This window comes from Homarus americanus, unplaced genomic scaffold (genome assembly GCF_018991925.1).
Source record: "Homarus americanus isolate GMGI-L3 unplaced genomic scaffold, GMGI_Hamer_2.0 scaffold18005, whole genome shotgun sequence".
In the NCBI taxonomy this organism is placed as follows: domain Eukaryota; kingdom Metazoa; phylum Arthropoda; class Malacostraca; order Decapoda; family Nephropidae; genus Homarus; species Homarus americanus.
This window is the reverse complement of record NW_024743682.1, coordinates 3475-147653: the sequence shown is the minus strand read 5'-3', so window position 1 is coordinate 147653 and position 144179 is coordinate 3475. Positions and strand designations below refer to the sequence as shown.

General features: G+C 45.4%; 3 protein-coding genes and 1 non-coding gene across 4 annotated transcripts; all 4 read left to right on the top strand.

Moving 5' to 3' along the window:
* Positions 1-60521: 60521 nt before the first annotated feature.
* LOC121877213 (A disintegrin and metalloproteinase with thrombospondin motifs 3-like) lies at positions 60522-116093 on the top strand. The gene is made up of 15 exons (XM_042382828.1): positions 60522-60611; positions 77002-77243; positions 85851-86003; positions 88967-89080; positions 90068-90200; positions 92601-92779; positions 94631-94812; positions 98605-98726; positions 99159-99291; positions 103768-103920; positions 104933-105021; positions 108233-108354; positions 109617-109736; positions 112173-112407; positions 114867-116093. The coding sequence occupies exons 1-15, from the start codon at positions 60570-60572 to the stop codon at positions 115116-115118; spliced, it is 2271 nt and encodes a 756-aa protein (XP_042238762.1). The 5' UTR covers positions 60522-60569; the 3' UTR covers positions 115119-116093.
* Positions 61970-62045, top strand: Trnaa-ggc. The gene has a single exon. It is a non-coding gene; the product is annotated as a tRNA-Ala (tRNA).
* Positions 116094-124693: 8600 nt separating the features above from the next.
* LOC121877214 lies at positions 124694-130555 on the top strand. The gene is made up of 3 exons (XM_042382829.1): positions 124694-124883; positions 128271-128390; positions 130428-130555. Exons 1-3 carry the CDS (start codon positions 124727-124729, stop codon positions 130484-130486), a joined length of 336 nt encoding a protein of 111 aa, XP_042238763.1. The 5' UTR covers positions 124694-124726; the 3' UTR covers positions 130487-130555.
* On the top strand, positions 130465-139259 carry LOC121877215 (membrane frizzled-related protein-like). The gene is made up of 6 exons (XM_042382830.1): positions 130465-130555; positions 134841-134948; positions 135176-135307; positions 137885-137944; positions 138328-138532; positions 138963-139259. The coding sequence occupies exons 2-6, from the start codon at positions 134852-134854 to the stop codon at positions 139087-139089; spliced, it is 621 nt and encodes a 206-aa protein (XP_042238764.1). The 5' UTR covers positions 130465-130555; positions 134841-134851; the 3' UTR covers positions 139090-139259.
* Positions 139260-144179: the final 4920 nt, after the last annotated feature.

Genomic DNA, 144179 nt, shown 5'->3' with positions numbered 1-144179 from the left:
CGGGAGGACGAGGTTGATATGTCTTCACACTCTTCAACATCGTGAGTACTGAGCAGTTGTTTTTAGGATTATGTCTACAGTGTTATGGTTACTGGCTATGTCTGCTGGTGCTGGTATCCTTCAGGTGTGCTGGTACCTTCAGGTGTACTGGTGTGGTATAGACTTCATTTGCATACTGTACCCAGTGTGTGCTGGTAGCTTCATTTGTATACGGTACCTTCAGGTGTGTACTGGTGCCTTCAGATGCTGTGTAATAATAATAATAATAATATATAATAATAATAATAATAATAATAATAATTAACGGTTTATTGAAAGAGCTTGGCAGAGAGGCTGAAAATATACAGTTACATATTTGGGGAATGGGTTACAAATTACAAATAATATACAAGTAACATAAGTGATACAAATAAGACATATAATAACTAGATGGGGAAAAGCTCAAACTACAGTTCATTTCAACATAGTGACAGTGCAAGGTATTTGCGGTGAATACTGATTTATTACGTTGATAATTTTAATGGACTGGGCTGTTCATTTATAGCGACCAGTTCGTGCATGGGCTGGATGCGGTTGTGGTGTCGAACAGCAATTCTCGGGCCTAAGGATCTCAGGTCGTAGTAGAGGCGTCGAGGATGGTGAAGAAGCTTCTTACCAATTTGCAGATGAGGTCGTGGTGATGGTCAGTGAGTCGAGGGTCAGTGTGTTGAGCGCTTCTTATATGAGTAGGAGAGAATAATCTTGCATACTCATTCAGGTGTTTACGTTGTGTGGCATTTGGAGGAAGACCAGGTGGGGGCATAGGTGAGCTTGGGAAGTATGAATGTTGTGTAAACACTGAGGGAGCTCGGTTAGGAACTCCGGGGACAGTCAGCGGAAGTGGGAGACGGAAACTGGAATTTGTCACTGACGTGTGGTTTCCAATTTAGTTTGTCTGTAGGTGACATGAGACTGTGGAATCTGGCCGTGTGTTCGGACCTAGATAATGGAGGTGGGACAATGTCGGAGGGATTGATGTACTAACCATGGTCTTGGTATGGTTGATGGTGACATGGTTGTTGGTGGCTGGCTGTTCAATAAATCCTGAAGGGCGGTATAGTCGGAACCAGATTGACCTGATCCCAATGGTGGAGTCGTCGACATATTTCCAGCGAGCAGGGGTTTCTCTTAGGGCATCATTATTGAGAGCATGAAAGCAGAGTGGTCCCATCTTGGTGCCGTGGGGACCCCACAGGTGATGACTGAAAGGTGGAGACAGCCTCGAAGCATGCAGCGGCGTCGGTCACTGAGGAAGTCTGTAAGCCATGGTATAAGACCTCGAAGCCCCGAAGTCAATAGCTTTGTTGATGATTATATTGTGGTCGACTAGGTCGAATGCTTTAGTGAAATCAATGGCGACAGCAACAGACGTTTTCGTTTCTCGAGATGGCGGTATATGTAATCAGAAAGCTGACAAGACAGTGAGTGGTGGAGGAAGTTTTCATGTTGCCAAATTGCTGAGGGTCTACGACTCCTGCAATATCAGCATAAGCCCAGTCGAACACAAAACTTTCACAGATTAGGCTGGGTATTGGGGTGATTGCAATAGGTCGTAGCTGATTTAGGATTGTGGGCTGGTTGACTTGGGCACTGGTGATACATAAGAGGTCTTCCAGTCAGCTGGGCATCTGGCTTGACTGAGAAAAGCATTGATGATGGAGCATAGGGGTTTAGCAAGCTCCAGGAGAACTCCTTGAAGAGTTTCATTGGTAAGTCAATGGGGGTGGTAGAGCGTTTTAATTTTAGTTTGTCAGGCGTTTTGCTAAAATTCCTCTACTAAGTCAGTGGGAAGGGGGCTGGTAGGTAAGCAGGGAGGTGGTTGTGTCAAGCCGGGGGAGCGTCTGGCATATAGTAGCGAAATGGTTATTTGATTGCTCAGGTGCGTCAACATTAGTGAGATGGCTAAGGAAGGGAGGGTGTGTCATATTGTTTAGTCCACAGAGTTCTTTAAGCTTGCCATACCATTGACTGATGTTGGTCTGCTTCAGGTGTTGTAATTTGGTTGGGTAGTGGGACTTCTTTGCAGTGCGTATTTCGCGGATGACTCGGTTGCGAAGGGACCTGTAGCGGATGTGGTGTGTGTGTGTGGTTGTGGTGTGTGTGTGTGTGTGTGTGTGTGTGTGTTGTGGTGTGGTTGTGGTGTGTGTGTGTGTGTGGTGTGTGTGGTTGTGGTGTGTGTGTGGTTGTGGTGTGTGTTGTTGTTGGTGTGTGTGTGGTTGTGGTGTGTGTGTGTGTGGTGTGTGTGTGTGTGGTGTGGTGTGTGTGTGTGTGTGTGTGTGTGTGTGTGTGTGTGTGTGTGTGTGTTATGGTGTGTGTGTGTGTGTGTGTGTGTGTGTGTGTGTGTGTGTGTGTGTGTGTGTGTTTGTGGTTATGGTGTGTGTGTGTGTGTGTGTGTGTGTGTGTGTGTGTGTGTTGCGCGTAGACGTTGGTGGCTGCCAAGATGGATGGTGCCGGCAGCTGAGGAAGGTTGGAACGAATAAGATTTACCCCGGATGAGATTTAAGTGACGTGTTGAAGGTGTTGCTGGTAGTGGTGATGATAGTGGTGGTGGTGATGGTGCTAATGGTGATGGTGGTGACGATGGTGGTGTTGCTGGTAGTGGTGATGATAGTGGTGGTGGTGATGATGGTGCTGGTTATGGTAGTGGTTATGATAGTGGTGGTGGTGATGGTGCTAATGGTGATGGTGGTGACGATGGTGGTGTTGCTGGTAGTGGTGATGATAGTGGTGGTGGTGATGATGGTGCTGGTTATGGTAGTGGTTATGATAGTGGTGGTGGTGATGGTGCTAATGGTGATGGTGGTGATGATGGTGCTAGTGGTGGTGGTGATGGTGGTGATGATGGTGGTGTTGCTGGTGGTGATGGTGGTAGTGGTTATGATGAGTGGTGGTGGTGATGGTGGTGATGATGGTGCTGGTTATGGTAGTGGTTATGATAGTGGTGGTGGTGATGGTGGTGATGATGGTGCTGGTTATGGTAGTGGTTATGATAGTGGTGGTGGTGATGGTGCTAATGGTGATGGTGGTGATGATGGTGCTAGTGGTGATGGTGGTGGTGATGATAGTGGTGGCGGTGGCGGTGATGGTGGTGATGATGGTGCTAGTGGTGATGGTGGTGGTGATGATAGTGGTGGTGGTGATGGTGCTAATGGTGATGGTGGTGATGATGGTGATGGGTGGTGATGATAGTGGTGGTGGTGATGATGGTGCTGGTGGTAGTGGTTAAAGATGTGGTGGTGATGGTGGTGATGATGGTGCTGGTTATGGTAGTGGTTATGATAGTGGTGGTGGTGATGGTGGTGATGATGGTGCTGGTTATGGTAGTGGTTATGATAGTGGTGGTGGTGATGGTGCTAATGGTGATGGTGGTGATGATGGTGCTGGTTATGGTAGTGGTTATGATAGTGGTGGTGGTGATGGTGGTGATGATGGTGCTGGTTATGGTAGTGGTTATGATAGTGGTGGTGGTGATGAAGTTAATGGTGATGGTGGTGATGATGGTGCTAGTGGTGATGGTAGTGGTGATAGTGGTGGTGATGGTGCTAATGGTGATGGTGGATGATGGTGCTAGTGGTGATGGTGGTGGTGATGAGAGTGGTGTGGTGATGGTGCTAATGGTGATGGTGGTGATGATGGTGCTAGTGGTGATGGTGGTGGTGATGATAGTGGTGGCGGTGGCGGTGATGGTGGTGATGATGGTGCTAGTGGTGATGGTGGTGTTGCTGGTAGTGGTGATGATAGTGGTGATGGTGCTAATGGTGATGGTGGTGATGATGGTGCTAGTGGTGATGGTGGTGGTGATGATAGTGGTGGTGGTGATGGTGCTAATGGTGATGGTGGTGATGATGGTGCTAGTGGTTATGGTAGTGGTGATGATAGTGGTGGTGGTGATGGTGCAATGGTGATGGTGGTGATGATGGTGCTAGTGGTGATGGTGGTGACGATGGTGTTGCTGGTAGTGGTGATGATAGGTGGTGGTGATGGTGCTAATGGTGATGGTGGTGATGATGGTGCTAGTGGTGATGGTGGTGATGATAGTGGTGGTGGTGATGGTGCTAATGGTGATGGTGGTGATGATGGTGCTAGTGGTGATGGTGGTGGTGATGATAGTGGTGGTGGTGATGGTGCTAATGGTGATGGTGGTGATGATGGTGCTAGTGGTGATGGTGGTGTTTGTATATGGACGACAAAACGTGAACCCCCACTAATTCTATTCTTCAGTAATCCCCCACACTTGTACATCGGGAGTCAAAGGTTCGATCCCTCCCAAACTGAAGCAGTCTCGAACCCACATGAGATAAAACAACACACACCTCACCAGACAGTCAGAGTCAGTCAGTCAGTCAGTTCGGAGATTCATTCCCGTGACTGTACAGTAACATATACTTATTGATGTTGTGAGACTTAACCCAGAGCCATCTGTTGCCTCCTCGATGTGATATGTTCTTAAAGGCGATGTTTATACTGTGACACACACACACTTACACACACACACACACACACACGCACACACACACACACGCACACACACACACACACACACACGCACACACACACACACGCACACACACACACACACACACACACACACACACACACACACACACACACACACACATTTCTATAACGTGACGAAAGCGGAGAGACAAATTTTGTATCAAAAAAAGGCGAAATTGTTGAAGCTGAATATATATATATTTTACGTCTGTTGACCTTAGTTATGAGTTTCTTTAGGTGATGCTTGAAGACCCTGTCGAGAAGAGGAATATGATTTTGAAGTGAACTATGTGGGTGGTGGAGGAAGAGGGTGGATCGTGTGTGTGTGTGTGTGTGTGTGTGCGTGTGCGTGTGTGTGCGTGTGCGTGTGCGTGTGTGTGTGTGTGTGTGTGTGTAAAACCATCATCCATTTATATTTAACCAACTATTGAGCATTCCCAGAAGGTCACTTGACACAGAGAAAACAAGACGACCTGACCTGACCTGGGTTGGTGTTTGGGACCAATCCTTCACTACAGGGACTCCACTTTTAATATTTTATTTGGTTAACGGCAAATGATTTTATTCAGCTGCTAGTTCACAGTGCTGGCATTAGATACAATGTGAGAAATACAATTGGTTTAATACGGTGGTGATGGTGGAGGTGTGTGTCTGTGGTGAATAAAATTATCTGGTTGTTACCCAAATCAAATATTAAAACTGGCCTCCTGTAAGTTATGAATGGTCCGGTAACTTTAGAAAACACCTAAGTGGTCACAGGTACAAGTTATGAATGGTCCGGTAACTTTAGAAAACACCTAAGTGGTCACAGGTACAAGTTATGAATGGTCCGGTAACTTAGAAACACCTAAGTGGTCACAGGTACAAGTTATGAATGGTCCGGTAACTTCAGAAAACACCTTAGTGGTCACAGGTACGAAAAATGGTCTCTAAAATAATACTAATTAGTGTAGAGGAATATTATATATTTGTGTTTTGTGGAATATTAAAGTAGACATTTTCCTCTCCTTGTTAGTGGAGACTTGAGAAGGCGTATCCCCGTAATTTGGATTTCTTTTAAAGCCTTTATTTGTGCTCGACTCTTGAGTGTTTCATCTTGTAAACAACAGGGAACACTGACTCACTCTCCTTACGTCACCACCAGACATTACAGCTTGAGGTCATTACATAATAACTTCAACATTATTATTTTTTGTCATGAAACACACTGAGTTAAAATACCTTTATACGTTTGGTTGTGTTGTATGGGCTATCAAGAGCCTGGATCACCTGAGTATCACACGCCCTAGCTTATTACAACCTGTAGATTAATCACCCTAATGCTAATCAATCTTAACTAAACCAGTTAACCCTAACCTAACCACCTTAACCTAACCTAATCACCTTAACCTAATCTAACCTACCCAGCCCAACTCCCCAGACAGAGTTAGGATGGTTAATCTTGAGGTGAAATAAGCTGGGGTACCTAATCATCAGGTTAACTAACACCATCACCTCCCCTATAACTTGTGTCATTTATTTAACGGTGGTATAGTGAGGCTAGCGTCCGCCGTTAGTGAGTCAGCTGGCCACATATCCGGGAGCTCAGTAACCGGGTACTACACTTGATCGAGTCTCTGTGCAATTCTGAAACCATTTTGACTGAAGATTTATTTTGCTTTCGTTAGTAAAGTTAAATGTATTCAGAAATGGCTGTGTTAAGGTGGTGGTGTGGCCGTGTATATATATAAAGGCTATATATACACAGTCTGCCAGTATTAAGGCTACAGGCTGCCAGTATTGTGCTGAAACCAGATATCAATACAAATGCGGTAAGCAGATAATACTTACAGCAGGTTAGGTGATTGTTAACTAGAGTGCAACAGAATTATTAATTTGGTCGTTGTTGTAGGAATTACTATCTAAAGCTCTCTACTTTACTCAATCCCAACTCCCCTCCATCCTCTTTAGTCCCTCGTCCCCACTTCATCCCTGCATCCAGCCAATCCCACCCTCTCATCCCTGCACCCAGCCAATCCCACCCTCTCATCCCTGCATCCAGCCAATCCCACCCTCTCATCCCTGCATCCAGCCAATCCCACCCTCTCATCCCTGCATCCAGCCAATCCCACCCTCTCATCCCTGCATCCAGCCAATCCCACCCTCTCATCCCTGCATCAGCCAATCCCTCTCATCCCTGCATCCAGCCAATCCCACCCTCTCATCCCTGCATCAGCCAATCCCACCCTCTCATCCCTGCATCAGCCAATCCCACCCCTCATCCCTGCATCCAGCCAATCCCACCCTTTCATCCCTGCATCAGCCAATCCCACCCTCTCATCCCTGCATCAGCCAATCCCCACCACTCTCATCCCTGCATCAATAATCCCACCCTCATCCCTGCATCAGCCACAATCCCACCCTCTCATCCCTGCATCTAATCACCCTCTCATCACCATCCAGCCAATCCCACCCTCTCATCCCTGCATCAGCCAATCCCACCCTCTCATCCCTGCATCAGCCAATCCCCACCCTCTCATCCCTGCATCAGCCAATCCCACCCTCTCATCCTGCATCAGCCAATCCCACCCTCTCTCATCCTGCATCCTTCAATCCCACCCTCTCATCCCACCATCCAGCCAATCCCCACCCTCTCATCCCTGCATCAGCCAATCCCACCCTCTCATCCCTGCACCCAGCCAATCCCACCCTCTCATCCCTACATCCAGCCAATCCCACCCTCTCATCCCTGCACCCCTTCCTCCCCCCACTCCCCGCCCCTGCCCTCAACAGCTCGGTACTGGTTCGTTTCTCTGGGATAAATTGTTGGGATTTTGTAATATTTATTCAGTCAACGTTTGAAGCACCTTAGTTGTGAGTCCCGTTGAGTTTCCCATATCACAAATATCATATAACACGGTACTAATGACGCAGCCAGAGGGGAGACAGGACACCAGCTCACGTCCTCAGGTGGAAATACAATCGTGAACTCCCCAGATTCAGACTTGTGAAGCAGAAGATACATTATTCTATCCATAAGTACTTCAGATTCATGAGTCTGAATCATGGGGGGAGGCTCGTGAAACAGCAGATGAGACGACAGAAATTTTGTGTAGGACTTAATATCAATCGCGATATGATTCATTTGGTAAATTAACAAAACACTTCACTAATACTGAGGAACTTTATAATTAACATGAACAATATAGGCGATTGAAATTCATCACACAGTACAAGTCGACCCTGATAACGCAGACACGATCATAACTACCAACGAAGCAGCAATTAAGTACAACTCGGGTCGATCAATGCCACAATGAACACTGTGACTCCTGTTGTCTCGGTAGTGTTGTCAAAATCCTTCGTCCGTTGTGTCATATTGTACCACACAAAATGGTCAAGATACTTTTTTGGGAGCGAATTACAACTACTGTATATCAGATAAAGAACTCTAGTGTGTGTGTGTGTGTGAATGTCTGTGTATGTGTGTTTGTGCATGTGTGTCTGTTAAGTCTTTGTTTTGTTATTTTCTGTCAGTTTGTTTGTCTTTCAGCACCTCAGGATCCCGGTAGACAGAATATAGGATAGATAAGATACCATAACGAAGTCCTAGATTAATATTCACGTATTACTAGACGTCTCAAGGATGCTCTTAACACCCCGAGAATATCTTACTATATATTTAGGATGCAGAGGATGACCAATCAAACGTCTTGAGACAAATTAACAGTAATTTATATTCCTAGAGTGAAGAGTAGTATTTGTAGATGAAGGTTGGTAGTTAATTAATAAGAAATGTGGGTTAAATGGCAGTGTGGGGTGTGGGGTGTGTGGAGTATTGTAGAAGGACAGCCAATTAAAATTTTTCCCACACAACCACAGACACTCTCACAACGCACCCTTTACCACACACACACACACACACACGTTGAAATAATTTGAAGGCATTATACTCTCTGGTAATGTGAGTTGTCGCCTGTGTTGTGGTGAGCCTCTGGTTGAGAGAGTTGTAGTGACAGTGTTGTAGTCAGGACCTTTACACAACCTACCTACTCCTACTTTATAATGTTAATCTCTCTCTCTCTCTCTCTCTCTCTCTCTCTCTCTCTCTCTCTCTCTCTCTCTCTCTCTCTCTCTCTCTCTCTCTCTCTCTCTCTCTCTCTCTCTCTCTCTCTCTCTCTCTCTCTCTCTCTCATCAAGAAACGTTTCACACACTAACAAATATTAAACCAAGTTCAGCAAAGATTCGTACGTTAATTATGTCTCGTAAAGTGTGAAGAGTGTACCTGTATTCAGCACTACACCTACACCTTCCATTAACACAGGTAAAGAGTGTACCTGTATCCAGCACTACACCTACACACCTTCCATTAACACAGGTAAAGAGTGTACCTGTATCCATCACTACACCTACACACCTTCCATTAACACAGGTAAAGAGTGTACCTGTATCCACCACTACACCTACACACCTTCCATTAACACAGGTAAAGAGTGTACCTGTCAGCACTACACCACCTTCCATTAACACAGGTAAAAGTGTACCTGTATCACCACTACACCTACCTTCCATTAACACAGGTAAAGTGTACCTGTATCACCACTACACCTACACCTTCCATTAACACAGCTAAAGAGTGTACCTGTATCCCACCACTACACCTACACCTTCCATTAACACAGGTAAAGAGTGTACCTGTATCCACCACTACACCTACACACCTTCCATACACAGGTGAGGTGTACCTGTATCCACCACTACACCTACACACTTTCATTAACACAGGTAAAGTGTACCTGTATCCAGCACTACACCTATACCTTCCATTAACACAGGTAAAGTGCCTGTATCCAGCACTACACCTATACACCTTCCATTAACACAGGTAACAGGGATAAGTTGAGGTAATGGATATATTTAATGCATGGTCTAATCTTTTCTCCTACCTATTGTTGTTTGGTGGAGATAGCCTGTTAGTGGAGATAGCCTGTTAGTGGAGATAGCCTGTTAGTGGAGATAGCCTGTTAGTGGAGATAGCCTGTTAGTGGAGATAGCCTGTTAGTGGCGTAGTCAAAAATTGTATCAACATAATTTTTTTTTATTTGTGGATGTAAATATTTGTTTTAGCTCCTTAAGTCACTTTCATGGTTGTGTGTTGATCGTGACCTTGAACCGTGGTGACCTGAGGGTGAAAGGTCAATAATGAGGTATTCTCTCACCTCTTTCTTCCTCAGGTTCTTAAAAGTCCCCAAGTTATTTTTATCCCCGTGTATGAGAAGTGTCAGAAGATATCTAATTGTTTCCCTTCAACCGCGACGCAAATATGACTCTCAAACAGAATTAAAATTAGTCTCGACCCCTTCACTACAGGGGCGTCACTTTTAATATTTTATTTAGTTAATGGCAGATGATTTTATTCAGCTTAGAAAGGACCCCGTACACAAGGGGTTAGGTTAGGTTAGGATTCTCATATCACTGACAATCAAGCTCTAAAACTCGCCCCAACAAGTATCTTCACGGAGGGTGATCGATCAACGTCACAATGAACACTGTGACTCCTGTTGTCTCGGTAGTGTTGTCATAATCCTTCGTCTGTTGTGTCATATTGTACCACACAAATTGGTCAAGATACTTGTTGGAGTGAGTACTGTTGAAGTGTTGCAGGTATTGTGGACAGTAATGCTCACATGAAACCGAGTCAGGCAATATGACTTCTTCACATCTGCTGCCTGACATGTTTATGGTAATGGAACACAAGTTAGGCTGGTGTGTAGTGTGTGTGTGTGTGTGTGTGTGTGTGTGTGTGTGTGTGGTGTGTAGTGTGTGTGTGTGTGTGTGTGTGTGTGTGTGTGTGTAGTGTGTGTAGTGTGTGTGTGTGTGTGTGTAGTGGTGTGTGTGACCTCGAGTTTACAGCTTGTTACTAAGTCATGATTACTGCCTCGCTTTCACCTAACCTAACCTAAGCTTAACCCAACTTAACCTAACTTGATCTTGTCTAAACCAACCCAACCCAACCCGTCCGCCTGTCTGTCTGTCTGATACAGTGCCAGAGACAAGCTTCTTAGTATTGAACCTCTGGTAATTATTGTTGAGTCACCTGCCATTACCACTTACCTATTGTGTGACGCACATGACAATTCCCCACCCCATTTTTACACACTCTCCCCATACCACTCCTCCCCCCACACACCTCCTCCCCCACACACCTCCTCCCCCCACAATACCTAAATTATTACTGTGTTGATACCTTAATATAGTGGAGGTGGTAGTTGTTGTCTTTACATTATCGACGGCTTTGCTCGCGCCACCTGTCGCCAACACCTGTCACTGAGTGGTGTCATAAGCACTCTCTCTCTCTCTCTCTCTCTCTCTCTCTCTCTCTCTCTCTCTCTATTAGATGTGTGCATTTTATACCCTCTGTTGTCTGGGGATAAGGACCAATAAAATAAGGAATTCTGGCTTATTTATTAAGAATGTCTGCATTTGATGGTCTCACAGTGAGGGCTGAATACCTCTGTTAATAATGGGGGCTTTTCTCTTCACCAAATGTGGACCAACTTACTTCAGTCTACCTGGGGATTCGTCTGGCCCGGGTAGGTGAGGGGGTAGTGAGGGTGTAGTGGGGGTGAGGGGGTAGTGAGGGGGGTGAGGGATCATTGTATGGATGCCAGGTAGTCTACAAGGGCCTGGAATCCTGAAGAAGATGACTGGGTGGGCGGTGGTAGGTGGGCGGTGGGACGTGGGCGGTGGGACGTGGGCGGTGGGAGGTGGGCGGTGGGCTGTCTCGCTAAGCCTTCTAGGAAAAAATGAGTTCTTGATGAAGGTATAAATTACTTTGGTTGGGTGGAGGAGGCGAGGGTGAGTGGGTGGAGGAGATGAGGGAGAGTGGGTGGAGGAGATGAGGGAGAGTGGGTGGAGGAGATGAGGGAGAGTGGGTGGAGGAGATGAGGGAGAGTGGGTGGAGGAGATGAGGGAGAGTGGGTGGAGGAGACGAGGGAGAGTGGGTGGAGGAGACGAGGGAGAGTGGGTGGAGGAGACGAGGGAGAGTGGGTGGAGGAGACGAGGAGAGTGGGTGGAGGAGAGATGAGGGAGAGGGTGGAGGAGACGAGGAGAGTGGGTGGAGGAGATGAGGGGAGATGGGAGAGTGGGTGGAGGAGATGAGGGAGAGTGGGTGGAGGAGATGAGGGAGAGTGGGTGGAGGAGACGAGGGAGAGTGGGTGGAGGAGATGAGGAAGAGTGGGTGGAGGAGATGAGGGAGAGTGGGTGGAGGAGATGAGGAAGAGTGGGTGGAGGAGACGAGGGAGAGTGGGTGGAGGAGACGAGGGAGTGAACATAAGAAAATAAGGAGTCTGCAATAGGCCGGTTGGCCTGTGCATGGCAGCTCCTGTCGAGAGTTACTACCACTCTCTATCATCCATGAATCTACCCAGTCTCCTTTTAAAACTTTCCAGCGTTCCAGCACTTACTACAAAATTGCTAAGCTTGTTCCACTCGTCCACCACCCTATTTGTGAACCACTTCCTTCCTATCTCCCTCCTAAACCTAAACTTATCCAACTTAAATCCATTGCTACGAGTCCTATCCTGCTCGGATATTATAAGAACTTTATCTATGTCTCCTTTATTGATTCCTTTCACCCACTTAAATACTTCTATTATATCTTCCCGCACTCTTCGTCTTTCTAGGGAATGCAAGTTTAGTTTCTTTAACCTATCTTGATATGGAAGGTTTTTAAGTCCCGGAATCATTTTCGTCATTCTTCGCTGCACCGACTCCAGTGAATTGATATCCATTCTATAATAAGGGCACCAGAACTGAACCGCATAATCGAGGTGTGGCCTGACTAGCGCAAGATATAGTTGCAATAAGACCTCTGCACTCTTATTACTTACACTTCTAGATATAAAACCTAATACTCTGTTTGCCTTATTTCGAACACTAACGCACTGTTTTCTAGGCCGTAGGTCCGGGCTTACAAGTACCCCTAAGTCTCTTTCACAAGTCGACTTCTCTAGGTTGATGTTGTTAAGGCTGTATACATTGACAGTATTTGTTCTTCCAATATTAAGTACGCTGCACTTGCTGGTGTTGAATTTCATTTGCCATTTTTCTGACCACTCCTTTTTGTTTATTTAAATCCTCCTGTAGTGTATTTGCATCCTGCCCTGAATTAATCTGCCGCCTTATTTTGGTGTCATCCGCAAACTTGCTTATGTCACTGCTGATCCCAGTATCTAGATCGTGTATGTAGATTATGAACAAGAGTGGGCCTAGTACTAACCCCTGGGGAATCCCACTGGTTACACAGCCCCACTCAGATTTAACACCATCTACGCTGACCCTCTGCGTTCTATCGGTAAGCCATGATTTTATCCAATTTAAAACTTTCCCCTCGATACCATGAGCCTTAACATTTCTCCAAAGCGTCTGATGCGGTACTCTGTCAAATGCTTTGCTAAAGTTTAAGTAATTAACATCGTAATTTGCGTCATTATCTACTACCTCGAAGACTTTCCTAAAAAACGTCAGCAGATTTGTTAGACAAGATTTTCCCTTTGTAAACCAATGTTGTGAGTCGTAGATTAATTTGCTTTTCTTTAAATGCGATCGGATGCTATCTGCTATGATTGATTTAAGAAATTTCCCCACTTCTGACGTCAAACTGATCGGCCGGTAATTTGTCGCTGATGCTCTGTCTCCCTTTTTGAATATGGGTACTACATTTGCCCGTTTCCACGAGTCTGGCACAACTCCCGTGTCTAATGATTTTGTAAATAAATTTACGAGGGGTCCGCTAATCTGTTCCCTACACTCTTTCAAGACTCGAGGGAAAATTTCATCCGGCCCTGGGGATTTTGTCATCTTTAATTTATTTATCCTCTTAAGAACATCCTCTTTTCTGATAGTGATAATCTTTAATTTCTCTTCTTCCTTTCCCCTAAATATCAGTTCCACCTCTGGAATTTCCTCGCGAATTTCTTCTGTGAAAACTGATAAAAAGTAGCTGTTAAATGCTTTGCTTATTTCTTCACTGCCATTTATCACTTCTCCCCTCCCTGACTTTAAAGGCCTAACTTTGTCCTTGACCTTTGTCCTATATACCTGGAAAAATCCCTTGGGATTCGCCTTGGATTCTCTTGCTATTCTGATTTCATAGTCTCTCTTTGCTTTCCTTACATTTTTCTTAACATTCTTAGATAGTTCATTATACCTGTTTCTGAGCTGCTCCTCCCCTCCCTTTAATTTCTTATAAATTCCTTTCTTTATTCCTATGTCATGTTTAAGTTTTTTGGTCATCCACCTTGGCTCATTCTTATTTGACCTAAATTTTCTGTATGGTATATTTTGTTCTTGTGCTGTACGTAGTATACTAGTGAATATATTATAGTCATGATCAATTGTTGTGTCACATGTGAACTCACCTGTACCAACCGCTGTACTGATGGGCTGCTTAATTGGTGTATAAAAACAATCTTATTTGCCAGGTCATCACACATTTCCCTCCTCCCTAACACACTCAACATCAAATAAATTCTGAAATTCCACGACACGACGCTCCACAGGTTAAAACCTCGCCACCTGTTGGATCAATCTCCTGGAACCTGCACATCGTCTGGGAGTGACCATGACACACACACACACACACACCCACACACACACACACACACACACACACACACCTTCGACTTCCTCTCCTCCTACATACATACATACATACATACACATACATACATACTGGTGGTAGGGAGGACACGGCTGGTAGGGAGGACACAGCTGGTAGGGAGGACACGGCTGGTGGGCAGGACACGGCTGGTAGGGAGGGACACGGCTGGTGGGGAGGACATGGCTGGTGAGCAGGACACGGCTGGTAAGGAGGACACGGCTGTGGTAGGGAGGACAGGCAGGAGGACAGCTGTGGGAGGACACATGGCTGGTGTGGACCTGACTGAGTGGGGAGGGACACATTTCCAGTGGGACACGGCTGGTGGGAGGACTGGTGGGGAGGACACGGCTGAGTGGGAGGACCCCACGGCTGGTGGGAGGACACGGCTGGTGGGGAGGACACGGCTGGTAGGGGAGGACACGGCTGGTAGGGAGGGACACACGGCTGGTAGGGAGGGACACGGCTGGTGGGGAGGACACGGCTGGTAGGGAGGACATGGCTGGTAGGCAGGACACGGCTGGTAAGGAGGACACGGCTGGTAGGGAGGACACGGCTGGTAGGGAGGACACGGCTGGTAAGGAGGACACGGCTGGTAGGGAGGACACGGGTCTTAAATGGCTACAGGGAGAGTGAGTAAGTACTTGGTGTGTAAAGTCCTCAACTGTCACCCCTCACCTGTCACCCCTCAACTGTCACCCCTCACCTGTCTAACGGGGTGTAAACAGGACTCTCTAGTATGGGCCAATAGTCTGGCTGCAGTTTCCCCCACCACTCACTATAGCAACACCACCACTCTCCAGGCCGATCGTCCCACCCACACCACCCTCCCTCCCACATTTAGTGACACCTTCACCAACCCCCTGGGGGCGTCACTTTGTGTTAGTTGAAGATTGTTACGACCTTACGAGAGAGAGAGAGAGAGAGTCCCTAAAAAGCATACTGAGGTGGCTGACAAGACTAATCCCGGGCATTAGGAACCTCGAGAGACGTAGAGTGAGGGGCGATATGATAGAGGTGTATAAATGGAAGTCAGGGCTAAACAAAGGTGATGTAACAAAGGTACTCTAACTATCCAACCAGGAGCGAACTCGTAACAATGGTTTTAAATTAGACAAATTTAGATTTAGGCGTGAAATAAGTAAACATTGGTTTGGAAATAGAGTAGTGGACGAGTGGAACAAGTTACCAAATATCATCATTAACTCGAATACGCTGGATAGCTTCAAACATAGGTTGGGTGGATATATGAGCAATAGAGGTTGGGTGTAAACGGGACTGTCCAGTATGGGCCAATAGGCCCGCTGCAGTTTCCTTTACTCATATGTTCCTATGTAAAGCCAGGGGTTCACCTAGAGCCAGGTGTTCACCTAGAGCCAGGGGTTCACGTAGAGCCAGGGGTTCGCCTAGAGCCAGGGGTTCACGTAGAGCCAGGGGTTCACCTAGAGCCAGGGGTTCACGTAGAGCCAGGGGTTCACCTAGAGCCAGGGGTTCACGTAGAGCCAGGGGTTCGCCTAGAGCCAGGTGTTCACCTAGAGCCAGGGGTTCACCTAGAGCCAGGGGTTCACCTAGAGCCAGGGGTTCACCTAGAGCCAGGGGATCTCCGGGAGAATGATGTATTGTGTGAGAGTAAGGCAGCAGGTAAACTGTGCTCCCAATATTGGCTGTTGTGTTGGCTGATTTATGTGACCAGCGAGACTCCGGCAGTGTATTATTTATGTACCGCCTAACTCATAACGCCAGCACCAATAACACTTATATTGGGTGCATCTACACACACACACACACACACAATATTCTAACAGACATAATTATACTGCGTGGTGTATGGGTGGTCACGTTACCCTCTTAGTGTAGTAGGCTGCTGGGTGTACTGACCCCTCTCACCCCTCCTCAGTAAGGTTCCTCCTCTACTTTAAGTCGGTCATTATGTTTGTCATTCAGCTTTAGTTACTCAGGACATTTAAAACGTTAATGTGTGTGGGTGTGGTGCAGTGGGCCCATGGTGGGTGTGGTACAGTGGGTTGTGGGCCCATGGTGGGTGTGGTACAGTGGGTTGTGGGTCCATGGTGGGTGTAGTACAGTGGGTTGTGGGCCCATGGCGGGTGTGGTACAGTGGGTTGTGGGTCCATGGTGGGTGTGGTACAATGGGTTGTGGGTCCATGGTGGGTGTAGTACAGTGGGTTGTGGGCCCATGGTGGGTGTAGTACAGTGGGTTGTGGGCCCATGGCGGGTGTGGTACAATGGGTTGTGGGGCCCATGGTGGGGTGTAGTACAGTGGGTTGTGGGCCCATGGTGGGTGTGTGGCACAATGGGCTAGGGCCCATGCAGGGTGTAGCACAGTGGGTTGTGGGGCCCATGGTGTGGGTGTGGTACAATGTGGGTTGTGGGCCCATGGTGGTGTAGTACAGTGGGGTTGTGGGGCCCATGGTGGTGTGGTACAACAGGTCAGGGGCCCAAGTGGTGGGTGTGTAGTACAGTGGGTTGTGGGGCCCATGGCGGGTGTGGCACAGTGGGTTGTGGGTCCATGGTGTGTAGTACAGTGGGTTGTGGGGCCCATGGCGGGTGTGGGTATAGTGGGTTGTGGGCTCATGGTGGGTGTGGTACAGTGGGTTGTTGCCCATGGTGGGTGTAGTACAGTGGGTTGTGGGGCCCATAGTGGGTGTAGTAGTACAGTGGGTTGTGGGCCCATGGCGGTGTGCGGGTTGTGGGCTCATGGTGGGTGTGGTACAGTGGGGTTGTGGGGCCCATGGTGGGTGTAGTACAGTGGGTTGGGGGCCCATAGTGGTGTAGACAGTGGGTTAGGGGCCCATGGCGGTGTGTGGTACAATGGGTTGTGGGGCTCCATGGCGGGGTGTGTGGCACAGTGGGGTTGTGGGCCCATGGCGGGTGTGGTACAGGGTTGTGAGTCCATGGTGGGTAGTACAGTGGGTTAGGGGCCCATAGTGGGTGTAGTACAGTGGGTTGTGGGGCCCATGGCGGTGTACAGTGGGCTAGGGTCCATGGTGGGTGTAGTACAGGGTTGTGGGCCCATGGCGGGTGGCACAGTGGGTTAGGGCTCATGGTGGGTGTAGTACAGTGGGTTGTGGGGCCCATAGTGGTGTGATAGAGTGCCCCCCACCCTCACCTGCCAGTAAACATGATGGTGGGTACAAAATGATCACTTCTACCCGGACATAAACTTAACACTGTGTCAAGACGCTGCCTCCATACATCACTGGTCCACCGCTGCTCAGGTTGGTCGTCTACTCAGCACATGTGTTGTACAGTATAGGGATAGTTTGTGGCTGCCAACATCATTCATCGACTCCTTCACAACACCTGACCTGATGTATCCAAACCTCTTCATAATCCTTTACATGATCCCCCTTCAGGTCTGAGTCGTACAGTCTTGGGTCTTAAAGGTTCTCATAAACTTACCATTAAAGTGTTGGTGGGGGGGTGTCATATACTGCTCTGGCTGGCTCTGTGTGTGTGGTTCACTAACTAACCCGTGTATTATTGTCAAGGCCTTAAGTACACGTCATGTTGTGTACCATCAGTGACGGAGGCTCACTGATGGACGAGGGTTTGGTGAGCTTGATTACTCTTAAGTGATAATGTTTGGTGCCTCTGTCTGTCTGTGTGATAAAGTGTAGCCAGGGTGAGGGTGTTGTGGGTGAGGGGTGTGTCTCCACAAATACTCTCCCGTCAGTCTTCTTTGCTTCTTGTTAAGAACAGAGGAAACTGCAGCGGGCCTATTGGCCCATACTGGGCAGTCCCATTTACACCCAACCCCTATCGCTCATATATCCATCCAACCTATGTTTGAAACTATCCAGCGTATTCGAGTTTATGATGATATTTGGTAACTTGTTCCACTCGTCCACTACTCTATTTCCAAACCAATGTTTACCTATTTCGCGCCTAAATCTAAATTTGTCTAATTTAAAACATTATTACGAGTTTGCTCCTGGTTGGTTAGTTTGAGTACCTTTGTAATGTCCCCTTTATTTAGCCCTGAGTTCCACTTATACACCTCTATCAGGTCGCCCTTCGCTCTACGTCTCTCGAGGGAGTGCAAATTAAGATGCTTTAACCTGTCTGTGTACTCAAGGTTCCTAATGCCCGGGATTAGTCTTGTCATTCTCCTCTGAATTCTTTCTAGGGATTCTATATCCATTTTGTAATACAGTGACCAGAATTGAACCGTGTAATCCAGGTGAGGTCTCACAAGCTTAAGATATAGTTTTAGATGACCTCGCTAGTCTTGTATCTAACACTACTTTGTATGAACCCAAGCACTTTATTAGCTTTGTTTCGAGCAAATACACATTGCTTACTTGGCTTAAGATTCCTATTTATCATTACTCCTAATCTTTCTCGCAGTCGGATTTCTCAATAACATTGTTGTTCATCCGGTATCTGGTTTCCCTGTTTACATCTCCTATACTGAGTACTTTACATTTGTCCACGTTGAATCTCATCTACCATTTTTCAGACCATTCGAAAAATTTGTTTAGATCTTCCTGTAGTTTTGCCGAGTCCTCGTCAGATTTAATTACACGCCCTATTTTAGTGTTATCAGCAAATTTACTTATGTTCCTGTCTATGCCGATATCTATGTCGTTTATGTATATAATAAATAATAATGGTCCGAGTACTGAGCCTCGGGGAACTCCACTAGTGACGTTGCTTCAATGGGATTTAGTGTCGTTAATGCTCACTCACTGTTTCCTGTCCTGTAACCACGCCCTAATCCATTTTAGAATATCTCCTGTAATGCCATGAGCCTCCACTTTTCTTATTAGTCTTTCGTGGGGAACTCTGTCGAAGGCTTTGCTAAAGTCGAGATATACCACATCATAATTGTGCCCCTCGTCCACTGATTCGAAAACTGGTGAAAAGAATGTTAATAGATTAGTTAGACATGAACGCCCGCTTGTGAAGCCATGTTGGGAGTCATTGATCAACTTGTGCTTCTCCAGGTGATTTCGAATAGAGTTTGAAATGATTGCTTCCAGTAATTTGCCTACAGTTGACGTTAAACTGATTGGTCGGTAGTTAGAGGATAGTGATCTATCTCCTTTCTTGAAAATTGGTATTACATTCGCTATCCTCCAGGATTCTGGTACTACACCCGTTTTTAAGGACATGTTAAACAACTTTGCTAAGGGCATACTAAGCTCTTCCTTACATTCCTTTAATACTCTGGCAAATATCTCATCGGGACCAGGTGACTTATTAGGCTTCAGTTTGTCTATTTGCTTACTAACATCGTTACTAGTCACTACTATCTCGCTTAATTTATTTTCTTCACTATCTCTGTATAGAGTCGGTGCTTCGGGTATCATGTTTAAATTTTCGGTGGTGAAAACTGTTGAAGAACATTTATTCAAATTATTGCTCATTTCTCCGTCGTCATCAGTTAGCTCGCCGGTATCTGACTGTATTGGTCCAATCTTTTCTCGTGTTTTAGTTTGATACATTTGATAGAATCCCTTGAGGTTTGTCTTTGCCTCCCTTGCTACCGGCCAATACCTTATAGTAATCTCGGAGGTAAACTTCACCACGATTTATCCTTCTACCTATAGTCTTCCTTTGGCCAATAATATTCTTTAAATAATTCTTTATCCATTTAGGGCCATTGTTGTTTGATCTGAGTTTTCTGTATGGTATGTTCTGCCTTTGTGCATTAAGTAACTCATTATTTAAATTGTTGTGGAACTCGGCAACCTCAGATCTCGTTATCAGGTCTCCCGGTACGGTGAGGTCGCCCTCTGTGGGTACATTGTGAGAGATCACCTCATGTGAGGTCATGTAGTTCATCCCCAAGCGTGATACCCTTTCTCTCAGCTGCCTCTTCAAACTATCAAAGTTTCCTCTTCTGAAATCTGGGACTTTAGTGGAATTTTCCTTGCGGCTGCCTGGAAGATTCTAACTGGAATTTAATTTCTTTGTGATCGCTGTTTGCATGTTCGTTCCCTTCCTCGACATTACTAATGAGGTTTTCTCTGTTTGACAGAACTAAATCGAGTATATTACTACCCCGGGTGGGTTCGGTTATATGTTGGCGTAGAAAACAGTCCTGGATTGTTTCAATAAAATCCTCTGAATCTGAGTTACCTGTAAGGTCAATACAATCTATTTGGCCAAGGTTAAAGTCCTACTATACAGACTTTACTGTCTGTCTGTCTGTCTGTCTGTCTGTTTTCACCTGTTGTGGTCATCTGTAAGTGTTGGTGATTTTATAGTGGTGATGGTGTGTGTGATGGTGTGTGATGGTGTGTGATGGTGTGGGTGATGGTGTGTGATGGTGTGTGATGGTGTGTGATGGTGGGTGATGGTGTGTGATGGTGTGGGTTCTGGTGTGTGATGGTGTGATGGTGTGTGATGGTGTGGGTTCTGTGTGTGATGTGTGTAATGGTGTGTGATGGTGTGTGTGATGGTGTGGGTGATGGTGTGATGGTGGGTGATGGTGTGTGATGGTGTGGGTTCTGGTGTGATGGTGTGCAATGGTGTGTGATGGTGGGGGTGGCAGTCAGTGGTGGTGGTATGGCAGAGAGTTATGGTGGTGGCAGACAGTGGCGGTGGCGGCATTTGTGGTGGTGTCGGCAGACAGTGGTGGTGGTGGCGGCAGACAGCGAGGATTTGATCCAACCTTCCACACAGCTCTGCCATTTTATATGTAAATAATGATAGTGTCTGATGCCTTAATTACACAGCCTAGTGACCTACGCCTCTCTCTCTCTCTCTCTCTCTCTGGTGTGTGAGGGATACTGCACGCATGACCGCAAATATTTCTGAAAGATATCGCCATCTTCACACACACAAACGCTCGCGCACACACACACACCTCACCTGTGGTGTTCCCCAGGGGACCAAGATGGGACCACTGTGCTTCCTCATCCTGATCAACGACGCTCTATCGGACACTCCTCACAGGTGGAAGTACGTGGATGGCTGCACTGTGGGGGTTTCAGTGGACAACACCGCACCAGACTACTCATCGCTACAAGGCACCCTGGACAGGCTACAGGCATGGACTACGGAGAACAAGGTCACCATCAACCACACCAAAACCGTAGTCATGCACATCAATACCGCCACCAATCCAGTGCAAGCCCCAGTAGTCACAGTGGGTGCCCATCCTCTCCAGCTGGTGCAGTCTGCCAAACTCCTGGGTGTAACTATAGACAACAAACTTGACTGGAAGGCCCATGTAAATAACAGTCAAGGCAGCCTCGTACCGTCTCTACATGCTACGACGACTTAGGTAACTTGGGACACCCACGCCAGAGCTGAGGACCATCTACAACGCCTTTATTCTCCCCAAACTAACGTATGCGTCACCAGCCTGGTCGTCTTCTCTCAACTCCACCCAACAACATCAGCTAGATTAGGTACAGAAAAGGGCCTGCAGAATCATGCTCGGGGCAGAATACTCCGGCTACACCAACGCTCTCTCCACCCTGGAAATGCCATCTCTCAGTGACCTCCACCACCAAGCACTGGAAAAGTTTGGCAACCAACTAATGCACCACCCTCGTCATCGCCACCTCCTGCCACCGCCACCTCCTGCCACCGCCAGCCCTCCACCCACCGCGCACAGTCCGCCACTACAACAAAATTCAGCTCATAAGAGCCCGCACCCATAGATATAAAAATAGCACCATCCCATCTATTGTTAAAATAATAAACAACTCCTGATTTATGTACTGCACAGCCCTGTAAATGTATTCAAGGCATATTATATCATTATGTCTAGATCAAATGTAAGTCTGTATATTTTCAGCCACCAGCTGCAACTCTATTAAGAAACCGTTTATTATTATTATTATTATTATTATTACACACCTACATACACACACACACACACACACACACACCTACATGCACACATAAACACCTACACCTGTAAACACCTACACACCTACACACACACACACCCCCCACCCCAACACACACACCCCACACCCCCACACACCCACACACCCCACACACCCACACACCCCACACACCCCACACACCCACACCCCCACACACCCCACACACCCACACACTCCACACACCCCACACACACACACCATACACACCTACACACACACCGAGTTTGCTGTTCAACACCTACATTAATCTGTATGTTCACTGTATGTTCCTTTACCTTTCTCAATGAAGGCGTTTGTTAACCACCAATGTATGTAATAAGTCATTTATGTCCAATGTATATTTTCAGCCTTCGGGCTGCAGAACTTTTTCAATAAACCGTTAATTATTATTATTATTATTATTATATATTATTATTATTATTACTAGCCCATACGTGCACGAACTGATCGCTATAAGAACAGCCCAGTCCCAACCATTGTAAAAATTATCAATAACTTGTAATAAACCAGTGTATTACTCCCAGTAAACACTACTTTGCACTGTCACTATGTTGAAATGAACTGTAGTTTGAGCTTTTCCCCATCTAGTTATTATATATCTTATTTGCATCACTTATGTTACTTGTATATTATTTGTAATTCGTAACCCATTCCCCAAATATGTAACTGTATATTTTCAGCCTTCTACAAGCTCTTTCAATAAAACCGTTAATTATTATTATTATTATTATTATTATTATTATTATTATTATTATTATTATTATTATTATTACTTCTTGACCTTCACCTGTGTACACACCCATATCATGTGGCACACGTGTGTACCTCGCCATATCGTGATGTATGTAAGAATACACAACCATATCCTGATATGTGTGTGTGTGTGTGTGTGTGTACATACATAGTCATACAGAAATAGGCGTGTGTGCGTAACTGCGTACACACAGGACACAAACCAATACACAAAGGCAGTCAGACAACACGGTAATGAGGCGCCTGACCACCTCTCTCTCTCTCTCTCTCTGACCACCTCTCTCTCTGGTCTATGAATGAATATCATCCACGGAACAGGTTTGTGGCCCTCACCCTGGGGGAGAGTGGTGGAGTACGACTCTTTATACAGAAGGGTGGAGGTGATGGATGTATTTGGCCGCCGATTTTGTACTCTCCTGTGAGGTGGTTTATTGTGCACCCCTGGTAGTTTATTGTGCACCCCTGGGGAGGGGGTAGTTTATTGTGCACCCCTGTGAGCGGTAGTAGAGGTGTTCATCAGTGATGAGGATATTGTGGCGTTGAGTGTTAGAGTATTTCCTGTACATTGTTTGTGTACCTACAAGGCGACTTATTGACCCACTGCCAGAGTACAGCAGTGTGTGGCCATATGTCTGGCTTTTACGCCCTTTATGCATGAGTCATAAAGGCAAGCATGAACTCCGCATGCTTCCCAGATGAGCGCTGTAAACGCTTCTGCGCTTCACCTTGCACAGGATGTAAGGGGGTGCCCAATAAACTAGCCCCCTCGGGGTCAATTTAAACAATCAATCTACACTCTCACACACTCACACACTCTCACACACTCTCACACTCTCACACTCACACACTCTCACACACACACACTCTCACACTCACACACTCTCACACACACACACTCACACACTCACACACACATTAACTACGACAACACCCACTTAATATTCGGCCTCTGAAAATAAAAGACTTAAGTGAATAAATAAGATAAATATCAGTAAAACAGACGATAAAACACCTTTTTTTAATCATGTTTGTTTTGATGAGATGGGTGTGACTGACAGCTAATTACTCGAGGCTAATATTGACTACTGTATAAGAACTCCTTGAGGTAGTCTAGAGCCACACACACACACACACACACACTCTCTCTCTCTCTCTCTCTCTCTCTCTCTCTCAGTCTTGAGGAACCAGAAGTCTACGTTTGGTTAGGTCCCCATGGTATCTTAGGCCCCACCCATGGTATCTTAGGCCCCACCCATGGTATCTAGGCGCCACCCATGGTATCTTAGGCGCCACCCATGGTATCTTAGGCGCCACCCATGGTATCAGGCCCCACCACACCATCTTGATACCACGGTATCTTAGGCCCCACCCATGGTATCTTAGGCCCCACCCATGGTATCTTAGGCCCCACCCATGGTATCGGCCCCCATGGTATCTTAGGCCCCACCATGGTATCTTAGGCGCCACCCATGGTATCTTAGGTCCCCATGGTATCTTAGGTCCCACCCATGGTATCTTAGGTCCCACCCATGGTATCTTAGGCCCCACCATGGTATCACCTTTACCCATGGTATCTTGGCCCCACCCGGTATCTTAGGCCCCACCCATGGTATCTTAGGTCCCACACATGGTATCTTGACCCACCCCATGGTATCTTAGGCGCCACCATGGTATCTTAGGCCCCACCCATGGTATCTTAGGCGCCACCACTGGTATCCGAGCGCCACCATGGTATCAGGCGCACACATCTTAGGCGCCACCATGGTATCTTAGGCGCCACCCATGGTATCTTAGGCGCCACCCATGGTATCTTAGGCGCCACCCATGGTATCCAGGGCTCATGGTATCTTAGGCGCCACCCATGGTATCTTAGGCCCCACCACATGGTATCTTAGGCCCCACCCATGGTATCTTAGGCGCCACCCATGGTATCTTAGGCGCACCATGGTATCTTGGTCCACCGGTATCTTAGCGCCACCATTTATCTTAGGCCCATGTATCTTAGGTCCCACCGGTATCTTAGCACCCTGGTATCTTACCATGGTATCTTAGGCCCCACCCATGGTATCTTAGGCCCTGGTATCTTAGGCCCCACCATGGTATCTTAGGTCCCACCACTGGTATCTTAGGCGCCACCATGGTATCTTAGGCGCCACCCATGGTATCTTAGGCGCCACCCATGGTATCTTAGGCGCCACCACTGGTATCGAGCGCCACCATGGTATCTTAGGCGCCACCCATGGTATCTTAGGCGCCACCCATGGTATCTTAGGCGCCACCATGGTATCGCCACTTACCGCTGGTATCTTAGGCGCCACCCATGGTATCGAGCGCCACCCATGGTATGTGCGCCACCAGTTCTTGCAGTATCTTTGGCATCAGGCGCCACCCGGTATCGAGCGCCACCTCCGGCGCCACCCGCCCGTATCACCACCCATGGTATCCCGAACACCGTGATCTCCGAGGCGCCACCCATGGTACCCTGATGTCTTCCAAGTCATGCCCCAACCCCATGTTTGGTATCCGAAGCGCCAATCATTTTATACTCTGCGCCACCCACGATACCCGAAGAGTCACCCACGATACCCACGGCGCCATCCACGATACCTGAACCGCCACCCACGATACCTGAACCGCCACCCACGGGGACAGAAGTGCCACCCACACAGTGGTGCCATTCATGTTTCACAGGAGGTAGATGGCGTACGTATCAATTATCGAACATAAGGATAATTATCGTACACCGCCAGCTCTACGTAAACACTACGGCCCTGATACTGTCGTCACCTCCACTGTTGTACCTGATATTGTCGTTCTCTCTCTCTCTCTCTCTCCACTTAAGTTTGTTCATATGTTTTGCTGTTTATTGTGAAACAGTGAAAGCCCCCCGCCCCACACACATCTATCTATCTATCTGTCTGTCTGTCTGTCTGTCTCTTGCATGAAATTCGTCTAAAAGTCATTGATCTGATTATGTAAATTATATCACTATGTATTTATGTGCTGGTTTTGTTGTTAGTAGTAGTTTAATTAGTACTTTTGTTATCATTAATATCCGCATCATTTTCATTATTATTGTTATTATTATTATAAGATATGAATGTATGTGTTGAGATAACTTGGAAGTTCAAGTCCCGCCATTGTTGATGTAGTGCGGTGGCTGGCTGGACTATTCTCGCCAAACTGACTATATTTGGCTGTGACGCCGAGGATACAGATGATTCTACTTTTTAACACTGGGAAAACATTCTCTTTATTGACTAATTTATATCTGGTAACAAGATAACAGGAGTGTAGTGCCAGTCACCAAGACTAACTGGTGATTACAGTTAACCAATGCTTCTAAGTCGTGACGTATTTTGATCATTTTGAAAATACTGGTGATGAGAAGTGTCACTACCTTGGTCACATCAATGTATGTTATATTATAATATTTACTCCAAGTTGTGTTATAACGTCTTATATAAGAACACATTTCAGAACTAAAAAAGTCGGTGTTGAGCAACTTGGTTTAATTAACATGTTATTATCCACCAACTGTTGATTATCCTGGTCACTACCACTGTGTTGACTATAACCAACTTTATTAAGTGCGTTATCCTTCACTTTACCCAACTGACTTTGTCCATGGAAACTCTCTCTCTCTCGTCATACAGTACCTGGTACAACTCTGGTAATGAAAGTGTTAAGTGTCAACAACCCAGGCGTCAGTCGTCGGCCGCGGGTGTTGGTAATCACGTTGGGGGCCGGGGGTTGGGGTCGTGGGTTGGGGGGTCGTGGGCAGGAGGTTCGGGGTCGTGGGCAGGGGGTGGGGGTCGGAGTTCTGGGTCGGGGCACCTCCAGTCCACCCAGCTGTATATGGGTAACTAACTTTACAATCTGGGATGTGAGAGTTGGTCGGGTGGCCACGTTACCTCCCTTTGTACTAGGAAATAAAATGGTGTACTGTACCGTGTTCTGTTGGCTTACTGGACCCCACCATCACTGTAACACACAACACAACTAATATAGGTACATCAAAATACAAACAGGACACAAGTTTAGGTGCAGCATAATACGTCAGTCGAGAGCACCTGTAGTGTGTGCTGAACCGGTTTTATAAGCATCCTTAGTCTGGCTGCTATTGTAAGGTTCTTTAGGGACCATTCCGGGAGTTTTAATACACTGTAAACAAACACAGAGGTGCCATATCTCTCCAAAACGCGCCAGGCACTGTACCAGGTATAAGTGCTGGCGACTGTACATCCCTTACAACCTCTTCCCCAGACATCACACTAACCTCATATTAACTTCAAATCGAAACGTAATTTAACTTTTCTAACCGACTGGAGGGTGACTGAGGTGAGACACATGACTCAGAAAGTGGGACGCATAACGCCACATATTGTGCAGTATATGTAAATATGTAAACTCTCTGTTGTGTGTGTGTGTGTGTGTGTGTGTGTGTGTGTGTGTGTGTGTGTTGACATAAGTGTAGTAAGTAGGACAATTTCTCGTTTTTTCTTCACTTACGTTTATTAAAATTGGCAGTAATCTCTCTCTCTGGGTGAGATGTTGGGAGGTGCTTACAGTTTGTTACCGACCCACCCACTGACCCCAGACCCCACCCATGACCCTGACCCGAGCCCGATAACCATGTCCACCCCACCCCACACACACACACACACACACCCCAACCATGATATTTATACAGAAGCACTATTGCCAACAGAACACAATGTATTCACAAACGTCATAGATATTTTAATAATCATCATCACTGAAAAATAACAATACAATACAGAAAATAATTAATGAACTAATATGAATGTAAATTACCATAGAGAATTCAATCTAGCTGACACTGTATATATAGATGAGGGAAAATACGTCAGGTATACTGTATCATCTCTCTCCATACACTTTATACTGATACGTGTGGTGTATGTGGTCAGTGTGGGGGCAGTACAGTGTGTGGGGACAGTGTAGTGTGTGGGGACGGTGTGAGTGTGTGGGGACAGTGTGTGTGGGGACAGTACAGTGTGTGGGGACAGTACAATGTGTGTGGGGACAGTACAGTGTGGGGACAGTACAGTGTGTGGGGACAGTACAGTGTGTGTGGGGACAGTACAGTGTGTGGGGACAGTACAGTGTGTGGGGACAGTACAGTGTGGGGGCATTTGACAGAGTACCATGACTTTAGCAAAGCATTTGACAGAGTACCGCATCAGAGCTTCTGAGAAAAATTAAGGCTCATGGTATCGAGGGAAAGTTTTAAATTGGATAAAATCATGGCTCACCGATAGAACGCAGAGGGTCAGCGTAGATGGTGTTAAATCTGAGTGGGGCCGTGTAACCAGTGGGGTTCGCCAGGGGTCAGTACTAGGTCCACTCTTGTTCATAATCTACAACGACTCTAGATACTGGGATCAGCAGTGACATAAGCAAGTTTGCGGATGACACCAAAATGAACGACAAATTAATTCAGGGCAGGATGCAAATGCATTACAGGAGGATCTAAATAAACTGGGGGTGGTCTGAAAAATGGCAAATGAAATTCAACACCAGCAAGTGCAGCGTATATTGGAAGAACAAATACTGATAATGTATACAGTCTTAACAACATCAACCCAGAAAGTCGACTTGTAAGAGACCTGGGGTACTTATAGCCCGGACCTACGGCCTGAAAACAGTGCGTTAATGTTCGAAATAAGGCAAACAGAGTATTGGGTTTTATATCTAGAATAAGTAACAAGAGTGCAGAGGTTTTATTGCAACTATATCTTGCGCTAGTCAGGCCGCACCTCGATTATGCGGTTCAGTTCTGGTCCCCTATTATAGAATGGATATAAATTCACTAGAGTCGGTGCAGCGAAGAATGACAAAAATGATTCGGGACTTGAAACCTTCCATATCAGGATAGGTTAAAGAAACTTAACTTGCATTCCTAGAAAGACAAAGAGTGCAGGGAGATATGATAGAAGTATTTAAGTGGGTGAAAGGAATCATAAAGGGGATATAGATAAAGTTCTTATAATATCCGAGCAGGATAGGACTCCGGAGCAACGGATTCAAGTTGGATAAGTTTAGGTTTAGGAGGAGATAGGAAGAAACTGGTTCACAAATAGGGTGGTGGACGAGTGGAATAAAATAACAACGTAGTAAGTGCTGGAACGCTGGAAAGTTTCAAAGGAGGCTGGATTGATTCATGGATGATGAGAGTGGTAGTAACTCTCGACATGAGCTGCCATGCACAGGCCAACCGGCCTATTGCAGACTCCTTATGTTCTTATGACAATACAGTGTGTGGGGGCAGTACAGTGTGTGGGGACAGTACAGTGTGTGGGGACAGTACATGTGGGGACACAGTGTGTGGGGGGCAGCAGTGTGTGGGGACAGTACAGTGTGTGGGACAGTACAGTGTGTGGGGACAGTACAGTGTGTGGGGACAGGTGGGGGCAGTACACAGACATACAGGTGTGGGGGCAGTACATGTGTGGGGGCAGTGGTGTGTGGGGACAGTGTGTGGGGACAGTACAGTGTGGGGACAGTACAGTGTGTGGGGACAGTGTAGTGTGTGGGGACAGTACAGTGTGGGGACAGTACAGTGTGTGACAGCACAGTGTGTGGGGACAGTACAGTGTGTGTGGGGACAGTACAGTGTGTGGGGACAGTGGTGTGGACAGACAGTGTGTGGGGACAGTGTAGGTGTGTGGGGACAGTACAGTGTGTGGGGCAGTACAGTGTGTGGGGACAGAGTACAGTGTGTGGGGCAGTACAGTGTGTGGGGACAGTACAGTGTGTGGGGGGGCAGAGTGTGGGGACAGTACAGTGTGTGGGGACAGTACAGTGTGTGGGGACAGTGTAGTGTGTGGGACAGTACAGTGTGTGGGGACAGCAGGTGGGGACAGTGTGTGTGGGAGCGTGTGTGTGGGGACAGTACAGTGTGTGGGGGGCAGTACAGTGTGTGGGGACAGTACAGTGTGTGGGGACAGTGTAGTGTGGGACAGTACAGTGTGTGGGGACAGTGCAGGGTGTGTGGGGACAGAGTGTGTGGGGACAGTGCACTGTGTGGGGCAGCACAGTGTGTGGGACAGACAGTGTGGGGACAGTGTGTGTGTGGGGGACAGTACAGTGTGTGGGGACAGTACAGTGTGTGGGGACAGACAGTGTGTGGGGGCGTGGGGGACAGAGTGTAAAGTGTGGGGGAGTGTGGGGACAGTACAGTGTGTGGGGGACAGCACAGTGTGTGGGGACAGTACAGTGTGGGCAGAGTGAGAGTGTGTGGGGACAGTGGTGACAGTGTGTGGGGACAGTACAGTGTGTGGGGACAGTGTAGTGTGTGGGGACAGTAGTGTGGGGACAGTACAGTGTGTGGGGGGCAGTGGGGTGTACAGTAGTGTGGGGACAGTACAGTGTGTGGGGACAGTGTAGTGTGTGGGGGACAGTACAGTGTGTGGGGCAGCACAGTGTGTGTGGGGGACAGTGTGTGGCAGACAGACAGACAGGGCACAAAGCAGAAGACAGACAGGCAACACACACACACACACACACACACACACACACACACACACACACACACAGGAAGAGATGTGCAGAGAGGCAGACAGTGACAGAAGCAGAGAAAGACAAGGAGAAATAGAGAGAAACAGACTGAGACAGACACAGAGAGAACTATAAGACAGACAGACAGACAGACAGACAGAAACAGACCGAGACAGACACAGAGAGAACCATAAGACAGACAGACAGACAGACAGACAGAAACAGACCGGGAGACAGACACAGAGAGAACCATAAGACAGAGACAGACAGAAACAGACCGGGGAGACAGACACAGAGAGAACCATAAGACAGACAGACAGACAGACAGACAGAGACAGACTGGAGACAGACACAGAGAGAACCATAAGACAGACAGACAGACAAGACAGACAGAAAACACTGGAGACAGACACAGAGAGAGAACCATAAGACACAGACAGACAGACAGACAGAAACAGACGGGGAGACAGACACAGAGAGAACATAAGACAGACAGACAGACAGACAGACAGAAACAGACTGGGAGACAGACACAGAGAGAACTAAGACAGACAGACAGACAGACAGAAACAGACCGGGGAGACAGACAGAGAGAACTATAAGACAGACAGACAGACAGACAGGCAGAAACAGACCGGGAGACAGACACAGAGAGAAACATAAGACAGACAGACAGACAGACAGACAGAAACAGACCGGGAGACAGACACAGAGAGAAACTATAAGACAGACAGACAGACAGACAGAAACAGACTGAGAGACAGACACAGAGAGAAACCATAAGACAGACAGACAGACAGACAGACAGAAACAGACCGGGGAGACAGACACAGAGAGAAACTATAAGACAGACAGACAGACAGACAGACAGAAACAGACTGGGAGAGACAGACACAGAGAGAAACTATAAGACAGACAGACAGACAGACAGAAACAGACCGGGGAGACAGACACAGAGAGAAACCATAAGACAGACAGACAGACAGACAGACAGAAACAGACTGGGAGACAGACAAAAAAAACAAACAACACAGAAACAGACCGGGGAGACAGACACAGAGAGAAACCATAAGACAGACAGACAGACAGACAGAAACAGACAGACAGACAGACAGAAACAGACCGGGAGACAGACACAGAGAGAACCATAAGACAGACAGACAGACAGAAACAGACTGGGAGACAGACACAGAGAGAACCATAAGACAGACAGACAGACAGACAGAAACAGACCGGGAGACAGACACAGAGAGAACTATAAGACAGACAGACAGACAGACAGAAAACAGACGGGAGACAGACACAGAGAGAACCATAAGACAGACAGACAGACAGACAGACAGAAACAGACCGGGAGACAGACAGAGAGAACTATAAGACAGACAGACAGACAGACAGACAGAAACAGACCGGGGAGACAGACACAGAGAGAACAATACAGAAGACAGACAGACAGACAGACAGAAACAGACTGGAGACAGACAGAGAGAACCATAAGACAGACAGACAGACAGACAGAAACAGACGGAGACAGACACAGAGAGAACCTATAAGACAGACAGACAGACAGACAGACAGAAACAGACCGGGAGACAGACAGAGAAACCATAAGACAGACAGACAGACAGAAACAGACGGGAGACAGACACAGAGAGAAACCAAGACAGACAGACAGACAGACAGAAACAGACTGAGACAGACACAGAGAGAACCATAAGACAGACAGACAGACAGACAGAAACAGACCGGGAGACAGACACAGAGAGAAACTATAAGACAGACAGACAAGACAGACAGAAACAGACGAGAGACACAGAGAGAAACTAGACAGACAGACAGACAGAAACAGACGGGAGACAGACACAGAGAGAGAACCATAAGACAGACAGACAGACAGACAGAAACAGACCGGGAGACAGACACAGAGAGAACCATAAGACAGACAGACAGACAGACAGAAACAGACCGGAGACAGACACAGAGAGAACCATAAGAGACAGAGACAGACAGACAGAACAACAGACTGGGAGACAGACACAGAGAGAACCATAAGACAGACAGACAGACAGACAGAACAGACCGGGAGACAGACACAAGAGAACCATAAGACAGACAACAGACAGACAGACAGAAACAAGAGACAGACACAGAGAAACTAACAGACAGACAGACAGACAGAAACAGACCGGGAGACAGACACAGAGAGAACTATAAGACACAGACAGAGACAGACAGAAAACAAAACAAAAACATAAGACAGACATACAGACAGAAACAGACCGGGAGACAGACACAGAGAGAAACTATAAACAGACAGACAGACAGACAGAAACAGACTGGGAGACAGACACAGAGAGAGAACCATAAGACAGACAGACAGACAGACAGAAACAGACCGGGAGACAGACAAGAGAGAACCATAAGACAGACAGACAGACAGACAGAAACAGACTGAGACAGACACAGAGAGAAAACTATAAGACAGACAGACAGACAGACAGACAGAAACAGACCGGGAGACAGACACAGAGAGAACCATAAGACAGACAGACAGACAGAAACAGACCGGAGACAGACACAGAGAGAACCATAAGACAGACAGACAGACAGAAACAGACTGGAGACAGACACAGAGAGAACCATAAGACAGACAGAGACAGACAGAAACAGACAGACAGACACAGAAACACAGACAGACAGACAGACAGACAGAAACAGACGAGACAGACACAGAGAGAACCATAAGACAGACAGACAGACAGACAGAAACAGACGGAGACAGACACAGAGAGAACCTATAAGACAGACAGACAGACAGACAGACAGAAACAGACGGAGACAGACAGAGAGAACCATAGACAGACAGACAGACAGACAGACAGAAACAGACCGGGAGACAGACACAGAGAGAACCATAAGACAGACAGACAGACAGACAGAAACAGACTGGGAGACAGACACAGAGAGAAACCATAAGACAGACAGACAGACAGAAGACAGAAACAGACTGGGAGACAGACACAGAGAGAACCTATAAGACAGACAGACAGACAGAAACAGACCTGGAGACAGACACAGAGAACCATAAGACAGACAGACAGACAGACAGAAACAGACCGGGGAGACAGACACAGAGAGAACCATAAGACAGACAGACAGACAGACAGAAACAGACCGGGAGAGACAGACACAGAGAGAGAACCATAAGACAGACAGACAGACAGACAGACAGAAACAGACCGAGACGACACAGAGAGAACCATGACAGAGACAGACAGAAACAGACCGAGACAGACACAGAGAGAACCATAAGACAGACAGACAGACAGACAGAAACAGACCGGGAGACAAGCAGAGAGAACCATAAGACAGACAGACAGACAGACAGACAAACAGACGGAGACAGACACAGAGAGAACCATAAGACAGGAACAGACAGACAGAAACAGACCGGGAGACAGACACAGAGAGAACCATAAGACAGACAGACAGACAGACAGAAACAGACCGGGAGACAGACACAGAGAGAACCATAAGACAGACAGACAGACAGACAGAAACAGACCGGAGACAGACACAGAGAGAACCATAAGACAGACAGACAGACAGACAGACAATAAGATACCACAACGACCACCCAAGAGGACTGCCATGGTATAGGGGGAAATTGGCAATTAGTTGACGTAATTGACTGGATGAAGATAACGTAAAGACTATGGTGGTGGTGACTGTTGTGGTGGTGACTGTTGTGGTGGTGACTGTTGTGGTGGTGACTGTTGTGGTGGTGACTGTTGTGGTGGTGACTGTTGTGGTGGTGGTGACTGTTGTGGTGGTGACTGTTGTGTTGGTGACTGTTGTGGTGGTGGTGACTGTTGTGGTGGTGACTGTTGTGGTGGTGACTGTTGTGGTGGTGACTGTTGTGGTGGTGGTGACTGTTGTGGTGGTGACTGTTGTGGTGGTGACTGTTGTGGTGGTGACTTGTGGTGGTGACTGTTGTGGTGGCTGTTGTGGTGGTGGTAACTGTTGTGGTGGTGGTAACTGTTGTGGTGGTGGTAACTGTTGTGGTGGTGGTGACTGTTGTGGTGGTGGTGACTGTTGTGGTGATGGTGACAGTTGTGGTGGTGGTGACTGTTGTGGTGGTGACTGTTATATCGCAGTAAATCACATGTCATCACAGGTCACCACCGGTCAATACAGGTCATCACACAAACTCAGTACAAGTATTACGCCCATATGCATGAGTCATAAAGGCAAGCATGAACTCCGCATGCTTCCCAGATGGGCGCTGTAAACGCTTCTGCGCTTCACCTTGCACAGGATGTAAGGGGGTGCCCAATAAACTAGCCTCCCTCGGGGTCAATCTAAAAAATATCTAAAATTCTGCCTGTATGTGTCATCACCTTTGTTTAAACCATTGATATCATCACTCACTACAGCAGGATATAGTGAGGGGAGGGGCTGGGTGAGGTTAGGTAATAGTGTGGGGCTGGGTGAGGTTGGGTAATAGTGAGAGGAGGCTGGGTGAGGTTAGGTAATAGTGTGGGGCTGGGTGAGGTTGGGTAATATAGTGAGAGGAGGGGCTGGGTGAGGTTGGGTAATGGGAGAGGCTGGGTGAGGTTGGGTAATAGTGAGGGGCTGGGTGAGGTTGGGTAATAGTGAGAGGAGGGGCTGGGTGAGGTTGGGTAACATTAATACGATATATACAATAACGACGCGTGAAGGAAACCTGGAAAAACTTGACCCAATATATATATATATATATATATATATATATATATATATATATATATATATATATATATATATATATATATATATATATATATATATATATATATATATATATATATATATATATATATATATATATATATATATATCTATGAATTCCCAGATTTTTATTTATTTTTTGGGCTCGTAGTTTGCTATATTTTGCCTGGCTCTGGGCTTGACAGCATTACCCAGAATAATCACCAACACCAATTAAGGTAAATTGTTTATCTAACTAGCTTGTTTATAAAAAAAAATGTGCCGGTGTATCGGATTTTTTTTTATGAGTTAGAACATAAAATTATTTCTCTGTGACTGCTGGCCTGTTATTGTTTGTACATGTGCCAATTTAGTTTTTTAGTTTGGTATAAATTTTAATGAATGTTTCTACAGTACGCAATTTATGTAGAGTTGCAATTACTGTATAAGGCCATAAGTTCAAGCCACGTTGTTAGATATAGAATTTGATAATCTACTTCGCATCTATGTGAAGTCAGGTAGGGACACGAATCCTTCAATCGTGTTGGCTTGTGTGACCTGACTTGGTGTGGACATAAGAGGCTTGTGTGTGTCAGTGTGGTAGTGTGACACCCGCCCAAGGCTAGACCACGTGTAGCAGGAAGGTGGCGTGTATAGTGATGAGAAACTGGAGGGATGGGAGTAATTATGGTTCTTGTATTAACCTTTCTGGTGAGGGGGAAGAATGGTATAGGAGGCGTGTTGTGATTGGTTATCTGTTTCCTGTCATTGCTGATTGGCCAGTCCAGCACCCGAGGCGTGTTATGATTGGCTCTCTCTCTCTCTCTCTCTCCTGCTGTTGTGACAAAGTCCGTGACGTTTTGAATTTATCTTCGCTTTTATTCTACTTTTTCTCTCGGTGAGACAATTAATGAATCCTGCCTGAAGTGCCAATAGAGTTTTCCGGGAACGAAAAAAAAAGAAGAATTAAGCTGAGATTAAAAGATAAGTTTGAAATGATTAATAAACTAAAAGTACAGTACCTCAGGGTATTACACTGGCTACACTACATGACGTGGTGCAGAGATGTGTAACTGAAATGTACAGTCGCCTGCACTTGTACCTGGTACAGTGAATGGTGCATTTTATGAGATGTGGCATAACTGTGTTTGCTTACATAGTATTAAAACTCTCAGAATGACTCTCACAATAGTAGCCAGACTAAGGATGCTATATAAATATTCCACAGTGTTGCCACATCTCACAAAACGCACTAGCCACTGTACCAGGTAGAAGTGCAGGTAACTGTACCACCACAATCTGTAATTTTAAATACAGTTCTTTGGTGCTGTGTCTTTCACGTTCATTACTCACACACACACACACACACACACACACACACACACACACACAGCCACTCTCCCTGCTTACCTACCAGCCCCCCCTCCCACTGACTTAGTAGAAGAATTTGAAGTAGCAAAACGCCTGGACAAACTAAAATTAAAACGCTCTACCACCCCCTATTGATCAACATTAATGAAATCCTTCATGACTTCTCCCGGAGCTTACAACCCTCTACCCATCATCAATGCTTCTCTCAGTCAAGCCAGATGCCCAGCTGACTGGAAGACCTCTTGTGTATCACCAGTGCCCAAGTCAACCAGCCCACAATCCTTAAATCAGCTACGACCTATTGCAATCACCCCAATACCCAGCCAAATCTGTGAAAGTTTTGTGTTCGACTTGGCTTATGCTGATATTGCAGGAGACGTAGACCCTCAGCAATTTGGCAATATGAAAACTTCCTCCACCACTCACTGTCTTGTCAGCTTTCTCGATTACATATACCGCCATCTCGAGAAACGAAAAACGTCTGTAGCTGTCGCCTTCATTGATTTCACTAAAGCATTCGACCTAGTCGACCACAATATAATCATCAACAAAGATATTGACCTCGGGCTTCGGAGAAGTCTTATACCATGGCTTACAGACTTCCTCAGTGACCGACGCCAAGCTGTACGCTTCCGAGGGGCTGTCTCCACCTTTCAATCACTCACCTGTGGCGTCCCCCAAGGCACCAAGATGGGACCACTCTGCTTCCTTATGCTCACCAATGATGCCCTAAGAGAAGCCCCTGCTCGCTGGAAATATGTCGACGACTCCACCATTGGGATCAGCGTCAACAATTCTGCTCCCGACTATACCGCCCTTCAGGATTTATTGAACAGTCTCTAAAACTGGGCCACCAACAACCATGCACATCAACCTCTCCTCCGACATTGTCCCACCTCCTTCCATTACTTTAGGTCCGAACACACTCCAGGTTGTAGATTCCACGAAGCTCCTCGGCGTCACCATAGACAACAAACTAAATTGGAAACCACACGTCAGTGAAGTTGTCAAATCCTCCAGTTTCCGTCTCCACCTCCTCCGCCGACTCAAGTCCCTCGGAGTTCCTGCACACGAGCTCCTCAGTGTTTACACAACATTCATACTTCCCAAGCTCACCTATGCCTTCCCTACCTGGTTTTCCTCCCTAAATGCCACACAACGTAAACACCTAGAAAAACTGCAAAAGAGGGCATGCAAGATTATTCTCTCCCCTTCCTACTCCACATATCAAGAAGCGCTCGACACACTGACCCTTTCGACTCTCACTGACCATCACCACGACCTCATCTGCAAATTTGTTAAGAAGCTTCTACACCATCCTCGACACCGGCTCCTACTGCCACCTGAGATCCCTAGCCCGAGAATTGCTGTTCGACACCACAACCGCATCCAGCCCATACGTGTACGAACTGATCGCTATAAGAACAGCCCAGTCCCAACCATTGTAAAAATTATCAATAACTTGTAATAAACCAGTGTATTCACTCCCAGTAAATACTACTTCTTGCACTGTTACTATATTGAAATGCACTGTAGTTTGAGCTTTTCCCCATCTAGTTATTATATATCTTATTTGTATCACTTATGTTACTTGTATATTATTTGTAATTCGAAACCCATTCCCCAAATATGTAACTGTATATTTTCAGCCTTCTGGCTGCCAAGCTCTTTCAATAAACCGTTAATTATTATTATTATTATTATTATTATTATTATTACATATGTCAGCTAATTGTCAAGATATTGTCATGATCTTAGGTGTGTCATGTCACTTATCTCGGGTGTGACATGTCACTAATCTCAGGTGTGTCATATCATTAATCTCAGGTGTGTTATGTCACTAATCTCAGGTGTGTCATGTCACTAATCTCAGGTGTGTCATGCCACTAATATCAGGTGTGTCATACCACTAATATCAGGTGTGTCATGTCACTTATTTCAGGTGTGTCATTTCACTTATTTCAGGTGTGTCATGTCACTTATTTCAGGTGTGTCATGTCACTTATTTCAGGTGTCATGTCACTTGTTTCAGGGGACATGTCACTTATTTCAGGTGTGTCATGTCACTGATCCGGGCTCTTCATTTTCTTGTCACCTGTTTGTAGCTGTTACCTTTTGATGTAACTTCCGTGTTAACAGTAGTGAACTTCCTGGCCACACGTCACAGTCTGTCAGTTATAACACAATCAACAGTCTGTCAGTTCTAACACAGTCAACAGTCTGTCAGTTATAACACAGTCAACAGTCTGTCAGTCATAACACACGTCACAGTCTGTCAGTCATAACACACGTCACAGTCTGTCAGTCATAACACAGTCAACAGTCTGTCAGTCATAACACACGTCAACAGTCTGTCAGTCATAACACAGTCACAGTGTGTCATAACACAGTCAACAGTCTGTCAGTCATAACACACAAAGTGGCATAACACAGTCAACAGTCTGTCATTATAACACAGTCAACAGTGTGTCAGTCATAACACAGTCAACAGTCTGTCAGTTATAACACAGTCAACAGTGTGTCAGTTATAACACAGTCAACAGTGTGTCAGTTATAACACAGTCAACAGTGTGTCAGTTATAACACAGTCAACAGTGTGTCAGTTATAACACAGTCAACAGTGTGTCAGTTATAACACAGTCAACAGTGTGTCAAGTAACACAGTCAACAGTGTGTCAGTTATAACACAGTCAACAGTGTGTCAGTTATAACACAGTCAACAGTGTGTCAGTTATAACACAGTCACAGTGTGTCAGTTATAACACAGTCAACAGTCTGTCAGTTATAACACAGTCAACAGTGTGTTGGTTATAACACAGTCAACAGTGTGTCAATAACACAGTCAACAGTGTGTCAGTTATAACACAGTCAACAGTGTGTCAGTTATAACACAGTCAACAGTGTGTCAGTTATAACACAGTCAACAGTGTGTCAGTTATAACACAGTCAACAGTGTGTCAGTTATAACACAGTCAACAGTGTGTCAGTTATAACACAGTCAACAGTGTGTCAGTTATAACACAGTCAACAGTGTGTCAGTTATAACACAGTCAACAGTGTGTCAGTTATAACACAGTCAACAGTGTGTCAGTTATAACACAGTCAACAGTGTGCCAGTTATAACACAGTCAGCAGTGTGTCAGGTTATAACACAGTCAACAGTCTGTCAGTCATAACACAGTCAACAGTGTGTCAGTTATAACACAGTCAACAGTGTGTCAGTTATAACACAGTCAACAGTGTGTCAGTTATAACACAGTCAACAGTGTGTCAGTTATAACACAGTCAACAGTGTGTCAGTTATAACACAGTCAACAGTGTGTCAGTTATTACACAGTCAACAGTGTGTCAGTTATAACACAGTCACAGTGTGTCAGTTCAACAGTCAACAGTAGGTTATAACACAGTCAACAGTGTGTCAGTTATAACACAGTCAACAGTGTGTCAGTTATAACACAGTCAACAGTGTGTCAGTTATAACACAGTCAACAGTCTGTCAGTTATAACACAGTCAACAGTGTGGTAACACAGTCTTATAACACAGTCAACAGTGTGTCAGTTATGTAACACAGTCAACAGTGTGTCAGTTATAACACACAACAGTGTGTCAGTTATAACAGTCACAGTGTGTCAGTTATAACACAGTCAACAGTGTGTCAGTTATAACACAGTCAACAGTGTGTCAGTTATAACACAGTCAACAGTGTGTCAGTTATAACACAGTCAACAGTGTGTCAGTCATAACACAGTCAACAGTGTGTCAGTTATAACACAGTCAACAGTCTGTCAGTTATAACACAGTCAACAGTGTGTCAGTTGTAACACAGTCAACAGTGTGTCAGTTATAACACAGTCAACAGTGTGTCAGTTATAACACAGTCAACAGTGTGTCAGTTATAACACACTCAACAGTGTGTCAGTTATAACACAGTCAACAGTGTGTCAGTTAACACACAACAGTGTGTCAGTTATAACACAGTCAACAGTGTGTCAGTTATAACACAGTCAACAGTGTGTCAGTTGTAACACAGTCAACAGTGTGTCAGTTATAACACAGTCAACAGTGTGTCAGTTATAACACAGTCAACAGTGTGTCAGTTGTAACACAGTCAACAGTGTGTCAGTTATAACACAGTCAACAGTCTGTCAGTTATAACACACTCAACAGTGTGTCAGTTATAACACAGTCAACAGTGTGTCAGTTATAACACAGTCAACAGTGTGTCAGTTATAACACAGTCAACAGTGTGTCAGTTATAACACAGTCAACAGTCTGTCAGTCATAACACAGTCAACAGTGTGTCAGTCATAACACAGTCAACAGTGTGTCAGTTATCACACAGTTAACAGTGTGTCAGTTATAACACAGTCAACAGTGTGTCAGTTATAACACAGTCAACAGTGTGTCAGTTATCACACAGTCAACAGTGTGTCAGTTATAACACAGTCAACAGTGTGTCAGTTATAACATAGTCAACAGTGTGTTAGTTATCACACAGTCAACAGTGTGTCAGTTATAACACAGTCAACAGTGTGTCAGTTATAACACAGTCAACAGTGTGTCAGTTATAACACAGTCAACAGTGTGTCAGTTATAACACAGTCAACAGTGTGTCAGTTAGTTATACACAGTGTCAGTTATAACATCAGCAGTGTGTCAGTTATAACACAGTCAACAGTGTGTCAGTTATAACACAGTCAACAGTGTGTCAGTTATAACACAGTCAACAGTGTGTCAGTTATAACACAGTCAACAGTGTGTCAGTTATAACACAGTCAACAGTGTTTCAGTTATAACACAGTCAACAGTCTGTCAGTTATAACACAGTCAACAGTGTGTCAGTTATAACACAGTCAACAGTGTGTCAGTTATAACACAGTCAACAGTGTGTCAATTATAACACAGTCAACAGTGTGTCAGTCATAACACAGTCAACAGTGTGTCAGTTATAACACAGTCAACAGTGTGTCAGTTATAACACAGTCAACAGTGTGTCAGTCATAACACAGTCAACAGTGTGTCAGTCATAACACAGTCAACAATGTGTCAGTTATAACACAGTCAACAGTCTCTCCGTGTATCTGTGCTCAACTGTAAGATGTGAGACAGTTTGAAATAACAGGAACTAAAGACAAAAATATTAATAACAAATAAATACTAATTTGTGTTATTATATTGTCTTTGTGGTTGTTCATGTTGTTGTTGTGGTTGTTCATGTTGTGGTTGTGGTTGTTGATGTTGTTGTGTGCCCCGGGAATATATAAGCTAGGTGGTGTTATCATTGGCAATAACTCGTTAGGTTGGAGGTAATAAATAGTAGAGAGGCGCTACGATAAAACACTGGTAATATATAGTAACTGTGTACACTCCATTACCTGACACTATCACATTAATAACATTTTTGTACGCATAGTAATGAAGGTGGAACAAACGTACATCTCTCCCTCCTTCCCTAGTAATACTGTACTTGTTCCTCTACTACGGTACTGTACTTGTTATTCTACCACGGTACTTTTTACTCTACCACGGTACTTGTAGCTCGCCACCACAACACACCCATACAGCCTGTAGTGTTGCTTCCTCGCGTCGCAACACAAACCATCATAAATTAATCCTCTTAACTTGGTTATGGTAAAGTGAACCTCTCATATCAATGGCTTGACAAGAGACCTAAGGAAAGAGTTAATTAACGTAACAATGGAAGATGGGATGAGTGGAGCAAGAACACCAGATACTATACCTGTGACCTGGTGCCCGGGAGACCGATTAGCCCACCTGATCTTAGTCTGTCATGTAAGGATTTCAGTACAGGAGGTCGTGTCGCAGGTAGCCCCCATCTCTTAACCATCTACCGCAGAATATTCTCGACTTCTGTCTTATTCCTATCGAGTCTCTCTCTTTCATCTTTATTCTTTTCTTTAGTATTTCCTTTCGCATTTGTAGTTTATTTGTCCTTGTGTCTCCTTACCTCCCTCCCAGTAGATGTGAGAAACAGGAACTTGACTTACCATACAAAAAGTAACTCGTAGGGAAATGTGTTCTGATGGTGTGAAGTGTTGCTGATGATAGGATGATGATAATACTACTGATGATAATGATGATGGTTTAGTAATTACGTGAATGATAAAGATACTAGCTACGTGATGAAGTCAATTATACTCTCTCTAGCCCAGGTGAGCAGTGAAGTCAGGTGACCTCTTCATTGGCTTATAGATTGGTGAATAATGAAGGAGGTTTTAATGCATTTGTAATTCTTCATAATGTAAGACTTACCGAGTTACCAGCCTTACGTATGACACATAACTTTGATTTTGTGTTTAATGCAATATTGCCCACCCTCACTCTTATCCCAGGTATCACACAGTCAAAAAAGTATCTTCACGGAGGGTCGACCAATGCCACAATGAACACTGTGACTTCTGTTGTCTCAGGAGGGTTGTCAGAATCCTTCGTCCGTTGTGTCATATTGGAGTGGGTGTCTACTGGCATCACCATGTTGATCTGGAGCACCAATACTGACTTCACCATCCTGTTCTACCTTTAGCACCACCTCGGCTCATTCCGGTACCCCCCCCCAGTACCACCACCTTTCCTCTGCCACTATAACACAATCAGGTTAAGCTACATTACAGAGGTACACAGTTATAAGAGCTACAGCGGTACAGCCACTATGCTACATCAATCACCAGTCAGGGGTCGTACCACCAACAGTCACCAGCCAGGGGTCGTACCACCAACAATCACCAGCCAGGGGTCGTACCACCAACAATCACCAGCCAGGGGTCGTACCACCAACAGTCACTAGCCAGGGGTCGTACCACCAACAGTCACCAGCCAGGGGTCGTACCACCAACAGTCACTAGCCAGGGATCGTACCACCAACAGTCACTAGCCAGGGATCGTACCACCCACTACACGGCCCACCCAGCTAGGGGCAGGCAGACCTTGCTATAGATAACGTGTGCGGGTACCATGGCTGATAACCTGCACAGCCATGACTCATTACCCCTCCACCGTCTGCCTCAGGTTACCTTTGTTCCAAGTGTCTGCCTGTCTGCCGGATATGAGTTATACATTGTCTGCTGGATGTTAACTATACTGTATTATGACTGTCTGCCGAATAAGTTATATTTCACCTATCTTTATGCCATACTCCACCACACCCTACTGCACCACACCCTACAGCACCACACCCTTCACCACCACCCTCACACCCTCCTGAGCCAGATAGTTCGTCTTCCAGGTTCCAAGTATCGCAGGTCACTCGGCACCTCAGCGGCCTACACGAAAATATTTCACTGGCAGCGAGTTTTACCAGACGTACGTGTGTGTGTGTGTGTGTGTGTGTGTGTGTGTGTGTGTGTGTGTGTGTGTGTCATTATTAAACACAGGTAGTTATTTTACTGTTACCTCAAGCACCTGTCACAGAAGCACCAAAACATGAGCCGCGTGAAGCACAGTAACATACACTATACAAAACCTATCTATATATCGGTTATATACGGGAGGTAATCATATAACGTCTCTTTAAAGTGTGTTAGTACTTAGACATGTGAAGTAATCATTACAAACTGTGTTACTTCACCAACCAGTTTGTTTAAACCATGCTGTCAACATGTACAGTCGCCTGCACTTATACCTGGTACAGTGGCTGGTATTTTTAGCGAGATGTGGCACTACTGTGTTTGTTTACATGGTATTAAAACTCCCGGAATATAAACAGACCTACAGGCAGACCATTGTTATTAACTTGTTCAGTATCTTGAGGGAACTGACTCTCGTAGGGGAACAAAGACTCGCAGGGTTAAGACACTTACAAATATGATATAAAATGTGATAATGCCTCTTAGAGTTTCGCAAGAAATTTATTATGAAAAGGAAGAAGGTTTATCAGTGATGGAGAGTGGGTGATTACGTGAGGTCTTCCCGTCTCTCCAACACTAGTTACCTGAGGTCTTCCCGTCTCTCCAACACTAGTTACCTGAGGTCTTCCCGTCTCTCCAACACTAGTTACCTGAGGTCTTCCCATCTCTCCAACACTAGTTACCTGAGGTCTTCCCGTCTCTCCAACACTAGTTACCTGAGGTCTTCCCGTCTCTCCGACACTGAGGTCTTCCCGTTGGTGGTGGCACACAGCGTCTACCACCACCGTCACCTAGATAATGATCATTGACTCAGACGTGAACCTTATTAATTTATGAACAATGATGACCTGAAAGATTGTCGTCTACGTGTGTGTGTGTGTGTGTGTGTGTGTGTCGTGACTGTACCATCCTCACGCACACCGGCCGCCACCCAGCAACAGTCACACCCACACACACACACACACACACACACACACACACACACCATATTCCTCTCCTTTAGCTGTCAATAAAAGTGAACTGAAAGAACATATTATTTTTGTTTAACTTGTATACTGAAACAGTTAAACTTAATTTTCTTAAGAAGATATATGTGTGTGTGTGTGTGTGTGTGTGTGTGTGTGTGGTGGCTTGTGGTGTAATGGTCAGCATGCTCGCCTCGCAAGTGAGTGGACCCGGGTTCGATCCCCGGGCAGGGTGAAACTATGGGCAAGTTTCTTTACGCCATTTGCCTCTGTCTACCCAACAGCAATTGGCGACCTAAATGTTAATCGATTTGCGGATCGTATTCCGGGGCAACCTAACCTAACCTAACCTAACCTAACTAAACTACAGTATACACTTTAGTAACAGTTTGGGTGTTAGTTAAATCCGGGTGGTGTTTAGGAGGGTGAGTGAAGTATGAGGCGATTTAACAAATATATATAAAAATAATGATTCAGATAATGAATAAATTACGATAAACACAAATAAATGAGGTTAAATGAGTAAACACAGACATACAGTGACTCACCAAAAATGTGAGTCACCAACAATGTGAGTCACCAACGATGAATGGAGAGGAAGATGGGAGAGTGAGGTATGATTCACCTTAGCTACTCACACCCTCAATGGGCTGGTGTCTCTCTCTCTCTCTCTCTCTCTCTCTCCACTCAGTACAATTTATGACGATGAACCATAACACAAGTCATGTGTGAGTGAGTCAGTGTAGTGAAACAGACGTATACAGGGTGTGTGTGTGTGTGTGTGTGTGTGTGTAAGCTGTATTTATCACATCCTTATACCAGGATGATTCAGCAAGGAGTACATTAAATTGTAGGATGAAACACTTGGATAATTCTAAACCACAATGTCTCTATGATAAATTGTCAAATTCTACATAGTTTCTATGTTACAATACATTTAAATTGTTGTATTAATGAGAGTGAATTTAAAGTGAAATCCCCCTGTAGGTTTTTGTAATCATTTATTCCAGATGTCTTTGGGCAATTTTGGACATTTCCTTTAGGTTGTAACAAAGAGGAGTCACGCTGTAGAGATCTGTCAATAAATGATTTCAAAAACCTACAGGGGGATTTCACTTTAAATTCACTCTCATTAATACAACAATTTAAATGTATTGTAAAATGGAAACTATGTAGAATTTGACATTTAACCATAGAGACGTTGTGGTTTAGAATTATCCTAGTGTTTCATCCTCCAATTTAATGTACTCTTTAATCATCCTGTGTGTATCCAGGAACAGCATATGAACGGCAGGTGGGCGGGCAAATGTAAATACATTAGGTCGCTTACAGTCCGCGTCGTGACCTGTGTTTGTGAGTTACAAGTCCCCAAGTGTTGCTGTATAATGCTTGTGGTAGTTTGTGAGTTACAGGTCCCCAAGTGTTGCTGTATAATGCTTGTGGTAGTTTGTGAGTTACAGGTCCCCAAGTGTTGCTGTATAATGCTTGTGGTAGTTTGTGAGTTACAGGTCCCCAAGTGTTGCTGTATAATGCTTGTGGTAGTTTGTGAGTTACAGGTCCCCAAGTGTTGCTGTATAATACTTGTGGTAGTGTGTGAGTTACAGGTCCCCAAGTGTTGCTGTATAATGCTTGTGGTAGTTTGTGAGTTACAGGTCCCCAAGTGTTGCTGTATAATGCTTGTGGTAGTTTGTGAGTTACAGGTCCCCAAGTGTTGCTGTATAATAATGCTTGTGTGGTAGTTTGTGGAGTTACAGGTCCCCAAGTGTTGCCTTATAATGCTTGTAGTAGTGTGTGTGAGTTACCGGGTCCCCAAGTGTTGCTGTATAATGCTTGTATTAGTTTGTGAGTTACAGGTCCCCAAGTGTTGCTGTATAATGCTTGTGGTAGTTTGTGAGTTACAGGTCCCCAAGTGTTGCTGTATAATGCTTGTGGTAGTTTGTGAGTTACAGGTCCCCAAGTGTTGCTGTATAATGCTTGTGGTAGTTTGTGAGTTACAGGTCCCCAAGTGTTGCTGTATAATGCTTGTGGTAGTTTGTGAGTTACAGGTCCCCAAGTGTTGCTGTATAATGCTTGTGGTAGCTGTATTTAGAGAGAAGAATCATTAAAGTGTTTCATAATAACGAGATGGGAAAACTGCTGCTATGGTCTATAATATAAGTTAACACTACAGAGACGCCACTTATGAATATTTGTTTGGGGGGTTAACGCCAGACGACTGTATCCAGCTGAGAGGTGGAGCCTGTACACAAGGTGTACACTACAGGTGGAGCCTGTACACAAGGTGTACACTACAGGTGGAGCCTGTACACAAGGTGTACACTACAGGTGGAGCCTGTACACAAGGTGTACACTACAGGTGTAGCCTGTACACAAGGTGTCAGTACACTACAGGTGTGGCCTGTACACAAGGTGTCAGTACACTACAGGTGTAGCCTGTACACAAGGTGTCAGTACACTACAGGTGGAGCCTGTACGCAAGGTGTCGGTACACTACAGGTGTAGCCTGTACACAAGGTGTCAGTACACTACAGGTGTGGCCTGTACACAAGGTGTCAGTACACTACAGGTGTAGCCTGTACACAAGGTGTCAGTACACTACAGGTGTAGCCTGTACACAAAGTGTCGGTACACTACAGGTGTAGCCTGTACACAAGGTGTCAGTACACTACAGGTGTAGCCTGTACACAAGGTGTCAGTACACTACAGGTGTGGCCTGTACACAAGGTGTCAGTACACTACAGGTGTAGCCTGTACACAAGGTGTCAGTACACTACAGGTGTAGCCTGTATACAAGGTGTCAGTACACTACAGGTGTAGCCTGTACACAAGGTGTCAGTACACTACAGGTGTAGCCAGTACACAAGGTGTCATTACACTACAGGTGTAGCCTGTACACAAGGTGTCAGTACACTACAGGTGGAGCCTGTACACAAGGTGTCAGTACACTACAGGTGTAGCCAGTACACAAGGTGTCATTACACTACAGGTGTAGCCTGGACACAAGGTGTCAGTACACTACAGGTGTGCCTGTACACAAGATGTCAGTACACTACAGTGTAGCCTGTACACAAGGTGTCAGTACACTACAGGTGTAGCCTGTACACAAGGTGTCAGTACACTACAGGTGTAGCCTGTACACAAGGTGTCAGTACACTACAGGTGTAGCCTGTACACAAGGTGTCAGTACACTACAGGTGTAGCCTGTACACAAGGTGTCAGTACACTACAGGTGTAGCCTGTACACAAGGTGTCAGTACACTACAGGTGTAGCCTGTACACAAGGTGTCAGTACACTACAGGTGTAGCCAGTACACAAGGTGTCAGTACACTACAGGTGTAGCCTGTACACAAGGTGTCAGTACACTACAGGTGTAGCCTGTACACAAGGTGTCGGTACACTACAGGTGTAGCCTGTACACAAGGTGTCAGTACACTACAGGTGTAGCCAGTACACAAGGTGTCAGTACACTACAGGTGTAGCCAGTACACAAGGTGTCAGTACACTACAGGTGTAGCCAGTACACAAGGTGTCAGTATACTACAGGTGTAGCCTGTACACAAGGTGTCAGTACACTACAGGTGGAGCCTGTACACAAGGTGTCAGTACACTACAGGTGTAGCCTGTACACAAGGTGTCAGTACACTACAGGTGTAGCCAGTACACAAGGTGTCACACTACAGGTGTAGCCTGTACACAAGGTGTCGGTAATTTCAGGTGTAGCCTGTACACAAGGTGTCAGTACACTACAGGTGTAGCCTGTACACAAGGTGTCAGTACACTACAGGTGTAGCCTGTACACAAGGTGTTAGTACACTACAGGTGTAGCCAGTACACAAGGTGTCAGTACACTACAGGTGTAGCCAGTACACAAGGTGTCAGTACACTACAGGTGTAGCCTGTACACAAGGTGTCAGTACACTACAGGTGTAGCCTGTACACAAGGTGTCAGTACACTACAGGTGTGGCCTGTACACAAGGTGTCAGTACACTACAGGTGTAGCCTGTACACAAGGTGTCAGTACACTACAGGTGTAGCCTGTATACAAGGTGTCAGTACACTACAGGTGTAGCCTGTACACAAGGTGTCAGTACACTACAGGTGTAGCCAGTACACAAGGTGTCATTACACTACAGGTGTAGCCTGTACACAAGGTGTCAGTACACTACAGGTGGAGCCTGTACACAAGGTGTCAGTACACTACAGGTGTAGCCAGTACACAAGGTGTCATTACACTACAGGTGTAGCCTGGACACAAGGTGTCAGTACACTACAGGTGTGGCCTGTACACAAGGTGTCAGTACACTACAGGTGTAGCCTGTACACAAGGTGTCAGTACACTACAGGTGTAGCCTGTACACAAGGTGTCAGTACACTACAGGTGTAGCCTGTACACAAGGTGTCAGTATACTACAGGTGTAGCCTGTACACAAGGTGTCAGTACACTACAGGTGGAGCCTGTACACAAGGTGTCAGTACACTACAGGTGTAGCCAGTACACAAGGTGTCAGTACACTAACTTTACTCCTACCAAGTCTGTCATCTTATTATTGTTGTTTTCATCTGCTAACATTACGTCAATATTTTGTTTATATTTTAGTTTCATGTCTCTTCAACATGTTATGGTTGTGGATTTTTCAAAAAAGGAAAAAAAAAATTCCCTTAAAATAAATCTGGGAATAACAATATCTGGATGACTGTAAAACAATGTTCTCATAATTTCATTTCTCTAACATGGCTACACTTTTTCCTGCAGCAGAACAACTGTTTAGTAACAATGAAAAAAAATCATAATATTTTAGTTATTAAGCTGGTTAAAACAACACTGACCGCGTATATATATATATTTATTTGAGTGAGACTTTTACTGGTGACGAACACTTTTAGCGCCGGGGGGGGTATAAGCAGGCGGGGACTGTGGTGCAGGCAGGGAGGACTGTGGTGCAGGCAGGGAGGGACTGTGGTGCAGGCAGGAGGGACTGTGGTGCAGGCAGGAGGGACTGTGGTGCAGGCAGGGAGGGACTGTGGTGCAGGCAGGGAGGTGTGGTGCAGGCAGGGGGGGACTGTGGTGCAGGCAGGGGGACTGGTGCAGGCAGGAGGACTGTGTTGCAGGCAGGGAGGGACTGTGGTGCAGGCAGGGAGGGACTGTGGTGCAGGCAGGGAGGGAATTTGGTGCAGGCAGGGAGGGACTGTGGTGCATGCAGGGAGGGACTACATTATTCTGAGGTTGTACTTCTTGTTGGTAAACATTCCGCGTCATAACAGAGAACCTAAATGCCTTTTAAGGGTATAACCATTCCCTAAAGTCATCCTAACTTATGTTTAATCGCTTCGGTGAAAATAACGAGCATAATGATCAGGAAAATGGTGAAAACTTAGCTCACTCGCCACCACAGATGAACCAACTTAATTTAGCTTAGAGTAACAACAACCCCAAAGTTACCTGGATCTAATGGGGTAACTAATCACACTGTGTCCTGTTCACCTGTACATGTAAATGATACGTTAAGTTGGAAAGTCGTTCAACACTGGGAGTATTGTGTTATGAATTACGTGGGTGTCGGCAGCACTGGTTAAAAAAGGTACTAGTAATCTTGACAGTGTAATGGGTGGAGAGACAGACCTGCAAACCTCCGCCACAGACCTCGGTGTTTGTGTGACTATGACACTATGACAGCCCAGGCAGCCCAAACGTAACAATGAGATCTAAATCAAACTGTATATTATCATCATTGTATTATATTATGATTCTATAGCAGCAGAAAGGTAGAGCTCCTTCATTATAAACATTTATTTTATCATTCTTTGCTCTACAGTCCCGACAGCCCCACTCTACACGGGAGGGTGGGGGAGGATACCATATAGTTGGCCCCTGTGCATGGCCAAATGTGGACTTAACTATGGCCAAGGAAAGGGTATAGGCTATGAGATGCCCCTCTGATTTTAGCGGCCTCTTTAATCGCCTGTTTGTGTGTGTGTGTGTGTGTGTGTGTGTGTGTGTGTGTGTGTGTTAATCTGTCTTCTTTGCTTTCTGAACGTATGGAGCTGAAATTTGATTTGACTGTGTGAATGAACGTGAAGGTTGAGACTGTTTATCGTTTACTTTGTTTCATACAAAAACAAACCCGTCCAACACCAGGTACCTCTAGTAGGGGTGTGAGGTGAGGACGCACTAGTAGTGCTTTACTGTCGTTGATGTGAGATTATTTACACCTGTGGCCAGCGTTACTGTGACGCCATCCATGACCTATACACCACCATCAGGCAGACTCACCCCCAAAGGCGCCTAGCACCGGCCTGCACTACTCACCACCATCAGGCAGACTCACCCCAGAGACTTCGGCTGCACTACCACCACCATCAGGCAGACTCACCCCCAAGGGCTCACCCCCCGGCCTGTACTACCACCACCAGCAGGCAGACTCACCCCAGAGACTCCCCGGCCTGCACCACCACCACCATCAGGCAGACTCACCCCAGAGACTCCCCCTTGGCCTGCACTACCACCCACCATCAGGCAGACTCCACCAAGGGCCTCCACCCCCCACCCCGGCCTGCACCACCACCACCATCAGGCAGACTCACCCCCAAGGGCCTCCACCCCCCGGCCTGCACTACCACCACCAGCAGGCAGACTCACCCCCAGAGACTCTGGCCTGCACTACCACCACCATCAGGCAGACCCACCCCCAAGGGCCTCCACCCCCTGCCTGCACCACCACCACCAGCAGGCAGACTCACCCCCAGAGACTCCCCAGCCTGCCTACCACCACCAGCAGGCAGACTCACCCCTGAGGGTCTCCACCCCCTGGCCTGCACCACCACCACCATCAGGCAGACTCACCCCAAGGGCCTCCACCCCCTGGCCTGCACCACCACCACCATCAGGCACTCACCCCAAGGGCCTCCAGGCACCACCACACCATCAGGCACTCCACCCCCAAGGGCCTCCACTGGCCTGCACCACCACCACCACCATCAGGCAGACTCACCCCAAGGGCCTCCACCCCCCCTGGCCTGCACCACCACCACCACCATCAGGCAGACTCACCCCAAGGGCCTCCACCCCCCGGCCTGCACCACCACCACCACCAGGCAGACTCACCCCAGAGACTCCCCCCCCCGGCCTGCACCACCACCACCAGCAGACAGACTCCACCCCAGAGGCCTCCACCCCCCCTGTCCTGCAGCACCACCACCAGCAGCAGGCAGACTCACCCCAGAGATTTCCCCGGCCTGCACCACCACCAGCGGGCAGACACACCCCAGAGACTTCGGCCTGCACCACCACCACTAGCAGGCAGACTCACCCCAGAGTTTCCCGGGCCTGCACCACCACCAGCAGGCAGACACCCCAGAGACTCCCGGCCTGCACCACCACCACCAGCAGGCAGACTCACCCCCAGAGATTTCCCCGGCCTGCACCACCACCAGCGGGCAGACACACCCCAGAGACTTCCCCGGCCTGCACCACCACCACCAGCAGGCAGACTCACCCCAGAGATTTCCCCGGCCTGCACCACCACCAGCAGGCAGACACACCCCAGAGACTCCCCGGCCTGCACCACCACCATCAGGCAGACTCACCCCAGAGGCCTCCCCCCTCCCGGCCTGCACCACCACCACCAGCAGGCAGACTCACCCCAAAGGCCTCCCCCCTCCCGGCCTGCACCACCAGACAGACCTCCCCGTCAGTATCATTTCACGCTTGAAAACTAAAGTGCTTCATGTTTGCTGGTACTTGACTTTTACGTGGCAGTAATTGTCGCCGCTGGCTCTCATTAGGCAACGTGGAAGAAAAATGTAAATCCCGTTGTAATTTTTGTTACTACTAAAGTTTATTTGACGTAGTTGAGATCTTTTACGGACAGTGAAAGTGTTAGTAAGTTTATTTGCAACCACTTTTGTTAATATTGATATACAGTCAATTATATAAACGACTGGTGGTAGTGATGATAACGACCTCTTATTTCTCAACACAAGACGTATCTACTGTTTTCCTTTCATCTTGAAATCTCCGACGACTGACTCAGGTGATGACAACAGTGAGGACAATGAACGACAGACGAGGATGAGAAGGAATATATTGTTTCGTAAAGTCATCGTCTCACTTAGCTGTCTCGGTGATGGCTGGCAGCTGTTACCACGGCCTTAACACTGACACTCTGGCTCTTAAAATGTTAGCGAGGCGTACTGATGAAGTGTGTGCGTGTGTCCTGGTGTGTGTGTTGTGTGTGCATCCTGGTGTGTGTGTGTGTGTGTGTGTGTGTGTGTATAATAATAATAATAATAATAATAATAATAATAATAATAATAATAATAATAATACTGATTAACGGTTTATTGAAAGAGCATGGCAGGCGGAAGGCTGAAAATATACAGTTGCATAATTGGGGAACGGGTCTCTTGATTTACAAATAATATACAAGTAACATAAGTGATACAAATATGATATATAATAACTAGGTGGGGAGAAGGTCATACTAAAGGACATTTCAACAAAGTAACAGTGCAAAATGATAAGATTGACTGGGAGTGAATGCACTGGTTGATTACAAGTTATTGATAATTTTTACAATGGTTGGGACTGGGCTGTTCTTATAGCTATCAGTTCGTGCTCGTATGGGCTGGATGCGGTTGTGGTGTCGAGCAGCAAATCTCGGGCGATAGATCACAGGTGGTAGTAGGAGCTGGTGTCGAGGATGGTGCAGAAGCTTCTCGCCAAATTTGCAGATGAGGCCGTGGTGATGGTCAGAGAGAGCCGAGAGGGTCAGTGTATTGAGCGCTTCTTGATATGTGGAGTAGGAAGGGGAGAGAATAATCTTGCATGCCCTTTTTTTGCACTTTTTCTAGGTGTTTACGTTGTGTGGCATTTAGGGAGGAAGACCAGGTAGGGGAGGCATAGGTGAGCTTGGGAAGTATGAATGTTGAGTAAACACTGAGGAGCTCGGGGGCAGGAACTCCGAGGGACTTGCGTCGGCGGGGGAGGTGGAGACGGAAACTGGAGGATTTGACAACTGTACTGACGTGTGGTTTCCAATTTAGTTTGTTGTCTATGGTGACGCCGAGGAGCTTGGTGGAATCTACAACCTGGAGTGTGTTGCGCCCCAAAGTAATGGAAGGGGGTGGGACAACGTCGGAGAAGAGGTTGATGTGGATAACCATGGTCTTGATATGGTTGATGGTGACGTGGTTGTTGGTGACCCAGTTTTGGAGGCTGTTCAATAAATCTTGGAGGGCGGTATAGTCAGGAATGGAGTTGTTGACACTAATCCCAATGGTGGAGTCGTCGACCATTGTGTGTATGTGTTTAACCCAGCCAAAGTTAAACCTCCGGGGTATTCTTCAGGTGACATATTTTCTCATAATTACAATCACCCAAAGACAAACCTAATCTAACTTAACCTAACCCAACCCAACCCGAAGCAGTTGACTGATATATTACTCTAGCTCTTTTGATGTTTTTTACGACATTACTGAAGATCCATACATGAGAGGCCAGTGTTTATACTAAGGCGGCAGTTTAGGATAATGAAATGCCTGGCCATGCTTGCTCCATTACCTTCACCATTACTACGACCAGAGGAAACCACTCACCACACCTCACCACAACACTATCATCTCTCACCACACAACACCATCACCTCACCACACATCACCATCAACTCTCACCACACAACACCATCACCTTTCACCACACAACACAACACCATCATCTCTCACCACACATCACCATCCCTCACCACACATCACCATTTTTCACCACATGCTCCTTCGTGCAAATTCAATCACAAATATCGTAGCCATAAGTGTGGTGATGGTGGTGATATAATAGTAATGGTAATTAATGATGGTGGTGTGTAAAGTGGTGATGATGACGATAATGGTAGTGGTAGTGGTATGGTGGTGTGATGAGTCTGGTGGTAGTCAGTAGTAGTGGTAGTAGTGGTGGTAGTGGTCAGCCGATGGTGGTGGTAGTGTGGTGGTGGTGTGGTGGTAGTGGTGGTGGTAGTGAAATGGTGTAGCAGTGTGTGGTGGTGATGGGTAGTCAGAAGTGGTGGTGGTGGTGGTGGTGTGGTGTGGTGGTGGTTGTGGTGGTGGTGTATTGATGATGTGTGATGGTTGTGTGGTGGTAGTGGTAGTGGTGGTTGTGGTAGTGGTGGTGGTAGTGTGTGGTGGTGGTGTGGTGGTAGTGGTAGATGGTGGTGGTTGTGGTGGTGGTGGTAGTGGTGGTGGTACCTGGTAATCCTAGGCAGCCGCATGATGGCGCCTCACCACGCCTACCTGGTCCTCCCCTACCCTCCCCTCTCACAGCCCTCCTCCCACTCACCTAGCACCCTCCTCCCTCACACAGCCCCTCCTCCCTACAGCCCCTCCCCACCCTCTCTCACACAGCCCCCTCCTCCCTCTCTCACAGCCCATCCCCCCTCTCCTGGCCCTCCTCTCTCACTGGCCCTCCTCCCTCTCTCCCCAGCCCTCCTCCTCTCACACAGCCCCTCCTCCCTCTGTCACAGTCCTCCCTCTCTACACAGCCCCTCCTCCTCTCTCCCACACAGCCCTCCTCCCTCCCCCCTCTTCTCCTACAGCCCCCATCTCACCTCTCTTCACAGCCCTCCCTCCTCCTCTCCTCCCAGCCCTCCACTCTCACACAGCCGCTCCTCCTCTCTCCACCAGCCCTCCTCCTCCCCTCTACTCACACAGCCCTCTCCTCTCCACACAGTATCCCTCTCTCACACAGCCCCTCCTCCTCTCTCCCAGCCCCTCCTCTCTCCACAGCCCTCTCCCTCTCCCCAGCCCTCCCAAATCTCACCTCTCTCTGACCCGTCTATCCCCTCTCTCCCACCACAGCCCTCCTCTCTCTCCCTGACCCATCCTCCCCTCTCTCCGTCCTCCCCTCTCACAATCCTCCTCTCTCCCCCCCCCGTCCTCCCCTCCCCAGCCCCGTCCTCCTCTCTCCACAGCCCGTCCTCCCTACTCCCCAGCCGTCTCCTCACACAGCCAGTCCTCCTCTCCCCAGCCCCGTCCTCCTCTCTCCACCTGCCCAAATCCTCCTCTCACCCCTCCTCCCTCTCTCAACAGCCCCTGTCCTCCCTCTCTCTCACACAGCCCTCTACTCTCTCTCACAGACCCCTCCTCCCCTCTCCCCACAGCCAAATCCTCCTCTCCCACACAGCCCGTCCTCCCTCTCTCACCACAGCCCTCCCCTCCTCTCTCACACAACCCCGTCCTCCCCTCTCCCACAGCCTCCCCTCCCCTCTCCCACGGCCACCCTCCTCCCTCTCTCCCCGTCCTCCCCTCTCACAGCCCTTCCCCTCCTCCCTCTCTCTCTGATTGACTGTATCTACTTTAGTGTGTGATGTGGCCATTATTTTTAGGTGTGTGTGTGTGTGTGTGTGTGTGTGTGTGTGTGTGTGTGTGTTGTGTGGTGTGTGTGGAGTGTGTGTGTGTGTGTGTGTGAGGCAGGTGAAGCGCCCACGGTCACCAATGGTCGCCTCAGGTGAAACACTTTCCATTCTCCTGACAGTAATGCAATACTACCCCGCCCCACCCTGCCCACACCACCCCTCACCACACCACCACACCACCAGGTCATGATGTACCTACAGACACTACACTCCAACTTACCACCACAATAACACAACTACCACTATGGTGCGATGGTGTGCTAATAGATGATGATGCCACCGCAACAAACAGAAATTCACTATCACCACTACAGTATAAGGTCACTATCACCACTACGTTATAGGCAGGTCACTATCACCACTACTGGCGGACACTATCACCACTACAGTATAGGCAGGTCACTATCACCACAGTATAAGCAGGTCACTATCACCAATGGCCAGCCACCACCAAGCAGGCATGTCACCACTCACCACTACAGCATAGGCAGGCCACACATCACCACCACAGTATAGGCAGGCCACCATCACCACCCACAGTATAAGGCAGGTCACTATCACCACTATATCCCAGGCGGTCACTATACCACAGATATAGCGGTCCTATCACCACTACCTGCACAGGCAGGTCACTATCACCACCATTATAAGCAGGTCACTATCACCACAATTCATAGGCAGGTCACTATACACCACAAATGACCACAGTATAGGCAGGTCACCATCACCACTACGAAGATCCTTACTCACCAATTTTGACCTGGCAGTACCGGTATAGGAAAGATCCTCACCCACTACGTTGCTGAGCGGGTCACCACTATCACCACTACAGTACTTATAGGCGGGTCACTATACTGACATGGGAAGATCACCATCACACAGTATAGGCATATCGGGGTAGGAGGACTGAACAGGCAGTGATAGTGGTGTAAATGCACTTCCGTCTGCTGTAATCATTTTGAGGTATAAGTTCGAAGGTTTCCTTGGGAGGTGAGGAAGGAGAGGGGTATCATGTTGGGGAACATCATGCCATGTTGGGGAGGGAGACAGGAGATGACGTGAAGTGAGGAAGGAGGAGGAACAAATGGGTGGTGTGGAGTCGATTACTGGGGCGTCAGAGATCAGCCTCCTGACTCAAGCTACACGTTCTGTCTCCCCTGCAGATGTTGTGGCTCCTCCTACCACCTCTGGCTTGGCCTCCTCCTCTTGCCTGCTACAGTCCAGGGCTCTGGCTGGTCGTGTGTTGGATGGCAATGCTTAACTGTATTTCAGGGCCACACCTGTGTGTACCTGTGTGGGAGCCCTACATATATGTCTTTAATAACAAAATACCCCGTACTTGTTAAGTTACCTGTGTACCTGTATTAGAGGCTACACCTGCCTTGCTGTGCTTGTATTGGAAAACACCTGTATACCTGCTGCATTGGGGAGCCCCACACACCTGTGTGTACCTGTAGTGGGGCCACACACCTGGCCAGCCATATCCAGAGCCACACACTGTAGCCCACCTGCTGTCAGAACCTGTGTACCTGTATAGATGGTTTGGAGAGTTAGCAGGAGATCCTGTGGGCACTGACAGGAGGTGTGGAGACACCAGTCAGCGAGAGGTACTGAGTGTGGAGGGTGAAGATGGGAACAGTGTGGTACTGACTCGGTGTGGGAGGCACTGACTGGAGTGTGGAGGAAGGCCTGATGTGAGAATAATGTTATATTGTGGAGGGAGGAGACAGTGTCATGCAGGTGTGGAGGGGGCGTGTGAGATACTGGCTAGGTGTGGAGCAGTGTGGTGCAGTGTGGAGAGAGCAGTGTGGGGGCATGTTATGTGTGGAGGAGCATGGGTGAAGACCATGCTGTGGAGTGGAGGGAGGGCAGTGTGAGTACTAACTGGAGTGTGTGGAGGAGGCTGGTGCCTGGTGTGGAGGCAATGTGGTACTGACAGTGTGGAGCAGTGTGGAAGGTATGTCATTGGGTCAGCATTAAATAAACAGGTAAGTCCAGAACGATAAAAACACAAACCTCTTCAGGTCAAAGCATCAGACTATGCAGAACACACTGTGCCTTATACACAACGAAGGTAATACAGTATACATAGACGGTGCAGGTATACACCAATGTATACCTGTAGAAATGCTGGTATACATAGAGAAACAAACAGCTAACACAATCACCACGTTAACAAGACCGCTCAGTTGCTCATTGTGTTAAGTCTCCCCACGTTCTTTTTCTGTGACCATCGTGGAGTGCTTTTGTGTTTTCCTAGGTGGCGGTGAGGCTATAAAGGTACAGTATGCTGCTTTTCATTCCCCTCCTAACTCTCTCCCCCTCATACACTCCTTACCTGTGTGTGTGTGTGTGTGTGTGTGTGTGTGTGTGTGTGTGTGTGTGTGTGTGTGTGTGTGTGTGTGTGTGTAATTTTACCTACTCTTCATCATTCTCCTCTCTCTCTCTCCTCCGTCTCCCTCATTTTCTATGTATTCTTTCAGTTAATCTCAAAGTATCACCCCTGAGCAGTTGGAATTGGGTTAGGATAGGTTAGTTGGTTAGGTTAGGTTTATATCTGAGTATGGTCTGTCTGTCTGGTTGCCACAGGCAACACCTGGCCACCTGACAGTGACTTCCATAACCTGGCCACCCTGACAGTGGCTTCCATAACCTGGCCTGACAGTGAAGAGCTTCCATAACCTACTGACAGTGAAGAGCTTCCCCAGCCAGCCTGACAGTGAGCTTCCATAACCTGGCCTGACAGTGAAGCTGCGACTCCTGGCCACCCTGACAGTGAAGGCCCATAACCTGGCCTGACGGTGAGCTTCCATAACCTGCCACCCTGACAGTGAAGAGCTTCCATAACCTGGCCTGACAGTGAAGAGCTTCCATAACCTGGACACCCTGACAGTGAAGAGCTTCCATAACCTGGCCACCCCTGCGGTGAAGGCTGGCCACTGACGGTGAAGCTTCCACAACCTGGCCACCCTGACAGTGAAAGCTTCCATAACATACCCCTGACAGTGGCTTCCACAACCTGGCCACCTGACAGTGAACAGCTCCCATAACCTGGCACCCTGACAGTGAAGAGCTTCCATAACCCGCACTGACAGTGAAACCATAACCGCCATGTTCACCCTGACGGTGGCTCCTGTACGGCCCCTGACGGTGAAACCCGTAACCTGGCCACCGACGGTGACTTCCGCATAACCTGTAGCCACCAGAGGAGGCTTCCATGAAGCCACTGACGGAGAAATAACCAGCGACCTGACAGTGGTCTGTGGAGGAGGTGGAGAAGGTGGAGGAAGAGGAGGTGGAGGAGGTGGAGGTAGTGGAGGAGGTAGTGAAGGAGGAGGTAGTGAAGGAGGGGTGGAGGAGGAGGAGGTGGAGGTAGTGGAGGTGGAGGAGGTAGTGAACAGGTTCGGGAGGAGAAGAAAAGGATAGTGAAGGAGGTGAAGAAGTATTTAGTGTCTGGTGGAGTTTAATACTCTAGCACATTCCTAACACTGGAACCTTCCTTCCTTCCTTCCTTCCTTCCTTCCTTCCTCCCTCTTGCCTTAGCTTCACCCTTTCTTTATTTCCTTTCATTTCCCTCCTTCGTTCTCCTCTCTCCCCTTTACTGATCCTCTTTCTTGTCCTTCTTCACTGCTTCCTCTCATTTCTTTCTCCCCTCTTCGTCAAGCTTTGCTCTCTCTCTCTCTCTCTCTCTCACCTCACACACACACACACACACACACACACACCACACACACACACACACACACACACACACACACACACACACACACACGAATATGATGATAAATACCCACAACATTTTTAATTACTTATTATATTTAATTAACGTTTAAATGCCTGAGGAGTGTGTGTGTGTGTGTGTGTGTGTGTATATGTGTGTGTGTTCAGGTGTATACATATATGTGTCTGTGTTGCAGGTGTATACATATATGTGTCTGTGTTGCAGGTGTATACATATATGTGTGTGTGTTGCAGGTGTATACATATATGTGTCTGTGTTGCAGGTGTATACATATATGTGTCTGTGTTGCAGGTGTATACATATATGTGTGTTGCATGTATACATATATGTCTGTGTGTTGCAGGTGTATACATATATGTCTGTGTGTTGCAGGTGTATACATATATGTGTCTGTGTTGCAGGTGTATACATATATGTCTTGTGTTGCAGGTGTATACATATATGTGTGTGTGTTGCAGGTGTATACATATATGTGTCTGTGTTGCAGGTGTATACATATATGTGTCTGTGGTAGGTGTATACATATATGTCTCTTGTGTTGCAGGTGTATACATATATGTGTCTGTGTTGCAGGTGTATACATATATGTGTGTGTTGCAGGTCAGCGCCATCTATGAGGACCTGTCACTGGAGGGTAATTTACAACTGGTTATGCTGAGAATTATTTTCTATAAAGACACCAAGCAATCTCAGGTGAGTCCCCTCACCCCAGTGTGTCCCCCCCCACCCGTGTCCCCCCTGTGTGTCCCCTCCCCTGTGTCCCCCCCCACCGTGCCCCCCCCCCCCCCCCCCCCACCCCCCCACCCCCCCTGTGTGTCCCCACCCCTGTGTGTCCCTCACCCCGTGTGTCCCTCACCCTGTGTGTCCCCTCTGCCTGTGTGTCCCCTCACCCTGTGTGAAAATTGGCGTATATGCAGTGAGGGTGGTATATGGTTGAGTGTTTCAGGTAATGTGAGAGATAGACTTACCTTCACCTTCGCCATCACCACCACCCTCACCCTCTGCATCTCTCCTCATCACCATCACCTTCACCATCACCCTCACCCCTCCCACCTCACCATCACCCTCACCCACACCATCACCCCTCACCATCACTTTCTCACCCACCTGTCACCTCACCCACACCATCACCCTCACCTCCCACCATCACCCTCACCCACACCATCCCCTCACCATCACCCTCACCCACACCATCACCCCTCACCATCACCCTCCCCACCATCACCCTCACCATCACCCTCACCTCCCCTCACCATCCACCCTCACCCTCACCCCACCGTCACCCACCATCCCCGCCCTCACCCTCACCCTCACCATCACCCTCACCCTCACCCACACCCATCACCCATCGCCTCACCCTCACCATCACCCTCACCATCACCCTCTTCCCTCCCTCACCCTCCCCTCACCATCCCATCACCCTCACCATCACCCTCACCATCACCCCTGTCCGCCCTCACCTCACCATCCTCACCATCACCATCACCCTCTGCTCCTGCCACCCCTCACCCCTCACCACCTCCCACCCTCACCATCACCCTCACCCTCCACCCTCCCACCATCACCCTCACCCCTCACCACCGTCACCCACACCATCGCCCTCACCTCACCCCTCACCCATCACCCCTCACCCTCACCCACACCGTCACCCACACCATCGCCCTGCCCTCCCCACCATCCCCTCACCATCACCCCTCACCCTCACCGCTCTGTCCCTCACCCCTCACCCCTCACCATCCACCCATCCTCCCCACCCCTCCCTCCCCCACCTCCCACCATCACCCTCACCCTCACCCCTCACCCTCACCATCACCTCCCACTTAGCTGACATGTGAGCAGGAATCGTGAAAAACTAAACAAATTCCAAGACCTAGACGGCCCCTGCTCAGCCACCCACCTGTAGCACCGCCGCTGTATCCGTCACTAACACTGAGCTGGACGGAAAGCATCACGCACTAAACACACACATTTGATCAACACAGAGTTGGTGTTGTGTTGTGTGGAATGTTGTGGTGTGGTGTTGATAATGCTGTGATATACATAGTATTTTCCATTAACCTGTGGTGTAATGGTCAGCATGCTCGCCTGGCAAGTGAGTGGACCCGGGTTCAATCCCCGGTAGGGTGAAACTATGGGCAATTTCTTTTTGCCATTGCCCTGTCTGCAGGGTAATTGGGAACCTGGATGTTAACCGGTTTTCGGATCATGTTCGGGTAATGGTTAGCCAGTGCAGTTGGAAGTTGTCCGGTCTTCTCGGACTGTTCATGACACTGGTCGTACGCTCGTTAACTTAGGGTGTGGTTGTTGTCCCAGCATTAACCTACCACCTTAAACGCACAGGTCATGCAACTCGTTAACCAGAGATTATTAGCCAGTTTACATTTATTAGTGACAACTTCACATAAACACTGGGTCGTGGCAGCTCGTTAGCAGAATTGTGGTTGTTGTGATATTGACAACCTTAAACACTGGGTCGTATGGCTCGTTAACTTAGGGTTGTGAAGTTTGTTGTGTTAGTGACAGCTTCTACCTTAAACACTGGGTCATGCAGCTCGTTAACAGGGTGTGGTTGTTGTGTTAGTGACAACTCTACACCTTAAACACTGGGTCATATGGCTCATTTAACTCACGGTGTGGTTGTTGTGATGGTGACAGCTCTCACCTTAAACACTGGGTCATACGCTCGTTAGCAGGTGTGGTTGTTGTGTTAGTGACCTTCACCTTAAACACTGGGTCATGCAGCTCGTTAACTCAGGGGTGTAGTTTGTTGTGTTGGCGACAGCTTCTACACCTTAAACACTGGGTCATGTAGCTCGTTAACTCAGGGTGTAGTTGTTAATGATGGTGACAGCTTCACCTTAAACAGATTCATGCAGCTCGTTAACTCCAGAGATTGTGTGGTTGTTGTCAGGTAACGTTAGCTTCTACACCTTAAACACTGGGTCATGCAGCTCGTTAACAGGGTGTGGTTGTTGGCTGTGTTCAGTGACAGCTTCACCTTAAACACTGGGTCGTATGGCTCGTTAACTCCAGGGGTGTGGTTGTTGTGATGGTGACAGCTTCACCACCTTAAACACTGGAACATGCAGCGCTCATTGCTTAGGGTGTGGTTGTTGTGTTGGTGACAGCTACCACCTTAAACACTGGGTCATGCAGCTCGTTACTCCAGAGATTATTGTGGTTGTTGTGTTGGCGACGCCTTCTACTGTAAACACTGGGTCATGTAACAATTAACTCAGGGTGTGGTTGTTTGTGATGGTGACAGCTTCTACACCTTAAACACTGGAGTCATACAGCTAGATTAACTTAGGGGTGTGGTTGTTGTGTTGGCGGCAATACCACCACTGGCTCACTGGGTCGCCGCAGCTCGTTAACTTAGGGTGTGGTTGTTGTGTTGAGCTAGCTTCTACACCTTAAACACTGGTCATGCAACTCGTTAACTTCAGAGATTGTGGTTGTTGTGTTGGCAGCTTATAAACACTGGGTCATGCAGCTGGTTAACAGGGTGTGGTTGTTGTGTTGGTGACAGCTGCACCTTAAACACTGGGTCATGCAGCTCGTTAACTCAGGGGTGTGGTTGTTGTGTTGGCACGACAGCTTCACGCATAAACACTGGGTCATAGCTCGTTAACTCAGGGGTGTGATTTGTTTGTGATGGTGACAGCTTCTACACCTTAAACGCACTGGGTCATGCAGCTCGTTAACTTAGGGTGTGGTTGTTGTGTTGGCGACAGCTTCTGCACCCATAAACACTGGTCATGCAGCTCGTTAGCAGATGTGGTTGTTTTGTTGGCGACAGCTTCTGCACACCTTAAACACTGGGTCATGCAGCTCATTAACCAGGGTGTAGTTGTTGTGATGGTGGCAGCTACCACGTAAACACTGGGTCATGCAGCTCTCGTTAACATTGGTGACAGCTTCTACCTTAAAACTGGGTATGCAGCTCGTTAACCTTAGAATTAATGGTTGTTGTGATGGTGACAGCTTCTACCTTAAACACTGGGTCATGCAGCTCGTTGGCAGGGTGTGGTTCGTGTGTTGGTGACAGCTTCTACACCTTAAACACTGGGTCATGCAGCTCTCGTTAACCCAGGGTGTGGTTGTTGTGTTGGTGACGGCAACGAAAAAAAACTGCCGTGCTAGATGTATGGCCTCGTTAACTCAGGGTGTGCTGGTTGTTGTGTGATGGTGACAGCCACCACACCTTGGAAATTCACGCCTGGGTGGCCCCTTGGCAGGCCATCCTCGTTACACGAGGAGCAAATTATTATTATTATATGTTGTGGTGTAGTGTCAGGTTGTGTTAAGGCTTCTCGCAAATTCCCATATCCGGGTTATCTCACTTCCTTCAGCTGTTTGTATGGACGTGAGACACAGGTGAGACACAGGTGAGACACAGGTGAGACAGAGACACAGGTAAACGAGGTAGACAACTTTGTTTATGTCTCAACAGATGTAAACAATGCCTTCTGAATGCCTTGCAGGCGCTTTTTTTATGGTAGAGTTTGTAAAAAATCTCCAAGGCACTCTCACAACACACTGATCACAACACACCCATAAAACTGATCACAACACACTGGCTCACAAAACACTGGCTCACAACACTCTGCTCACAACACACTGGATCACAACACTCTGGCTCACAACACTCTGGCTCACAACACTCTGGGTCACAACACTCTGGATTACAACACACTGAATCACAACACTTGGGTCAAACACACTGGCTCACAACACACTGGGTCACAACACTCTGGGTCACAACACACTGGCTCACAACACACTGGGTCACAACACACTGGGTCACAACACACTGGCTCACAACACTCTGGGTCACAACACACTGGGTCACAACACACTGGGTCACAACACTTCACAACACTTGGGTCACAACACTTGTCACAACACTCTGGGTCCACTTACAACACACTGGCTACAAACACACTGGGTCACAAGACTTGGGTCACAACACTTGGATCACAACACACTGGGTCACAACACACTGGCTCACAACACTCTGGGTCACAAACACACTGAGTCACAACACACTGCTCACAACACACTGGGTCACAACACACTGAATCACACTCTGGGTCCAACACACTGGCTAAACACACTAACACACTGGGTCACAACACACTGAGTCACAACACTCTAGGCTCAACACTCTGGGTCCTAACACACTGGCTCACAACACTTGGGTCACAACACACTTGGTCACAACACTCTGGGTCACAACACTCTGGGTCACAACACTGGCTCACAACCTGGGTCACAACACACTGGATCACAACACACTGGCTCACAACACTCTGGGTCACAACACTCTGGTCACCACTCTGGGTCACAACACTCAAACTCTGGGTCACAACACACTGGGTCACAACACTCTGCTCACAACACTCGTCACAACACACTGGGTCACAACACACTGGGTCACAACACTCTGGATCACAACACTCTGGATCACAACACTCTGGGTCACAACACTGGGTCACAATACTCTGGGTCACAACACACTGGCCACACACTGGCTCACAACACTCTGGGTCACAACACTCTGGGTCACAACACTTGGATCACAACACCACAACACCACAACACACACAACACCCACAACACCCACAACACACCACAACACACTGTCACAACACACTGATCACAACACTTGGGTCACAACACTCTGGGTCACAACACCTGGGTCACAACACACTGGCTCACAACACACTGCCACAAACACACTAATCACAACACTTGGATCACAACACTTCTGGGTCACAACACACTGGGTCACAACACACTGATCACAAATACTCGTCACAACACTCGCTCACAACACCTAAGCCACAACAACTGGGTCACAACACACTGGCTCACAACACCACAACCTCTGGCTCACAACACTCTGGGTCACAACCTCTGGGTCATAGCCTCTGGGTCCACAACCTCTGTCTAGCACACTGGAGTCACAACACACTGGGTCACAACACACTGGGTCACAACACACTGGGTCCCTGCCTCTGGCTCACAACACTCTGGGTCTAGCACTCTAGGTCCCTGGCTGCTCTGGGTCTGTACACTGGGTCTAACACACTGGGTCCCACAACACTCTGGAATTCCCTAGCACACTGGGTCACAACACTCTGGGTCACAACTTGCTCTGGGTCACAACACTCTGGGTCACAACACACTGGATCACAACCCACCCAAACCCCCCACACACACCACACACACCCACCCCACACAAAACACCCACAACCACACACCCCACACCCACAACCCCAACACACCCACAACCCTCCTGACGGTCCCACAACCTCTGGGTCACACACACCTGGTCCACCAACACACTGGGTCAACACACACTGGGTTCACAACACACTGGATCCACCAACCTACTCTAACAACACACTGGGTCCACAACCTCTCAGCTCTAACACATAGCTCCCACAACACTGGATCCACAACCTCTGGCTCCACAACACAGATCTGCTGGGTCCCAACACTCTGGGTCCTAACCTCTGGGTACCCTCTGGGTGCCTCTGCCTGGGTCACAACACACTGGGTCACAACACATGGATCACAACACACTGGATCACAACACACTGCCCGGGTCCCCAGCACACTGGATCACAACCTCTGGGTCCACAACCTCTAGGTCACAACCTCTGGGTCACAACACACTGGGTCTACACTGAGTCTGGCACTCTGGGTCACAACACCTGGAGTCCCACTCTGGGTCACAACCTCTGGGTCCACAACCCCTCCCAGGTCACAACACTCTGGATCCACAACCTGCACTGGATCACAACACTCTGGGTCACAACACTGGCTCCCACAACCTCTGGGTCACCAACACTCTGGGTCACAGCACTCTGGAGTACAACCTCTGGGTCCACAACCTCTGGGTCCCACAACCTCTGCTGAAGGTCACAACACACTGGATCCCCAACACACTCTGGGTCCACAACACTCTGGGTCAGTACCTGGATCCTGGCTAGCCACTGGGTCACAACACTCTAGGTCACAACACTCTGGGTCCACAACCTCTGGAGTCACAACACTCTGGGTCAACCTCCTGGTCACAACCTCTGGGTCCACAACACACTGGGTCCCACAACCTCCTGGGTCTAACCTCTGGGTCACAACACCTGGGTCCCAACCTCTGGGTCACAACACTCTGGGTCCTAACCTCTGGAGTCTCTGGCACACTGGGTCCCAGCACACTGGGTCACAACACTCTGCTCACAACACACTGGTCACAACCACTGCTCCCCACCTGGGTCCACAACCTCTGGGTCACAACCTCTGGGTCACAACCACTGGGTCCAAACAACACTCTGGGTCCCACAACCTCTGGGTCACAACACTCTGGGTCACAACACACTGGATCACAACACTCTGGGTCACAACACTCTGGGTCACAACACTCTGGCTCACAACACTCTGGGTCACAACACTCTGGCTCACAACACTCTGGGTCACAACACTCTGGATCACAACACTCTGGATCACAACACACTGGGTCACAACAGCTGTGAGCCGCTCTAAGCTGTGGTTGATCATCAGAGGGAAATTGTCCGCCCTTACGCACACCGTCTCTCGGGGTTCATGGCGGTGAGTGGGTGTTGACGGGGCAGCACAAGTGGGAATTTCCTTTGAAGTTCAACCTGTTGTAGAAAGTAGGTCATAGTGACGTGCCTGGCGCCCTCACCACCGCCCTGGGCCGGGTGTCCGCTCTCGCAAAATGCTGGAGGTGCTATTTTGTTCACGATATTCCTGAAGGTTTATGTGTGTAGGATAGGACCAGCACGGACTTGGCTGACCTGAGGAGGACTGGGTTTGAAGATTGGGACCTGGTGAAGGATTAGTGCTAGAAAATAAACAACTGCTTATGTACCAAAGAATAACGCGCATACACACCGAACTGTTCCATTATGCTGTAAAATCAATGTCATGGGAGTACTGGAGGCAAGGATTGGTTCTGACTTCCTTAACATGTGATCCACGTTTTCCTTTATTAAGCGTTAGAGCAACAAGTTTCACGGTACTGTAAGCTAGAACTTGGAACTCTTAAGTGTCATGAGTTGCTTTATCTACCCTGAGGCGCCACCGGTCAATTTCTTTCCTCTGTTGTAAGAACGACTACCGGGAACGCCTTCTCTTTGCTCTCAGGGAGTCTCACTAACCACCTCCTTGGCTCGACTCCTTCCTTACACTCCGGGCTCATTGGTAGCAACTCTTGGGCTGCAGCCTTTACAGGAGGTTCCTTTCATGCTGGTCTTCCCTCGCTCCAGGCTGCTTGGGTGTGTCCCGGGTTTATTACGCACCAGTAAGGTTCCTCGTATGCAGGACAAGTAGCAGTGTTCCTGGCCCCTTGTTCCTCGTATACAGGACAAGTAGCAGTGTTCCTGGCCCCTCGTTCCTCGTATACAGGACAAGTAGCAGTGTTCCTGGCCCCTCGTTCCTCGTATACAGGACAAGTAGCAGTGTTCCTGGCCCCTCGTTCCTCGTATGCAGGACAAATGGCAGTGTTCTGGCCCCTCGTTCTCGTATACAGGACGATATACTTGTTCCTGGCCCTCGTTCTCGTATATACAGGACAAGTAGCAGTGTTCCTGGCCCTCGTTCCTCATGCAGGACAAGTAGCAGTGTTCCTGGCCTGAACCCTCGTATACAGGACAAGTAGCAGTGTTCCTGGCCCTCGTTCCTCATGTACTGGGACAAGTAGCAGTGTTCCTGGCCCTCGTTCCTCGTATGCAGGACCAGTAGCAGTGTTCCTGGCCCTCGTTCCTCGTATACAGGACAAATAGCAGTGTTCCTGGCCCTCGTTCTCGTATACAGGACAAGTAGCAGTGTTCCTGGCCCTCGTTCTCCTCGTATGCAGGACAAGTAGCAGTGTTCCTGGCCCCTCGTTCTCGTATGCAGGACAAGTAGCGGCGTGTTCCTGGCCCTCGTTTCCTCGTATACAGGACAAATAGCAGTGTTCTGTGGCCTCGTTCCTCGTGCTCTGGGACTAGTAGCAGTGTTCCTGGCCCTCGTTCCTCATGTCTGGGGACAAGTAGCAGTGTTCTGGCCCCTCGTTCCTCATGTGCAGGACAAAGTAGCGATGTTCTGGCCTCGTTCCTCGTATACAGGACAAATAGCGGTGTTCCTGGCCCTCGTTCTCAATATGGGACAAATGTAGTGTTCTGGCCTCGTTCCTCGTATGCGGGACAAGTAGCAGTGTTCCTGGCCTCGTTCGTATACAGGACAGAGCAGTGTTCTGGCCTCTCGTTCTCGTGTGGGACAAGTAGCAGTGTTCTGGCCCCTCGTTCCTCGTATGCAGGACAAGTAGCAGTGTTCCTGGCCCCTCGTTCCTCGTATACAGGACAAATAGCAGTGTTCCTGGCCCTCGTTCCTCGTATATACAGGACAAGTAGCAGTGTTCCTGGCCCCTCGTTCCTCGTATGCAGGACAAGTAGCAGTGTTCCTGGCCCCTCGTTCCTCGTATGCAGGACAAGTAGCAGTGTTCCTGGCCCCTCGTTCCTCGTATACAGGACTAGTAGCAGTGTTCCTGGCCCCTCGTTCATCGTCTCCAGTAGCAAGATTGGCAATAAGTATTCTGGGTGCCGTTTTGTTTTCACCACTAACGCCCTCCTTCCTGTGGTGACACCTCCTACCTTGGCCATCACCACCTAACACACACACACACACACACACACACACACACACACACACACACACACTCCAGCGTCAATAAAAATCTCCTTTTCATAAAATTATCTTAAACAATTATCAACTCTTCGTTTTTATTTTTAAATCGACATCAAACACTTCAATAAAATCTATTAATTATTTTTAAGAGAATAGATATGTGTTTAACCCATTGGAGTGTAAAGATTAAAACAGGTACAACTCTCATGAAAGGGTTAACTGAAGGTTTTTCCGCTGCACAAAAATATTTACTAGACAGACAGACAGACAGACAGACAGACAGACAGGTTAAATATAACCCCATCATAATTTTGGGTTTAAAATAGTGAATAATTGAGTTTTTTGATAATTATATAAATAAAAAAATAATGAGGAATGTGTCTCAGAATAGGAAGGTCTTGAAGGAATGTGTCTCAGAATAGGAAGGCCTTGAAGGAATGTGTCTCAGAATAGGAAGGTCTTGAAGGAATGTGTCTCAGAATAGGAAGGTCTTGAAGGAATGTGTCTCAGAATAGGAAGGTCTTGAAGGAATGTGTCTCAGAATAGGAAGGTCTTGAAGGAATGTGTCTCAGAATAGGAAGGTCTTGAAGAATGTGTCTCAGAATAGGAAGGTCTTGAAGGAATGTGTCTCAGAATAGGAAGGTCTTGAAGGAATGTGTCTCTCAGAATAGGAAGGTCTTGAGGAATGTGGCTCAGAATATAGAAGGTTTTGAAGGAATGTGTCTCAGAATAGGAAGGTTTGAAGGAATGTGTCTCAGAATAGGAAGGTCTTGAGGAATGTGTCTCAGAATAGGAAGGTCTTGAGAATGTGTCTCCAGAATATGAGAGGTCTTGAGGAATGTGTCTCAGAATAGGAGGTCTTGAGAATGTGTCTCCAGAATAGGAAGGTCTTGAAGGAATGTGTCTCAGAATAGGAAGGTCTTGAGAATGTGTCTCAGGGCTGGAGAGTTCTTGAGGAATGTGTCTAGAATAGGGAGTTCTTGAGGAATGTGTCTCAGAATAGGAAGGTCTTGAAGGAATGTGTCTCAGAATAGGAAGGTCTTGGGGAATGTCTCAGAATATGAAGGTCTTGAGGAATGTGTCTCAGAGGTCTTGAGAATGTGTCTCTCAGAATAGGGAAGGAATCTTGAAGGAATGTGTCTCTCAGAATAGGAAGGTCTTGAGAATGTGTCTCAGAATATGAGGTCTTGAGGAATGTGCTTCTCAGAATAGGAAGGTCTTGAAGGAATGGGTCTCCAGAATAGGAAGGTCTTGAAGATATGTCTCAGAATAGGAAGGTCTTGAAGGAATGTGTCTCAGAATAGGAAGGTCTTGAAGGAATGTGTCTCAGAATAGGAAGGTCTTGAGGAATGTGTCTCAGAATAGGAAGGTCTTGAAGGAATGTGTCTCAGAATAGGAAGGTCTTGAGGAATGTGTCTCAGAATAGGAAGGTCTTGAAGGAATGTGTCTCAGAATAGGAAGGTCTTGAGGAATGTGTCTCAGAATAAGAAGGTCTTGAAGAATGTGTAAATAACTTCACATTCAGTCTGTTCTGGCAATACTTCACAGTCAGTCAGCACAAGTTTACCCTGAGAGGCTAAAGGCTTTCGTAGTGTCGTAGCTAAAGATAATCCCTGTTCCCATGGTTAGGTTAGGTTAGGTTGAGTTAAGGATTGAGTTAGGTTAGGTTGGGTTAGGTTAGGTTAGGTTAGGTTAGGTTGAGTTAGGTTAGGTTAGGTTAGGTTGGGGTTAAAGGTTAGGTTAGGTTGGGATTGGGTTAGGTTGGGTTAGGTTAGCGAAGGAAATAATTAGTGTGGATGAATTTAAAGAAAAATCAAGCTTGGCTGTTTGGAAAGACGTTTATACAGGTTGTGTAGTAGATGTAGGTTGGTGTTGGAGGTGATTACTCAGACAGTATTGGTAGACACATCGTCTGGCCAACTGAAAGAGAGAGGGAGGAACATAATCTAGATAAGAGCTTTCCTTTGATGGCGCCTGTGTGAATCTGCGCGTGCTTGAGTGTGAGTGCGTGAGTGTGGCTGTGAGTGCTTGAGTGTGAGTAGTTGAGTGTGAGTACTTGAGTGTGAGTGCTTGAGTGTGAGTGCTTGAGTGTGGCTGTGAGTGAGTGAGTGAGTGGCTGTGTGTAGTGAGGAGCGCCAGTATTCACACAGGTACCCGAGCACACAGACCTGATCCAGGAGTGTTCACCAACCAGCAGTTTAATCTAGACATTAAGTTATGTTCACCAACTACCTACACCACCACCCGTACCACCTACACCACCATCTGTACCACCTACACCACCATCTGTACCACCTACACCACCATCTGTCACAACTCATACCATCCCACCACAACTCACCACACTCACTCCCCACCTACACCACCATCTCGTTCACCACCATCTGCTACCACCACCACCACCATCCACCTACACCATCTATACCTACCACCATCTATACCACCCCTACCATCACACCACCACCATCTGTACCACCTACACCACCATCTATACCACCTACACCACCATCTGTACCACCTACACCAACATCTATACACACACCATCTGTGCCACCTACACCACCATCTGTACCACCTACACACCATCTGTACCACCTACACCACCATCTACCACCTACACCACCATCTGTACCACACCCCACCCACCACCTGTACCTACACCACCATCTGACCACCTACCCACTACCTGTACCTACACCACCATCTGCACACTACACACCACCACCCTACACACCATCTGCCCACCACCTACACCACCATCTGTACCACCTACACCACCATCTGTACCACCTACACCACCATCTGTACCACCTACACCATCATCTGTACCACCTACACCACCATCTGCACCACCTATAATAATAATGGTTGCCCCTCATGTAACGAGGATGGCCGGCCCAAGGGCCACCTAGGCGTGAATTTGTTTAAGGTGTAGAAGCTGTCTCAACACAACATCACCTGATTTAACAGGCTGCATGACCCGAAATTAATTTAAATTAAGCTGTCGCCAACACAACAACCACACACTAAGTTAACGAGCTGCATGACCCAGTGTTTAAGGTGTAGAAGCTGTCACCAACACAACAACCACACCCTAAGTTAACGAGCTGCATGACCCAGTGTTTAAGGTGTAGAAACTGTCACCAACACAACAACCACACCTTGAGTTAACGAGATGCATGACCCAGTGTTTAAGGTGTAGAAGCTGTCGTCAACACAATAACCACACCCTGAGTTAACGAGCTGCATGACCCAGTGTTTAAGGTGTAGAAGCTGTCGCCAACACAATAACCACACCCTGAGTTAACGATCTGAGTGACCCAGTGTCAAGGAATAGTCTGAGAATTTTCAAGTGAAATTAACAGTTGGGCTTCAGGCGACGACACACTCGCTCCCTCCTCGGAAACTTGATTTAATTAACAGTCAGACAATGAGCACAGGGAGATTATACACCGTCTCCCCCGACCTAACACCACAGTCTAGACCCACAGCTGTGCCTCGTTCAGACCAAACTCCCGGGTCATCCTTAACTTGTACGTCAAAACAACTTCTAGCACTCGCGCTTTACCTGGTCACCCTACTTCTTGAGGTGTTCACCCCCCTTCAACACGACTCTCAGCTGGAAGACTCGATCAACTCCTAGATGACTCTTAGTGGCGGTAAAGTACTCACCAAGCACATCTTACCGCCAGTGTGGTGCAGCCAACGAGGTACTGGTGGACTACATTCTTCCTGGACATCTTAAGGGTCACTGACTGTGTCCTAGGCTGTAACTCACTCTCGTACAATGGCATAACTGCGCATCACGTTACATTGTTTTTTGTTAAGAAAATTTTTAATATATTATGATGTGTTGTGAAGTGCAGAAGTGAGAAATATGGTCACTGCTGAACACTGCTGTAACAGTCTGTCAAAGTGAGTGAAGTTAGAATACAACTGGTTTACATGTCACCAGTTATGTACAACAGTCACGTTCCTCTTCTGCCTTCCACTTCATAACATCGACTATAACATCTACTGGGTTGTAATAACAGACAGATGTATATATATATAAGGGTAGAGACTCTTACCTTTAGATGAAATGGGATTAAGGTAAACAGCATACTGTCCTATGCTGCCTCACCCACAGCCATTGTCAATAAGTTTTACAAGCTGAGTACGTATTAAAAGGGTAGGATCACATTTTAATTTTATATACTGTACCCATCTTGTCCTTCAAACTCACAATGGCAGTCTTTTTTATAAGTCTTTCAACTAAACCACACCTTAATAGTCTTCCTCGTTGTCCTGAAAGTAGCGCCATTACAGGTGGCAGTTCAGGTTTCAAAGGAGATACTAGTCACTTTGTGTCAGATCTTGGCTGTTGAGTCGCTCGAAACTACAGTCGAGAATAATACACCAGTGTGACATGAGAGTTAAGGACCAACACTTGTTTTATCCCGGGAGACGTCGAACAGTTTTTCAATTAGGCCAGCATTATAATAACCATTATGTGGCGGGTAGGTTAGGTTAGCAGAAGCCTTTTGACATCCCAGAGAATCGAAATGATGATCTTGCCAACAGAGGATTGACTTCTGAACTTCTTGAGATTTGGAAAATTTGTTAACTTCTATTGTATGGATTCCACCTTTGATACGGGGTCCTAGTGCATGAGTCCTGGTCTCTTCTCGGGGTTTGGCTTCGTACAGTTCAAAGGCTCATCGCTGGAGGCCATCATCTGGGGTTTGGCTTCGTACAGTTCAAAGGCTCATCGCTGGAGGCCATCATCTGGGGTTTGGCTTCGTACAGTTCAAAGGCCCATCGCTGGAGGCCATCATCTGGTATAGATCTTAAGCACTCATGTTTTAGGGACACTGTACAGAAGCATTACACATAATGGTCACAATACTTCCATATGAACTGTCAACCTTATGTCACCAACTTTAATACGCCAGTTCGCACTCTCAAGTTCTGGACTCGGTATCAGTTTATTCCTTCTCGGTGACATCTGAAGACTGTCATGGCTGGGAGTCTTCCTCAAGGCTCTCACGCCCACACTTTAAAACCCTCGTCAATCTTGTTATGGGGCCATGTGAGGCGGTATCTCTGTTATATAATCCCAGTAGATGGAACCTTATTTTGTCAGGGATTTTGTAAAACTCGTATGCTTAGTTGTGTAAAATATGGTGTTGCTATCGTTGGTGTGCTCTGACTGGTGACACCAGGATGTTTTAACACCATTTTCTTTCATGGTGTGGACGATACTACACTCGATCGCCTAAATTTCCCTCAACTGTAACATCAGGTACCGATTCACTGCCGCACCCTCAGCTGTATACAGTATACAAGGCATCTAAAGCCCCAAGCATTAACTATAAAGACAAAACAGTAAACCGTATATACCACCTTTTGACATGATACACTTACGACCCTGTGGCATGATACACTTACGACCCTGTGGCATGATACACTTACGACCCTGTGGCATGATACACTTACGACCCTGTGGCATGATACACTTACGAACCCTGTGGCGCGATGCTGGGCATGACCCTGTGGCGCGATACACTACGACCCTGTGGCATGATACACTTACGACCCTGTGGCATGATACACTTACGACCCTGTGGCATGATACACTTACGACCCTGTGGCATGATACACTTACGACCCTGTGGCATGATACACTTACGAACCCTGTGGCATGATACACTTACAACCCTGTGGCATGATACACTTACGACCCTGTGGCATGATACACTTACAACCTGCTGTACAACTAACACAGACACAGTAAGCAACAAGAGTCGATCATCCTCACCAGAGTTTCTCTCCTGTCGTCCACACTTACTGTACAACTCGCCCCAACAAGTATCTTCACGGAGGGTGATCGATCAACGTCACAATGAACACTGTGACTCCTGTTGTCTCGGGAGGGTTGTCAGAATCCTTCGTCCGTTGTGTCATATTATACCACACAAAATGGTGAAGACATTTTTTGGAGGGAGTTTACAAACATATTCCTGTGTTTGTTTACTTTTTCTTCATATTTTTGGTGAATTTTTGAAACGAAATTAAAAAGATAAATCTGCTAAGTTTTCCATCTGAATTCAACGCATCAAATAGATCCTAGAGAGTTTGCTTCCCGGCGTTATACACAAAATGTTTACAACATTATTTTCTGAGTAAAACTGTTGAGAACTGGAGAGAGGAGCCGAGTCTCGTGGGCACAGGAGGAGGCGGTGAGTGGTGTTGTGAGAGTAAAGTGGGAGGAAATAAGAGGGTGGGGGAGAGGGGAGGATGATGGAGAGGGGAGGATGATGGAGAGGGAAGGGTGGAGGAGAGGGAAGGATGATGGAGAGGGAAGGATGATGGAGAGGGGAGGGTGGAGGAGAGGGGAGGATGATGGAGAGGGAGGATGATGGAGGAGGGAAGGGAAGGGTGGAGGAGAGGGAAGGATGATGGAGAGGGGAGGGTGGAGGAGAGGGGAGGATGATGGAGAGGGAAGGATGATGGAGAGGGAAGGATGATGGAGAGGGAAGGAGGATGGAGAGGGAAGGGTGGAGGGGAGGAAAGGATGATCGAGAGGAGGATAGTGGAGGAAGGATAATGGAGAGGGAAGGGTGGAGGAGAGAAGAAAGAGGATGATGGAGAGGGGAGAAAGGCGGAAGGAGAGAGAAGGATGATGGAGAGGGAAGGAGGGTGGAAAGTGTGAGATAAAGAGGGCGAGTGAGGGGAGGATGACATAGAGGCATGACTGTGGCTTCTCCTGTGTATTATTCGTATTTTTTTTTTAAAGGTGAAAGACATAAGGCAGGACATTTTCGGGGCGTCAAATGTTGTTCAGTGGTGCAACGGAGAGTGACCACCTCCCCTCCCCACCCTTTCCCCCTCCCCTCCCCACCTCCCCCCCCCCCCCCCCCCTCTCCTACCCTACTTCTGTACCTGTGCTCACCTGACACTCCTGTAGCCCCGTACTTTCTGCCTGCTAACATCTTGGTCAAACTATATTCGGGTTATTGTCTTTATTATCGTCTACACAAACAATAACAACGCCATAACCATCTATTATTATTATTATTATTATTATTATTATTATTATTATTATTATTATTATTATTATTATTATTATTATTATTATTATTATTATCACATTCGTCATACATTAACAGTGACAATTTATACTGTTTGTATGTTGGTGATTCATTTTATTATCTTGATACGTACAATATTATCAGCATTATAAAAATAGTGTACTCAGTTTGGACTCATGGAGTGCTAAATTTAGACTCATCTTGTACACATTGGACACATCATAATGTACACATTGGACACAATATCATGTACACATTGGGCACATCATATTGTACACATTGGACACATCATCTGTACTGTTTCATCCCTTCAGGTACGTCATGGCCTAGCGAAGAAGTCCCTAGAGGCGGTGAACAGGTGGGCGGAGCGGCTCTATCGGGTGTCACCTCAGGCCCTGCGGCATGACGTAGCTGTGTGGCTTACAAGAATCGACCTTGGGGGACCCTCTGGCTACGCTCCCGTGGCAGGAGTGTGTGAGCCTTCCAGGTCATGTACACTGAACAGGGATGAGGGCCTTACCTCCTCCTTCATCATCGCTCACGAGATGGCGCACGTGTAAGTGTCTGATAGTCTAGTTACATGTTGTTGGTTAGGTTAGATTAGGTTAGGTTAGGTTAGGTGTAAGTGTCTGATAGTCTAGTTACATGTTGTCTAAGTGCTGTACAACTCGCCCCAACAAGTATCTTCACGGAGGGTGATCGATCAATGTCACAATGAACACTGTGACTCCTGTTGTCTCGGGAGGGTTGTCAGAATCCTTCGTCCGTTGTGTCATATTGTACCACACAAAATGGTCAAGATAAATTTAAGAGCGAGACAAGGAAGAAAGACATTGAGAAAGAAAGGCTGAATGAAGAGCAAGAGTTAGAGAGGAAAAAATAAAACAATGATGGGAAGGGAAGAAATTGGAGAATTTAGAGAATAAAAAAAAATCACCTATCATCTCCCTGGATAACTACCAACGATGTAATCATTGGCTGAGAGCATTGTAGTGGTGTTCAAACATAAAGTCTTCAAGTACACCATTCCCAGCCAATGATTGCATCTTTGGTAGCCATCCAGGGATATGATTGGATGTGCTTTGATACTCCTGGTTTACGTGCGAGTGTTATAACTCAGCAGCTGGAAACATATAGTGAAGATATGGTAAAAGTCTGGATACATACATACATACATACATACATACATACATACATACATACATACATACATACATACATCCTGTACATACATACATAAATGAAATAATGACAAGTGAAAAGTTACCTGTAAGGATGTGACCGAAATTGAAAATAAACTGCATTCGGTTACGTTCCTCTTTCCCTGATCAGCTGTGAAGGGTAAGTTGATCAGCTGTTAGGGTAAGTTGATCAGCTGTGAGGCTAGGTTGATCAGCTGTGAGGGTAGGTTGATCAGCTGTGAGGGTAGGTTGATCAGCTGTGAGGGTAGGTTGATCAGCTGTGAGGGTAAGTTGATCAGCTGTGAGGGTAGGTTGATCAGCTGTGAGGGTAGGTTGATCAACTGTGAGGGTAGGTTGATCAGCTGTGAGGGTAGGTTGATCAACTGTGAGGGTAGGTTGATCAACTGTAAGGGTAGGTTGATCAGCTTGATACTTGGACAATACAACAGAAGAGGTGAGAGGTCTTACACTGTCTGGGGTCTAACAGTGAAACACAGGGGAACAAGAACGTGACCTGCAGGGGAACTCAGAACATGACCTGCAGGGGAACTCAGAACATGACCTGCAGAGACTCCAAAAGTTCCTCACGACCTATTCACTCAGAACTTTAGAAATTCTGTCAAATATAACCAAACCTTCTCACCATTGTACAGTACAGTAATAACACACTAACTTCCACACACTGGCATTAAAACTCTCATTATACACAAGTCAGAAACTGTTCTTTGAAGTTTGGGTGATTGTGAATTTTATTATACTCAGAGGAAAAGTCCAGAGGGAGAAATACAATTATGGAAAACAAAAGTCGTGTCAGTCCTCTACTCTTATCGATGAACCCCGAGACACATGAACCAGTGAATCCGAGACATGATACAGTAAACCATCTATGAACCCCGAGACACATGAACCAGTGAATCCGAGACATGATACAGTAAACCATCTATGAACCCTGAGACTCATGAACCAGTGAATTCGAGACATGATACAGTAAACCATCTATGAACCCTGAGACTCATGAACCAGTGAATCCGAGACATGATACAGTAAACCATCTATGAACCCCGAGACTCATGAACCAGTGAATCCGAGACATGATACAGTAAACCATCTATGAACCCCGAGACACATGAACCAGTGAATCCGAGACATGATACAGTAAACCATCTATGAACCCCGAGACTCACAAACCAGTGAATTCGAGACATGATACAGTAAACCATCTATGAACCCTGAGACTCACGAACCAGTGAATCCGAGACATGATACAGTAAACCATCTATGAACCCTGAGACACATGAACCAGTGAATCCTTGAGGTTCGTATATGGGAGACAGAACTGACAGACTGACATGACTTTTTTCCATGACTGTACATTGCAAATTGATGGCCAAAAACTACAGACAGGAATTATAATATAAAAAAAAAATTACAATATTTATTTTCCAAAACTTGACTGGAAAATATTTATACTTACACACTGTTTCTGACGTCACACGGGGCTCTACCGTTGATGCTGTGACTTAAAGATCCTTATAATGCTGCCTTGTGTTACTTTATCATTGTAAGTAACACCTGTCACATATACGAAGTTCCTTGGTGGTGTTACTTAAGGCGAGAGGAAGGAGTAAGGTCACTGATGATGAATGTTTCTCTCTCTTACAAAATATAAAAGTTGTTTCATAATATATTTTCATTCGTGATAGGTCAGGTCAGGTCAGGTCAGGTCAGGTCAGGTTAGGTCAGGTTAGGTTAGGTTAGGTTAGGTTAAGTTTGATTAAATAGAAGGGGTTACCGTCTGGGTGGTTAGGTTAGATTAGGTTTGATTTGGTTAGATCAGGTTAAGTACGGTAAGGTTAGATTAGGTTAATGTCTGGGTGGTTAGGTTAGATTAGGTTTGATTTGGTTAGATCAGGTTAAGTACGGTAAGGTTAGATTAGGTTAATGTCAGGGTGGTTAATCTTGAGGTGAAATCAACTTGGGAGGGTAAGTGTAAGGGTGATTCTGTATATAAAGTATAAGTTTATTCCCCCACCTGACACCGATGACTGACACTGATGACTGACATTGATGACTGACACTGATGACTGACATTGATGACTGACACTGATGACTGACATTGATGACTGACACTGATGACTGACAGTTAACGTATAATTATTACCTAGGAGACACATTCAAGGTTAATACCCCACTAATTATCTCCAAACTATAATTCTTAATGTTACAGTATAATTCTTAATCTGAAATCGAGTTACATTGGATAAAGTTATTGAGATACTAATCATTAACTCCACGAGGACCCCCTGTTATAATTGGTTAACGCCAGACGACTTTATCCAGCACAGAGGAGAACCCGGTCCACTAGGGGTTAATAGTCTATCTCCACTAACTATATTAAGTACACTTGGTTTATTAATATAGCTCAGCCAGGTGTCATAGAGCAGTCGTGATGGCTCGCTCCCTTAGGCCAAGTGCGGGGCTGCATTGTTAACCACGCTCATTTTCAACAGTTTTTTAGGTTGAAATTGTGACGGAAAAATGTACACTTTTTATCCGTTTAAAAAAGAATGACCTACAATAACACCGGGGATAATGGTGCCGGAGTTAACCTAACCTAACCTAACCTAACCTCACCTCTGAACACACACACACACGGGGGGGGGCGGCGGCACAACATAGTACCTCTCTCACGTCAAGACACAGGAGACTTCATTTCCTCTGTTACGTCTACTGCCACACTGTTCACACCATGTGTTCTCTGCCACACTGTTCACACCATGTGTTCTCTGCCACACTGTTCACACCATGTGTTCTCTGCCACACTGCTCAAATTAGGTTAGGGTAGGTTGTGCTGCGTTATATTAGGGTTGTTTAAATAAAGAAAGGTTGACTTATGTTAGATTTGCTTGAGTTAAGCAAAAGTTTGTCAGGTTAGGTTAAGTGAGATTGCATTCGGTTAGGTAAATTCAGGTTAAGTTGTGTTCAGTTGGGTAAGGCTGGATTAGATTAGGTTGGGTTAAGTTAGAGTCAGTGTTCATAATAGTTATGAGGTCAACATGTATATTTTCAGCCTTCCGGCTGCCGTGCTCTTTCAATAAACCGTTAATAATTGTTAGTATTATTACATGTGGCGGGGTCAACATGTGGCGGGGTCAACATGTGGCGGGGTCAACATGTGGTGGGGTCCCTTGTTGTGAGTGAGATGGACTGAGCTGTAAACACTATTATTATTCATCAGAAAATTGAAATAGGTGAAGAGTGTTGGCAGTGTTGATGGCTGGAGGACACCCTGTTGGTTCTCATTATGTGCTGTAGGCCAGTGGTGAGGTGTACACACTCAAGTGGAGGTTTCCGTGCATCACCTGAGCCTCTCACTACAGCCACAATGTAACCCTTTGCTACGCTTTTGGCTTCAAAAAGGTTGAATTCCCCCAGTGGCCACGACCCCTCGGTGACTGCTGGTGATGACTTCATTAAGGATACCAGTGAGCTTCTCGTTATCATGGTGCGTTGACCTGTGTACCTGGTGATGTACCTGACAGGTGGACCTGTTGTTTAATGACTGGACCGTAATGACTGGACTGCAATGACTGGACCGCAATGACTGGACCGTAATGACTGGACCGTAATGACTGGACCGTAATGACTGGACCGCAATGACTGGACCATAATGATATAATTAAGTGAGAATGCGTAGTCGTCCTCCCTCTGCTGACGTCATCACCGGCACAACAATATATTTCACTCACACAAGACCCAGCCGTCAAGCTACGGGTCACCACACACACAAACCCAACCGTCAACTTCACGGGTCACCAGCACATGATCCAGCCGTCAACTTCCGGGTCACCAACACAAGACCCAGCCGTCAAGCCACGGGTCTACAAGACCAGCCGTCAAGCTACGGGTCACCAGAACCCAGCCGTCCAAGCTTCACGGGTCACCAGCACACAAGACCAGCCGTCAAGCTTCACGGGTCACCAACACACAAGACCAGCCGTCAACTACGGGTCACCAACACAGAACCAGCCGTCAAGCTTCACGGGTCACCAACACAAGACCCAGCCGTCAAGCTTACGGATCACCAACACAAGAACCCAGCCGTCAAGTTTCACGGGTCACCAACACAAGACCCAGCCGCCAATACGGGTACCAGCACACAAGACCAGCCGTCAAGCTTCACGGGTCACTAACACAAGACCAGCCATCAAACTTCACGGGTCACCAGCACAAGACCCAGCCGTCAAGCTTCACGGGTCACCAACACAAGACCAGCCATCAAACTTCACGGGTCACAACACACAAGACCGTCAACTTCACAGTCACCCAACAGCCGTCAAGCTTCATGGATCACCAACGCAAGACCCAGCCGTCAAGCTTCACGGGTTACCAGCACAAGACTCAACATCAAGCTTCGGGTCACCCAGAACCAAGCCATCAAAGCTTCACGGGTCACCAACACAAGACCCAGCCATCAAGCTGGTCAACACACAAGACAGCCATCAAGCACGGGTCTTAACACAAGACCCAGCCATCAAGCTTCACGGTCACCAACACAAGACCAGCCGTCAAGCTTCACGGGTACCAGCACAGACCCAGCCATCAAGCTTCAAGGTCACCAGCACAAGACCCAGCCATCAAAGCACGGGTCACCCTTAGAAGGATTTGGGTATAATGGACCTGTAATACTCCTAAGTGTTCCTCTGTGTCTGTGTGAGTGTGCATGTGTGTGTGTCTGTGTGAGTGTGCATGTGTGTGTGTGCATGTGTGTGTGTCGTGGTGGAGAAGAACTCAACACAGGTAAAGCAGATATACACTCAGTGACGTGTGATGGACCACCACCGCCATCATCACCACCACCACCACCACACATATCACAACCTGGTGTTATTAGATTACATTCGATGTTAATATCAAGTGTTGTTGTTGAGTAACTCGTAGTGGTGCAGTAGTGGAGCCACACACACACACACACACACACACACACACACACACACACACACACACACACACAATTAGTGAAGTAACAGGTAATTCTCCCGTTCTTATTACTGTTGTTATCCACCTGTGTGTTGATTTTACTACACCTGCGTTTGTAGGCACCAGTGCATCTCCCCCCATCACCCTGTATTTTAGTGACCAGATGTGTAGTGGTGATAGTGGTAGTGGTGATAGTGGTGGTATGATAGTGGTGATAGTGGTGGTATGATAGTGGTGATAGTGGTAGTGGTGATAGTGGTGATAGTCTGTACTGTATATGTGTGTGTGTGTGTGTCTCTCTGTATGTAAACATTTGTGTAACTTAACCGTAAGTAATTTACATAAAACACTTTAACTCGTGACGCTGTTGTGGTAATTACGCAGAGAAAAAACTAATTATGAAATACCTGTCTTCCTTCCCCTCTCATCCCCCCTTTCCTCCCTCTCCCTACCCCCTCCCCCTTCCCCCCCTCTCCTTCCCCCAAAAAACTGTCGGGAATAATTATACTAAAAGACTTATTCTTTACCAAATGAAAAATATTACTGATATGTGTACAGGTTGTTAGTATGGTGAGTTGCCTGTTAATGTTTATAATGGTAAAGTTGGTGTTTAACCCCTTGAGTACGATGACTTAACCCCTTGAGTACGATGACTTCCCGTAGTACGATGACTTAACCCCTAGGTACGATGAATCAACCTTAGTACGATGACGTAACCCTTCAGTTATCATGACATCGTACTCATTGGGTTAGAATCATCGTATAAGATTAGAATCATCATTACCTAAGGAGGGTTTAGTCATCGTACCAAGGGGTTAAGTCATCGTACTCAAGGGTTAAGTCATCATACTCAAGGGTTAAGTCATCGTACTCAAGGGTTAAGTCATCATACTCGGGGTTAAGTCATCGTACTCAAGGGGTTAAGTCATCGTACTCAAGGGGTTAGTCATCGTACTCAAGGGGTTAACAGCAAGACTTTAGTTATCTCCCCATTACAAAGAACTTTACACACACACACACACACACACACACTCACTATTTTTTCCTGTTAAATAAAGATGTGAGAACGTCCCTAACTCACTACAAGATGTCAACATAAAGAAAGCTAACCTAACCTAACCTAACCTAACCTAACCTAACCTAACCTAACCTAACCTAACCTAAACTAACCTAACCTAACCTAACCTAACCTTTAAAATCATCTTGGAATAATGTCAAATATTTACGAGGAAAAAATATTCAACACGGAACTTTAGGAATCTTCGCCTGGGTTCCTGGTATAGCCTCGTGATGGTGCTGAGTTTATCCGCTCGTGGGTTCATTATCACAGTAAGTGAGGCCAAGTACGTGAGCTTTACCGACCTCGTACTTATATCCCTCTAACATGGAGAATTTGGCACATTTTGTCAATAAACTATCATGTAAACCTTCCAGAGTGTTGACGCGCTGTTCCTAACACACACAGACACACACACACACACACCTTACACACACACTTACACACACACACACACACACACACACACACACACACCTCACCTGTGGTGTTCCCCAGGGGACCAAGATGGGACCACTGTGCTTCCTCATCCAGATCAACGACGCTCTATCGGACACTCCTCACAGGTGGAAGTACGTGGATGACTTCACTGTGGGGGTTTCAGTGGACAACACCGCACCAGACTACTCATTGCTACAAGGCACCCTGGACAGGCTACAGGCATGAACTACGGAGAACAAGGTCACCATCAACCACACCAAAACCGTAGTCATGCACATCAATACCGCCACCACTCCAGTGCAAGCCCCAGCAGTCACAGTGGGTGCCCATCCTCTCCAGCTGGTGCAGTCTGCCAAACTCCTGGGTGTAACCATAGACAACAAACTTGACTGGAAGGCCCATGTATATAACACAGTCAAGGCAGCCTCATATCGTCTCTACATGCTACGACGACTTAGGTCACTTGGGACACCCACGCCAGAGCTGAGGACCATCTACAACGCCTTTATTCTCCCCAAACTAACTTATGCGTCACCAGCCTGGTCGTCTTCTCTCAACTCCACCCAACAACGTCAGCAAGAGAAGGTACAGAAAAGGGCCTGCAGAATCATGCTCGGCGCAGAATACTCCAGCTACACCAACGCTCTCTCCACCCTGGAAATGCCATCCCTCAGTGACCTCCACCACCAAGCACTGGAAAGGTTTGGCAGTGGACTACTGCACCACCCTCGTCATCGCCACCTCCTCCCACCTGCAGCCCCCTACCCAACTCGCGCAGTCCGCCACTACAACAACAAAATTCAGCCCATAAGAGCCCGCACCGATAGATATTAGAACAGCACCATCCCATCTATTGTTGAAATAATAAACAACTCCTGATTTATGTACTGTACAGCCCTGTAAATGTATTCAATGCATATTATATCATTATGTCTAAATCAAATGTAAGTCTATATATTTTCAGCCACCGGCTGCAACTCTATTAATAAACCTTTTATTATTATTATTATTATTATTATTATTATTATTATTATTATTATTATTATTACACTTACACACACACACACACACTTACACACATACTTACACACACACACACACACACACACACACACACACACACACACACACACACACACACACACACACACACACACACACACACACACACACACACACACACACACACACACACACACGAGACAGCACTGAAGTCTTTATTAAGTTACCCAAATCAAACTTTCTGCATAAAAATAGTCTGCCAGATTGTTCAACAGCCAAACAATAACAAACTACCTGACTGTTAACGTATTCAACTCGACCTTCACTGACGACCATTCAACCATTTTCTTAAAGAATATTTTTTTTTACATTTCTTCTGAACGAGTCATGCTGGAGGGGGAGTTGACCCGTTAATATAATGTTACCTCCACTGGGTGTAGTGTGTAGTGACTGGGTGTAGTGTGTAGTGACTGGGTGTAGTGACATGCCTTTATATTCACAGGTTGGGGCTGAGCCACGATGGTGATCCTGTAGCGGCCAATGACTGTGAGGACGAGGGATATCAAGGCTCAGTAATGGCTCCCCTTGTTGCTGCCACCTTCAGTAGGTTCCACTGGTCTAAGTGTTCCAAGACGGAGTACCACACTAAGGCACAGTAAGTAACAAACTAAGGCACAGTAAGTAACAAACTAAGGCACAGTAAGTAACACATACACACACACACACGCAACTTAATTATACAGATTAGGTTAGGTTAGTGAAGCATTCTTTCTCAGGTTGCTGGGCGTCTCGGTAAACATGTAGTTGAACAGAGTCGCCTCTTGGGATCACGGCCGCCTTTCCCATTACAGGAAGGAACAGCTCCACCTCAAGGAAATCAGGAGAGGAAGTTAAACCTAAAAATCGGGACGTGAAAGATACTACACCTAAAAATCGGGACGTGAAAGATACTACACCTAAAAATCGGGACGTAAAAGATACTACACCTAAAATCGGGACGTGAAAGATACTACACCTAAAAATCGGGACGTGAAAGATACTACACCCAAAAATCGGGACGTAAAAGATACTACACCTAAAAATCTGGACGTGAAAGATACTACACCTAAAATCTTTGGATGCGTTTCACTTCCTAACATAACCCTATATATTGCTGGCTGCAGATTATGGAACCCAAAACTAGCGAAAAGGACTAAAAAGCCCCCCAAAAAAAAAAAAAAAGATGAAAAAGACCTAAAATGAAAAAAAATGAAAAATTAGAAAAACATTAAATGCTGGAAAAGACCTAAAAGGGAAGAAAAGACCTAAATTTGCTGGAAAAAGACCTAAAATGCTGGAAAAAGACCTAAAAGGGAAGAAAAGACCTAAAAATGCTGGAAGAAGACCTAAAATGGTAAGATGGTAACGCCGAGACATGTTGGGGGGAAGGGGGGGGGGCAGTGTGACGTCAAAATTAACATCACTGTGGTTGGGGGGGGGATCGGGAGGAGGGGGAGAGGGGAGGGGGTATAAGGTAGGTGAGAAGAAGCAAACAATTTAACCTAAGTGAAGAAGATGTAAACAATTTAACCTAAGAGAGAAGCAAACAATTTAAAATGCCAAGGGACAAAGGAAATGCAGGAGGAAAGATTCAAAATATAGAATGAGACTGAAAATGTATGAAGAAAGTGGAGACGTTCATTGAATTTGCTGAGAATAGAGTAGACTCAGAACACAAGGGTAGTGAAAACTCCCTCTGACCGCTGTTAAGGTGTTCCACATTTATGAACGCTGTTGAGGTGTTCCACATTTATGAACGCTGTTGAGGTGTTCCAAATTTATGAACGCTGTTGAGGTGTTCCAAATTTATGAACGCTGTTGAGGTGTTCCAAATTTATGAACGCTGTTGAGGTGTTCCACATTTATGAAAGCAGCTCATCACCAAGTATTCTCGACTTTCCTCGTAAATTTATCTAATATAATGAACCATTTTATTCATTGAGACTAGAATGTAACATTCTTATAATTAGTTTCTCTATTGTAACTTTATTTATCCATTTTCACCCTTGATCACAACATCCAATATTTCGTTCACCAGTGACAGTCATATACTCAACGTGTTTGCACCAGTCACACCATATTGCACCAGTCACACCATATTGCACCAGTCATTTTTTTAAGTAATGTCAAGTGTTTTTTTGTATTTTACGTTATAATTTCCATCAGCTTATTTTAATCATCGTGTGTTAGGTACCATATGTGTTTGCTGAAGTGTGAAGCTTTATGTGCCAGACTTGAGCTTCAATGACTTACGAGAGAGTGTTATTATTATTATTATTATTATTATTATTATTATTATTATTATTATTATTATTCCATATATCCAGTAATAAAGAAGTCATATTTGTTTGTTAGCTGTGTTTAGTGTGGCCATGACTTGTTTATTGTGGCCATGACTTGTTTAGTGTGGCCATGACTCGTAGTGGTGACATTTTCACTCGCTGCACTACACGGTTGTGGTATATACTGTGTTGTGACGTGTTGTGATAGCTGCCATATGGTTTTAACATCCAATACTGTCAAGGTTATGGGAAAATGTTTGTTTATTTTTTAATTCTCTCTCTCTCTCTCTCTCTCTCTCTCTCTCACTAGAGGCAGGTTTATTCTGTAACACTTAATTCTTTAGTTTTAAATTATGACACGCTTATTAACACTGTATACAAGAAAATATTTAAATTTGTAGATGAAAAAAGGAACTTGTTAGATAAGCTCGACTGTATTTAAACTAAAATTTATGTAAAGTAACGCTACACAATCTTCCTTTATTGTGAGCAGCTTAATGTGAAGCTTCAACCATCCCTTATTGTGAGCAGCTTAATGTGAAGCTTCAACCATCCTTTATTGTGAGCAACTTAATGTGAAGCTTCAACCATCCTTTATTGTGAGCAGCTTAATGTGAAGCTTCAACCATCCTTTATTGTGAGCAGCTTAATGTGAGGCTTCAACCATCCTTTATTGTGAGCAGCTTAATGTGAAGCTTCAACCATCCTTTATTGTGGGGCAGCTTAATGTGAGGCTTCAACCATCCTTTATTGTGGGGCAGCTTAATGTGAAGCTTCAACCATCCTTTATTGTGAGCAACTTAATGTGAAGCTTCAACCATCCTTTACTGTGAGCAGCTTAATGTGAGGCTTCAACCATCCTTTATTGTGGGGCAGCTTAATGTGAAGCTTCAACCATCCTTTATTGTGGGGCAGCTTAATGTGAAGCTTCAACCATCCTTTATTGTGGAGCAGCTTAATGTGAAGCTTCAACCATCCTTTATTGTGAGCAGCTTAATGTGAAGCTTCAACCATCCTTTACTGTGAGCAGCTTAATGTGAGGCTTCAACCATCCTTTATTGTGAGCAGCTTAATGTGAGGCTTCAACCATCCTTTATTGTGGAGCAGCTTAATGTGAAGCTTCAACCATCCTTTATTGTGAGCAGCTTAATGTGAAGCTTCAACCATCCTTTAAGTATGATAACATTAATTAACTAAACCTTTTAACAAATACAATTAACCAAATCGATTATAATTAAGAAATAATTTGCTGTATTTTAAATGGATCAGAGGTTATTAGTATTATTTTATCCAACAGTGACTGGAGTTGTCTACTGAATAAACCTCAATGGAAGAACGCGACCACTGTACTATCAACTATTAAGTACCAATACTCTCTTGACGACCAGTGCAGGATGGAGTTTGGTGAAGGGTAAGAGGAATTGTAAGGTTGTGATCACTCTTGTTAATTCCTCCTTACGTGATGTCTCTCTCTACTTTTATTAAGTCCTCCCTTGGTCAGATCATAACAAACTTACAACATATAATTATCAGCTGGAGTTTTACATTCGACCAGTTATGAGAGTCAATCTCTTAAGGTAATCGTGTTCATCTTTCAAGACCATGAAAATCCTTTACCTACTTTAGTTAATAAGTAAAGTAACCGCTACGATGTTTTTATTAACTGTTTAACACTGGAACCCAAGATGCAGGTTTATTTTTTTTAGTGTAATTAACTAAAACATTAATATAAGAGCAGCACTGACTGTATCATATATGAAGGATGCGGTGGCAGAGTAGTTACACCACTCGCTTACCGTCTTTAAGGGACCCGAGTTCCACCCAGCTGTAACCAGGTACAGTCAACTAGTAAAGTCTGTTCGTCCCTTCCTCCTCAACCACGAACCCCGAGATTCAGACTTGTGAACCCAAAGTATTAGACTGATATATTATTCTGTCCATAAATGCTTCAGGTTCACAAGTCTGAGTCTAGGGGTTCTTGGTTTAGGAGGAAGGGACGAACAGACTTTAGTAGTTGACTGTACATAACTAGAATTAGGGATACTGTGTCATAGTGAGTCATGGGCCACGCTGCCTCCTTGTGTACTGTACTGAAGACTTTGCCCACACTGTTCCTAACTTATGTTTAGTTTTAAAATTAGGATGAACCAATTTTTTTTAGATTTTATTATCTGAAAAATTATCCTCACATCTCCACCTCCCTGGTAGTTGGTCCTCTACTCCTCCCCTCACCTCACCTTATTACACATATCTTCAATAAGGATTTCAGTAAGGATTATTTCTATTTATCATTATTTTGCAAAGTAAAATTCTGTCTTTTCAACCAATATCTCAGATTATCTGTGAATGTCGGTCCACATGTGTTGGTGTTTTAGTCACACACCTGTTAATGTTACAGGTATGGTCTGTGCAGCAGCTTTGGTGCGACGGACCCGTGTACTCACCTGTGGTGCAGCAACTCCTCTAGCCCACACCACTGTAAGACCAAGAAGGGGCCGCCCCTCGAGGGAACCACCTGTGGTGAACAGAAGGTGAGGTGCACCAAGCTGTCCCTGGTCATGCCATCACTGGAGTAAGCTTATCCAACATACAGTACTGTACAAAAAGCTGTCCCTGGTCATGCCATCACTGGAGTAAGCTTGTCCAACATACAGTACTGTACACAAAGCTGTCCCTGGTCATGTCATCACTGGAGTAAGCTTGTACAACATGCAGTACACTAAGCTGTCCCTGGTCATGCCATCACTGGAGTAAGTTTGTACAACATACAGTACACAAAGCTGTCCCTGGTCATGCCATCACTGGAGTAAGCTTGTACAACATACAGTACACAAAGCTGTCCCTGGTCATGTCATCACTGGAGTAAGCTTGTACAACATACAGTACACTGCTGTCCCTGGTCATGTCATCACTGAGTAAGCTTATCCAACATACAGTACTGTACAAAAAGCTGTCCCTGGTCATGCCATCACTGGAGTAAGCTTATCCAACATACAGTACACAAAGCTGTCCCTGGTCATGTCATCACTGGAGTAAGCTTATCCAACATACAGTACTGTACAAAAAGCTGTCCCTGGTCATGCCATCACTGGAGTAAGCTTGTCCAACAAACAGTACTGTACACAAAGCTGTCCCTGGTCATGTCATCACTGGAGTAAGCTTGTACAACATACAGTACACTAAGCTGTCCCTGGTCATGCCATCACTTGAGTAAGCTTGTACAACATACAGTACACTAAGCTGTCCCTGGTCATGTCATCACTGGAGTAAGCTTGTACAACATACAGTACACTAAGCTATCCCTGATCATGTCATCACTGGAGTAAGCTTGTACAACATACAGTACACAAAGCTGTCCCTGGTCATGCCATCACTGGAGTAAGCTTGTACAACATACAGTACACAAAGCTGTCCCTGGTCATGTCATCACTGGAGTAAGCTTGTACAACATACAGTACACTAAGCTGTCCCTGGTCATGTCATCACTGGAGTAAGCTTGTACAACATACAGTACACTAAGCTATCCCTGGTCATGTCATCACTGGAGTAAGCTTGTACAACATACAATACACTAAGCTGTCCATGGTCATGTCATCACTGGAGTAAGCTTGTCCAACATACAGTACACTAAGCTATCCCTGGTCATGTCATCACTGGAGTAAGCTTGTACAACATACAGTACACTAAGCTGTCCCTGGTCATGTCATCACTGGAGTAAGCTTGTATAACATACAGTACACTAAGCTGTCCCTGGTCATGTCATCACTAGAGTAAGCTTGTACAACATACAGTACACTAAGCTGTCCCTGGTCATGTCATCACTGGAGTAAGCTTGTACAACATACAGTACACTAAGCTGCCCCTGGTGTAAGCTTGTGCAGTATAAAACTTGCCAAGTTATTCGTATGATTTTACTGTTATTTCGAGTTATTATAAACAGACAATATAATTGAGTTCACATTAAAATTTAATTCATTAACAAATACATTAATCTGTAGTACAATATTGATGTACATATATATTGATGTATTAATATATATTGTGTATTAAAATGTTATATTCCCATAATGACCCCAAACTACACAAACCATGCAAGGTTATTATTTCCTCCCTCACAACACTAAGGCACCAGTTATAAATGTTGTTATAACTTACTCGGGGTCTCGTCTGGTCAGCATCAATCCTGGACAGAAATATTTCCCTAATAACCGGAGCTCTGGCCAGATATTGTTCTCTTCAATTTTTAAACTGAATCTGAAGCAATCACATTTTAGTTGCATGATTTAAATATTTATTTATTCACACCATAAATCTTTATTGTCTCCCACAAAACACACACACACACACACACACACACACACACACACACACACACATACACACACACACACACACACACACACACACACATACGCCAATCAGAATCCACTCAGGTTTAATCACAATATGTAAAAAATAACTTGTAAAATCTTCATTATTTTTATTCAGGCCGCTGCTGTCCATTGACACACATAAATGTAGGTCGATTTTATACAGGTGTAGAGAGCAATGCCGAGTCTTTGCTGAATGTTCATCTAAAACTTGAGGTACTACATTATTATCTATATGTACTTCACAAACTTGCCTTTTAATACAGTAATACGATGACTGAGTGGACACAGTACTGAACTCCTATCTTATGTGTCACTGGTTTACCCCCACAGTCCACCCAGCTGTGATTGGGTACCTAATGTAACGCTTGAGGAATTGAAGGTAATTGAGTGCAATGTCGGCCATATTGACTACTCATGTGCCGGAAAAATTAAGACTTAGCTGACACTGTGTTTTAGGGACTCGCTTTGATATATGAGCCGATACATAATCAGAGTGGGCCCCTTGTTCACTTACTCTACTTATACTGTCACTACTAATATAAATGGTGTTCCTTCCAGTGGTGTCGACACGGATTTTGTGTGGCGGTTAGTCAGGAGACGGAGGACACTGACGGTGAGTCTCCCGTCAGACACAACCCGCAGGATGGTGGCTGGAGCACGTGGAGCCAGTGGGGGCCGTGCTCCAGGACGTGTGGCACCGGAGTGGCCTTCAGAACCCGAGCCTGCGACCATCCTCCGTTAGTACTGAGATTTGCCTGCCAGTGTCTGTGAATCCCTGACCAAATGTGGCTGTGGGCGGATGCAGTAATGACAGAGGTGTCTTTGGTGTATTATGCTCTTAACTGATGATTCTGATGTAGTGAATGATCTTGATGTGTATGAACAGGTCTTTTGTATGTTTGTATTAATATGGGAATGTGTATGAATGTTTACAGCACTGTTTTATGTTTGTGTACCTGTTTAAAGGACATTCCTCATATAAAGGCTAAACAACACCACCTGGGTTATGTGCGTAAGATCTGAACAAGGACAGGACAGTACATACGGTCTTCAAGATTTACGCACTGACAAACAATTATTCTGAGATTTCCTCTGTACAGTATTTGGATAGATAGTTACATAGTTGCTTTCTAACTGACCTCTGTGGCAGTGTGTATAATGGGATACCTGCCGAAGTTGTAGTTCATAATGAAGTGTTTAGTGGTGACAGCAGCTTGGCAGTTCTGCAGGTCAGCCATCATAGGAAAGCTCCTTGGAAGACTGCCGCATTACAGAAAACAGAATATGAAGAGTGTGTGTGTGTGTGTGTGTGTGTGTGTGTGTGTGTGTGTGTGTGTGTGTGTGTGTGTGTGTGTGTGTGTGTGTGTGTGTGTGTGTGTGTGTGTGTGTGTGTGTGTGTGTGTGTGTGTGTGTGTGTGTGTGTGTGTGTGTGTGTGTGTGTGTGTGTGTGTGTGTGTGTGTGTGTGTGTGTGTGTGTGTGTGTGTGTGTGTGTGTGTGTGTGTGTGTGTGTGTGTGTGTGTGTGTGTGTGTGTGTGTGTGTGTGTGTGTGTGTGTGTGTGTGTGTGTGTGTGTGTGTGTGTGTGTGTGTGTGTGTGTGTGTGTGTGTGTGTGTGTGTGTGTGTGTGTGTGTGTGTGTGTGTGTGTGTGTGTGTGTGTGTGTGTGTGTGTGTGTGTGTGTGTGTGTGTGTGTGTGTGTGTGTGTGTGTGTGTGTGTGTGTGTGTGTGTGTGTGTGTGTGTGTGTGTGTGTGTGTGTGTGTGTGTGTGTGTGTGTGTGTGTGTGTGTGTGTGTGTGTGTGTGTGTGTGTGTGTGTGTGTGTGTGTGTGTGTGTGTGTGTGTGTGTGTGTGTGTGTGTGTGTGTGTGTGTGTGTGTGTGTGTGTGTGTGTGTGTGTGTGTGTGTGTGTGTGTGTGTGTGTGTGTGTGTGTGTGTGTGTGTGTGTGTGTGTGTGTGTGTGTGTGTGTGTGTGTGTGTGTGTGTGTGTGTGTGTGTGTGTGTGTGTGTGTGTGTGTGTGTGTGTGTGTGTGTGTGTGTGTGTGTGTGTGTGTGTGTGTGTGTGTGTGTGTGTGTGTGTGTGTGTGTGTGTGTGTGTGTGTGTGTGTGTGTGTGTGTGTGTGTGTGTGTGTGTGTGTGTGTGTGTGTGTGTGTGTGTGTGTGTGTGTGTGTGTGTGTGTGTGTGTGTGTGTGTGTGTGTGTGTGTTCCCTCCACAGTTAAGCGTTTCGATGTGATTTTCAGTAAAAAAATAGAACTTATGTAATAAAACTCAAGGATTTTATTAACTTATAAATATTATTCAAAATAAAGTCTTGTAATACTAACTCATTACATTGACAAGGAAGGAGGATTCTTCAGAGCAGCATAACTACCATGTACAGCTGTCACGTAAAGATTAGCTGGTCTTTTATTTTCAGTAAAGGGAGTTTTTAGTAGTGCATGATGATTGATGCTGTGTATTGTCCACCAAAGGTTCCTGATGGTCTGATGTGTAAACATTGAATTATTGGTTTTACTTTTAAATGAACTTCTTGGCAGCCCTTAGAAGACTATCTCCCCTAAACATGGTATTAAATTTATTATACTTTTTGCAGTCCAGCTTGGGGTGGTCGTCGGTGCCGGGGTAAAAGAGAAGAGTGGAAGGTGTGTGGTGTAGAGGAGTGTCCACTACCGCGCATAGATATCAGAGCTCAGCAGTGTTCCTTCATCACCCGTATTGTCAATCTGGACCTACGTAGATCTGCCCTCTCGTGGCTACCATACGAACCCAAGAGGAGTGAGTCTACAGTACATTGTTTTGATTGAAGTGAATTTATGCTTATCATTCACAAAACTTTTTTTTTTTTACGGGGAATAGCCCACCCGGGCACAGGTCATCGACCCACAACTGGGCCTGGGGGGCGAAAAAATAAGAGTAAAAAGAAAAGGTTATATTAACCTACACCACGAAGATGCTGGAAAACCAGCTTTTTGAAGTGAGACAGATTTTATGAGTATGGAAACACAGAAGAAGGCAGAGAATTCTACAGTTTGGCTGTGTGAGGAAAGAAGAATGTACTATAACAGGTCATTCTAGACCGACATCCACAGAGAAACTGTGGGCACCGCGGGCAAGACGAGTGTTACGAGCCCACGGCCTTGCTGGCGGTACACAGGATGTCAAATCCACCGAACAGTATCCACTAAAGTACCTGTAAAAGAGAGAGAGTGAAGCAACATTGCGATGAAGAGAAAGGGAAGAAAGATTATCAACTAAAAGAGGAGAGTTAATAAGACGAAATGCCTTTGATTCCACCCTATCTAACAGTTGGACAGAAGAAGAGCCACCCCAGATATGAGAGCAGTACTCCAAGTTAGGATAAATGAATCCCTTATATATTTGAAGCAATTGCTCAGGAGTGAAGTAGCGACGGCATCTGTACAGCATTCTCAACTTTTGGGAGGCAGCTTTAGCAATATTGTGGATGTGTGGCTTCCATGACATATATGAGGAAATGGTGAGGCCGAGCATATCCATTTTAGAATTTGGTAGAATGATTGCATCCTGAAATGTGATTGGTGGGAGATCATCTAATTTGGAAAGTGTTTATTGGTAAATACTGTATTTTATTATTATTGAATTTAACCAAGCTTCTTCCTCCCCATTCGGAGATGCTGCACAGATCTACATTGATAGATGAAATGATATCAGCTCTAGAAACAGATGTAGTTTGAGAATTAGGGGGAAGGGAAAAATGTGAAGAAGAGTGAAGAGTAGAATTATTAGCGTAAGAATGGATAGTATTAGTCGTAGTGTGAAGTAAATCATGGAGAGTAGGTGAATGAACAGAACCCTGTGGGACACTACTATTGGTAGAGAAAGAGCGAGAGAATCGATCCCTCGACAACAACAACCATGGGTTGGTTCTCAAGGAAGCTAGAAATTAGAGAACAAAGTGGGGAAGAGAAACCATAAAAGCAAAGACTTGTGCCATACCCTGTCAAATGCTTTGGAGATGTCGAGGGCCACGACGAAAGTTTCCCCATAATCCCAAAGAGAGGATGACCAAAGATGGGTGCAATAGCAGAGCAGATCACCAGTAGATCTCGCCTGGCGAAAGCCATACTGGTGATCCGACAAAAGAGAATGGCATTCAAGGTGACAGAGAAAATGGGAGTTCAAGATAGTTTCGAAAATCTTAGAGAGGGATGAAGTTAGGGCAATTGGGTGATAGTTAGAGGGATTAGAATGGTCACCCTTCTTCGGGATGGGCTGAACCAAGACATGCTTCTAAGAAGAAGGAAAAGTTTGGGTTTTGAGGCAAAGGCGAAAGAGACGAGCAAGCACAGGGGCCAGAGCTTCAGCACATCCTCAGAACACGAGGGGGTATTCCGTCCGGTCCATGCGCCTTACTCACATCCAACCTGGATAACACACCGGCAACCCTGCGAGTGGAGATTATAGGAAAGTGCATAGGTTCAGTAGAAGGAGCAGGGGTAGGAGGGGTAGAGTGGGAATCGTCTAAGGTGGAATTAGAGGAGAAAAAGGTGCCAAAGAGATTGGCTTTGTCAGGGGGAGAGTTGGCCATAGAGTTATCAGGTCGGAAGAGAGGAGGAAAAGAAGGAGTGCAGAAGTTGTTACAGATGTTTTTAGTTAAGGACCAGAAGGATTTACTAGAGGAAGAATTAGTCAGGACAGCGGTCTTTCTATTTATAAAATTCCGCTTGGCCCCGAAGAATAACCTTACAACTATTCCTAGAAGTAATGAAAGAAGAGTGGGTAATAGGAGGAGATAGTTTCATAGCTTGATATGCCCTATCTCTCACCCTGCAAGCAAGAGAGCAGGAGCGATCAAACCATGATTATAAAGTGAAAGTTTTGGTAGAAGATGGGATAAATGCACTCATACCGCCCTGTATAACCCCAGCACATACCGAGGCGTCCCAACGAGTGGAGAAGCAACATTCATCCCAGGGACAGTCGGTGAAGAATTCTCGCAAGGATTGCCAGCTTGCCCTCCGATAGTGCCATAGTTGACGTTTAGAGGGGGTGGGGGAGGTGGTCGTGCCCAGTTTGATTTAATAGAAATAAGATTGTGATCAAAATACACTAAGGAGCCAGAAATTGAGTATGAATAGTGTGAGGGGTAAGAGGTAAAACAAAGATCAAGAATGTTAGTAAGTTGATCATGTTGATCAGGATCACGTGTAGGGTGTTCGATTATTTGTTGCCGATCATTAAGTAAGGAAAAACAGAGTGCTTCAGCTCCACCTGGGTCATCCCTTGCAGAGCCAAGCCACTCTCTGTGATGTACATTGAAATCCCGTAGGTTGAGGATCTCGGTGTTGGGGTGTGTGGATAGCAACGACTCATGGCAAGAAGTGAGATAGTCAAAGAGTTCCAAATAGTTGGTAGAGTTGGTAGAGATATTTTGAGCCAGATGACATCATAAAGGGGAGATTCAAGATCCGTGAGTCGAGCTATAGGTGTATGAGTGTTGCAGTAGGCCCATACACCTCCCTTAGAACGGAAGGAGGTATAAAGGTTGTTGTTGGAGACTTGAAAAGGTTTGGGTAAAGCTTCTTTGGTCAGTTGAAGATCAAATAGTAGTAGTAAGAGGTCAAGGGAAGAGGTTAATAGATGGTGCTCCACAGAAGGAAAATTGGATCTTAGGCCGCGAATGTTGGACAGAGTGTGAAAAAAGCCGATCCTCCAGCAACCGCGGTGGCGTCAATTGAAGCCCCAATACAAGTAGTTTGGTGATGATCAGGTCGGCCCTGGGGTCCATAACCTTCCCGACCAGTGGGACCCATCCGAGAAGGTCCCGCTTTAATATTACTGTCAACTGATATCATTGGAGAATAAAAAAATTGAAAGAATAGAACAGATCAAGAGTGAGGAAAGTTGTATATGTTGTGTTGTAGAGAGTAAGAGAAACAATTGAGACCCTGCAATTGTGTGGAAATGAGGCAGAAAGTCGGATCATCAACCTGGGACTTGGTCACATATGGCAGCAGAGTCTACCATTAGACAACACATGCTTCCAATATCTTCCCAGTACCTCCCTGTTTGGTAGCTGCCTACTACCTATTAAACTTATTATACTGTATATCTCATATATTTTGTGTTATAGGAAGTTAAGTCATCTGTAGGAAAGATTTAGTTGTGCTAATAATGTAATTCAGACATTGGAAGCGTTGATTAATCTCTTTAATACTGAATGCATCCTCTTCATAATCCAAGTTAAGTTTCAAAGTTATCCTTCAAATGTCCAGTCATCCCAAACAGGTCATTGGTTACTATTTATCATTGTCACCTGAAAACATAAATATTCTGTACTTTGATGAAGACAAATTTATAAGATGTTTCATTACCTTCAAGGGAGTCACCATAACATACACTCAGGCGGTCTCTCTATATTTTGGTGTGTGACCTTAAAATGTTCTCAGCTGTGACTGTCGTGGCTTTCATGGTTAATTGATAAAAAATATTCAGGGTCACTTAAAATTCCATGCACAATAAGCATCCAAATTCATGTTTATTTATTTTACATAACTGTATTTTCTTACATTTACATTTATTTTGCAGGAAAAAAGAAGTGTCGCATCTCTTGTTACAGCCACGCCACTAATGAAGTTTACATTGGCCGAGAGTATGTGGTGGACGGTACGCCGTGTTCCTATGACCAGCCTAATGATATTTGTGTTCAGGTAAATATAAGGTTTTAGGAAAAATAAATATGATGCAAAAATATACAAGATTTTAACCAGATGAAGATACTGTAAATAGATGTCTACAGTCACTCCAGAAAGCATCTTTACGGAGGGGGTCGGTCAATGCCATACTGAACACTGTGACTCCTGTTGTCTCGGGAGGGTCGTCAGAATCCTTCGTCTGTTGTAATTTTTTTGAGCGACTGTATGTGTGAGAGAGAGAGAGAGACTAGCAAAGATAGAAAATAGCAAGGAGAGAGAAATAGAGTTAAATTGAATAATAGACCAAAATAGGGGAAAATTGAGAGAAAATGAGTAAAATTTGGGAGAGAGAGAGAGAGAGAGAGAGAGAGAGAGAGAGAGTTACATAATATTTTTATTCATTCCTCATCTATGAATAATAATGGATGAGTTAACTCTTCCTACCAGGGCAAGTGTGTGGCGATGGGGTGCGACAAGGTGGTAGCTTCCATGGCACAGGAGGACGAGTGTGGTGTGTGCGGTGGTGATGGTGCCACGTGTATCAACAACCAGTTTGACTACCACGAGGTGCCCCCTACAGGTCAGTACTCGCAGCTATGTGTTAAAGTGGCTTTTCACAGGTCAATGTTCAGTGACCGTGGTCATTATCGAGTTGTATATCTACAGTTCTGACGATAACACTTGAGAGGAAAGGGGGAAAATACACTACTGTAATACAGTTTCTGCATGCTTAGAGAGTCAGTTCTAGATACAGTGTTGTCTATGATCTGGAGTGTAACCTGAGGTAAGGAATTCTTCACAATGGGCTTCTCTTAAAGGTCAATTAAGAAGAGGAGAGATGAAAAGGTCAACATGATAAACACGTACAAGGAAGCCTTAACTGCTTCTGTGAATGTGTTCTCAAGATTTTCTAGTAACAGGACGTTCTCTGATACTTCTCAACGACACCTACTGCTTGTTATCATAGAACATTACCTTCACAAGTGGGTGGAAAGAAGAAACCGTGAGCAGGGCGACCTGTCTGGGCCACAGATAAGGCATCAGGCACGTGTTTATTACGCTGCAGTTGCACAGAAGAAACGTGTTGAGTCTCCACCACTGTTCAATGCTTCTGTTGGTTGGTTGGTTGGCTGCCTTTAAGAAGCGTTATGAAGTCAAGTTTGCCCACTACCATGGGGAGAGTGCATTGGCTGATGTCGTAGCAGCAGAAAAATATCTATCTGTCTTTCAAGCTCTTGTGAAAGAGGATGGTTATTGCAGAGACCAGATCTTCAATTGTGACGAAACTGGCATTTTCTGGAGGAGCTCACCTAAGACCACCTTCATTGCCAAGGATGAAAAACAGGCAAGGGGTGTAAAGACTTCAAAGGACAGGATTACAGTTTTATTCACAGCTAATGCAAGTGGAGATTTCTTGATGAAACCCCTGGTTGTTAACCGTGCTGCCCTTTCCCAGAGCCTACCGGCATGCCAATATATCGCAGCTCAATGTTTATTGGACGTCTAATAGGAAAGCTTGGGTTTCAATGTCTTTATGCACCAATTGGTTTGACAAGCACTTTGTTCCTGGCGCCCAACAGTACTGCCGGAGGAAGAACATTGACTACAAAGTGATCCTGGTGATGGATAATGCTCCTGGACACTCTAAGTTTGTAATTGGACATCACCCTAATGTACAAGTTATCTTCCTTCCTCCTAACACCACATCGCTCTGCAGCCACTTGACCACGAATTCATCAGTAATGTTAAACTGTTCTACTCTCAGTCATTCTATAAAGACTTTCGTCAGCAGACAGACTCATTAGTTAAGTTACAACAAATCGAGGCAGAACTCTCTGACAGTTACCAGGCTTTACCAGCTAACCACGAGGAGGTGGAGATGGTAGATGACCCGACTCCTAGCACCTCACACGCACCACCCCACACCCATGAAGTGACCAATCACCCAAGCTGCTAACGAGCCGATCAGTGGTGAAGAGGATAAAAGTAAAAGTAAAGTAAAAGTTATCAGTTTGTGAATTTTGTAAGAAATATAATATTAAAAATACAGTGGACAGAATTGTTGAGGCATGGAATAAGATTAATGTTGCAACAGTGCTACACGCATGGAAGCCTTTGTTCACTAACTCCGAGATAAGTTGGGTAGAACAGACCGAGGCAAGCGTGAAGAGGCAGTCCGTGGCAGCAACACTTATGGACATGGTGGAGGCAGCACGCTCAGTCCCAGCACCGGGATTTTCAGATGTTCAGGTTGAAGATTTGCAAGAAATCGTTTGTCAACATCAGCAGCAACCGACAATTGAAGAAATGTTGGAGGAAGACGAAGAACAGCAACCAACACAAGAGGATGACGTTAAGCCTGGTGAACCTACAACACACCTGCTGACAGAGTTTCTCACAACTATCGCACGTCTCGGTGAACAGCTAGAAGAATACGATACCAGGCCTCATCCTCGGAACCTTATGTGCCCTGCCCTTAAGAAGGTTATGGAGGTTATGCTCGTCAGGAGGCCCTTATTACTCGGTACTGTGCAAGGCCCAGTCTGTTAATGCCTTGACAAACATCATTTTAGGAGATGATGATGATGGCACCACCGATGATGATAGTGTAGTGTTGGGTGACTTACTGGTGGAAGAACTGCCTCAAGACTTTGAGGGATTTGATGCTGAGGGTTCAATTGACCGCGTAAATGGAGACTATACTGTGTCACTATCACTAACTTGGGCTGGCTGTTGCTGGTGAAGAAGTCGGTGATGTTACCCTGATGGCTAGCGTTGATGTGGTCGTGATACATCTTGATATACGGCTCCATAGTTTGGTCTAGATGGTTATTGGAGACTTCATATCGGTGATTGAGAGGGTCTTTGGAAAGGATGAGCTTGAGTTTCTCGGCAAACTCGATGGCATCCTTTATATCACCATGTGTTAGCTTCTGTTCTGGTGCTGCGGCACCACCTGCCTCCTCACAGACGTCATCGTCTTCCAACATATCGTCGGCAATCACCTCAGGATCCCTGATTACCTCCATAATGTCGTCGTTGGTGGTCTCGGAGAAGCCTACAGCTGTAACACTGTGCAGCTTCTCTTGCAAGGTCCACTGCCACTGCAACAGACTGAGCCTCTCCAGCCACAGGTTGACTCTGCCTCCCACTTGGGATACCCTGCAACACATGCCGCCACGCGTGACGAATCGTTGCCACAGACAGCTGCCCCCATGCCTCCACCAAGAAATCAACAGCTTTCTTGACGTTAAACATTTTCCAAAACTGTTTAACTCGCACTTCATGCTCCGCCAACTCTTCTTCTGGATCCTCGTCCTTGCTATCTGTGTCACTCAGAAGGTTCCGCAACTCATCCTTGGTGTTGGTGTAGTCGTTCAGGAGCTTAAACTTCTTTGCGCAGAATGAAGCCTTAACGTTGCATATCAACTCCTGGTCCATGGGCTGGATTAACGACGTAGTGTTGGGAGGAAGGAAGACCACTTTAACACTGGGGTGACGATCCAGCAGTAGGGGCGAGTGTCCTAAAGCGTTGTCAAGGAGCAACAAAATATTAAATGGAACATTATGTTGCTCGCAGAATTTCTTAACGTCGGGAACGAAACAGTCGTCAAACCAGGAGAGAGACAGACCAGTGAACATCCACGCCTTACGTGCGGTTAGTCAGTGGACATTTAGCTTGGTCATTTCCATGTTCTTGTAGGCGTGCGGCTTGTGGGCTGTGTGGGTCACCGACAACTTGAGCTTACAGGTGCCGGAGGCATTGGTGGTAAACAGGATGGTGATGCACTACTTCTGCAACTTCCGGCCCCGACACTTGCTGGCAGACTTGACAACGAAGGTCTTGGAAGGGAATTTTTTCCAAAACAGACCGGATTCATCCATGTTGAACACCTGGTCGTCGGTGTACTGTCCTTCCTCCATAATGTCCCGTAAGAATGGAGGAAAATCCATGGCGGCAGCACGGTCAGCACTCGCTCCTTCACCAACAATGTTAATGTTGGTTATCTTGTTACGTTTCTTAAACCCTTGCAGCCACCTAGAGGAAGCAGTGAAAGGTTTGGGCTCTGCAATTCCCATCTTGCGCGCCACTGATTCGTAGAGTTCACGGGCGTAGTCCTGCATTGCCCGCAAGTCGACTCCATGTTATGTCTTGCCTGACGAATCAAGTAGCTCACCAGCAAGTTCTCAGTCTTGAGCAGCACCTTATTCTGACAATACTTCACCGTTGAAGCACCTGCAGACTTTGTGATGCTCATGTGTTCCTTTATCTTGGCGGCATCCTTCTTGATTGTACGAATCGTAGATTCATTAACTCCATGCTGGCGTGCGAGATCAACTTGTCGGGTTCCCTTTTCCAAGTCCTGGACGATTTTGCATTTTACTTCGTAACTTAGGGCGCGTCGTATCTTCTTGGGCTTGGGGCGGCTTGGTCCAGGTAATTCAAGGGTTTTCTGGGGTGGTGGGGGTCCAGCGGAAGCCGTTGTTGAACAGATTAGCGGGCACAAGAGAGAACAGTATACGCGGAGACTGTGAACAATGAGACTTGCCCGGTTAGGTCAGTGGCTTCTTCCTTCCCGTGGCTGGGCACGTCATATTACATTAGACCAATCACAGCTAGTGGCGGAGGGAGGTAAGGATGCGTGACCCAACCACAGTCTGATACGTCATATGACGTCAGCGATAACACAACAGTGACATACTGCGCACCCTCCCCGCGCCGCTTCCCGCGTATGGTCAAGAATGGACCGCGTGAATCATAATTGCCTCGGCGCGTCTGGACCTCTCGCCGCGTAAATGAGCAATGAACCGCGTAATTAAAAATTTTCATTCTGGTAATGTGCCGTGTAAATGACCAAATGCGTAAACTAAATCCTCATAAATCAAGACTATGCTGTATATATATATATATATATATATATATATATATATATATATATATATATATATATATATATATATATATATATATATATATATATATATATATATATATATATATATATATATATATATAAAGCATTAATTAAGGTATTCTTCACTATCTTGTCAACAGAGTACAGCCTGGTGGCCACCCTGCCTGCAGGAGCTCGCAACATCATGATCAAGGAAGAGGCTCCTACCATGAACTTCCTAGCTCTCACAGATAACTCTTCCTCCTTCTTCCTTAATGGTGGCAGAAGTCAAGAACCTTCTAAATCCTTTATTAGTAAGATACTGTGGAGTTCATTGTTGATTTAATGAATTTTGTGTAATTTTTTTGTTTTCCAACTTTAGTTGAATGAAAGCATAATATCAACAGTATTATATATTATTATTTTACGACCATTTTCTTCACATACTTGGGTTAGCTGTGATGACCTGGTGGCAGCTCTCTATGCTGCACATTTTCTTGCAACCTCTCTCATCATGTTCTTATTCCCAAGGTCATTTCTTACAGCCTTTCCCTATGTCATTCTTGGCCTACCCCAAGTTCTCCTCCCTTCCACATTAATACTTGTGCGTCTCTTGGCCCAGTTGGTCTTTTCCCTCCCCCTCACGTGCCTCAACTATCTCAGCCTACCTTTACACAAAACTTTCCCTTTGCTCTCAATACCCAGTTTCCCTCTTAGCTTTAAAGGGGTTTTCTTATCTTTCAATGTCACATTACGCATCCATCCCACCATTCTCATATCAGTTCGCTCAAGCCTATGTATGTCACCCTCTTCAGCTGCCCAGGTTGTCTTGCTACAACACAGGTCTCACACTAACTACAGGCATCTCTGTTTTAAGGCTGATCGAGTCCTAGTCGAGGTCTTCATTGTTAATAGAATTTACAACGTCTTTTTCACTCACTGCTCACCAACATCTTCCTTGTGTCTGCCCATTTCACCTCCCTATTGTGTACACCTTATAGCTAACATCTGCATTATTCAGAGTAACCCCAAATCCACCCTTTTCAGATTTCTTAACCTTTTTAAACTTTTCTTTGACCTGCATGCCTCCTTATCACCACCTATCTTCCAGGCCTTAAACAATCTTCTTTTCTACTGTATATCTCTGTCCCCTTGATCTTTCCACCACCGTGTTTACGCATATCTGACCTTCATATGAGCTTAGTTATTGTATCTTATAAGATTTGCTTAATAAAAAGGTGTGACAAATAGATAAATAAAAGAGAAATACTCTTTAAAAAACACACGATTGATGCACTTGACTAAGTTGTTGATGACTTGGTGCAGGTGAGGGAGCCAAGTTCCTGTACAGCAGCCGGGGGGAGAGGGAGGTGTTACAGGCAAGAGGACCTCTACTAAGGCCCGTCTCCATCATGGTTAGTAGTTGTTTAACCTTATTATTTTACTTGAGTATAGCTTTCCTTATTCTTTAAATAATCATTAATTATGTGAAAATAAGCATCATCCATACATAAACGTGTTGTATTTTGAATGATATTAATGATGTTATATTGTAAATTGTTCAAAGAGTTATCTGTCACACCCTGCTCAAATTTCTGTAGAGTTCAAATGCCATGTGATTCTTACTCTTCACTCTCCAAGAACTCATACATTGAACACATAATAATTTCTCCTGGTGGGCACATCTGTCACACTCAACTCACCATATACTACAACAAACTCTATATTCATCACCTCTAATGTTTTACTAATTTTAGAATTATATAGTAATGGCTCCCTCTTCTGTGTTTATTAATTCATTCTTCCATGATATATTGGATAGATTAATACTGTATATCTTCTTTTCCTTTCTATAATGTTTAAGTGATTGTTTCTTAATTGTCTTGTTCCTCAGATTCAAACTTCACTGCACAGTATATGCAAAAAAAAAAATCCTACAGAAGTTCTCATCGTATCATAACACCCGATTTTTTCTTCAGATTTATCTTTCAAAATTATTCTCCCATGAAATGTTTTTCTCATCTTCTTGGTTTTCTTAATATAATGCTACTCTTCTTAAACACCCATTAAATGTTATGCAGTACCTACATAAAGAGTTTTTCTGGTACAACCCAAACATGAGTAATGAATTCATGTTAAGATAATACAAAGTACTTAAACCATATTCTCTTCGGTGTGCCCATCTGAGATACAAGATGAACATATTCTTGGCCTCGTGACAGACTGGAAATAGTCGTGTGTAAAAGATCTCCTACAACTATGAACCTTTGCTGGGTGATGAGGACTCCTGACCAGACCTGTGAACCTTTGCTGGGTGATGAGGACTCCTGACCAGACCTGTGAACCTTTGCTGGGTGATGAGGACTCCTGACCAGACCTGTGAACCTTTGCTGGGTGATGAGGACTCCTGACCAGACCTGTGAACCTTTGCTGGGTGATGAGGACTCCTGACCAGACCTGTGAACCTTTGCTGGGTGATGAGGACTCCTGACCAGACCTGTGAACCTTTGCTGGGTGATGAGGACTCCTGACCAGACCTGTGATGAGGACTCCTGACCAGACCTTGCTGCTGGTGATGAGACTCTGACCAGACATGTGAACCTTGCTGGGTGATGGGGACTCGGCCAGACCTGTGAACCTTTGCTGGGTGATGAGGACTCCTGACCAGACCTGTGAACCTTTGCTGGGTGATGAGGACTCTGACCAGACCTGTGAACCTTTGCTGGGTGATGAGGACTCCTGACCAGACCAGAACCTTTGCTGGGTGATGAGGACCCTGACCAGACCTGTGAACCTTTGCTGGGTGATGAGGACCCTGACCAGACCTGTGAACCTTTGCTGGGTGATGAGGACTCCTGACCAGACCTGTGAACCTTTGCTGGGTGATGAGGACTCCTGACCAGACCTGTGAACCTTTGCTGGGTGATGAGGACTCCTGACCAGACCTGTGAACCTTTGCTGGGTGATGAGGACTCCTGACCAGACCTGTGAACCTTTGCTGGGTGATGAGGACTCCTGACCAGACCTGTGAACCTTTGCTGGGTGATAAGGACTCCTGACCAGATGCTTCACTGGTCGAATCATGACTTAACAGACTGAGAAGGCTATTGGCTGTATAATCATTGTGGTATAGTCTGTGGGGAGGCAGTGGTATAGTCTGTGGGGAGGCAGTGGTATAGTCTGTGGGGAGGCAGTGGTATAGTCTGTGGGGAGGCAGTGGTATAGTCTGTGGGGAGGCAGTGGTATAGTCTGTGGGGAGGCAGTGGTACAGTCTGTGGGGAGGTAGTTATAAGGGCCTGTGCCTCTTATAACATTCTTCTTTACTTTAATACTTACAGCCATTGGTAGCGTGACGAGAGGAGGCTCGTGGGTATATGTAATGATAGTATCAAGTAATAGGGAAGAAATAACGGTAGATACTGTAGGTAAATAATAGACACAATATACAAATACAATATTTATTTAAACATTAATATGGAGGTAGGAGAAAGAATATATGTACCAACAGACGAACTCCTGGTACTATGCCCTCTTGCTCAACATACTCACACCACTACTGGGTGGACATACTCAATAATACATAAACTCTTACAGTAACTTTGCACCATTATGACCAGGGGCAACTGCCACTACAACACTCAGTCGTCAGGAGTGATACTCAAGCAACCGCCATGGGGTCCCGCCACCATGGGGTACTTTCCAACGAACTCTGAAGATCCCAGTGGAATAACACAACCACACCGATAGCCCTACTGAGTTAGACACTCATCCACCAATGATGGGGGTTGGTAGTGGTGTGTGGCTTGGTGATCCGGGGTCACCTCACGGGCCGAGCGTTAGGGTCAGATGGGCCAGCTATGGGGGCTATAGGTAGTACTGAAGTGTCTGACGGTCGGGTCCCACGAAGATAACTGATCCTACTGGACCTCGGACATCTCTCCAGACATAGTGGATACGACATCCACGCTGCAGACACGGCCTAGGCTGCGTTAGGGACCTGTATGGGTGAAGGGGCGAGCACTTACTAACGGTTGAAATGCCCACGGCACCCTCACTCAAACTAGGTCAGGGACTCCACCTACTTCTATTTCGATGAATTACTTTACTGTATACGCTGACGTTGAAACTGAGACTACGAACTCAGTTTCATTCCCTACTATTATCTTCACTAACAATGCTCTGACTGAGCTATCAAAAGCAAAATTAAATTGATTACAAAGGGTTGGATGGCAACAGGTCCCAACCTACAGCGTCTTGCTACAAAATCCGCAGATTATATTCAAAGTTTCCTTCAGACATAGACGGCCTCTCGATGACGTCATCAAGGAAACAGAGAAAACGAGGGACGTTTCCACTGGGGGACTCAGAGGGTTTTGTGGACGTTTGAGCGTAATATGAATCCTTAAGGTTTTTAGGTTAGCCGTCACCACGATCATGACACAGTGGTATAGTCTGTGAGTGGTGATGGCACATCCTCCCCCCTAAACAAAGATATTCATGTGTAGAAGTGTAGTGTAGAGTAGTGTAGTGCAGTGCAGTGTAGAGTTGTGTAGAGTAGTGTAGAGTAGTGTAGACATGCCTAACACTCGCTATGGTGACCTTTACTCTGAATATTCATTTTATCAGATTCACGGCACAAGAGCACAGGAGTCTGTACGTGTGACCACCACCTTCCTTACCCAGCTTAAACAGGAACACTATCAGTGGGAGGTTGGTCCATTCACTGCCTGCTCCGTCACCTGTGGAGGGTAATTATATTTATTTTTTTATATAATTATACATATTAAGATACAAAAAAACTTAGATTAAATTAAAAATTATATGCCCAGTCATCAAGTATTGTAGGTTCTTATATGCTAAGTTTTCTTTCCACCTGGAATGTTGTTATCTACACAACACACACTACCTGTACACCACACAACACACACTACCTGTACACCACACAACACACACTACCTGTACACCACACAACACACACTACCTGTACACCACATAACACACACTACCTGTACACCACACAACACACACTACCTGTACACCACACAACACACACTACCTGTACACCACATAACACACACTACCTGTACACCACACAACACACACACTACCTGTACACCACACAACACACACTACCTGTACACCACACAACACACACTACCTGTACACCACACAACACACACTACCTGTACACCACACAACACACACTACCTGTACACCACATAACACACACTACCTGTACACCACACAACACACACTACCTGTACACCACACAACACACACTACCTGTACACCACACTAACACACACTACCTGTACACCACACAACACACACTACCTAGTACACCACACACAACCCACACACTACCTGTACACCACACAACACACACTACCTGTACACACCACATAACACACACTACCTGTACACCACACACACACACTACCTGTACACCACACACACACACTACCTGTACACCACACACAACACACACTACCTGTACACCCCATAACACACACACACACACACACTACACCACAACACACACACCAACACATACACTACACACACACACACACTACCTGTACACCACACAACACACACTACCTGTACACCACACAACACACACTACCTGTACACCACACAACACACACTACCTGTACACCACACACACACACTACCTGTACACCACACAACACACACTACCTGTACACCACACAACACACACTACCTGTACACCACACAACACACACTACCTGTACACCACACAACACACACTACCTGTACACCACACAACACACACTACCTGTACACCACACAACACACACTACCTGTACACCACACAACACACACTACCTGTACACCACACAACACACACTGGGTTTTTTTACCTCTTAACCTGGTTTTCTTATTGTATATAAATTTGTTGTGAATAATGACCTTGAGGCTCCAGTGTGTTAAGACAATAATTAAAACAAGTGGTAAATATTATTGTCAACCTGTAAGTGATCAACAGAGGTGAGCAGCATCAGACCTTGGTGTGTCGGGATCGTCGGACAGACAAACAGGTGTTCCATAGCAGCTGTCGACACCTGCCACGTCCTTCACTAAATACTACCACCTGTAACTCCTTTGGGTAAGTTACTGGCTGATGTGTTATTATTTTCTATAGTGATTGACGGTAAAGATTATTATACGTAAACACACATTTATTATTTTATCGGGATGTGTAAATAATAATGTTACTGAAAATCATTAAATATTATTGGTGAAAATGCAACAGAGTACAGTAGGTATATTGATCTTCTCCACCAGTGTTTGGCCCCGAGGGTTTTAATAGTCTAAGAGATGGATGACTTTAATCAGAATTTTAGGTGATTATTCTGTGTAGAAAGGCTGCTGAATAGAAAAAAACAGTCTCATTGACCCCAGGTATGACACAATAACCATTTCGGCCACTTTTTGGCCAAATATGGCCGCCGAAATCTGAATTTTTGTTGAACGGATGATCTGTTATTGTCATTTTGTAAAAATGAGGTCCTGAATCATTTGCACTATCATTTTATAGGTCAAGTCAAACCCAAAGGCATTTTACCACAATGCTAAGTCGAAATTAAAAACGGGAGTAGGTGTATCATACCAGGCCACTACGGCACCTCGGGTACCCTGAGAGGTTGGAGCGCCTGAACTTGCCTAGCTTATACTACAGACGGGCAAGGGGGGACCTAGTTGAGGTGTATAAGCATCTCAGGGGGCACTACTCAGTTGAGTGTCCTTACCTGGAGCTGGCGGACGCTCGCCCCACAAGGGGTCACAGCTCAAGATTGAAGAAGCCGCAAGTCCAGAAAACTGTGAGGGCAAACTTTTTCGGAGTGAGAGCTGTGAACTCTTGGAACAATCTACCAGAGAGTGTTGTGACGGCACCGAGTGTGAGCTGTTTCAAGACGAGACTTGACCAACACTGGAGCAGGTTCAGGTACATTCAGGAGCCGGTGCATGCCTAATACTTGCCAACAGTGTGTAACAGCAGGGCCGGATTCAGGAGTGGGTAAAGTGGGCAGCTGCCCAGGGGCCTCCACAATCTGGGGGCCTCCACATATTACAATATGTTCTAATTTCCTCAATATAACTGCATATGGCTTCAAAATTCTCCAAAAAATTTTTCAAATTTCAAAATTTTCCTTTGGGGCTTACAGCGTCCCCCAGAACTCCCAGATGTTTAGGCTCGCTTCACTCGCCACCCCACCCTCTTGGGTAGTTATAATGAGGGGGGCCTCCACAAAGAGGCTACCCATGGGCCTCGACAGGTCTAAATCCGGCACTGCGTAACAGAGACGTAATCGATCGCCCAAGCGGCTAATGAGCCGATCAGTGGTGAAGAGGATAAAAGTAATATTTATAACACTGTACAGTACCTGATATATTAATAACATGAGACAGTACCTTGAAAGAGGTGTTTTATATTCTTTTTTTTACGGAGATTAGCCCACCCGAGCACAGGTCACTGACCCACATCGGGGCCTGGGGGGCGAAAACGTAATAATAATAATAATAATAATAATAATTAGTTCAAAGTAATCAAAATTTATAAGAAATACAAAATAAAAAAAGAAATAATAATAAAAACAACAACAACAACAACAATAATAATAATAATAATAATGATAATAATAATAATAATAATAATAATAATAATAATAATAATAATAATAATAATAATAATAATAATAAAGAACCAAAAAGAGATAAAAAAAATTAATAAGATCAATAGTGAGAAACGATATATGTACAGACCCTGCAATTGTGTGTAAATGAGGCAGAAAGTCAGATCAGCAACCTGGGACTTGGTCACAATTTTCGTGATGCCATATGGCAGCAGAGTCTACCATGAGACAACACATTATGCTTCCAATATCTTCCCAGGCGGTAGTACCTCCATGCTTGGTAGTTGCCTACTACCTGCTATCTGTGAGGCTGTCATCCAATTTCTTACCAGACAACCAGTGGATCAAGCACTTGAAAGTCCAATCATTGTACAGTAGTTGCAGCTTCATTACAAACTGGTATCACTGCTTTCCATCAGAGTGAAGGAGCAACCAGGTGCTGTACACTGTACATAGTTCCAATATGTTTCTCAGTTTACCCCGTTCAACATCTAATTGTACAGTAACCGGCTCCTAACTAATTAGTAGTTTACAGTAAACATATTTATATGTTTACTTGTCATTGCTGGTTTTCAAGTATTATACAGAGGGTCGTCGTAGTCGTTGCTTCCTTTGGGTTATTTTATGAAGTCTTTATACTCATGAACAAAGTCTCCTTCCCTTTTTTTTTTGTCAGGTCAGATTTTTGGGTTGGTAGCATTGTTTAGTTACTGCATCTGTCTCTCGCAAGTTGTCTTTAAAGTAGTCCTTTGCCTCGACTCAATATTAATAAGGTTTAATTAATACATTAACCAGTTTACTTTGTATTAATGCAGTTTAATCTAGTAGATTATGTTGCTTTTAAATTGTTCTTACCTCTTCGTCCAGACTACAATGTACTCTATGGTTATTGATATATATTTTTCTAGGTGCAAGGCAAAGTGGGTGACAGGGCCTTGGGAACACTGCTCCACCACATGTGGGCCCCACGGTGTGCAGGAGCGTACTGTGTCGTGTGTGACTCTCCCTGAAGCAGATGGTACTAACCGGACTACTGGAATAGTGGATCCACTGAGGTGTAGCACAGACCCTATGCCTGAGGCCCAGCGGGAGTGCCTCAGGGACCCTTGTCCTGCACATTGGTCTCCTAGTGGGTGGGGAGAGGTGGGTAGGGACAACCTTGTGGATCATACCTCTATCACTGTCAATGAACAAATACAGAAATATTTGAATTGATATCGAATTTTATGGATATCAACACAGTATAAATGTGTCCACCTGAGAGTTGATAATTGAAAAAATATTGATACAGTCTAGAACAAATTAGGAATTCAAAAGGAGGAGAATCTTTTGCTGATATGCATCAAAGTTTTCTCATGCAATAAAACAACAACAAGACCTATGTACAGTCACCCAAAAAAGTCCTGTCACGAACCACGATTCAGACTCGTGAACCCGAAGCAGTAGACACTGATACATTATTCTGTCCATAAATGCTTCGGATTCAAGAGTCTGAATCTCGGGGTTCATGGTTCGCGACAGGACTTTTTTGGGTGACTGTACAATACTTCTAAAAGTTATGCTCTAGCAGTGGATTTCATTATGAGAATGTTGCAGGAACAAGTCCCCTTATAACTTGACAGCTTCCAAAGATACTGTATTCATACTGCTAACAATTGTCCAGTGTAGTAAGCTTTACATCACAAACAGCTCTGCGATAATTGAGCTGATGATATTTAGTAACACAAACCTTCTTTAATATTCTCTTCCCGGTAAGTGATGTCGTGGTAGAATAATGACATGGTTAATGTTGTGGTAGATAATGGTGTCTTGGTGGATAATGTTAGGTTAAGTTAGGGTCAGTGTACTAAGATTATACTATCGTGTAATGAACCTTCATCCAAAGTCTCTTCTTTATGTTAACAAAGCAGCTGCACATGGTCACTCACACAACAGCTGTACATAGTCATTCACACAGCAGCTGTACATAGTCATTCACACAGCAGCTGTACATGGTTATTCACACAACAGCTGTACATGGTCATTCACACAGCAGCTGTACATGGTCATTCACACAGCAGCTGTACATGGTTATTCACACAACAGCTGTACATGGTCATTCACACAGCAGCTGTACATGGTTATTCACACAACAGCTGTACATGGTCATTCACACAACAGCTGTACATGGTCATTCACACAACAGCTGTACATGGTTATTCACACAACAGCTGTACATGGTCATTCACACAGCAGCTGTACATGGTTATTCACACAACAGCTGCACATGGTCACTCACACAACAGCTGTACATGGTCACTCACACAACAGCTGTACATGGTCACTCACACAACAGCTGTACATGGTTATTCACACAACAGCTGTACATGGTCATTCACACAGCAGCTGCACATGGTCACTCACACAACAGCTGTACATGGTCATTCACACAGCAGCTGTACATGGTCACTCACACAACAGCTGTACATGGTTATTCACACAGCAGCTGTACATGGTTATTCACACAACAGCTGTACATGGTCATTCACACAACAGTTGTAGATATATATTCACAGAGGATCCACATCATTCTCCACAGTGTCTAGTGATAGTACAGAAGTATGGGTGTGTGGGAGTATGGATGACTATAGCACGTTTTTTCCCAGCTGAGAAAAGATGGCCCGCCCCCTCCTCAAGAGTTATAGCTGTTTGGCTGTTGCAAACCTGTCCGATTTTGTCACGAGTAATGATGTATTTCTAAATGAGTTTATTCATATTCGTTGGGATGACGGTTTCTGACGAGAAAAATATTTAGCTAAATTATATAAAGATACATACATTCATTATTTCAAACATAAGCACGTAGGAAGTTTATCAGGAGTATTATACATGAATTAACGGTTAAACTCTGGTAGCAAATTTACGCTTTCGGAGGATGCATTCAATATACAGGTACTCCTCGACTTACGACCTACTCGACCACCCGGACATACAACCGCAGCAGTCGTATAAAATATTTTTCAAATTACGTATTTTCGAGTCCCGACGTTAGTGATTGTGCTGTGTAATGATAAAATTTTTGTTTGTAAAAGTGAGAGTTCTCGTGGTGCTGAGAAGAAAAAGATACGCCTATTTTAGATTTCCTATGTATTATTTTCACCTTTTCGACTTAGGACCTGGTCGTCGGGACGGAACCCCGCCATAAGTCGAGGAGAGACTGTATAGGTACTTATTTTTACCCACAATAAAGCATACTAAGACAAATTATGTATCAGTAATACTATATTATATAAAAACAACATTATAAAAGATCAGAATCACATTGAAATATTACACGACCGTCAGGAGAGGCGGGAAAATCTGAAGTTGTTCTGGGTTAAGAATTAATTTGTTTGTTTGCTCGACCAAGTGTAGGTAAGACACTACAGTCTCCTCGCCCTCAGCTTCCTTATATTTTACCTCAACTATAATATCTTCACCATCTTCCTCTTTCTTCTTAATTAAATTTTTTTATTTTTTTTTGCTTTTCTTTCATTTTCTTAACTGTGATGCCTCAGAAGTTACATTTTCTTCATTGTAGATTGTTGTTACCTAACCTAACCATCTTGTTTATCTATCTACAGTGCTCCAGCAGCTGTGGTGAGGGTGTAGAGACACGCTTGTGGGAGTGTGTTGGTGGAGGAGGGAACGAAGTGACCTACAACTGCGGCCCTCAGCCACGTCAGGTCCGTGTGTGTATCAAGGCACCCTGCCCCCCCGCACCTTGTCTCCGAGACTCGTCAGCATTCTGCCAGTTGCCAGTGTTACACAGATACTGTCAAGTGCCAAAGTACCGGGAACTTTGTTGCCACACGTGCGCCAATATTGTGTATTGATAGATACTTTGACTAATAACGTTATATATGAGTTACCTATAATGGCAACACTGTAAAAAAGGCTCAGCCATATGGCATGTGTCCGACCAACATTCACATATTGACGTCATCATCCCTCTGTTAATGTTGGAGTCAGTACTACAGACATTTGTGTTGTTAAATGCTGGAAATACATTCTGTGTTGTGTGTCATGAGAGTGTGATAGTATTACCACCTGGGGACTGGCATCCCCTATGAAAATGTTCAGACAATAACCCTCAACTGTATGTGTCGCCCTCACTCTTCACTTCAATCTCGTCGCTGCTGACAGTATGGGCAGGAACCCAGAAAGAGATTTCGTGGACTAAACTACAGTATCTATAGAGGCTCTTAATCGTCAAGTGAGTCACTTACTGTGTTAGTTGACTCACTCCAGGAACTGTGTGGTAGTTAATAGAATACTGTAATGTAGTGTTCACCAATTTGTTACTTGTCTGGCCTGTGTGTCAGATGGATGGCCTGTGTGTCAGATGGATGACCTGTGTGTCAGATGGATGGCCTGTGTGTCAGATGGATGGCCTGTGTGTCAGATGGATGGCCTGTGTGTCAGATGGATGGCCTGTGTGTCAGATGGATGACCTGTGTGTCAGATGGATGGCCTGTGTGTCAGATGGATGGCCTGTGTGTCAGATGGATGACATGTGTGTCAGATGGATAACCTGCATGTCAGATGGATGAACTGTGTATCAGCTGGATGACCTGTGTGTCGGATGGATGACCCGTGTGTCAGATGGATGACCTGTGTGTCAGATGGATGACCTGTGTCAGATGGTTGGCCTATGTGTCAGATGGATGACCTGTGTTGATTAATTATTAGTGTGTAAGGCAATTGTTACATACTGCTGTCAAGTAGTCATCCAGTTTGTCAAGAACAACCACTGTGTCATGTACAACTAGTGTGTCAAGAACAACTAGTGTGTCAAGAACTACTAGTGTGTCAAGAACAACTAGTGTGTCAAGAACTACTAGTGTGTCAAGAACAACTAGTGTGTCAAGAACAACTAGTGTGTCAAGAACTACTAGTGTGTCAAGAACTACTAGTGTGTCAAGAACAACTAGTGTGTCAAGAACTACTAGTGTGTCAAGAACAACCACTGTGTCAAGAACTACTAGTGTGTCAAGAACTACTAGTGTGTCCAGAACAACTAGTGTGTCCAGAACTACTAGTGTGTCCAGAACTACTAGTGTGTCAAGAACTACTAGTGTGTCCAGAACAACTAGTGTGTCCAGAACTACTAGTGTGTCAAGAACTACTAGTGTGTCCAGAACAACTAGTGTGTCAAGAACAACTAGTGTGTCCAGAACTACTAGTGTGTCCAGAACAACTAGTGTGTCCAGAACTACTAGTGTGTCCAGAACAACTAGTGTGTCCAGAACTACTAGTGTGTCAAGAACTACTAGTGTGTCCAGAACAACTAGTGTGTCAAGAACTACTAGTGTGTCAAGAACTACTAGTGTGTCAAGAACTACTAGCGTAAAGAGGGTGGTGTGTGTGTGCGCGCGCGCTGTGTTATGTGATATGGCACAGTTGTCAGGAGGCTAGCATAGTGTCACGAGGTTATCAACTGTGTCAATAAGAGGTTGTGACACCAATGGTAGTTGAATATACGGCATGTAAAGGTTAACTATTCACTATTCTGTCCCCTTATTGGCAGGTGCCCGCCCCTAATTGACAGTTGCCCGCCCCTTATTGACAGTTGCCCGCCCCTTATTGACAGTTGCCGCCCCTTATTGACAGAATTACCCGCCCCTTATTGACAGGTGCCCGCCCTGGTGACAGTTACCCGCCCCTTAATGTGACGGTTGCCGCCCGCAATGACGGTGCCCGCCCCTTATTGACAGTTGCCCGCCCCACTTATTGACGATTGCCCGCCCTTATTGACAGTTGCCCGCCCGCAATGACAGTTGCCCGCCCCTTATTGACGGGTGCCCGCCCTTATTATTGACAGGTGCCCGCCCTTATTGACAGTGCCCGCCCTGGTGACAGTTGCCGCCCCTAATTGACAGTTGCCCGCCCTTATTGACAGTTGCCGCCCCTTATTGTGGGTGTGCCCGCCCTTATTGACAGGTCACGCCCCTTATTGACAGTTGCCCGCCCCTTATTGACGGTTACCCGCCCCTTATTGACGGGTGCCCGCCCCTTATTGACAGGTGCCGCCCTTATTGACAGTTGCCCCGCCCCTTATTGACAGGTGCCCGCCCCGCCAATGACAGGTGCCCGCCCTTGGTGACAGTTGCCCGCCCCTGGTGTTGACAGTTGCCCGCCCCACTTATTGACAGTTGCCCGCCCCCTTATTGACGGGTGCCCGCCCCTTATTGACAGGTGTCCGCCCCTTATTGACAGAGTGTCGCCCCTTATTGACAGTTGCCGCCCTTATTGACGGTTGCCCGCCCCTTATTGACAGGTGCCCGCCCTTATTGACAGGTGCCCGCCCCTTATTGACAGGTGCCCGCCCTTATTGACAGTTGCCCGCCTTATTGACGAACCGCCCTTATTGACGGGTGCCCGCCCTTATTGACAGGTGCCCGCCCTTATTGACAGGTGCCCGCCCCTTATTGACAGTTGCCCGCCCCTTATTGACAGTTTCCCGCCCCTTATTGACAGGTGCCCGCCCCTTATTGACAGGTGCCCGCCCCTCCCTTAAGAGATTCTCGTTCTGTCAGTGTGTTGGTCATTAAGAGTGTGTTGGTCATTAAGAGTGCATTGGTCATTAAGAGTGCGTTGGTCATTAAGAGTGCGTTGGTCAATATAAGTTATGATCAAATAACTTGGAACAGGATACGTGTTAACTGACCTGCTTAAAATATTTGTGCCAATTAATCAACCAAAGAAAGTGTTCGATGTATGTGTGTGTGTGTGTGTGTGTATGTGTGTGTGTGCATGTGTGTGCATGTGCGTGCGTGCGTGCGGTGCCATTATTACAGCTGTTAGTGTTGTGTGGTCAAACGAAATAAAAAAACATGATACTTCCTGGCGTTTAATGGTGACCTGTATAGTGATGATTGACCTGGTGACCTGTATAGTGATGATTGACCTGGTGACCTGTACAATATATTGATGATTGACCTGGTGACCTGTAGTATTGATGATTGACCTGGTGACCTATAGTATTATTTTACGAGATGACCTGGACAGTATTTATTTTCTTGGTGACCTGTAGTGTTGTGTTGGTGACCTCTACAGTATTGATTGATGTGATGACCTCTGTAGGACAGTTCACATGATGACCTGGAATATTAATTGTCTTGCCTTTTCAACTTTAAATAAATAGTTGTTTTTTTTTCAACAGATATGATACCAGACAAACATTAATGCATGAACCAAATAATGAAAGAACCTTACAATGTCATTCTCATTTTTGTTCAATGGTTACATCAAAGTTCTGACACCTATCTGAAATTGGGTCTCGTAGGATTGACGTACACAAGCAAGCTGGTAAGAATATGGGTGTCCCAGATTAGAGCCAGTGACATAAAGGACAGGAGGTGAATGTTGTACCCACTCGGCCACCGCACCTCGACTGTTTAGTTCAATGTGTTAGATGTCAAGGTACAGTCACCCACAGAAATCCTGTCTCCTCTTCAGCTGTTTCACGGACCTCAAGATTCAGACTCTTGAACCCGAAGCATTTATGGACAGATGAATACATCAGTGTTTACTGCTCTGGGTTCTCGAGTCTGAATCGTGGGGCGTGAGGAGGAGCGGGAGCGGTGACAGGACTTTTGACCGTGACTGCATAGTTGGGTCTATATACACCATCTATCCACACACTGCTTGGTAAGTGATCATCATTTCTTACTGTATTATTCTTAACCGTTAGTGAATATTTCCTAAATATCTACTGTCTTTCTCATAGAAATACTGTTAGAGAAAAAAAATACTTTGGTAGTATAATCGACTCTTGCCAAGACAAGGCAGAAGTATAAAATAAACTAATATCCTCAGTGTTTACGAGAGAGGATGCAGACAGCCTTCTTGCCTTTGAGGATAAACAGTTGGGTACCACACTGGGGTAAAAGGAATCCTCAGAACAATATAACAGAGGTAAATTATCTAAGCTCAAGTTTCATAATGGGTCTCGACCAAGATAGTGAACATGGTACTGTATTCCAGGGTGTTGAGAGGGTTATGTAACGATGTCTCCGAACCCCTTAATATCCTGTTCTACAAACCAAAATATCCCCAATAACTGGACATTAATACATATGAGCCCTATATTAATGGAAGACGGTCACCACTGTTACAAGCTGGTGAGTTTGACCAACACAGTGTGCAAAGTACTGTACTGTACTACTGTAGAGTGAAACAATGCCATCATGGATTTGTGCCTGGACAGTGGTGGTGGTAATATTGATAAACAAACTTGTGCACTGTAGTCTTCTTTAATAGTCACTAATTCACAACACTGTTAACGGGGTAATGTCTTCACAGCTGGACTTCTCACTTCTAATATATAGTCAGCACACTACCAGTGTACAATTCCTTAGTCTTTTCACTTAATATTGATCACAACAATTCCACAATACTTGCACAACAATTATCTTCAGTTGTCTTACTAAGCTTGTACTTCAAACTCTGAGCAAAAATGGTCCACTCAGTCAACTAGGCTGCCGCTTATTATATCTCTCGTCAGACGATTCCAGACCACCCTAGATCAACTCAGAGACGTCTAGGAGGTTCTAGAACGTTCCACTCTGATCGAGGCTTACAGTAAAAAGTAAATCATAACAAAATGATGCAATACATTCCAGAAAATTCTTACAGAGGTAATACATCAATATATACACGAACATCTCCCTAAACTTGCCAAAATAACTGCTGCTTGGGTCAAAATCAAAACATCAAGTTTACAAAAATTATAATACCAAATTATGCATCGGCATAACAACCTTAAGTTTATTAAGGAGTTTGACAGCGTATTTCACGAAGGCCTGAAAATTAGATGAGGATACTGGAGTCGGGGGAATGTCCTAATAAAGATTTGTGTCTTAAAAGCCATTAGACAAAGTTTGAACTCTAATATAGCTTAAATTAGAAGCCAATCAAGACTGGGATAGCGGGAGTCCTCAGTGAGAGAACTACAGAGAGGGGCCTACAACTTCAACTTTTACTTTTATCCTCTTCACCACTGATCGGCTCGCTAGCCGCCCGGGCGATCGGTCACGTCTCTGTCACGCACTGTTGGCAAGTACTGGGCATGCACCGGCTCCTGAATGTACCTGAACCCGCTCCAGTGTTGGTCAAGTCTGGTCTTGAAAGAGCTCACACTCGGTGCAGTCACAACACTTTCTGGTAGATTGTTCCAAGAGTTCACAACTCTCACTCAGAAAAAGCTCGCCCTCACAGTTTTCTGGACTTGCGGCTTCTTCAATCTTGACCTGTGACCCCTTGTGGGGCGAGCGTCCGCCAGCTCCAAGTAAGGACACTCGACTGAGTAGTGCCCCCTGAGATGCTTATGCACCTCAACTAGGTCCCCCCTTGCCCGTCTGTAGTATAAGCTAGGCAAGTTCAGGCGCTCCAATCTCTCAGGGTACCTGAGGTGCCAAAGTGCAGGCACCATTCTGGTGGCCCTCCTTTGAACATTTTCAACCAACTGACAGTCCCTAGCATATCTCGGGGACTAGACGGGGTGACTACTCCAGATGGGGAAGCACTTCACTCTTGAAGATCATTACGAGGGACGGACCGTCTAGATATCTGAACGACCTTCTTATAAGACCCAATAATTTATTTGCCTGATTTACCTACTTCTCGCAATGGCCCGAGAACGTCAGCTCATTGTCAACATACACGCCTAGGTCCTTCTCACATTCAGTCTCAAATAGTGCAGTTTCTTCATCCCTGTGGGACATATGATACGCCTTCTTACTGTTGGTATTCCCCAGGTGCATCCTCTTACACTTCGTGACATTGAATCTCAGCAGCCATTTATTTCACCATTCTTGGAGCCCACAGAGGTCCTTCTGCAGCTCTTCACAGTCCGCTTGGTTCTTGATTTCCCGAAATAACTTGGCGTCATCGGCAAACATTTGTATGGAGGAGTGTACAACGTCAGGCATATCATTTATGAAACAAACAAACAACAGCGGGCCCAATACACTACCCTGCGGTACCCCGCTTGTGACAGGTACTGATGATGATTTCGTGCCATTAATCACCACACACTGCTTGCGGTCATGTAGAAAGTCTTCTATCCACGCTAGGACATTTCCCCGAATTCCGTACCTTTCCAGTTTGATTTTCAGCCTTTCGTGGGGTACACTGTTGAAAACCTTGGCAAAATCTAGGTAAATTTTGTCGATATTACGACCCTGTTCCAGAATATGGGTCCAAATATCCAATACCTTGAGCAATTGTGTTAAGCAGGAGCGCCCCGGCATAAAACCGTGTTGGCAATCTTTTACAAGGTTGTTTCGTAGTAGATGTTCCATCGCTGCATCTCTGATAATACTCTCAAGTACTTTACATATTATGCTGGTCAGGCTCACCGGTCTATAGTTGTTCATGGGATGACGATCGCCCTTCTTGAAGATAGGATTCACATAAGCCACTTTCCATTCACTGTGTATCAGTCTTACAGAAGAACATATTTTGGGATTGGAACAACTGAGCATTGTTAATAAAGGACGCGCCATGAGATGTCAGCGTATAAGATTCAAATACTGCTTATAAATAAATCACTCTTATCAACTGACTGCTCTCACACACACAGCCACACATTCCCTCAAGGCCACCCGGTGCGACCCCCTACCAGCCACACCCAACCACTGGCCAGGCAAGTGTTAGTCGCTTATGTAATACAATATAGTCTTTCCCCTCATACAGGTGTGTTTTTTAAGTAGTTTTTTATGCTTATTTTATTAACACTTACACTTGCGGTTGAAATATACTCACTAGTCCTGTGGGGTACGGGATATTGGTTCACACTCAGGATGGGATGGCGAAATGAAACTCACAATGTGCTCTCTGTATACATGTTGTATTGGATGTACAGTGCAGCTTGGAAAATGTTGACCGTGACCTTGGCCTGTCCAATGCTGTAATTAAAAACATTCAAGTCAGAATCATGAACTCTGATCTAGAAGAAGTGAGAAATGCAGAGAGACCTGACAGTTGTAGCATTAGTAAATATGACAAATTTTGTGACAAGAGGTACCGGTATGGCCAGCATAAGGACAGAACCAGACAATGTGATGTAGTCGTGGCCAGAATTAGGCTAGGATACAGACACATCTGGCAAGTTAGTAACGCTGTACCCATACCGGAACACTCAGCATGTAAACTTTGTGATAAACCTTTAAAGCATACACTTGAACACTATATTATTGAATGTGACACTGTCAAAGACGTCAAGCCACCTGACTTATTGTATCTTGAACTATGTAATTACTTCATTGAATCAGGTGTGCTTGAGGACATTCTTGCTGTTTATCCCAAATTTGCTAGCCCACACTGATTAGTCTTCAATTAGAATATGACTCCAATGTATGTGATCCACTGACCTACAGTATATATACTGCTAATGGATATGATGTATTTCCTTCTTTGTGTACGAACCTCTGTCCTGCATGGCAGTGAACAGTGACATTACCCATATGAATCTGACCTCTATACATTTATAGCTGTTAATGAATATGATGTATTTCTTTGTGTATGAACCTCTGTCCTGCGTGGCAGCGAGAAGTGATACCACCCTCAGTGTCAAGACCTGACTGAATTACTCAGAATAGGCAAACTGTACTACAAGCTCTGCCAATAAATATGTTAAACTAAAAAATAAGTGCAGCTTGGTGCTGGGAAGGCAGCGTGGTTACAAGCGTTGAGTAGAGAGAGCTGGTTGGTAAGGGTGCTCAGAGGAGGACCAGCTTGTGGGTTGCCATGGTCGCCGGCGGGAGCGGAGGAGGAGGAGGAGGTGTTGCTTGTTGGTGGCTGTGGGTAGTACGAGGTAGGTCACCTCGAGGTGAGGTCTTATATAGCGGGGGTAGGCGTGGCTTAATAGTTGACCTCAGTCATGTAAGGCGGCGCTGGTTGCTGACCTAGACACGAGGGCAGGCTGGTGAAATCGTGGGTCGGCTAGTCAGCGACAAACAGCCTTTGTAGGGGAGGAATCCACTACAGTCCCATGTGGCAAAGTCCGTTTCATATTTAACACAATTATGACAAAGTCCATTGAACTTTCACTTACCATAGAACATTGAATTTAACATCGTGTCACTTTCGTTACTTTATCTTGTGGTCTTGTAGTTTTTCTGCAAATAAAGTTGAATAGTAATACTTTCCTTCCTTGTAGCCAAGTGTTTTGCTTATGCTAACTTGTAGGAAGCTATTTGGTTCAATCAGCCAGACCTGTTACAAGACTTCAGCTTACTGTCACACACGCTGCAGCACTAAACAACATAATGTACTAATCATTTGTGGCCGGTATATTGCTGACTCCTGGCACTACCACGAACGTCCCACTGTTCAGATTTTACAGATTGCCCCGGAGGGGGCTAGTTTATTGGGCACCCCCTTACATCCTGTGCAAGGTGAAGCGCAGAAGCGTTTACAGTGCCCAACTGGGAAGCATGCGGAGTTAATGCTTGCCTTTATGACTCATGCATTAAGGGCGTAAAGGCCTGAAGGGTCATGGGTTTTGTCAGCAAGTTACATAAAGTGACAGAATGATGAGCGCCTGGGGACAAGCCCCCCTCCCCCCAAGGCCTCTTTACCCTCCCATCTCCACCCCTCAAAAATATCCCTCCTCCTTGATCTAGATAAAGATGTAAATGTGGGTGGCGTTGCTGGCATGAATATGGTGGTAGAACAAGAAGCCCTTTGTACTCGGGAATGCAACTCACTCTTCAGCCTGTTGGTAAACCGTCAGACTTGTGTTCTGGTACATATTTTGTAAGATTCTTCTTGGTACAATAAATATAATTCTCTCCAAGCAAAAATAATTAAATACTTTTGTGAAGTTTATAGAACACTCGGAAGCAACATCACAGGAGGCAGGTCTTATAGATACAGCCGCGAACAGGAAAGCGTTCCCGATCTGTTCATAACTATCTTAAGCTGTTGGCGGGGGATATTAATTTTCATTTTTTATTTATTTTTTATTTATTTTTTTTTCGGGGGTAGTTTTGCTTTGACTCTGAGGCTCCGGATAGCTGAAGGGTAAACCACTAAGAGATCTTGAGACTACAATAATGAAGGAGAGTCTGGGAACCCCAGCATTACGTCACGAATTTTCTTGGTTTGTGCAGTAACGTGAGGCGCCCAAGAAAGACTCCTCTGTGTTATACTGCAAGAGACCTTCAGTTTAGTTGCGAGTTTTCATGTTTGTTAAATATTTTCATTGTGTTTAAAGCCCTTGTACATACTTCTCAGGGTTAGTAAGTAAAATATCTATACTAATACGCCAGCTGTGCGGTCCTTACGAAGTGTGGCCAGCCGTCGATAAGGAAATTCAAGATATACTTTACATAATCACAAGACAACGTGCATACGGTGATGGCAGACGAACGTGAGTATATAATGTATGAGTGCATCAAAACAAGCGGTCCAGTTCTTCACTGTTTTCTGCACTATGATGCGATGTGTGCTACTGCTGGTGCTGTGTGCTGGGCACCTTCACCCTGCTGCTACCCACGACGACCACCATCAGGAGATGAGCTCCTCTCTTATTGTGAATCAACTGGCCATAATGAAGATGATGGGGGATACATCCAACTCTTGTTCTGCAGGTAAGTTGTACCAAGATACTACTTACTGTGCCCTGACCCCCACCTCTCTCTCTCTCTCTCTCTCTACGTGTATCTTCCTCACTCAATGTCTCTCCAACACTGAACCTCTCTCTCTCTCCCTCACTCTGTTACTCCCTCCACCTCACCTCATTCACTCTTCCTCCCGTAACTGTTCCATCTTCCTTGTCACACTCCATCTCCCCTTAACCTCTCCAGCCCTCTCACTCCCTCCCTCACCTCCCAATCCTTCTACCACACATCCCAGTCAGTAATAAAACACATCAGCACGGGTTAGTGGTACAGTTTAAACACTCTACTTGTCATGACAGAAGCAGGTTGCGCTGTTATGAGTCTCTCTTAAAACACTCAAACAATTTGTGACTTTGTTAAACGTTTACAACTTAACTTTATTTGGGTTAAGTTAATGTGTAGTTGTATTGCTCAGTTATTTTGATGGTAGTTGTAGTTATGATCACTTTATGTCACCATTGTTGACTACAGTTGTATATATGAGTCATAAGTGTTGGTGTTACCATTGTTGGCTACAGTTGTATATATGAGTCATAAGTGTTGGTGTTACCATTGTTGACTACAGTTGTGTATATGAGTCATAAGTGTTGGTGTCACCATTGTTGACTACAGTTGTATATATGAGTCATAAGTGTTGGTGTTACCATTGTTGACTACAGTTGTATATATGAGTCATAAGTGTTGGTGTTACCATTGTTGACTACATTGTTGACTATTGTATATATGAGTCATAAGTGTTGGTGTTACCATTGTTGACTACAGTTGTATATATGAGTCATAAGTGTTGGTGTTACCATTGTTGACTACAGTTGTATATATGAGTCATAAGTGTTGGTGTTACCATTGTTGACTACAGTTGTATATATGAGTCATAAGTGTTGGTGTTACCATTGTTGACTACAGTTGTATATATGAGTCATAAGTGTTGGTGTTACCATTGTTGACTACAGTTGTATATATGAGTCATAAGTGTTGGTGTTACCATTGTTGACTACAGTTGTATATATGAGTCATAAGTGTTGGTGTCACCATTGTTGACTACAGTTGTATATATGAGTCATAAGTGTTGGTGTTACCATTGTTGACTACAGTTGTATATATGAGTCATAAGTGTTGGTGTTACCATTGTTGACTACAGTTGTATATATGAGTCATAAGTGTTGGTGTTACCATTGTTGACTACAGTTGTATATATGAGTCATAAGTGTTGGTGTTACCATTGTTGACTACAGTTGTATATATGAGTCATAAGTGTTGGTGTTACCATTGTTGACTACAGTTGTATATATGAGTCATAAGTGTTGGTGTTACCATTGTTGACTACAGTTGTATATATGAGTCATAAGTGTTGGTGTTACCATTGTTGACTACAGTTGTATATATGAGTCATAAGTGTTGGTGTTACCATTGTTGACTACAGTTGTATATATGAGTCATAAGTGTTGGTGTTACCATTGTTGACTACAGTTGTATATATGAGTCATAAGTGTTGGTGTTACCATTGTTGACTACAGTTGTATATATGAGTCATAAGTGTTGGTGTTACCATTGTTGACTACAGTTGTATATATGAGTCATAAGTGTTGGTGTTACCATTGTTGACTACAGTTGTATATATGAGTCATAAGTGTTGGTGTCACCATTGTTGACTACAGTTGTATATATGAGTCATAAGTGTTGGTGTTACCATTGTTGACTACAGTTGTATATATGAGTCATAAGTGTTGGTGTCACCATTGTTGACTACAGTTGTATATATGAGTCATAAGTGTTGGTGTCACCATTGTTGACTACAGTTGTATATATGAGTCATAAGTGTTGGTGTTACCATTGTTGACTACAGTTGTATATATGAGTCATAAGTGTTGGTGTTACCATTGTTGACTACAGTTGTATATATGAGTCATAAGTGTTGGTGTTACCATTGTTGACTACAGTTGTATATATGAGTCATAAGTGTTGGTGTTACCATTGTTGACTACAGTTGTATATATGAGTCATAAGTGTTGGTGTTCATTTTGTCTCAGTTGTATATATGAGTCATAAGTGTTGGTGTTACCATTGTTGACTACAGTTGTATATATGAGTCATAAGTGTTGGTGTTACCATTGTTGACTACAGTTGTATATATGAGTCATAAGTGTTGGTGTTACCATTGTTGACTACAGTTGTATATGAGTCATAAGTGTTGGTGTTACCATTGTTGACTACAGTTGTATATATGAGTCATAAGTGTTGGTGTTACCATTGTTGACTACAGTTGTATATATAAGTCATAAGTGTTGGTGTTACCATTGTTGACTCTGTTGTATATATGAGTCATAAGTGTTGGTGTTACCATTGTTGATACAGTTGTATATATGAGTCATAAGTGTTGGTGTTACCATTGTTGACTACAGTTGTATATATGAGTCATAAGTGTTGGTGTTACCTTGTTGACTACAGTTGATATATATGAGTCATAAGTGTTGGTGTTACCATTGTTGACTACAGTTGTATATATGAGTCATAAGTGTTGGTGTTCACCAATTGTTGACTACAGTTGTATATATGAGTCATAAGTGTTGGTGTTACCATTGTTGACTACAGTTGTATATATGAGTCATAAGTGTTGGTGTTACCATTGTTGACTGTTGTATATAGGTCATAAGTGTTGGTGTTACCATTGTTATTACAGTTGTATATATGAGTCATAAGTGTTGGTGTTACCATTGTTGACTACAGTTGTATATATAGTCATAAGTGTTGGTGTTACCATTGTTACTACAGTTGTATATATGAGTCATAAGTGTTGGTGTTACCATTGTTGACTACAGTTGTATATATGAGTCATAAGTGTTGGTGTCACCATTGTTGACTACAGTTGTATATATGAGTCATAAGTGTTGGTGTTACCATTGTTGACTACAGTTGTATATATGAGTCATAAGTGTTGGTGTCCATTGTTGACTACAGTTGTATATATGAGTCATAAGTGTTGGTGTTACCATTGTTGACTACAGTTGTATATATGAGTCATAAGTGTTTTATAAGTGTTGATAAACAAGACTGCCGTCACCACCACACAATGTCGTCTCTTTTTCCCTAAACTAATTCAACAAAATTTCCTCAAATTAATTGTTTCATTTTCTTGTATTTGTCTTTTTGTTAATATTTTCTTAATTATTATCAAACAATTATGTCATAATTACCTTCTGGTGTCTTGTGTCACAACTGTTATATAGTTATATACAATACAGTATATACATACACATATACATACAGTATACATACAGTATATACATACAGTATACACATACAGTAAACGGTATATAATACATATTGTTGTTTTTTGTTCTATCAATGTTTATTTTACAGTTCCTGAAGATATAATGGAGAAGCTTGAAGCTCAGCTGCAGACGGGCAAGGAAGACCTTCAGACAGCCACTACAGACATCCTGGGACAGATAACTGTTCTTAAGAATAACACTTGGGCTGGTAAGTACAGTATAGTGCCACTTACCTACCTGGAGTACTTCCTTTGGGTGGGGGGTGTGCCACTTACCTACCTGGAGTACTTCCTTGTGTGGTGGGGGTGTGCCACTTACCTACCTGGAGTACTTCCTTGTGTGGTGGAGGGTGTGCCACTTACCTACCTGGAATATTTCCTTGTGTGGTGTGGGGTGTGCCACTTACCTACCTGGAATACTTCCTTGTGTGGTGTGGGTGTGTGCCACTTACCTACCTGGAATATTTCCTTGTGTGGTGTGGGTGTGCCACTTACACAGGTACTTCCTTGTGTGGTGGGGGTGTGCCCACTTACCTACCTGGAGTACTTCCTTGTGTGGTGGAGAGGTGTGTCCTCTACCTACCTGGAGTACTTCCTTGTGTGGTGGGGGTGTGCCCTTACCTACCTGGAGTGCTTACCTTGTGTGGTCAGGGGTGTGCCACTTACCTACCTGGAGTACTTCCTTGTGTGGTGGGGGTGTGCCACTTACCTACCTGGAGTACTTCCTTGTGTGTTGGGGGTGTGCCACTTACGTACCTGGAGTACTTCTTGTGTGGTGGGGGTGTGCCACTTACCTACCTGAGTACTTCCTTGTGTGGTGGGGGTGCCACTTACCTACCTGGAGTACTTCCTTGTGTGGTGGGGGTGTGCCACTTACCTACCTGGAGTACTTCCTTGTGTGGTGGGGTGTGCCACCCACCTACCTGAGTACTTCCTTGTGTGGTGGGGGGTGTGCCACCTCACCAACCTGGAGGCACTTCCCAGGTGTTGGGGGTGTGCCACTACGCACCTGAGTGCCTGTGTGGTGGGGTGTGCCACTTACCTACCTGAGTACTCAGGTGGTGGGGGTGTGCCACCTACCTACCGGAGTACCTCAGGTGGTGGGGGGTGTGCCATCACTCCACCTGGAGTCTTCCCTGGTGGGGTGTGCCACCCTACCACCTGGAGTACTTCCTGTGTGGTGGGGGTGCCACTTACCCACCGGAGCACTTCCTGTGTGGTGGGGTGTGCCACCCCACCACCGGAGTACTCTCAGGTGGTGGGGGGTGTGCCACTCACTCCACCTGGAGTACTTCCTTGTGTGGTGGGGTGTGCCACTTACCCACCTGAGTACCTTGTGTGGTGGGGGGTGTGCCACTTACCTACCTGAGTATTTCAGGTGGTGGGGGGTGCCACTACCTACCTGGGTATTTCCTGTGTGGTGGGTGTGCCACTTACCTACCTGGAGTATCTGTGTGGTGGGTGTGTGCCACTTACCTACCTGAGTACTTCCTTGTGTGGTGGGGTGCCACTCACCTACCTGGAGTATTTCCTTAGGTGGTGGGGTGTGCCACCACCCCCGAGTACTCTCAGTGGTGGGGTGTGCCACACCTACCTGAGCACTTCCTGTGGTGGGGGTGTGCCACTCCCCTACCTGAGTATTTCCTTGTGTGGTGGGTGCCCCAGATATATCTTCACAGCTGCCCGATGTGTCTTCACACAGCTGCCTAGATGTGTCTCACACAGCCTCAGATGTGTCTTCACACAGCTGCCCCAGATGTGTCTTCACAGCTGCCCCAGATGTGTCTTCACACAGCTGCACCAGATGTGTCTTCACACAGCTGCCTCCGGATATGTCGACTTATTTGGCTCAATATTTTCACAAATCAATATTTTGTATTAATAAACAGAACATCAATATTTCTCACACTTTACAACATCCTGAAATTTATAAGAAAATGGAATATTAATATTTAATCAATTTGTTGCCGCAACTCAGTAAGACTGTCAACAACACTATTGTCTGGCATAGTGAGCACAGTACATAAGACTGGCTGGACCACGTCAGTCTCTTAACACTAGACCTGGAGAGACTTTACTGAGGAAGAATCAAACATAAAGGCTTCTTGTAAGTCGTCCACATCAGTAGTTTAAGTGAGATAAAGTTCATCTATATAAGACAAACAAGAATAACGCCCATAAGATGTTGACATAAATATGAGAGACATTTTCGTTCTTATATTATAAAACACTTTCCTTGTTCTCAGGTTTCGAAGATTTGAAGGAAGAGTTGAGGAGCGTACTGGCGTCTACCAAGATGAGGTGAACAACTACCAGACTCACGTAGAGTCCACCACCACCCAGATTAACGCTGTAGATACTGCCCAGAATAACAGTAAGTGTGTGTTAACTGTGGTCATCTAACTGTTAGACTGTGTCATGAAGAAGTCCAGAGTAAGTGTGTGTTAACTGTGGCTCATCTAACTGTTAGACTGTGTCATGAAGAAGCGTCCAGAGGTGTGTTAACTGTGGCTCATCTAACTGTTAGACTGTGTCATGAAGAAGCATCCAGAGTAAGTGTGTGTTAACTGTGGCTCATCTAACTGTTAGACTGTGTCATGAAGAAGCGTCCGGTGAGGTTGTGTTAACTTGGCTCATCTAACTGTTAGACTGTGTCATGAAGAAGCATCAGAGTAAGTGTGTGTTAACTGTGGCTCATCTAACTGTTAGACTGTGTCATGAAGAAGCATCCAGAGTAAGTGTGTTAACTGTGGCTCATCTAACTGTTAGACTGTGTCATGAAGAAGCATCCAGAGTAAGTGTGTGTTAACTGTGGCTCATCTAACTGTTAGACTGTGTCATGAAGAAGCGTCCAGAATACGTGTGTGTTAACTGTGGCTCATCTAACTGTTAGACTGTGTCATGAAGAAGCGTCCAGAGTAAGTGTGTGTTAACTGTGGCTCATCTAACTGTTAGACTGTGTCATGAAGAAGCGTCCAGAGTAAGTGTGTGTTAACTGTGGCTCATCTAACTGTTAGACTGTGTCATGAAGAAGCGTCCAGAGTAAGTGTGTGTTAACTGTGGCTCATCTAACTGTTAGACTGTGTCATGAAGAAGCGTCCAGAGTAAGTGTGTGTTAACTGTGGCTCATCTAACTGTTAGACTGTGTCATGAAGAAGCGTCCAGAGTAAGTGTGTGTTAACTGTGGCTCATCTAACTGTTAGACTGTGTCATGAAGAAGCGTCCAGAGTAAGTGTGTGTTAACTGTGGCTCATCTAACTGTTAGACTGTGTCATGAAGAAGCGTCCAGAGTAAGTGTGTGTTAACTGTGGCTCATCTAACTGTTAGACTGTGTCATGAAGAAGCGTCCAGAGTAAGTGTGTGTTAACTGTGGCTCATCTAACTGTTAGACTGTGTCATGAAGAAGCGTCCAGAGTAAGTGTGTGAATGTGGCTCATCTAACTGTTAGACCTATCGAAGAAGCGTCCAGAGTAAGTGTGTGTTAACTGTGGCTCATCTAACTGTTAGACTGTGTCATGAAGAAGCGTCCAGAGTAAGTGTGTGTTAACTGAGGCTCATCTAACTGTTAGACTGTGTCATGAAGAAGCGTCCAGAGTAAGTGTGTGTTAACTGTGGCTCATCTAACTGTTAGACTGTGTCATGAAGAAGCGTCCAGAGTAAGTGTGTGTTAACTGTGGCTCATCTAACTGTTAGACTGTGTCATGAAGAAGCGTCCAGAGTAAGTGTGTGTTAACTGAGGCTCATCTAACTGTTAGACTGTGTCATGAAGAAGCGTCCAGAGTAAGTGTGTGTTAACTGTGGCTCATCTAACTGTTAGACTGTGTCATGAAGAAGCGTCCAGAGTAAGTGTGTTGTTAACTGTGGCTCATCTAACTGTTAGACTGTATCATGAAGAAGCACCATGAGAACTGGTCACATTTCTTGTCGGGGAATTATTAGGTGACAAGATCAGTGGAGCCTTGTTAGTACTGTACTGTGTGGCAGACTACAACACCTGAATAACTTCTTTAACATTGTTATCTTTAAGTCACTAGTGTACAGTATAACCTTAACACTCAATAAACTGTATTATGTTTAACAGAGAGTTAGTCATCTAACATCTACCTAGTATTCAGTGTGTCACTTCTTAGGAGTACAGCAAAGTTTCTTCCAAGTCTTACACTTTCCAGTACTCGCATGTACTCAGGGATGTAATCCTGTACTGCATGATATTCAATAATTTCGTATTCTGTCAATTAAACTGTGCCGATGGTACAGAGATTTTTGGCGAGACAATGAAAAGTTTAGTGTTGGGTTTTGACATACACAATGTAAACAAACATATTGGTTCACATCTCTCGTGGAGTGTGACCATAACCCAGCATTATAGAAGTCATGACAAGCGTCAAGAGAAGGAGCAAAACACTCACTAGAGTTCTCCAGGAGCAAAGCCTCAACACGACACTGTAGGTTAGTTCAGTGTTAAGTTGACAGTTCGGATCACTACCTTGCACCTCTCGCGTAATGACGGAAGTCATATCACCACAATAATACATTATTCTATTGTTCTGAACACGAAGTACCCAATTACTCTATAATTCTTTCATCAAGTAACAAATGGATAATAATTTTCTCAGATCGTGATGCTTACATTTAAAGTCAAAGATTCACTCGGAGTATCAAACCTTCCAGTTGTTAAACTTGTTCTTCTCCGTGACCTGCATCAGCGCCGCCTCATACCTAATTACTTTAAGATAACACAAGAGTTTTACACAATGTATTTATAAGAACATAAGAACATAAGAAAGTGGGATACTGCAGGAGGCCGACTGGCCCATACAGGGCAGATCCTTTTCACACCCATCCCAGCACTTCCATGTGCCTATCCAACTTCGTCTTGAAGCTCCCTAGCGTCCCCGATCCTACTATAGCACTCGGTAGCCTATTCCACATATCCACAACTCTATTACCAAACCAGTGCTTGCCTATATCCTTTCTGAATCGGAGTTTATCTAATTTAAAGCCATTTGTTCTAGTTATTTCGTTATTACTGAGCTTCAGAACATCTTCCATTTTACCCTTGTTAATCCCACTTACCCACTTGTACACCTCTATCATATCTCCCCTAACTCTACGCCTCTTTAATGAATGTAAGCCTAAGCTTTTCAGTCTTTCTTCATATGGAAGGTTTCTAATATTATGGATCATTTTGTCATTCTTCTTTGTACTCTCTCCAAAGAATCTATGTCCATTCTATAATAAGGACACCAGAACTGAACCGCATAATCCATGTGTGGCCTCACTAATGCTAGGTAAAGTTTCAAGATTACGTCAGCAGTTCTGTTACTCACAGACCTAGATATGAACCCAAGAATCCTGTTTGCCTTGTTGCGAACGCTAATACATTGTTTTCTGGGTTTCAAGTCGTTGCTAACAAATACACCTAGATCTTTTTCACAAACTTGAGTTTTCTATTTCCGTGTTACCTAGTTTATACTTAACGTTTGTATTCGTCTTCCTATCTGTAGTACCTTGCATTTATCAGTATTAAAATTCATTTGCCAGTCTACTGACCACTCATGTAGATATCTAGATCTCTTTGAAGGTGTTCAAAGTCACTGTCTAATTTATCACTCTCCCCATTTTGGTATCATCTGATTTACTAATCCTACTAGTTATGCCTAAATCAAGATCATTAATGAATATAACAACAGCAGAGGGCCTAATACAGATCCCTGGGGAACTCCGCTTTTGACCGCACCCCAGTCTGACTTTATCCATTTATGCTGACTCTTTGTTTCCTACCAGTTAACCATGACCTAATCCATTTTAATACTGATCCACCTATTCCATGTGCTTCTACCTTCCTTATCAATCTCTCATGAGGGACTCTATCGAATGCTTTACTGAAATCTAAATAAATTATATCATATGACTTATCATTATCTACCTTCATATACTTCTGAAAAAGCTAAGCAAATTTGGGAGACAGAACGTCCTGGGTGAACCCGTGTTGAGAAGAATGAATTAAGTTGAATGTTTCAAGGTGGCTTCTGATTTTAGCAATAATTGACTCTAGCAACTTGCCTATGATTGACGTGAGACTAATGGGATGATAATTTGATGCTATTGATTTATCACCTTTGAAAATCAGACTACATTTGCGATTTCCAAGCCTTCTGGCACTAGGCCCGATTCTAATGACTTATTAAATAAAACTGCTAATGGATTACTCAACTCATCTCTACATTCTTTTGATATTCTAGCATATACCTCGTCTGGACCAGGCGATTTATGAGGCTTCAGTTTGTTAATTACTTTAAGCACATCGTTACTAGTAATATTGATATTCATCAACATATTTTCTATACTGTCATTATATACCTTATGAACTTCTGGAAACTGTGCTAGGTTTTCATTTGTGAATACGGAGCGAAAATGACTATTTAACGTACTACACATTTCTAACTCATCATCAGTCATTTCTCCTGTCGAAGCTTTTATGTAGACCTATTGTATCTCTAACCTTTTGATTTATACAGTTGATAAAGAGAGAGGGAGAGAGCGTAGAGAGAGAGAGAGAGAGAGAGAGAGAGAGAGAGAGAGAGAGAGTTTATTTTGTGATGTAAGAACAAGAGAGTTTATTTTGTGATGTAAGAACAAGTGTTTCCTGTTGGCAGGTATAGAAGAAATGAAGGAAGAGTTGAGGAGGCTGCAGGACGTGCACGAGGAGGAGGTGAACAGCCTTAAGTCTCACATCAACGCCCTTAGCACCCTCATTAACAACAGTAAGTACGTGTAAACTTTGGCTAATGAACTCTCATACGAGACTGTGACACCACTGCCAACAGTTCCAACCAATAAACACCAATAAGTGTCCAGAAGTTGGTCAAGAATGACAGCAGAGGTGTTCATTATTTATAGTAATGGTTGTGTACATTAATGTGTTCTCGTCTGTATAAGATCATTTCGATTCTTAATGAACAAAACTAACATAAAACTAATATAATTACAGGTGTAGAGACTATAAATGAAGTATTAGCGAGCAGGATTGATCACCAGCAGGAGGAGGCCAGCTCGAGCAGGTCACAGATCAACTCTCTCACCACCCAGATGAGATCCATGGAGAGGAAGGTTGAGCTAAACAGTAAGTTGTGCAACTGTGTCATCGTCAGTTATTGTTCATCTCCAAGAAGAACAAACAGTTAGTCTTGTGGAGTCAACCAGTGAAAATTGGCTAAAAATCGTAAAATATCAATATTCTAGCAACAAATCCTCACTGGTGTGTTTGGTCATGACTCTCAAATACCGACGTCTTATTCCCGTATTCCTCTTAATATTTGATATATAAAAAATCTTCCCCTCTTGCCGGCTCAAAAATACTAATCATATCCATATTTTTGGTTGTAAGATATTGTGACTTTTGTCTATTAATGGTCTAAGGTATACAGTATAGGATAAATGGAATAATAAAAATTGCTTAAGGTTAGGTTTTACAATTAGTATTGCACCGAGAGAACAAAAATCAAAATTTTAGTCAACGTCTGACCGTTTGGTATATTAAGACCCCTCGTACACTGATGGTCATTACTGCCGTAGTCTTGTTCTATTGACCTTTCCGTCGTGTTCTTTGGTTTTTACTGTATTAGCCATTTTCTTCCTTCTGGTATGGAAATGATTCGTCGAGGTCGATAAACATGGTATTGGCACTTATGGGATGGTCTACAGTAAGATGTGCTTCTTGAGGTAACGTCTTCGGGTAGCCGACCAGAGCCGCTTGCCTAGTCAGCTTCCTTACCACGTGGAGCTGGTCACCTATCAGTTGGACCAGTTCGTCTTGGTCCAGGTTTTCAATTTCGACATGGGAGATTACTCGCATCACCAAGTTGTCGTCTTCGTTAATTTCAACCTTGATTGAGACGGCGTTGATGACGTTGACGTCCGACATCTGCCTGGAGTATCCCCATTGGGAGAAGGTGACCACTCATCAGTCTGAAGACGACCTTCATGACCTTTATCCCTGAGGAGTCGATAAACTTCCTCAGGACAAGGAGGTCTAGTTTCTTGTGGGAGGTGCTCTCGGCGGGGTACAGCCGAACCACCTTCACTTGGTCCCAATGCAGTGTCCACGTCGTACCACGGGAGCAGAGAGAGTCTTCACTCGCCGAGGTTCAGGTCCAGAATGTGAGATATTCTGAAAATATAAACATTTGGACAAAGTTAATGTTTATTTACATGCTTGTTTTATATTGTCTAGAAAAGTCTGCAGGGCGTCTAAGGTGTAAACATGATTCCCAAGAGAATCAATGATTGTCCATCGTCGGCCAAGGCTCGAGCTGGTCGCTGGGGCTCACACTGTGCCTGGGTGGGGGCGGGCCTTACTACAACCTGCATGACAATACCGTCTGTATGAGAAGCAGATCTGATACATGTGGTTATAATAATACGTCTGCTAGTAATGTTAAGTCTGCTACTGTTGACCTCCCAGTACATGATCATAACCGTGCTCACACGATTATCGCATTAAACTTACATTAACCTTATAGTGAACCATCGCTGTCAGAAGCATAACATTATCAGTATTAGACTCTAATTATACCGAGTCAACCCACTTCGAGTCGAAAATTCGTCCTTCACCGCACATGACGTCATCTGGCCGGCAGCCGGGCTGGGAGCTCAGTTACCAGCTGGTCGTCATGGTACGAAGGTTAATGATAATGCCAGATAAATGCTAGATGTATATCAAATTACAGACTACATGATAAAAGTTGGATATTTCATCGATTTCCAAAGGATGAAACCTCGCTCGCCAACCTCGGGTGTTTTAGAGTCACGTTATATATTCTAAATATCTTTAATTATTTAAAATGTCATTAATTAACACTAATTACTCAAATGTTTAAACTGTGAACCCAGACCATTAATCAGCTTTTAAAGTAATATAATTTGTATGAAATTTGAACAAAATCCATTGTGTGACCTCTAAGTGCCGTAACGCAAGGTATTAGGTCTGGTGTATTTTTTACGTCATTCGACATTTTTCTTTCTTCTAAAGTGAAAAACTACCTTGAGTAAAGATAGCCTAGTATATTTTTAAGAAAATGTATATAAAGATTATTTACATCTTACGTGCCCACCACAATTGACTTTAAGTAATTATATCAAAGATCAATCATTAATTAACACTAATTACTCGAATATTTAAATTATACTTTGTTGAAAAATCTCAGTATACTGTAGGTCCTCCTGAGTCTGTAGGCTGACTGAGAGAACGTGACCGTACAGGTGCCAACAGGACTGCTTAACTTGGGTGGGATTTACAATGTTTGTTTTATTAATGACGCAACAGTGTGTTTACTGCCAGCCGTGTTATGACAGTCTCAGGTGAGATAAAAGTGTAAGAGCAGTAAAAGTTGTCAATGCTGTTTGGTTTTATTCGACCTGAGACGTGGACTGTCTTTCGCCTCAGGAACATAACATTCCAGCCGTGAACTGACGGCGCCAGTGTTCTGATACAATGTACCGCTGTACACACAAGCGCTTACACTGTACAACCACTGATGTAGGGAGGTGGTGTTGTAGTGCCGCACATACTGTACTTACTTGTACCTGAACCAAATATTATACTGTACCATCAGGGAGAAGTCAATGAGATGTAAGGTGATAGAGGAGGGTGATAACATATAATTATTTCACCTGTTACTGATGACTATAATTCCTACAGGTGCGCTGCTAGTAAACGAAACCAACATTACTTCAGTATCAACCTGCACTGGTGATAAAGGTAAACTGCACTAATTATTGGTTTAGTAATAAATTATTAAAATGTTGATGATTATATTGTGATCTTAGTGTTAACTAGAGATCAACGTATTGAGTCAACAGTTGTATTGTCTGTGTGTTGCGTTGTGTTGTCTATGTGTTGTGTTATGTTGTCTGTGTGTTGCGTTGTGTTGTCTGTGTGTTGTGTTGTGTTGTCTGTGTGTTGTGTTGTGTTGTCTGTGTGTTGTGTTGTGTTGTCTGTGTGTTGTGTTGTCTGTGTGTTGTGTTGTGTTGTCTGTGTGTTGTGTTGTGTTGTCTGTGTGTTGTGTTGTGCTATGTTGACTGTACCACTTAACATCATTGGTATTAATAGCCCAAATCTTTCTTGACACAACCAACCCGCAGTACTGACGAAGCCGTCTGGTTACTTAGCGGTGGTGGACAGCGGTCTGTACCCTACATCCGAAGACTGTGGTTGGGAAGTGAAACTACCAGAAGATAATGACATTTCCTTAGAATGGTTGTTCATGTCAGTGGAGGAACAAGCAACGTGTGTATTTGACTACGTTACGGTGGAGAATCTGAACGAGCCTGGTCAACTCTTATATGGGTAAGTTTGTACAACACTTGGACTACACCGCAATAATCACGTTCATTGCTAATTTGTTTTTAAATAATCGGTATTAGTCGACTTTAATGTACTAATTTGATTTTTCTTTATAATTAGATTTTTTAATGTATAAAATGTGTCCACTAAGTGTCTTTAGCCGAGACACTTGTAATGTCAACCCATAAATAATGTTTCTAGTCAAATATAAATGGAAATACATATAAACACTAGCAAACAACAACAATATCAACAAAATATTAAGTCATTAATATTATTCATAAAAATAATAATAATAATAATAACAATTGCTATACATATTGTACAGTCTGTCTACACAAGCCTTCAGTGACAACATGTGTTCAGTACTCAAGACTGCATATATAAAGCTCTATGTCTAACGATTTTATAGTTCTTGATGTTTCTATTACAGAGGCAAGATATGTGGGAGTTCACTTCCAGCCATGATGAAAACAGGGAGTAATCACCTGAGAATTAGCTTCCACTCGGATGGCTCCTACGTCTTCAGGGGGTTCAAGCTTTTCTACCATGCAGAGTGAATTAAGGTGTGTGCTGGTATAGTGCTCAGCCACCAACGATATGTGCGTTACTTAAGGTGTGTGCTGGTGTAGTGCTCAGCCACCAACGATAAGTGCGGTAATTAAGGTGTGTGCTGGTGTAGTGCTCAGCCACCAACGATACGTGTGTTAATTAACGTGTGTGCAGGTGTAGTGCTCAATTAAGGTGTGTGCTGGTGTAGTGCTCAGCCACCAACGTTACGTGCGTTAATAAGGTGTGTGCTGGTGTAGTGCTCAGCCACCAACGTTACGTGCGTTAAAGGTGTGTGCTGGTGTAGTGCTCAGCCACCAACGATACGTGCGTTAATTAAGGTGTGTGCTGGTGTAGTGCTCGGCCACCAACGATACGTGCGTTAAATAAGGTGTGTGCTGGTGTAGTGCTCAGCCACCAACGTTACGTGCGTTAATTAAGGTGTGTTGGTGTAGTGCTCAGCCACCAACGATACGTGCGTTAATTAAGGTGTGTGCTGGTGTAGTGCTCAGCCACCAACGATACGTGCATTAAATAAGGTGTGTGCTGGTGTAGTGCTCAGCCACCAACGATACGTGCGTTAAATAAGGTGTGTGCTGGTGTACTGCTCAGCCACCAACGTTACGTGCGTTAATTAAGGTGTGTGCTGGTGTAGTGCTCAGCCACCAACGATACGTGCGTAAATTAAGGTGTGTGCTGGTGTGCTGCTCAGCCACCAACGTTACGTGCGTTAATTAAGGTGTGTGCTGGTGTAGTGCTCAGCCACCAATGATGTCGCGTCGTTAAGGTGTGTGCTGGTGTAGTGCTCAGCCACCAACGATCGTCTTGGTAAGGTGTGTGCTGGTGTAGTGCTCAGCCACCAACGTTCGTGCAATTAAGGTGTGTGCTGGTGTAGTGCTCAGCCACCAACGATACGTGCGTTAATTAGGTGTGTGCTGGTGTACTGCTCAGCCACCAACGTTCGTGCGTTAATTAAGGTGTGTGTTGGTGTAGTGTCGCCACCAATGATCGTGCGGTAAGGTGTGTGCTGGTGTGCTCAGCACCAACGTCGTCTGTTAAGGTGTGTGCTGTTGTAGTGCTCAGCCACCAACGTTACGTGTAATTAAGGTGTGTGCTGGTGTAGTGCTCAGTCACCAACGTTACGTGCGTTAATTAAGGTGTGTGCTGGTGTAGTGCTCAGCCACCAACGATACGTGCGTTAATTAGGTGTGTGCTGGTGTACTGCTCAGCCACCAACGTTACGTGCGTTAATTAAGGTGTGTGTGCTGGTGTAGTGCTCAGCCACCAACGTTACGTGCGTTAATTAAGGTGTGTGCTGGTGTACTGCTCAGCCACCAACATTCGTGCGTTAATTAAGGTGTGTGCTGGTGTAGTGTTCAGCCACCAACGTTACGTGCATTAAGTAAGGTGTGTGCTGGTGTACTGCTCAGCCACCGTTCGTGCGTTAATTAAGGTGTGTGCTGGTGTACTGCTCAGCCACCAACGATACGTGCGTTAATTAAGGTGTGTGCTGGTGTAGTGCAGCCACCAACGATACGTGCATTAATTGGTGTGTGCTGGTGTACTGCTCAGCCACCAACGTTACGTCGTTAATTAAGGTGTGTGCTGGTGGTGCTCAGCCACCAGCGTTACGTGCGTTAATTAAGTGTGTGCTGGTGTACTGCTCAGCCACCAACGTTACGTGCGTTAATTAAAGGTGTGCTGGTGTAGTGTTCAGCCACCAACGTTACGTGCGTTAATTAAGGTGTGTGCTGGTGTACTGCTCAGCCACCGTTACGTCGTTAATTAGGTGTGTGCTGGTGTAGTGCTCAGCCACCAACGTTCGTGCGTTAATTAGGTGTGTGCTGGTGTACTGCTCAACCACCAACGTTACGTGCGTTAATTAAGGTTGTGTGCTGGTGTACTGCTCAGCCACCAACGTTACGTGCGTTAATTAGGTGTGTGCTGGTGTAGTGCTCAGCCACCAACGTCGTGCATTAAATAAGGTGTGTGCTGGTGTAGTGCTCAGCCACCAACGATACGTGCGTTAATTAAGGTGTGTGCTGGTGTAGTGCTCAGCCACCAACGATCGTCGGTAAGGTGTGTGCTGGTGTAGTGCTCAGCCACCACGTTACGTGCGTTAATTAGTTGTGTGCTGATGTAGTGTCAGCCACCAACGTTCGTGCGTTAATTAAGGTGTGTGCTGGTGTAGTGCTCAGCCACCAACGTTACGTGCGTTAATTAAGGTGTGCTGGTGTAGTGCTCAGCCACCAACGACACGTGCGGTAGTAAGGTGTGTGCCTTTGTTATGCTCAGCCACCAACGTTACGTGCGTTAATTAAGTGTGTGCTGGTGTAGTGCTCAGCCACCAACGTCGTGCGTTAAATAAGGGTGCTGGTGTAGTGCTCAGCCACCAACGATACGTGCGTTAATTAAGGTGTGTGCTGGTGTAGTGCTCAGCCACCCGATCGTCGTTAAATAAGGTGTGTGTGGTGTAGTGCTCAGCCACCAACGTCGTACGTTAATTAAGGTGTGTGCTGGTGTGCTCGTATACCAACGACCGCGTTAAATAAGGTGTGTGCTGGTGTAGTGCTCAGCCACCAACGATACGTGGCATTAATTAAGGTGTGTGCTGGTGTAGTGCTCAGCCACAACGATACTGCGTTAAATAAGGTGTGTGCTGGTGTAGTGCTCAGCACCAACGTCGTGCGTTAATTAAGGTGTGTGCTGGTGTAGTGCTCAGCCACCAACGATACGTGCGTTAAATAAGGTGTGTGCTGGTGTAGTGCTCAGCCACCAACGATACGTGCGTTAATTAAGGTGTGTGCTGGTGTAGTGTCAGCCACCAACGATACGTGTGTTAAATAAGGTGTGTGCTGGTGTGGTGCTCAGCCACCAACGTACGTGCGTTAAATAAGGTGTGTGCTGGTGTAGTGCTCATACCAACGATACGTGCGTTAGTAAGGTGTGTGCTGGTGTAGTGCTCAGCCACCAACGATACGTGCGTTAATTAAGGTGTGTACTGGTGTAGTGCTCAGCCACCAACGATACGTGCGTTAAATAAGGTGTGTGCTGGTGTAGTGCTCCATACCAACGATACGTGCGTTAATTTAGGTGTTTGCTGGTGTAGTGCTCAGCCACCAACGATACGTGCGTTAATTAAGGTGTGTGCTGGTGTAGTGCTCAGCACCAACGATACGTGCGTTAATTAAGGTGTGTACTGGTGTAGTGCTCAGACCAACGATCGTGCGTTAAATAAGGTGTGTGCTGGTGTAGTGCTCGCACCAACGATACGTGCGTTAATTAAGGTGTGTGCTGGTGTAGTGCTCAGCCACCAACGATACGTGCGTTAATTAAGGTGTGTGCTGGTGTAGTGCTCGGCCACCAACGATACGTGCGTTAAATAAGGTGTGCTGGTGTGGTAGTAAAATGAACTCAAATTTCTATAGATCTATTGATCATTATTAAACATATTACAAGGTGATGTGTCGAGATTTTTTGTTAAAGCAAATTGTTTTGAACTGAGTAAGCAAAGCAAATCAGCTTCCTGCTGTGTACTAACTGTGGCCTCCAGGTGTCTGTTAACCCATTGGCCATCAGCTATTCTTCCAACTATTGGCCATGAGCTGCGTAGCTGTTGGCCTCCATCTCTGTGTGTTAACCGTGTGCAAGCTGTGTCCTTGTGACCCATCAGCTTGTGTGTCAACTGTGGCCATCAGCTGTGTGTCAGCTTCCATGGCCTCCAGCTGTGTGTGTTAACCGTGTGCATCAGCGTGTGCCAACTGGCAACCATCAGCTGTCAAGTGGTTACAAAGGCAGCGGCGTCGTAAGTGACTCTAATTGCGGAAAGGCCAGATATGTTATTACTCGGGGTGAACGTGACAAAGTTCCTTTAGGTCCATTCACAAGAGTTGCTGAGGTCGTTAAATATTGGGGCACAGGCCACACGTTTCACCAACAGTGAAGTCTCTGGAAGCTGCTGTTTGTGTTGTGCTAACCTTTGTCACAAAGGAGACCCCACACTAGTGTAGTTAGATGCCGTGTTCCTCACACGAAGTCAACAACTAACACAGCCCGACAAAGACCACATTGCATAACCAGGCTACTGTTGTTGGTGTTCCAAATGTGATAATCTTTCCCTTTGTCTCACTCTTTAGATGCTTCACCTATAGGACACTTACGTAACAACTTGTTTTACTTTCTGTTTTACACAAACATTTTACTAGCTCTCAAAGTGATTTGTTTTGCTCTGTAAGTTGTCGGTACTGAAAATGGGGTCTCCAACCTTTCTGCAGCACACACTGAGGACACCTGCTCCACCTACAGGGATTACCTGCTCACCTGCACTGAGACACACCTGCTCCACCTGCACGGACACCTGTGCACTCACCCTACTGAGGACACAGTTGTCCCACCTGCCTAGTACCCACATCTGTCCCACCTGCTGAGGACACATCTGTCCCACCTGGGGACACACACCTGCTCACCTACTGAGGGACCTACATAACTTTCCACACCTACGAGACCACACCTGTCTACTGAGGGCCCATCTGTCCCACCTACACAGGGACACCTGCTCACCTGCAGAAATGCCTCCCACCTACTGAGGGACACACCTGTTCCCACCCTGCTGAGGACACACCAATGCTCACCTGCTGAGACCACCTGCTGTGCAAAGTTGAGACACAACACACTGCCAAGTGAGAGGCTCTTGAACACATACACACCTCTACAGACTGATGATATCACACACAGACCATCTACACTGGTGGATGCTCCTGGCTTGCACCTGGGAGGGCTGGAGATGCTATTGTTGTGACTCAACTGACGGTAATATAATGGTGAAAGGAGTTAGAATTAACAACTGGGCATCCACTCTACAAAACTGAATTAGTTGCCTACTCACAGCTAATAAGTTCATTGAAACCACTGTTACTGACAGTCTCATCATCCTGACTCTCTATAACACTACTTGCCCGCCAGTGCCCTCGACTCAGGTTGTCACGCTCTTGTCTCTAAGCCAGACACAAATATGCGTGCCTTGTTGACCGGGGTGTCAGGTCAAACTGTTAATGAATCCTCTCACAGAGGCCTCATAAAACATGACAGAGTTGATGCCTCG

Coding starts and splice junctions, on each gene's coding strand:
- LOC121877213 (XM_042382828.1), top strand. CDS start 60,570: ATGCTGAGAATTATTTTCTATAAAGACACCAAGCAATCTCAG. Junction 103,921..104,932: donor ACCTTCTAAATCCTTTATTA/GTAAGATACTGT, acceptor GACTTGGTGCAG/GTGAGGGAGCCAAGTTCCTG. Junction 112,408..114,866: donor CTCCTAGTGGGTGGGGAGAG/GTGGGTAGGGAC, acceptor ATCTATCTACAG/TGCTCCAGCAGCTGTGGTGA.
- LOC121877214 (XM_042382829.1), top strand. CDS start 124,727: ATGATGCGATGTGTGCTACTGCTGGTGCTGTGTGCTGGGCACCTTCAC. Junction 124,884..128,270: donor ATCCAACTCTTGTTCTGCAG/GTAAGTTGTACC, acceptor TTTATTTTACAG/TTCCTGAAGATATAATGGAG. Junction 128,391..130,427: donor TAAGAATAACACTTGGGCTG/GTAAGTACAGTA, acceptor CCTTGTTCTCAG/GTTTCGAAGATTTGAAGGAA.
- LOC121877215 (XM_042382830.1), top strand. CDS start 134,852: ATGAAGGAAGAGTTGAGGAGGCTGCAGGACGTGCACGAGGAGGAGGTG. Junction 135,308..137,884: donor GAGGAAGGTTGAGCTAAACA/GTAAGTTGTGCA, acceptor TAATTCCTACAG/GTGCGCTGCTAGTAAACGAA. Junction 137,945..138,327: donor AACCTGCACTGGTGATAAAG/GTAAACTGCACT, acceptor ACCAACCCGCAG/TACTGACGAAGCCGTCTGGT.